At 53.1% G+C, this 121,116-nt stretch overlaps 4 protein-coding genes across 4 annotated transcripts; 3 read left to right on the top strand and 1 right to left on the bottom strand.

Moving 5' to 3' along the window:
- Positions 1 to 1,255: 1,255 nt before the first annotated feature.
- On the bottom strand, positions 1,256 to 25,168 carry MLC1 (modulator of VRAC current 1). Its single transcript, XM_030320962.2, has 12 exons — positions 25,053 to 25,168; positions 24,427 to 24,671; positions 22,806 to 22,895; positions 21,378 to 21,431; positions 20,895 to 20,996; positions 14,596 to 14,694; positions 14,034 to 14,105; positions 12,999 to 13,115; positions 9,676 to 9,732; positions 8,903 to 9,025; positions 4,861 to 5,013; positions 1,256 to 3,613 (listed from the first exon to the last, which is right to left on the bottom strand). Exons 2-12 carry the CDS (start codon positions 24,604 to 24,606, stop codon positions 3,539 to 3,541), a joined length of 1,122 nt encoding a protein of 373 aa, XP_030176822.1. The 5' UTR covers positions 24,607 to 24,671; positions 25,053 to 25,168; the 3' UTR covers positions 1,256 to 3,538.
- Positions 25,169 to 26,685: 1,517 nt separating this feature from the next.
- On the top strand, positions 26,686 to 101,966 carry MOV10L1 (Mov10 like RISC complex RNA helicase 1). The gene is made up of 28 exons (XM_030322329.1): positions 26,686 to 26,865; positions 27,224 to 27,400; positions 27,982 to 28,333; positions 29,820 to 30,004; positions 40,801 to 40,963; positions 47,862 to 47,974; positions 48,531 to 48,718; positions 50,932 to 51,075; positions 51,566 to 51,807; positions 52,221 to 52,353; positions 53,677 to 53,871; positions 56,658 to 56,772; positions 63,628 to 63,805; positions 64,082 to 64,152; positions 67,489 to 67,580; positions 74,682 to 74,740; positions 75,151 to 75,248; positions 86,300 to 86,408; positions 86,868 to 87,046; positions 88,281 to 88,427; positions 89,130 to 89,251; positions 90,640 to 90,739; positions 91,664 to 91,828; positions 94,585 to 94,758; positions 99,476 to 99,625; positions 100,457 to 100,564; positions 101,148 to 101,285; positions 101,376 to 101,966. Exons 1-28 carry the CDS (start codon positions 26,686 to 26,688, stop codon positions 101,469 to 101,471), a joined length of 4,173 nt encoding a protein of 1,390 aa, XP_030178189.1. The 3' UTR covers positions 101,472 to 101,966.
- LOC115517892 (small nuclear ribonucleoprotein G-like) lies at positions 77,739 to 78,123 on the top strand. The gene has a single exon (XM_032594060.1). The coding sequence runs from the start codon at positions 77,836 to 77,838 to the stop codon at positions 78,022 to 78,024; it is 189 nt and encodes a 62-aa protein (XP_032449951.1). The 5' UTR covers positions 77,739 to 77,835; the 3' UTR covers positions 78,025 to 78,123.
- An 8,014-nt stretch (positions 101,967 to 109,980) lies between the features above and the next one.
- PANX2 (pannexin 2) lies at positions 109,981 to 117,131 on the top strand. The gene is made up of 3 exons (XM_030320964.1): positions 109,981 to 110,206; positions 114,226 to 115,683; positions 116,214 to 117,131. The coding sequence occupies exons 1-3, from the start codon at positions 109,981 to 109,983 to the stop codon at positions 116,555 to 116,557; spliced, it is 2,028 nt and encodes a 675-aa protein (XP_030176824.1). The 3' UTR covers positions 116,558 to 117,131.
- The last annotated feature ends 3,985 nt before the right edge of the window (positions 117,132 to 121,116 follow it).

A 121,116-nucleotide genomic window follows, 5' to 3' on the forward strand; every position in this document is an offset into this window, starting at 1 on the left:
AAGGGGAGCGGGAGGGCGGGCCGAGGGGTTGGGAATCAGGTCTGGGCTCCCGAGGGCAGCGTGGACAGGTGGAGGGGTGGTGGGTAGGTCTGGGGTGGGGTGGAAGGTCTGGCGTTCCACGGCAGAGTCGTTCTGGGGTTCCGACGGGGGTGTCTAGAATCCTGGGGGCGGGGGGGGGGGGTGGTCTGGAGTCCCGGGACGGGGGAGGGCGGGTCAGGGACTGCAAGGGCAAGTGGGGCGGGGCACGGGGTCCTGTCTGGCATCCGCGGGGGCACAGGTCGGGATTCCGCGCGGAGGGGGCCGCGTGCTCACCCGGAACCGACCCGGTGGCGCAAGCCGCGCCCCCGCCCCCCGCCGCGCCGCCCGGCGTCCCGCGGTTGCCCGGGGCAACGGGCCGGGGCGGTGCGGCGCATTGTGCAACCCCGGCGCTTAGGGTGGTCGGCCCGCGGGGCCCTGGGGGCGCGGCGCGGCGGCCGGCGCGGGGCGTGGGGCTGCGCGGTGCGCGCGGGCGCGCGGGCGGCAGGGGGCGCCGGGAGCAGCTGCGGCGGGGTTGGCGCGGACGGCGGCGCGCGGGGGGCGCTGGTCCCCGCGGGCCGCGGTCAGTGGCGCGCGCGCTGGGACCGAGGCCCGGGCTGCGGTCCGAGGCGCAGGGGCGGGGGCCGGGGCGCCGGGCCATGGTGTCCACGGGGAGGAGTGGCCGCGCCGCCCCCGCTCGGGGGTCACGCGGCCCCGCCCGGCGCGGGTTGTCGGGGTCACACAGACCCGCCCTGGCAATCAGAGGCCCCCCAAGTCATAAAGACTCGAAAGAGTCACAACCGGCCCTGGACCCCACCCCAGGTCTCCCTCGGACCCTCACTCCCGTTGGCCCTAGAGGCCCGCGCTTGGGGAGCAGAGGTGGAGATCATAGTCCCCAGGGTGGACACGCAGGGCTGGGGGGCTGCACACTGGCTGTCCCTTCCTGGGCTGTGGGGAATCGGGGTGGTCAGGACGGCTTCTCCATCCCGCAGAAGAACCTGAGGTGGCCTTGCTGTCCCCAGGTTCACTCGTGGAGGCCTGTGCCGTCACCCCACGTGTTCCAAGTGCGCCCAGTATCCCACGCCACCCAATCCCTCCACAGCCTTCCGTGTCCTCCTTCCTCCGGCCTTTATGGAGGGAGGGGGGAGTAGGAAAGACCCACCCATCCAATCAATGGTCTTTGCTGGCAGGAAATTTCTGAAACATCTTTTTTTGGTTTTAAAGCTTCTTTATTTTGCACTTAACTTCCCAGGATAACCCAAAAGTGAGCTTCTGCTCCCATTTTGCATTAGCTCTGGCCAACTCAGTGCCGACAGGCAGTTCCCCTGGGTGGGGAGGGGTCTTTGTGCCCCTTCCCAGTCTTCACCACTCGAGCCACTAGGCTCTCAGGGGTCCCCACCTCCACCTGGCCTCAGGGATTACATAAATCACGGACAAATTAAAAAGTGGCCCTCGCCTCCACCAGCCCTCCTATACTTTCCTCTCAGTTCAAGCCCTGGACAAAGAGATCCCTAAGGGACTCAAAATAACATAGGCCACGTTTACATGTTAGCATTTATTCAGGAGTTATTAAACTATATCAAACAAATGTAAATTGACAGAAAAAGAATCGTACATTTTTAAAACCCCATTTGTCTGGATTTCTCAAGCTCTATCTGAAATAAAGTGCAAGCCGGTACCAAGCCCTAGGTGCCTAATTCCAGCTCTAAGACTCAGACTTCTGGGACATCCAAGGAAATACCAGAGTGGCCCGTGCTGTCTCCGTGGCTCCCGTCCCAGGCTCCTGAGCAGATCCCCCCGCTGGCCTCCTCGCCTGGGAGCTGTAGGAAGGGGAGGTGACCTCGACTGTGGCCGGGGGGGGGGGGGCCTGCATGTGTGCAGGAAAGAGCCATCTCCCCTGCTCTTGCTTATTTGGGGACATGGCCAAGGACAGCAGACAGGGGCTGGCTGGCTGAGGACAATGCCTCCTCGGCTGGCACTCTCCCCCTTTCCCATGTCTCTTCTGCCTTCTTCCCGACCCAACCTGCCGTGAATGCTGTGAAGACACCCTGGCAGCCAGTCATTCGTGCTGAGCAATGAGAAACCGGGGAGGATCCCTGAATCCCACCCCCCCCAGGTCTATACCCAGTCAGCCCCCGCCAATCCTCACTAACAAGCTACAGGAAAGAGCAAACGTCAGCACCTTCCCGCACAACCGCTGAGCTCCTCACATGAAGCAGACAGACACAACCACTTGCACGTGCAGCCTTGTGAATGCAGATACTGGCCCCAAGACAGTTCCTGAAACCATGAACGTTTCCATTTTCAGAAGGTGCCCCCCGCCCACTGGAGACTTACCAGTGCCCATGTCAACTGAGAAAAGCTAATCGTTCTTCCAGAAAATTCCAGGTATACTCAGGGGACAAGGAGACAGCACACAATTCTTGGCGGTGATTTTAACTGAAGCAAATGTTATTCTCACACCCAAACCGTCTTCGCTGTCTGGCAGGAGGGGCAGTGACAGATGGAAGAGACCCGTGGCCTGGGCTGGACCTCAGGTAAGTGAGGTCAGGAAATGGAGGGAGCTGGAGAATGCCCAGTGATGACCCCCATGAGGGTTCTGGGGGGCATCTGTCTCACGTCTTGAGAATGGTAATGGGAGTGCCAGCAGAACCCATGAGAGGAGGTAGGGGGCCCAGCCCCACCTGCATCACCAAAGCCAATGAGACCCAGAAACGTGGCCCAAGTTTCTACCTTTGGCCCCACCCCAAAGAACACTGAGCTGTCACAGTGGCCAGGGTCACTCTTAGTGTGGGTGTTGACAAAAGGGCTCAGGAGCTGGGTACCACCCAGCACAAGTGCAGACAGCCCCTGCTGACCTGGGCTCTGCATACCACGCATGGGACATCACCAGCACTAGTGAGTGGGCAGGGTCCTTCTGGAACGGCTCGGTCTAAGACAGAGGGCAGAAGTTCGGGCACGTGAGCGCCACACAGGCACAGCCGTGGGTGTGGGGGCTGCCTGTGACCACGGTCCTGAGGAGAAGGGGCTCCCCACACAGCTCTGCTCCGTGGTCAGAGACGGTGCTTGGCAGACACGTCTCCAGAGAGAAACGCCCGAGTCGGTAAGACCCACGTGGGGCCGTCCACAGCCCGGCTGTCGACTGCTTAAGGTAAGTGCTCGACAAGCATGGGCCCGGGAAGCCAGCGAGGTGAAGGAGGAGCAGACGGGCGGCTGGCCGCACGTGCAAGGCCTGCCTAGGCGTCGGTGCCGGGAGGGTCTGGCTCCAGCACGAGCCCCTTCCTCACCTGAGAGCCCCACACCACGGTGCGTGCGGTGGCGCCTTGGGGGTGAGGAACTGAAAGACTCCTAAGCACAAAATGGTCAACACTTGCCTATTTAACAACTAAACTACTAAAAGAAATGAAGACTCCACCTTGCAGCCTGGCCTGGACGAAGGTGAAGGGCAAGTTAGAAAGTGGTAGCTTCAAGACAACTAGCCAGGCAGGGGCCCTGCTCCTGCCTCGGTCTCCCCGCCCCACGGTCACTGGGCCATCTGCACCACGACGGCCCTCCATGCTTTCTCCTTGTCGAACTCCTTCAGGGGGCTTCTGGACACCTGTGGCCAAACAGGCAAAGTGTTATTTCTTCCGGGGGCCACCCGAGTGCAGGAGGCAGGTGGGAAAGCTCTGTTAACTCGAGAGCTTTTCTCAGCCTGTGAAAAAAGGACAGGAAACAGCCCTGGAGCCCCGAGGGGACACGGGGGCCCCCGTTCCTCCACCTTCCCACAGACCAGCCCCTCTGTCCCGGTCCCCGCAGAAACACAGCCTGGGCAGGGGTGGGCTGTGGGGGGGAGACGGGGGGGGGGCAGGCTGCCATGGGGTGAGCACCTGCGTGACAGCTGACGGGACGTGGCCTGCGTCCCAGCATCGGGCAGAGCAAGCAACTACATACAGTGGGTGCCCAAAACATACCCACAGATGGTGCCATCGATGTAAGGGACGGGTGCCCCCACACAGAAGGCCCCGGGTCCGGCCCTGCGTGTATGCAGGCACCATCGGGGGTGGGACACCCAGGGAAGGAGGGCACTTGAGGCAAAGGTGACCAAACACCTCCAGAAACAGGGAGGGCAGCTGCAGGCCCCAGAGCCTCTAGAACCTTCTGTTCTGGAACCCGGTGGGAGCACGCGTTCACCAGACTTGGTGCCCCCACAAAGAACCAGGTGGGTCTCTCAAAGGGCCTGGGGGCCAAGCCATCCCCACAGGAGACCCAGCCTAACTGGTAAAAACAAGGAAATGACCCCATCTGCAGGTTTCAATGAAGGAAAGCGCAGGAGAGGATGAAGGCCAGGGTTGCTGAGGAAGAGCTGACGGCGGGAACACAGGCACACTCGCACAAAGGCCCCGTGGTTGGTAGTACCAGGTGGGAGGAGGGTCTGGTCCACCCACGGCGTCCCTCGTGGACCCTGTGGCAGCCTCCCCAGTACACAGCGTAAAGACCTCTGGGCCAGCAGCTCCTGGGGAGGAGACCCTGGCCCCCTCAGCCCTCCAACTGTGGGGGGCGGGCAAGACCCGGTGGCCTAGAGACTGGCAGAGGGGCTTGCATGACCCTCCAGAGCCTGCCGGACAGAGGTCACTGAGGCCACATCTACAGGGAGCTCAGTGGGCACCCCTTCCCATCAGAGCCGCGCCCCTGAGAGGGGCCAGAGAAGGAACTTCTGTGGCTTCTGGGGATCCTGGCCAGCTTCCTATCCATGTTTGCAGGAGTAAAACTGAAGGCATTCAGTCTATACCGTTTTCAGGACTGGATCTGTGTTCAGGGCCACCCCACAAGGACGGGGAGATCACTGTGTTGAAGGCCACTCACCTCCCCTGCTGGGCGCTCCTGCTGGCTGGTCTGCGCAGCATCCCAGGACGCGCCCAGCTTGAAGCTCACGCACTGGATGACGGTGCCAGTGTTGAGGCCGGCTTGCAGCAGCAGCTGCAGCATCAGAAGCAACCGCAGCACGTCGTAGGATTGCTGGTGGGAGACAAGGCGGTGAGCTCACGGCCCGCCCCGGCCCCTGGCTCTCAGCCACCCGGGCCTGCCACCTGCACCGGGGACGCCACGCCCTCCAGCCCAGGCAGCCGTGCAGGCAGCTCCCCTCCTCCCGCACACCCCCCTCCTCCCCAGGACCTTCCTAGAGCACTTGAGTGAGTTGGTGCGAATCGATTTCAGGTTTTCAAGGTACGTACACTTCTGCTTTCAGGAACCTGAGCGGTAATCATTCTGTCTCGTGAGTGGGAGTCAAAGAAATCCATTCTGTAAGTTGTCATCCTGGGTTTAACAGATGCTATAAAAACGGCCCACAAGCAGCGGAGCCCTGTGGGTAGCCCGGGGGCTCACAGTCAAGCCTCCCACATCCTGTAACCACCACCAATAGGGCCGGTGACACAGAGGGTGTCCGTATGGGGTGAAGTGACCGGTTACGGGGGCTCTGAGCCGGAGACGGGGCCCCTGGGCACTGGTGCACAGACACCATCAGCAGATTCTCTTGGAGCTCAGGCCGGCAGCTGTTGGAGGGAAGGGCGCTGAGGAGTGCCTGGGGTCAGAGGGGGCGATGGGGGCGTGGGGGAGCCTTGGCGAGCAAAGGGTCCAGTGAGCACCCAGCCCTCCCAGTCGCAGGCATCCTCCGGCAGAGACACAAAGCAACCAAATGATAACGCAAAACCCCCGGCTCCATACTGTGTCACTGTTGGGAGGGAGGGAGGGAGGGAGGGAGGGAACAGAAACCCCTCTCCTCAAGCTAATGTAGAAGTTTAGCCACAAGCCCCATTTGAAAAAACAACAACAAACACCACTGTTTTCTGGAGCCAGGGAAGTTGATTCTAAAACTGACATAAAAAACACGCAACCAAAGTGAGGTAACCCTGAAGAGCAGAGTGATCAGGAACTGGGCATCCAGCCCGCCAGCTGGCGAAGCCTGTTCGAAAGCTTCCATAATCGGGACAGGGCGGCACCAGACAGCAGATGTAGGAGAACGACGGGTGCAGACACAGACAGAAGCTTAACGAGTGATACGGGCAGCATCTCAGACGACCGAGGAAAACGATGGGTGTTTGAAGCCCCGAAGAGGAAAGGTGAGTTCCTTATGCTCCAGGATAAACTCCCACTGGACACACAAGTAGTCGTCTTTTTCTTTTTTAATGTTTATTTATTTTGAGACAGAGAGCGAGAGAGAGCAGGGGAGGGGCAGAGAGAGGGAGACAGAGAATCCTAAGTGGGCTCTGCACCGAGGCTCAATCCCGCAAACCGTGAGATCACGACCTGAGCCAAAATCAAGTAGTAGCCTTTCTAGTTGCGGCTTAAAATCCCAAAGCAACAAATAAATATGTTGGTAAATTTGACCACAAAGAACAAACAAACAAAAAACTTCCTCACGACAGAAATCACAAGTGGAACGAAAACCAGCTGGCCCGTGGGAGCCACTATCCAAATCTTCTGTTACAGAGGAGACACCCAAATACTGGTGAAGCTCAAAGTCCACTAGACAGTGAGCAAAAGACAGGACAGAGCTTACTGGAAAAGAAATGCCAAAACCACCAGGCACAAAGGCCCAGAGTCTCGTGTCCAGAGATACGCACACTGCAGCCCCACCAGGCACGCTGGCTCACCCACGTGACAACACTGGGTGACAACACTCTGTGCTGGGCTGGTGCTCGTACCAGCGGTGGGACAGAAAATAGGGCCTCCCGTGAGGGGCACTCGTCACCATTTCCCCAGACCAGAGATGTGTCTGCCCTCTGGCCCAGCAACCCCTCTCCGAGCTCACTGTCCTAATGTCGCACCACACAGACTCCAAACCAGGCGTGGGCACTGAGTTATTCGTAACAACAGCAGAAACTGGGAGCAATCCGTCTCCACCCTTTGGGGACAGGCTGGGAAAACTGTGTGGCGTCACAATGTGCGTGTATAATTAAAGGACACAGAAAAGCTCCTGTCCTCGATGTGAAGAATGCAAACAGAAAATATTGAAGTCGACCACGTATCAAATCAATACTACAAACACACGCAGAAAGGGGGCTGTTTCTCTCCTGAGTGGGGTGAAAGCGAGCTGTAAACTCACTCGGCAGGTGTGCTGCTGGTGGTAACACTGGTGATGCAATTATGACAATTTTTACGTACAAGATAAAATAATAGCTACCCTCAATATTATCAGGAAACAAGATTTTGGAGTAAAAAGAATACTAATACAAAACAACAGAAGTTCACAACAACAACAAAAAATCCAGCGTGTAATTCTGAACTGGAAATACAATATCAATTCAGGATCTTGACGGAGGCTGAGAAGCAATGATGCCCCCGTATGAATGAGCACACGCAGCCCTCAGATCTTGATGTCTATGTACGCCTCCCTCTGAGGGGCCTGCGTGGGTCTGGGGCGAGGCAGGATGAGGTGAGCCTGGGTCACCCCCCACGTCTGCAAGGAGAGGCTGACGGGTTACTGCAGGGAGCACCGGGCTGCAAGGTGCTCCCTCCGGCCACAGCTGGGCCAACATGAGCATCAGAGAATAACGACAGCAGCACTGTGCAGGTAACAAAAACCCGTGAGTCCTTGGCGGTGCTCGGAAGGGAAGAGGGACAGGAGAGCTGGGCGTCTATCACCTCTCTTCACCCCTAGGTGTGACACAAGCGCTCAGGCCGGGGCCAGCCGCCAGGGCCGGCCCCGCACAAGGTGTCGGGACAAGGCACCCGCAGGTGTCCAGCTGACACCATGGCTGTCTCCCTCCTGTGAAAGCCCCACCCACCGCCACCACCAAGAACACTCTGGCGGCTGCCGCCCAACCAGGCGGGAGGTGACAGCACGTGCTCTTGGCCTCACTCCCACTGGTGTCACAGGAAACAGATCCACACGTGGGACCTTCTCCCAGACCACTGGCCAGGACTCCAAACTATCAGGGCCACAGGGGAAAAGGTGGGGACTGTCCGGACTCGAGGGAGACTCGATGGCAAGTTATGCCCCTCAGCGGGTCCTGCTCTGCGAGCTTCAGCCTACGAGGCACATTCTTGGGACGGTCTGTGAACACTGAACGTGACACTGCATGATTTTGGGCCTCTCACGTGCCTTGGTGGGATTGTGCGTGTGTAAGAGGCAGTCCTTCTAGAAAAGTTAAAGTATTTAAGGTAAAGGGTCCTGCTGTCCCACACCTGCCACTCACTTTCAGATGCTCCCGAGAAATGGTCCCACCTGTCAGTATGAACACACATGTACACACAACACATAAAGCACTTAGAATCCTGGTGTTTACTGCGGTGTTCTCTCAACTTTTCTGTACGTTGGAAATGGCCCACGAAAAACACCTGGGAGCAAATACCACGCGTGCTGGTGACAACGTAAGGCATCTAAGAAACCAGCCTAGTGACGTGTGTCTGAGCCTGTGGAGACAACGAAGTGCTGAGAGACCCCAGACAAGTTCTAGTTAGAGGCACGCTGTATGTGCAAAGAGACCCAACTCTCCTCACGTTTATCTATAAACTTGTGATTCCAACAAGGTCTCTCATACAACTGGATGAAGGATAGCTTCCAAAGTGAGAACGGAAGGAAGAAGGGCTGAGAAAATCCAACAGCATCATGAAGGAGGGGTGTCTAGGTGGGATGCGGGGCCGCCGGAGACCAGGCAGAATCGCCCGAAGTTCGAAGAGGCGGCAGCCTGCACGGAACAAGACTGCATGGGCATCAGAGAAGGGAGTGCAGACACCTGGCTGTCCGCGCAGGAAGCAAACTAGACGTGGCCTCGTGCCACATGCAGAAGCAGCTGCACGCAGGTCAGACGCTCACGCGGGCCACCTGTCGCTCGAGACCCTCCTCCCACACAGCCTCCGGCAGCAACACCAGGTTCCCACAGGGTGCTGACAGAACAACGCATACCTTGATGGCTGGCGGGTAGTCTTTGAAGATCTCCAGGATTCTCATGATGCTGAACGACAGGTACCCAGAGGCAGTGAACAGCAGCGGGGACGTGAGGCTGCAGATGGCAATCAGCACCTCCACCTGACGGGAAGCAGGTGAGAACGCGGGTCTGGCCGGCCCGAGGGGCCTGGGAGCCGCTGTCCGCACAGGCAGGGGTGGACGTCTGCCACAACGTGAAGGGAGGGTGGACGTGGCCCTGGGCTCAGCACGAGGCCCTCGCCAGGCTCTCTGCACTCGGTCACCATGAGCTCCACGCGCGGCTCGTGTCCCACCAGATCCCCTGCCTCGCGCACAACTAACCACTCTGTTCAAAGAGCAACACAAACGAACGGCCGGCCTTCCCGCTGCCCTAAACCCTGTTCTTTTAAAACCCCACCCACATCGGAGGCCGCACAGCCGCGTGCAGGTGCTGCTAAAGCACGAACTCAGGTGTCACTGTCAAACAACAGACCTGACAAGACTCAGGATGGGCCGGAAGGACCAGGTGTCGTCCTTCCTACGCTGAGTCACAGGACTCTCCTGACTTTCACACCAGATGTGCTCACTTCCAGCCCTCAGAGTGCCACGCAGCCCTCGCCGGGCTGCCCCTGGCTCGGCACCCTCTCAGGCTCAGCCCTGCAGCCCTATCACCGTGGGGGAGAGCCCCGTCACATGGCAGCCCGGGAAGGGGTGAGCCAGGCCCTAGCAGTGCACAGCACGTCCCTGGTACCTGGGGACAGGGCCTCACTTACCAGACACTTGCTTGGACACTCAGCTGTGACGTGACTGGCAATGGCGCTTGGAAAACACTAAGAGAAAACAAAACACAAAGATTTCAGAGGTGACAGTCAAGGAAGTTAATTCCAATCACGTGCTCCTGTTTTGATGGGCACATCCTTGTGGCCCAGTAGAGCCAAAGGCTGCCTTCCTGGCTAGGGGGCTGGCAGGGCTGGAAAGGGCCGGGGGGAAGCGGGGTGGCCTCTCCGAGGCCTCGTGTGCTCTGTTCCATGGCTGCAACGCACGTCTGCAAAGAAGCTGCAAGAGCCACACCAGGAGTGGCCTGGACGTCCCGGAATTGCTGCCTGTGACATTTTGCCACCTCGGCTGAGATCGGGGACACCTGCCCTGAGTATGTGTGCGTGTGCCTGCTGAAACTGAGGCCATTCTCCTGAACCATCTCAATTCAGCATCACACTGAGGAAATGTCATACGGATTATGCGTGTTACCTGTGTTCAGATTCTCCCAACCACCCCAGTGACGTCCTGTCATAGGTGTTCTTTGTTCCTGGTTTAGGATGCAATCTGTGATCACAATGTGCTTATGAGTCCCCTTGACCAGGGAGACCTAGGTCACTGTCAGATGCAGAGGTCCTGAAGAGCACACCAGCTAGCTGCAGACGGGCATTAGCTGGGGCCAGTCTGGTGCTTCCTCATCATCAGACTCAGGGAGCCCCAGGAGACATGGCTCCCCGCCAGGCCACCCACCACACTATGACCTAGCGGTTAGGTGGGCTCTTCAGTGGCTCTCCTCCACTAAGAGGGCCCTTTCCTCTTTATACTCAATAAACGTCTTTTTCCACTTATTTTAAGAAGCTTGACTTAGTTTCACGCCATTCCAGCAGAGAGGGAAGCGTAGCAGGGCACGTCCTTCCCAAGGTGCCGAGTGCTGAGCCTATTAAACCCACTGAGCCCACGGGCCCAGGTGCATCCAAGGTCTAGTTACCTGGCCACACGCACAGCAAAGGAAATGACCACACGCTGGGTGGCAGCAGACTCCTCCCCTTCGTGGGAGTATCTCAGCACCCGGGACACCGGGGGGACATCTATACTTGTTCAGGAATCTGGCCTGAGGGTGAGTGGGACAGAGGCAGGCTTGAGGCCACGAGATCCCCGGCAGCAGCTAGAGGGCTGAGAGGGGAGCAGGCCAAGGATGGCGGGGAGAGCGGCACTCTGGAGGCCCTGGTGTGGGTGCGACAGATAAGCTCGTTATGGGCAGGGGTGTGGGTATGGCTGCAGGGGTGGGCGGGCCTGGCCCAGGGAGTCTGCTGGCTCTAAGGAATGCGAGAGGTGAAGGTGTCCATGCAGGGACCTCCCCCCAGATTGGCGTTTCCATCAGGGCTCTATGGCTGTAAGCAGAGGAGGGGCTGCGGATGTGGAACAGCCACTGAGGAAGCGACTGGAGTGGCCCCAACAAACGTGGCGGGGTGGGGGCCCAAGTTTGCTTACCACCCCCTGGACTGGCAGGAAACTGGCCCATGGGGAGGAGGGCAGTTGATACACACCCGCTCGTATACAGAAACGTACCAGGCCTAGGGAGGCTGCAGGGACAGGCTCTCGGCCAGGCCCCAAGCCCTGGACCCCCGCCTGGTCTACATCCTTGGCCTCTCCACGGTCTCCTCCAACCAGGACTGGGGCAGGTAGAGCTGTCTGACCCTCCCACCCCGGGGCAGAGAGGGAGGAGCATCTGCAGACAAAGGGCCAGGGAAGCCGGGTGTGGGGGAGATGGCCACAGCCTCTGTGCTGGATGTTCAGGCAAGTAGCTCTGCACTATAAGCTTCAGGGCAATATTGGGTCTCCGTCCTCAGTAACTCGAGGACGTAATTCCAAGCGCTTCCACGTCACCCCAGAAGCTAAACGTGCAGACGCGCCTTTCTCACAGCCTCACTCACTGGGGCAGGCACAGAGGCAAGCACTCTGTGAGTCCCACCTGCGCGCTGGCAGCGGGTGACCAGGTGCGTGACCCCATCCCACGGCCTCCCTGCCTGCTCTCTCCCCCCAGGCTCCAGTCCTCGGGGAGTACCTAGGGCTCAGCAAGGGTGGGCACAGGCACCCCCAGTGTTGCTGAGCCCCAGGACCCGACACAGGCTGCTGCGGCCCAGCCACGCCAGTCTCGGCCTTCCCGCAGCTGAATGCACATGTGGTCGGGACAAAGACCACCCTCTCGAGGCAGCATCAGGAAGAAGAGCATGTGGACGAGCTGCATATGCCGTCCTAGTCGTTCGTCCAGGATGACCCCCGACAGCAGGGTGGGACAAACCAGGCCCTTCCCGCAGGCATCACCATGTGACACAGTGACACTACAAGATAGTCATGGGATGACGATGTCCGATGTCCGGAAACACAGGGTGCAGGTGTTTGGGATGTGTCACTTGACTGTAGGATTTCAGGCACGCAGGGGTTGATTTGAACTGTTCCATGCAGATGGGAGGAGCCCACACCAGCCAAGGCCCCTACCCAAATGGGAGGCACTGGGTCAGGTGCTCCACGGGCTGCGTTTCCGTTAAACACTAAACGACATTAACTTGTGTAAACAAACTTAGTCGCTCATAAAATGATGAACGAGCCATACGTAACACAGTGACCACATATATCAGGCACGTATCATGCACGCACGAAGCGTTGTGCTGGGAGTTTACCACAGCAGTACTTAATATAAAATAATAGCATAAATATATTACATTTTACAAAACACACATTGGGAAACAATATGTTACGTATTCTAGACCTGATATAAAATAATGTAAAATAATCATTCTTCGTTCTTCAAGAAAAAGTAACATAAAAACATGAAACAATATCGATTCACATTAAAACAATTAACAGGGGTGCCTGGGTGGCTCAGTTCGTTGAGCATCTAACTTCAGCTCAGGTCATGATCTCATGGTCTGTGAGTTCAAGCCCGCATCGGGCTCTGTGCTGACAGCTCAGAGCCTGGAGCCTGCTTCAGATTCTGTGTCCCTCTCTCGCTCTGCCCCTCCCCAGCTCATTCTCATTCTCTCTCAAGAATAAACATTAAAAAAAAAAAAAAAGTTAACCTTCTGACCCATTTTATCTTTGATTCTCAAATTCCTCCAATTGTGGGGCCAGCAAGGACCCTGGCGCGGCAGCCAAGAAGCGTGCCGCTTGGCCTGCCAGCAGCCACCTTCCACCCTCTTCCCTTCCAGCTGCTCCCTTGCCTGAAATCCACCAAAGCTGAGCTCCAAGACTGGCAGTGACTGTCTTGGGGACAGCAGCCAGGGCTCGGCCAGTGGCCGGGTGACCCGCGCACATATGAGGGCCACAAGGGTGTACTCACGGCCACTAAGATCCAAAAGAACGTCACGGAGAGGTGTGGTCCCGAGACAGCATCATCCACGTTCAGAGCGATGACCCCACCCAGGACGGCAGAGACGCCAGCAATCACCTCGATGACCTGGAGGGACAGAGCACATAGGCAGGGCCACGGAGGGAGTGTCTCTCATGCTGCAGGTGGGCAGGGGACATGAAGAGGATGTTCTAAAGAGCTCAGGGCAAAGTAGCCATAGGCCCCATGTTGAAATGTTGAGGATGATCTCTAAAAGAACACCAAAAAATGCGTAGCTCCCAACTCAAAATTACTGGAAAAGGAAAAAAGTGGGAGAAGAAAGGACGAAGCTCCCACCAATTCAAAGGAAGGCAGGAAAAGCAAGAGAAGGCATGGAAACTAGGAAACAGAAAGGTGGCAAAACAAAGTACAGACGTGGCAGTGCAGGACGCAGACTCACAGGTGAGGCCACCGAGAGGGTGACAGATGGGGGAAGGATGAGACGCAGTCCCATGCTGTGACAGCAGCATCCTGAACACAAGGACGAGACAAGCTGATAGTCAGGGCAGGAAGACACAGCCCGCCCATGCTAACCAAAAGAGAGCTGTGCACTTGACCAGTCAACACAGACTTTATGGCAAAAGCCATCAGCAAGGGCAGATTTGCTAAGTAATCGTGAGAATAGGAAACAACTGTGAACTTGTACATGACAAAGCCCCCAAAACCCATGGCAAACGGCTACGGAACCACACACAGAAATCACGAGCACTATGCTCAGAGCAGGGGGCTTAACACATCTTCCACAGTATAAGGACAAGTGAACCAAAGAAACAAGCTAGAAACACATAAAAGACTTGCAATACAGTTTACAAGAGAGGGCAGCCACATGATCTATCCTTCAAACCAGGACAATTCCGAGTGACAGGGTGAACTTAAGAATTCCTTGTGGATGGCAGATGTCACTCAGGACAGTGTGTCACCATGGACCTTTCCCAAATAAAATAAAATAAAATAAAATAAGAAGGAAAAATTTAAAGTTTATCTTACTGAATAGGATTTCAGGACCCGAGCAGGAAATGCCACTTCATACAAAATGTTGGTGCTATCTGACATGGAACCCTAAAGAGAGACAGACAAAATGTTTGGCCCGGAGACTTTACATGTGCTGTGGCAGGGGGGTGGGGAGGGAGAGGTGCACCCTCGCAGCCCATTGCCCAGGCTGTTGGCACTGGCTGGCCACGTCCAGGCTGTCACTTTGGCCGGGTTCTAAACTACTAGCATGTGGGAGCCACTGGTGGCTCTTTAGACTTGAGCTATTCCTTGCATGTGAAAACAGAATTAGCTGCTGTGACCCCAGTTTACAAGGTGACACTTTTAGCAGACCTGGTCTCTCGACGGGAAACGATGGGGCACCGGTACTTGATCAGAATCACACCATGGGGCAGTTGTGTCGCATCTTCTACCTTGCCTTCCTGAGGCCATCGGCCTCATGAGACCCTGGCGGGCTGGGGCTGCATGCGGTGCCCTGGGGCAGCCTACCCTCGTGTGCATGGGTGAGTGTTCTGGGGGGGCCTGCTGCATGCCCCGTGCGGCGCAGGGCTGGACCCACCTTCTGCTTACAATACGTCTCGCTCGACCGTGCTGAGATGATCACCGTGGCTGCCATGAAAAGCTCCAACAGAAGGAGAAGAATCAGATTAAAATTTATCTGCCAAAAAAGAACACATAGGTCTGTAAGACTAGTTCTCTTCGCTTTTCCTTCTGTAAATGTAGACAAAGGCTTAGACACCTGTTTAAAGCTCTGGGCATCTTTTTCTGTCAAAGGCCAGATGCCAGGCACAGGGGCCATACATCCCCTCTGCCTCATGTGTGTCTGTTTTGTTTTGTTTAACCCATTCTTAGCTCAAGGGCTTGCTGTGGCCGTTGAGCTGGAGGCTACTCACCCGATCTAAACCTTCCTTAGTGGTTTGCCCCCTGGGTGTTTAAGGACGTTTTGAAAACCCGCACACCTTTACATAGCCCTATGCATAACTGCCAAAAACCGAACAGGGCCTTAGAGGTGATAAAACTGTTCCATGTCTTAATTGTGTTGGCAATTAAAGGAATCCATCTCTGTATTCATAACCAATGAATAAAAAAACTAAAAAAAGTAAATTTAACTATAGGATTTGCAAACCAGCCAATATGGAGCCCTGGCCCAGCACCCCCTCTGTGGGGCTCCCACACTCAGGGCCTCCCTCACCTGCCCCCACCACCCCGGGCAGGTGCCCGACAACTAGGGGATCCCTGGGGCCCAGGGACGTGATTCACACCAGCCAGTTCTAAGCCTGCACCTGCCTCACCCACAGGAAAGGTTCCCTCTCTCGTTCCCATTCTGCCTCCTGACTGCCTGGTGCTTCCCCCTGTAGCCCCCAGCCTGGGCACGTCGTGCCCCCTCCCCTTGGGACCTGTGAGTGATGAGCTGTCTTTCCAATGGCAGTTGTCCCCTGATCTGTTGGCCTCCTCAGACCACAGTGATAATAAATCCTATGTTTAAAATCAAATGAAATTCATTATTCGATCTATAGAACTCTACCTGCAAAATTGAAAACAGAGAATCATCATTCTTTTATAGTATTTGGTGGAACACTAACAAAAACTGACCGTCTATTAGGCCACAAAACAAGCCTTGGTAAATTCCAAAGAACCTACACTACAGGTTGGGCATTCTGACTGTAACATAATCAGAAAAACAACCACCAATGGAAGACTGTGAAAGATAGTCCTGTATGTCTGTTTTATCAGGGTCCTGGTGAGAAAGAGAGGGACACCCAAGAGGAGGGGCTAGAGGAGATTTAATGAGAGGATAGCTCTCAAGTCTGGGCCAGGGTGAAGGGAAACCTGGAAGGGTAGTGGTGACTACTGAGGACAAGGGCAGTGAAGGAGTGGCCGAGAGAGAGAACCCAGCCTCCATCCAACTACACCCCCAAAAGGCTCAGAGCCAGGGGAAGGGACAGCCTAAGCACTCTCAAATGTCCCATCTGAATGAGTCTCTCATGGGCTGACCCCAACGGAGGCCAGAAGGCAAAATGCTAGCGGAACCAGCCCACATATGCCACCTCCTGGACAGAGAGGGAGACAGTGGGTGGGAAGTAGGTTTGGAGGGACCAAAAGGGAAATCTGCAAACACGTAGGACCAAACAACGATGAAAATCCATGTCACGTCAAATCTGGGATGCACCTAAGCTGGAGCTGAGAGACAGGGCCAGAGGCACCCCCGCTGGGCTGGGCTTTCAGCTCATGACGGGTGTAGCACACTGACCGACCCACCGACCGACTGACCAAGGAGCAGCCCCAAAAACACAGGGAGCAAGGACATGACAGACACTAGGAAAGAGAAAACGGCAACTAGAAACAAACCAAAGGAGGTTCCCCAAGAGCTAGTTCTTGGAAAAGAATGAGATACAATAAAGACACAAATTAAATTCTGGGGGGGAGGGGTGGGGGGAGAGAAGGAAAGAACTAAACACGGAGCACATTTAAAATAGGGAGTTATTGGGGCGCCTGGGTGGCTCAGTCGGTTGAGCGTCTGACTTCGGCTCAGGTCATGATCTCGTGGTCCGTGAGTTCGAGCCCCGCGTCGGTCTCTGTGCTGACAGCTCAGAGCCTGGAGCCTGTTTCGGATTCTGTGACTCCCTCTCTCTGACCCTTCCCTATTCATGCTCTGTCTCTCTCTGTCTCAAAAATAAATAAATGTTAAAAAAATAAATAAAATAAAATAAAATAAAATAAAATAAAATAAAATAGGGAGCTATATCACTATCTACTACGTGCCAGTAATTTTGAAAAACTGGATGATATTGGAGGAACTTTTAATAAAATAGAAAATCTGACACAAGACAACACAGAACACGTCGATACTAATAATGAAGCCCTCCCTCAGCAGCAGCTCTGGGTGGAGAGGACTTCACAGGCAAGTTCTACCCAACTTTCAAGAAGCAGTTCATTCTATCAAGTCGTTCTGAAACACAAGAAATCAGTGCTGCCTCGCTTACTTTACGAGGCCAGTGTAGCCTTGACTCTAAAACCAGATGAAGGAAATCTAGGCCCATTTCACCCAGGACATGCAGAAAACCTGAACACAATACCAGCTAGTCACCCTGTCAAGACTATCTAAAATAATACTGTTGTGTTTGAGTAAGGTTTATTCCAGGAAAGAAAGCCTCAACACCAGAAAAATCTGTCAATCTAATAAAGTGAGGAAAGGTCATCTTAACATATGCAAAAACAAACTATTAAAATTCAACACATAATTATATTTTTAAAATGAAAAACTCATGACAAACCAGGACTTGAAGAGAACATTTTCAACTTGGCAAAAGTTACATATCAAGAATTTAACAGAGACTCTTTCGATGCAACTCATTTAAAGTCAGGAATAAGACAGAGACGCCCCACTGGTTCCCACTGCGGTGGGAACCCTGCCACAGCTACAGAGAAAGGGAAAGATGGTAGGACTGAAGTGGATGTTCGCACGGTCATTGTTTGCGGAGGATGTAATCACCTGCACAGAAGAACCAATACAAAACTATGAAGAATAAGAGAGTTCAGCAAGGTTTCCAAACACAAAATCTACTGACAAAATTCCCTTTTGATTTAAAAACTGGTACAGTCTGAATAGGTTTGTACTTAAGTGAATATATAGCAGCAACGTCAATCTCCTGGTTTTGACATATTCTGATTATGTAAGATGCTGTCATCTGGGGAAGCTGGGTGAAGGGCACACAGGAACTCTCTGTATTTGTGCAAATTATTGAGTCTTAAAATATTGCAAAATAAAAAATTAAATCAATAACCTCTCTCTGCATTCTGATAATTCATCTGAAAACATAACTTAAAAAATAAGCACCATTCATACTGGCAACAAAATCTGTAAATGATCTAGGGGTTACTTAACGAAGAATAAATAGAACATTAAGACCCTAATACAGGACACAGAAGATGATTTGAGTGAGTACAGACCATCTATGCTCCTGGGTAGAATGATTTAACATAACGAAGATGTCAAGTTTCACAAAATTACTATATCAACTTAAAATCATCATAGCATAATCCCAGGTGCAGCTGTTGAGGAACTCAATAAACCTATTCTAAAATCTATTTAAAGTCAGAGAGGCCAGCTGTGAAGTGGGGGGGGGGGGTGTGTGGCTCTCCCACAGGACATTAAGGCCTGCCCAGGGTATCCTCATAAAAAGCATGGTGTTGCCCAGTAACAGACAAACTGGTGAGAAACAGTGGCAAAATCACTTCTGCGTGGGAATTTGACACATTGTGTGTGGGGGGGAAGCAAGTTCTGTGACTCAAGGAGAGAAAGACAACCTCCATCTACAGATGAGCCGATGTTAAGGGCAGGCAACTAGCAGCAAAGGAAGCTAGGAGATAAAAGCAGAGGAAGGGGTGCTCAGAAGCATCAGTGATGAGAAAACATGAAGGGAAGTAACAAGCAGCTCCCGCTGTAGTCATCTGACTGGACACAGTAGAAAATCGGTGACCCCAAACGTAGGGAAGGTCTGGGCCCTGAGAAGCCTGCGCATGCAGTGGGGGTGAGAACAGGGCCCTGTTCTTGAACAAGTGAGTCCAGGGAGACGGCACCTCTTGGTATATGAGACCCCTGCAGACACGTGTCTGCACCTGCTCCCGGCAGTGGGGCATCACAGGTGACCCTCTGGATCTACCCCTAAAGAATGCTGGGTAGATGGGGGAACCCACAGTGGATGTGGCACAGTGTTAACGGTGAGCAGCCTCATCGTGAGCTGGATGGACCCCCAAGTGCAGGAAGAACGGCAGGAACAGATAAGCTCCCCTGTGTACATCATGTGGGGGAGGAGGGCTCCCCTGCATACATCGTGTGGGGAAGCTGGGTGGAGGCTGAGAATCCAGGGCCCGGCACGAGCAGGGAGAAGGGGTGTGGGAGCCACAGTCCCAAGGGTCCCATCCTGTGTGTGGTTTTCTATTTCCCCACGTGTTCGTGCGCACGTGCCCCCAGACACCGGTGGTTCGGACGTTGGAGCCACGCGTCCTTAGTGCCACAGACAGCACTTTCAGTGCTGTGTGGCTTGACTTTCACGTGACAGAAACTATGTGAGGGCCTGGTTACCCATGGATTCTGGCACAGTGGCCTGGGCACGGTGGGGACTGGAGTTCTAGCTTCAGGAGAGGTGGCGCTGTGGCCACGGCCACACTTGAGGAGAAGGCCGGGTGGCATGCGGCTTCACCCACCTTTCAGCATTTATTTACCTGTTTGCGGTCTTCGGGGGCACTGCCCTAGGCAACGTGGACATTCGAGTATGTGTTCTGGTTTGGGGTTTTTGCCACGATGCCCAGTGCTGCTAGCAGCCACACTTTCTGGTCGAGCATGCAAGTGTTATCTCCAAGGCCTGCACTGTCGGGGGTGTGTACACGGAGTCACAGCGCGTGTGCTTCTTCAGAACATACCTGCAGATGCCGGACTGTTTCCAAAGGGTGTAAAAGCTGCCCCAGACGGGAGGCAAGCACCTGGGGCTTCTGCCCATCTGATGCTTGAAATGGCAACTCTTTATGGTTTTCATTTACCTCCTCTTGATTATAGTGAGGCTGAGAGTCACTCCAGCTGCCTGGTGGCACTGGGCTTTCCTCCTCGGCGAGTGCCCGAGGCAGCCCGGTGCCCTAGATCTGCAGCGGGAGCTCCCCACACACCCTGGGACAGGTCCTCCTTCCAGCGTGTGCCCCTGCGTCTCCCCTGGCTAGGCTCCAACACGAGGGCGCAGTACCACTACGCGCAAGTCCAGGACTATGGTTGGCGCACGCGGGGTGGCTTCAGGCTAGCCTGGTCCAGGAGGGCTCCCCTGCCTTCCTGGACCGCTGTTTAGTAACCCCTGGCTGTGGGCTGAGTTCCCGGCCTGCTGTCAAGGGGCTGCCTTCCCTGGCCCTTGGTCACTAAACGTGTCGGGTCCTGCTGACAGGTGCTATTGCTCTGGACCCACTGAGAGGCGCCCTCACCGGCCCTCAGCCAGGACTTTAACGAAGTCCTGGCTTAATGAAGGTTTAATGAAGAAGTACCGGTTCTCAGTAAGGCTTCATGATTTTCTACAAAACAGCCTCACAAAACTTCTGCTTCATTTATTCCCAAGAACTTCACAGGCTTGTCTCTATAAAATAATGCCTGTATTTAAATTACATTTCCAAAGTCTTCTGTTGCTAGCACAATTGTTTTACTCTGATTTTCACAGCTTGCGACCTTCCTACATGTGCTCAATTCTAAGGTGGAGTCAGTGGGAAACCCTCTTCTGCAGACAATGTCAGTGTGAGTGTCCTTTCCGGGTCCACGTGTGTTCATGTTTCTGCCTTACAGGCCTGGCTGAGACTTCCTCGGGCCCCCCATCCTTTTCCTGATCTTGAAAATAGTGAGTTCAACATTTCCCACAAAACAGAGGTTTTTTTTTTTTTTTTTTTTTTTTTTTTGAGGTATCTCTGATGAGTCTTCGTTTCTTAGGAAACTGGGATTCTCTTCTGGCATCATAGTCTAAATGGTAAGGTTTTTCCGTTTTTCTTAGTGGTTCATAAAGTAACCGTATAACTTCCAATCAACAGCATCACAGATTTGATGAAATACGTTGCCAAAGAGACATTAGAAATACTATCAATAAATCCATCTGCTGTAGTCAATGGCAAGAATCAAATACAGACAATTCTCAAAAGCATAAATTAAATTCTCAGAATTTGTTAGACTCCAGAGCTATGACGCACATGTACTGTGTCAACCCAATGACAGCACTGTCTCAGGCCCAGACTCAGTGGGACCAGAACCCCTGGTATCTGCATCAGCAGGAAGACATGTCCAGGAGAAAACAGGAAAACGTTTGGGACCCACAGCACTACCCAGTGACTCACGTCTATTGCTGAGGGGTTCACAACCAGTTTGCATCCAAACCAGATTAAACATGTAGTGGTGATGGCAAACGTGGACACAAACAGGATCTGAAAGTTGGGGATCTGGAAGAAAAACAGGGGTTCACTATTTTTTGCATAACTAAAATAAAGGTATCACTGAATCAAATTCTAGGTAATTAAAAACCCCAAGATTACGACACATACACATAAGGATTAGCCAGGGAGGGTCCCTTGCAGCCCCTCAGGGGCAGGAGGCAGGGTATTCCAGGAAGCCCTGCAGTGGGGGGCACAGGGGCTACAGGCAGTGGAGGCACATCCCAGCATGCACACGCGCGCAGGTGCCCCTCAGCCCTGCAGGTGGCCTGGGCCTGCCTCCTGGGTCCACAGACTGCTGGTGCATTCTGCCATCCGAGGCTCTTCCACGGCCCAAAGCCACACTGCTGCCCCCACATCTGCAGAGACCGCACAGAAAGCCGGACTCACCGCATTGATGTTTCTCCTCGAAACAGCAAAGCTCACAATTGCCGAGGGAAGGCACTGAAAAGAAATCAGAGCTCCGTGAGCCAGGGGCGAATCACCTAGACATCTGTACTTGCACTGCAAGGCTTCAGCTTCCAGAACGACCCAAGACATGCCAGCCAAACAAGTGCCACCAGTCAACTGGGCACAGGAGTGTTGGCAATGGTGAAAGGTCCCGTGACTTTCAAAATGACTTATTCTGGAAAATGCTTTTCTGAAGAGATGAAAGAGACAGATAGTGAAACCTATTCTCACTAAATACACTTAGACGTCGAACTGTCACCTCTACCAATTGCACAAGAGCAGACTTCATCTTACCTCAAGAATTACCCCAAAGGGAAAAACATCTACATGCGAAGAATGTGGAAACAGGGGTCTCAGAGTCTCTAGGAGGCTTGATCCCCACAGAAGCAAAGAAAGAGGCAAGAGTGAAGGTGTCAGGGCAGCGGGGAGGTGAAGGGAAGGGCATCAGCTCGGGCCTTGTGGGCCATGCCAGGTGTTGCCCCTGTGGGTGACACGATCCCTGCAGACCCCGCAGTGAGCACAGCACAAGCCATGGAAACGGATCCCAGAGACTGCAGGACGCAGAGCATAAGCTGGATGAGGGGGCCCCAGGGGCTACGCCTCCAAGAGCGGAGGGGGAGCTGGTGGGACCATGTGACCTGCTTCCCTAGCCTGTCCCTTCTGAAGGTAAAGGGCACCACCAAGGACTTGGCTGAGATACCCATCCCAGGTCAGTGTTGCCCTGGAGCATGGGGGTCAGAAATCCCAAGGAGGACTGCTCCAGTAGTGACGAGGGACCACCTAGAAGATTCCAGAGAGAACAGTAGGAAATGGGTCAAATTTCTGCAAGGACTTTTGTCCTAAGAGGGCAGAAGCCAGGTTCCCTGCCAGCCCACAGGACAGCCCGAAGCGACACGCAGCTGTAAGTTAGAAATCAAAGTGCCGTTTCTTGCGTGGGACTCTATGGAGTGACATTCAGACTTGCTACGTCAATCATTTTCAAAAGTAACAAATCTCATTTAAAACTAAAGTCAAATAAGGACATTCTTTTTTTTTTTTAATTTTCTAAACGTTTTTATTTATTTTTGAGACAGAGACAGACAGAGCATGAGCAGGGGAGGGGCAGAGAGAGAGGGAGACACAGAATCCCAAGCAGGCTCCAGGCCCTGAGCCGTCAGCACAGAGCCCGACCCTGGGCTCGAGCTCATGGAGTGTGAGATCATGACCTGAGCCGAAGTCAGATGCTTAACCGACTGAGCCACCCAGGTGCCCCAGATGAGGACATTCTTAATGAGGAGTAAGGGACAGCCAACTAGTAAATTTTGGAGCAAAGAAACTCAGAACCGCAAATTTCGGTACTAAAAGATGCAACTGAGGAACGATGCTTACCGATCCTGCAGCACAACGTAAGTAATCCATTTCGGAAGGAAACACATTTCCCAGATAAAGCGAAAACCCCGAAGTCACAAGCAGACAGCTCTGCAAAATAGCAGCACAATTCAGGTTATAACACAGGCACATTGGAAAATCAGACAGCGAAACAACTAGTCCTCTGACTGCCTCCTGGGTCAAACTCAACAGTTTGTACAATGCCAACTTTGATGCCTGGATTCCGCCAGAACTGAATCCTCCCTGAAGAATGGCCATGGCCCACTCTTCCCTCCAGCACCAGACTAAGGGCCTCAACATTTATTTGGGAGAGAGAGGGAGAGGTCTCTGTTGAAATTTAAAGCAAAAAACGGCACTTCTCCCCAGAACACACCCTTACCCCGATACGTACAATTTCAGGGGGTTTAGGATAACCCCCCCAGACTCAGGGCCAGCCTCGGGGGCTGGCAAACAGCCCCACCCCATGCTCTCTGCAAAGCTAATCCAAGTGGACAGCTGGAAAATGCTCAAGTCAGGGGCTGCAGGCCCAAGAGACACCCAGGCCTCAGGTCACGTCTGAGAGATAGAAACTCACTACAGAGGCTGAGGCTGTAGGGCAGGGGTCAGTGTTAAACGACTCAGACAAAGGGTCTGGACTGGGGGGAAGTCATGAATGCCCCACTGTGACAGGAGCACTGGGACACAGGGGCCTGGGGAGCCAGGGAGACCATGGTACACACCTAGGTGAGGAGGGGAGGAGCAAGATTAAGTACCCTGGCTACAGGCAGCTGTGGGCAGCGCACAGAGTCCAGAGCCCTGGGACTGCGAGGAGGCTGAGCAGCTGTGTGATGTCAGCCCCAGGAACAGGGACGAGGAACTTCCTCTGCACCCCAGGCAGATGGGGGTTCCAGTCTCAGTAGGACAGGGTCACAGCTCAGGGAGAGGGTGGGCAGGACCACTGGGGGTGCTGCAGGGTGGCCTGGGGAAGCCCGGTGAGGGGCGAGGTCCCCACCAGGATCCTGGCTCTCAGCCTGGGTCGCACAGGAGACCTGGGGTCCTGCCTAAAGAGAGGTGTATCCAATGGCCCAGCCCCAGGCAAGCCTGCACTCAGGCTGAAATGACCCCTTTAGTGGTCAAGTGCACATCCAAGCATGTCTGAAGGCAAATGTCCTGGCACCAGGTCTGCCCCCAGCTCTCTACTGACCCTGTCCCTCCAGCCCCTGGGCTTTCTCCTGCTCCATGGCCCTGACTTCCCATCCTGGGACACTGACCCACTGTTCAGTCTGCCAGAGGTCTGCCCTAAGAGCACAGCCCCTCCTCCCATCTTTGCAGGGCAACTCCAGACCACCCCCCACCAGGAGTGGAGAGTCTTGGAGGCTACCCCAACAGCAGATGGCCAGCATGGACTGTCCCAACCCTGGTGGGACACAGAGAAGCCACAGCCAGAGGCCAACAGGGCTATTGTGGTAAATATTCGCGAACCGAAAAAAATAATTCAGAAAAAATAAGCAAAGTAAGCACATCAGCACACGTGAGACTCTCCAGAAGCAGAAATAACCTAGGATCTGCCCTCTCCCAGGCCACTTGGGAATGGCGCCCAAAGCAGAAGACACCTCGTGGTGGATGGTGAAGAGCTACTCACCCCCATCAACACAGAGAGAACCCATGTCTTGTGGCTGAAGCACGGAGGCAGCCTTGTCGACAGCTGAAGGTCGTTGGGCTTGGCGTCTGAGGGGTAGCTCCCGGCCTCCGGCCTTCCCCGCTCCAGGGTGGGCATCCGGTCATAACTGAGCTCCTCCCTGCACTGCTCATCCCGTGCCATGGTGCTCAGGGGACAGAAGCCACACAACAGATGCACTTGGAGCTCTGGAGTCACCTCTGCTGCCGCTTATTTACCAGTAACAAAATTATCATTTACTTTCAACAACTGAATACACAACTCTAATTAAAGCACGTCGTTTCCAGCAAAAGAAACACCATCCATACCAAGATGCTACAAGTTTGAAGAAAAAGTTAGCACCCAAGTCTATAAGTAAGTAAAATCACTTTCCCAGTAAAACAACCCTGAACGGTCTGGATTCAGAGTGGAATTTTAGGTTTTAAGTGCCTCACTGTTCCGGGCTCTCCAGAACATTTCAAGCTTCACACTCATTAGCAGCTTCACTTACGAGTTCCATGACGTGCTGGTTATCAAAGAACATTAAATTGCTCAAGGTGAGACCACAAAATACACACACACACTTAGCGATTTAACGTGGGCACGCTTACCTCCGGTGGTTTCTGGCGCTGGGAGCGCTGGTCTCTGGGTGAGGGGCCGTTACCAAGTCATCCTGCCCGGGGCTTCCAGCAAGAACTATTCACAAATGGAACAAAAGCCCAGCAAAACTGCACTTAAGCCAGGGGAAGGAGTGCCGCTTCCTGAATTTCAATGAGATGAAGAGAGTGACCCTGGAAAGTTCCCCGGTGGTTGTGTAACTGCTGGCTCAGAGCACTGCTCCGTACCGTCTCAACTCTGCCAAAAATTAAGGGGTCCCTCAGTTCCACTGATGGCAGCTGAGTCACACACAGGTGCCACGGCAGGCATCTCACAGGAAAGAAGTGTACCTAAGAGTAGCACAACACGAAGCACCCAGTCCGGGCAGGGTGGAGTGCTGGGTGTCCGTTTCTGAAACACCTTACTATCCAAACACCTTGTCATACACCCTTCAAAGCAGCTTTCTTCCATCGATGCTCTGAGATCATAGAGGAAGACCTTCTTCACGAGGTCACATGCACATTTGCACGTTTAACATGGCTGGCGTGGCCCTTGAACTGCTTGGGAATTCTGACTCATTGGTTCCCGTGGGCAGCCCTAGCAGTCCTGCTGTGCCTTTTATTTCTGCTAAAGAAAAAGGACGGGAGTATGCTTCGCCCAGAGACACTGGCGCCCTGACAGTTACAGCGACAGTTTCTTTGTTGACATGGGAGCCATAAAGTAGCTCGAATCAAAGCATTCTGAAAAACCAGCTCCTCAAACTGCAAATCCACATAAAGCTTGAGCAAAGGCATTGGTTTTGAATAATGGGATGCTCTGTTGTCTTAGCTTTTCCACCAAGCAAAGATTAGAGTTTTCACAAACTATAACCCGGGAAGTTAAGAAGGGATTTTGAACAGATTGAAAAACCTCCCAAACTTCTTTACGGACTCCCTTTTAAATGATAACTGAATTAGTAGGAATTGGTGCGGCAAGATTAACCCTTGGTGTTTCTTCTTGTTTGAAGAAAACGTCAAGCAAATTTCACCATTTCTGTGCCTTTCCAAGGTTGTTCTACCCCTAAGAAATGCAAGCTGCCTTGAATCAGAACTTGTGGAGCAAACTCAAGGCCCTCGAGTCCTAGTCACTTGAGAAATGCTTCCTTGTTTCCATTGGCAATACCAACGTTCAGAACAAATCCTGTGTTTCCACGGTATCTTCACATACACTACTGTTCCTAAAACGTCTTTCCTCCTTTTCCTGCCTCCTCAGATCCTACTCATGTTTCAACGTTTCCCTTGTCCTTCAATGAATGCTTACAGAAGGAACAGAGCAGTCCACAGTCCCTCCCGCCTGGAGTTTACATTCTAGTGGCCGGACAGAAGCACACAAGATAAGTAGTGTCCTTTATGGTGGGGGAGGGAAGGAATGGGGGTTGCTGCTTGGGGGAGTCAGGGCAGGCCTCACTGAGGAGGCATCTGAGCAAAGACATGCAGAAGGCAAAGAGGGGAGTCTCGCAGAGAGCTGGAGCAAGGGTGCCACGGATGCAAAGGTCCTGAGGTGACCAGGCTGGAGGACGATGGACAAAGCAATCATATGAGGTGAGGCATCCAGATAGGAGGCACCTGTGGGCATGGAGACAACCTTGGCTTGGACTCTGAGATGGACATGCCGGAAGGTTCTGCGTGGAGGAGCAAGCGGCTGCTGGGTGGACAACAGGCCACAAGAGAGCAGGTGCTGGCCGGGACTGAGGTGGGGCACAGAGGCGGTTTCGAGGAGTGGCCAGGTTTCGGGGAGAGCTTTGAAAAGCCAACACGATCTGCAGTCAGCAAGACGTGGGGCGAGAGGGTCAGTAGTCCAGGGGGGCGGAAGGCTTCAGTCTGAGCAGGGCAGGTGCCGCTGTCCCACCTGAGGTGCACAAGACTGGGGGAAGCAGGTGCGGAGGGAGGGTCCGCAGCGTCCTTCTCGCCATGAGACCGAAGGCTCTGCTGGGCATCCAGGTGGTCGCACTGAAAAGCTGGGGTGGAGAGTCCCGAATCCAGGCTGGCGGACACACGGGACAGTCCTAGGAAGTGGAAACTCCTGCTGCGCGTCGCCCTCGCTCTAGAAGCCCGTCCGTGGCGCCCCCCGGCGGGCAGCATGCGCTGCACACCCCGCGCACCCGCGGGGGGCCCTGGCACCCTTCCATGCTCATGGGTGTCCCCAGCGCCGAGTGCACGGCCAGGACTCAGCAGGACTTACTTCAGGCTCCGGGCGCGGGGTCCTCACCGCCCGGACGAGGAACCCCGCTCACACCGCGCTCGGGCGGAACCACGAGGGCCGTCCCGAGCCGCCAGTGCCCGGGTTCCCCGACCCCGGCACGAAGGCCGGCGACACCCGGAAGGTAACCACTGCTCCTGCAGACAAGGAAGCCCCAGGACTCGAAGCAACACCCACAAAGGCAGCGAGAAGCCAAACAAAACTACGGGTCACATTCTGGAGGATGCGGCCGAATTCGAGCTGAGACACGCTTACGGCCTGAAATGCCTAGGTTTGAGCAAAAGAAAGTTCCAGAACTCCGTGTCACCTCAAGACGTTAGAAAAACACAAATTAAATGAGAAAAAAGACAAAAGGCAGGAAATAATAACAGTTCGCACCGACACCGAGACGCACGCTTTCTGAAGAGACGGATGAAGTCGGGGAACCTCTGGCCCGGAGGCGCAGGCGGCGGTCGGCGCGGCAGAGTCAGGGACACCGGCTCCTACCAACAGCCCCGGACTGGAGAAGGGCGCGGCCACCAGCATTCGAGAAAACTCCACCGGCGGAGCACGACGGACTCCAGAAGGTCGGAAACAGAACCTCCTCGCGGCGGAGAGGTGCGCGCTGAAGGGAGGCGGACGGACACGTAGGCCGCGCGCACGCAAGAGGCCCCGCCCACCGCGCGACAGCGCGTGGCCCTCTCGCCCACCTGGCACCTCGCCTAGCTGCGCCGCGTGTCAACGGTCGCCAACAGCCAACCACCGACTACTAACGGTCGTGGCGCACGCAGCAACCCCATTGGCCGAGACGGCGGGCGCCTGCGCAGGCGCGGGCGGAGAGAGCCCATTGGCCGAAGTCTCAAAGCGGGGGTGGGGGGAGGGAGAGAGCGGGTGCGCAGGCGCAGGCGCGACAAGTCCATTGGTCCTGGGCAGCGGACCGCTTGCCCGCGTGAGGACACCTACAGAGGTGGCAGGGCCATGCTGCGCCTCGTGGCCAAGCTGGTGGCGTTCTTCTGGAGGAGGGCGGACGGCTCCGAGGGGGAGGAGGCCGGGCAGCCGGGGCCCGAGCTCGCGGAAGGTGCCTGGGGGTAGGGCCCGGGGCGTGGGTGCCCCGGAGTGTGTTGCTCGAGCTGCCGGAGCCTGAGGCCAAACAGAATGCAGGGCTGTTCGGAAGTGGGAGGAGGGGGACGGGAGCCGGAGGTCGTGAGGTGGTGGTCCCGGGGTCCCTGATGGAGTTTCCAGCCGCGAGCCGCTGTGCATCGTGAGCGCGCTCTGAGAGATGCTGCCGCCTATCGTTCGCTCTTTGAGGTCAAAGCGAAGGTGTGACCGTAGCTGAGCAAGGCCTCGTGTGGACTATGATTTAGGGCGTTGGTCTTCCTTTGGGTTTGCGCCGCCTCCGGGTCCTTCTTGTTTCCGCTTTGAAGTGTTAAGCGCGGCGGGCTTTCTCGTTTCTGTCGTCACTGCCACTTGCGGTTGCGTGTTTGGAAAGCTCTGAAAAGTGCAGCCCGAGCTGTCCCAGGTTGTCCTTTCGCAGTTCAGCCTGAGCTGTCGCAGTTGTCCTTTCGCAGTCCTATGTTGTCCTGCCTTTCCTCTCGAGAAGGCCTTTGAGGCTCTCTTGGTCCGGTCTGGACTGTGTTGGGACTCTGGTACCTGGTGACCTTGAGCCGACTGGACTCAGGGTGCTGATTGTGCAGTCGCTTTCTCTGGCCTCTGAAGACGTGACGTCCTCCTGAGAAGGGCCCGAAGCCGCAGCCCGCGCGTTAGGAGTTGAGGGCAGCGCTGCGAGCCGTATGTACGCAGACCTGCTGACGCCCGCATCGCCCTCTATAACCTGGAGCCAGTCCCTTCAATCAGCCCGGGACCTGCCGGTTAAATCCGGGCTGGGAACCTCTGCCGGAGCTCCCGCGCCGGGCTTGCTGGCGATGGTGGGGAGGCGCCCCGCGTGGACGGGCGCGTGCCCTGTCTCTGGGCCAGACTTCACCCCGAGCCCGGAATCTCCTGGAGCACCTCGTTTGGGGAGGGGACACAGAATCTGCTAACGCCGTTGCCGGCAGGATTGGAGAGGCGGGAGGGTGGTAATCCCAGCACAGGGCGATGGTTCTCCAGACGCCAGCGTAGGACAGTGGTGCTTTATAACCTGGGCCGGCCGCTCAGAAATCTGTGCACTGGACCGCTCGCCGCCGCCACCCAGACAGCTGTCTTGGGTGGAGACTGTAACTGCCTCCACTTTACAATTGGGAAGAGGCCCAGCACGGTTAATGGGGAAGGACCTGGCCCAGAGATAAAGTGGCAGCAGGAGAGCTGGGATTCAAACCCAGGTGGTGTGTCTCTCGGGTCTGAGCTCCCCCCCACTGAGTCTGCTGCCTGTGACACCCCTCAGAGGAACTTGGGCAGTCTACCTCAAAAACCCTGCTTTCTGAAGACTACTCCCCCCTCCCCCCCACTGCAGAGGGTTCCAAACTTCCTGGATGCGCCTGTCCTCCACCTTTCTCTGGTGGGGCTTAATTATAGGGTGGGCTTGCTTTACTCATGGGCCTTGTAACGTCTTTGTTTATGCATCTCAGGTGACGCCAAGCTGAAAACTGTCCAGGGTGTCGTGACAAGGTACTGCGGCGATTATGGCATGATTGATGATTTGATCTACTTCTCCAGTGAGGCTGTGACTAGCAAAGTGCTTCTGAATGTTGGACAGGAAGTTATTGCACTTGTGCAAGAAGATAAAGTGTCGAGTGGACTGAAAGCAATTAGGGTAAGGCCTGAGTTGTTTGTGAAGTCTCTCTTCACCATGGGGCTTTATGTTTCCATCCTTTTTTTTTTTCAATTAAAAAAATTTTTCGTGTTTATTTATTTTTGAGACAGAGACAGAGCGCAAGGGGGGAGGGGCAGAGAGAGGGAGACAGATTCCGAAGCAGGCTTCAGCTCTGAGTTTCCACACAGAGCCTGACACAGGGCTCCAATCCCCGAACAATCATGACCTGAGCCAAAGTCAGATGCTTAATCAACTGAGCCACCCAGGTGCCCATCCATCCTTCTGTTTAGTTAATCTCTTATAGACAACGTGGGAGAGACAGGGAGTGGAATGTACCTTCTTGGGGCTGCTTTTGTTTTTATAATGATTTCTGCCTGAAAAAACTAACGGTGGTCATCATATGTTATTCAGACTACAGAAATTTGTAATTTAGGAAGTAAAGCTCGTTGGTAATTTTATGCTCTGGAAAAGAACACTTAACATTTCTATTTCTTTTTTTAATGCTTATTTATTTTGAGAGAGCGTGCACGCGCATGCACAAGTGAGGGAGGGGCAGAAAGAAAGAGAGAATGAATCCCAGGTGGGCTCTGCACCATTATTAGTGCAGAGCCAGATTCAGGGCTCAGTCCCACAAACCGTGAGATCGTGACCTGAGCCAGTTATCAAGAGTCGGACACCCAACTGACTGAACTACCCAGGGGCCCCAACATGAGTATTTCTTATAGTCTTTTAAAAATTTGTTAAAAATGTTAATCATTAGGGTGCCTGGCTGGCTCGGTCAGTGGAGAGTGCAACTCTTTTTGTTGTTGTTGTTACTTTCTATAATTTACATATTTTTTATAATGTACATCCAAGTTAGCACGTGATTTCAGGAGTAGATTCCTTAAGCCCCTTACCTATTTAGCTCACCCCCCCCCCACAACCCCTCCAGCAACCTCTGTTTGTTCTCTGTATTTGAGTCTCTTATGTTTTGTTTTGTTTTGTTTTTTAATTTTTTTTTCAACGTTTATTTATTTTTGGGACAGAGAGAAACAGAGCATGAACGGGGGAGGAGCAGAGAGAGAGGGAGACACAGAATAGGAAACAGGCTCCAGCCTCTGAGCCATCAGCCCAGAGCCCGACGCGGGGCTCGAGCTCACGGACCGCGAGATCGTGACCTGGCTGAAGTCGGACGCTTAACCGACTGCGCCACCCAGGCGCCCCTCTTATGTTTTGTTTTTATATTTTGCTTTCCTTCCCTTATGTTCATCTGTTTTGTATCTTAAAATCTTCATATGAGCGAAGTCACATGATATTTGTCTTCCTTTGACTAATTTCGCTTAGCATAATATCCTCTGGTTCCATCCTTGTAGTTACAAATGGCAAGATTTCGTTCTTTTTTATTGCCAATATTCCATTGTATATATATACCACATCTTCTTTATCTATTCATCCATCAACAGACATTTGGGCTCTTTCCATACTTTGGCTGTTGTCGATCGTGCGGCTATGAACATGGGGGTGCATCTGCCCCTTCAAAACAGCATACCTGGATCCCTTTGGTAAATACCTAGTAGTGTAATTGCTGGGTCATAGGCTAGTTCTATTTTTAATTTTTTGAGAACCTCCATGCTGTTTTCCAGAGTGGCTGCACCAGTTTGCATTCCCACCAGCAGCGCAAAAGAGATCGCTTTCTCTGCATCCTCCCGGACATCTGTTGTTGCCTGAGTTGTTAATGTTAGCCATTCTGAGGTGTGAGGTGGTATCTCATTGTGGTTTTGATTTGTATTTCCCTGATGATGAGTGACATTGAGCATTTTTTTCGTGAGTCGGTTGGCCATCTGGATGTCTTTGGAGAAGTGTCTTTTTCCCATTTCATCACTGGATTTGTTTTTTGGGTGTTGGGTTTGATAAGTTCTTTATAGATTTTGGATACTAACCCTTTATCTGATATGTCATTTGCACATATCTTTTCCTATTCCAGTGGTTGCCTTTTAGTTTTGCTGATTGTTTCCTTCTCTGTGCAGAAGCTTTTATTTTGATGAGGTCCCAATAGTTCATTTTTGCTTTGGTTTCCCTTGCCTCTGGAGACGTGTTGAGTAAGAAGTTGCTGCGGTCAACGTCAAAGAGGTTTTTGCCCGCTTTCTCCTTGAGGATTTTGATGGCTTTCTGTCTTACATTGAGGTCTTTCATCCATTTTGAGTTTATTTTTGTGTCTGGTGTAAGAAAGTGGTCCAGGTTCATTTTTCTGCCTGTCGCTGTCCTGTTTCCCCAGCACTATTAGCTGAAGAGACTGTCTTTATTTCATTGGCTATTCTTTCCTGCTTTGTCAAAGATTAGGTGGTCACACGTTTCTGGGTCCATTTCTGGGTTCTCTATTCTGTTCCATTGATCTGAGTATCTGTTTTTGTGCCAGTACCATACTGTCTTGATGATTACAGCTTTGTAGTAGAGGCTAAAGTCTGGGATTGTGATGCCTCCTGCTTTGGTTTTCTTTTTCAAGATTGCTTTGGCTAATTGGGGTCTTTTGTGGTTCCATACAAATTTAGGATTGTTTGTTCTAGTTCTGTGAGGAATGTGTTATTTTGATATGTAGATTGTTTTGGGTAGTATTGACATTTTAACTATATTTGTTCTTCCTATCCAGGAGCTTGGAATATTTTTCCATTTTTTGTGTCTTTTTCAATTTCTTTCATAAGTTTTCTATAGTTTTCAGTGTGTAGATTTTTCACTTCTTTGGATTTATTCTTAGGTATTTTATGGGTTTTAGTACAATTATAAATGGGATCAGTTCCTTGATTTGTCTTTCTGTTGCTTCATTATTGGCGTATAGGAATGCAACTGATTTTTGTGCATTGATTTTATATTTTGTGACTTTGCTGAATTCGTTGATTACTTCTAGCAGTTTATTGGTGGAATTTTTTGGGTTTTCCATATAGAGTATTGTGTCATCTGTGAAGAGTGAAAGTCTGCCCCCCTCCTGGCCAATTTGGATGCCTTTTATTTCTTTGTGTTGTCTGATTGCTGAGGCTAAGGCTTCCAATACCGTGTTGAATAACGGTGGCGAGAGTGGACATCCCTGTCTTGTGCCTGACCTTAGGGGGAAAGCTCTCAGTTTTTCTCCATTGAGGATGACATTAGCATTGGGTCTTTCGTACATGGCTCTTATGATCTTGAGGCATGATCCTTCTGTTCTTACTTTCTTGAGGGTTTTTATCAAGAAAGGATGCTGTGTTTTGTCGAATGCTTTCTCTGCACCTATTGAGAGTATCACGTGGTTCTTGTCCTTTCTTTTATTGATGTGATGAACCAGCCCTGCATCCCAGGTATAAATCCCACTTGATCCTGGTGAATAATTTTTTTAATGTATTATTTGATCCAGTGGCTAATATTTTGTTGAGGATTTTTGCATCCATGTTCATCAGGGAAATTGGTCTATGGTTCTCCTTTTTTAGGTGTCCTTTTAGGGAATCAAGGTAATGTTGGCTTCATAGAAAGAGTTTGAAAGTTTTCCTTCCGTTTCTGTTTTTTGCAACAGCTTCAAGAGAATAGGTGTTAACTCTTCTTTAAATGTTTGGTAGAATTCCCCTGGAAAGGCATCCGGCCCTGGACCCTTGTTTTTTGGGACATTTTTTACTACTAATTCAATTTCTTTACTGGTTGTGGGTCTGTTCAAATTTTCTATTTCTTCCTGTTTCAGTGGTTTGTATGTTTCTAGGAATTTGTCCATTTCTTTCAGATTGCCTATTTTGTTGGCATAAAATTCTTCGTAATATTCTCTTAACTTTGTTTGTATTTCTGCCATGTTGATGTGATCTCTCCTCTTTCGTTCTTGATTTTATTTGGGTCCTTTTCCTTTCTGATCAAACTGGCTAGTGGTTTATCAATTTTGTTGATTCTTTCAAAGAACCAGCTTCTGGTTTCATTGATCTGTTCTACTGGTTTTGTTTTGTTTTGTTTTGTTGTTGTTTTGTTTTTTTTTTGTTTAGATAGCATTGATTTCTGCTCTGACCTTTATTATTTCCTGTCTTCTGCTGGTTTGGGGTTTTATTTGCTGTTCTTTTTCCAGCTCTTTTTTTTTTTTTTTAATGTGTTTTTTATTTTTTATTTATTTTTGGAGGAGAGAGAGAGAGAGAGAGAGACAGCGTGAGCAGAGGAGTAGCAGAGAGAGAGGGAGACACAGAGTCCGAAGTAGGCTCCAGGCTCTAAGCTGTCAGCACAGAGCCTGATGTGGGGCTCGAACTCACTAACTGCGAGATCATGACCTGAGCCAAAGTCGGATGCTTAACCGGCTGAGCTACCCAGGCACCCCTTTTTCCAGCTCTTTAAGACTTAAGGTTAGGTTGTGTATCTGACCTTCCTTCCTTCCTTAGGAAGGCCTGGATTGCTATATACTTCCCTCATATGACCACCTTTGCTGCATCCTGGAGGTTTGGGGCTGTGGTGTTATCGTTTTCATTGGTTTCTATGTACTTTTTAATTTCCTCTTTAACTTTTTGGTTAGCCCATTCATTCTTTAGTAGGATGGTCTTTAGTCTCCAAGTTTTTATCTTTCTACATTTTTTCTTGTCGTTGATTTTGAGTTTCATAGCATTGTGGTCTGAAAATATGCATGGTATGATTTTGATCTTTTTGTACTTGTTGAGGGCTGATTTGTGTCCCAGTATGTGATCTATTTTGGAGAATGTTCCATGTGCACTGGAGAAGAATGTGTATTCTGCTTTAGGATGAAATGTTCTAAATATATCTGTTAAGTCCATCTGGTCAGTGTATCATTTAAAGCCATTGTTTCATTGTTGATTTTCTGTTTAGATGATCTATACGTTGCGGTAAGTGGGGTGTTGAAGTCCCTGAGAGTGCAACTCTTGATCTCAGAGTTGTGGGTTTGAAAATGTCCTACATTGGGTGTAGAGATTACTTAAAAATAAATTTTTTTTAAAAAAAAGAATCATTGGACCCCTTTTTCTAAATACAAGAGAACAAATCTACACCTGTATTTATTTACTTTCCAGTTATTTTAAATCCTCAAGGGGTACAGCATCCCATGGATTCTGTGCCCAGTGGCTTTAGCAGGAAGGTTGCTTCAGAATTTGGCAAGAACCATGCCGCTGATTCCATGAGCATGAGCATAACTTTTCACCAGGTTACTCTATCTGGTTTTGTTTGATTTGCCACCAGGAGTCACTGTATTGTTCTTTGCCTTGTACATGTAAGCATATCTCTTGCCTAAATAGAAATCAGTTTCATCTGGAGCATAAACACCTTCACTTTTAAGAAGAGCTGTGTGCTCTCTCTGGTTCCAGAGACCCCGCTGCAGCCAGCAAAAATGACTTTGGACCACAGCTTTCCAGACGTATTTGTCACTTTCAGAGTCCTGTTCCCAGCAGACCTCCACAGGCTCCAAGATGGTGGAAAGAGTAGACCCTTTGTTATCCAGTTAGCAAATATAATTAGTGGATTCTTTTGTTCATTTTTTTTCCATTTAAAAATGGTATTTTTGTGGGGCGCCTGGGTGGCGCAGTCGGTTAAGCGTCCGACTTCAGCCAGGTCACGATCTCGCGGTCCGTGAGTTCGAGCCCCGCGTCAGGCTCTGGGCTGATGGCTCAGAGCCTGGAGCCTGTTTCCGATTCTGTGTCTCCCTCTCTCTCTGCCCCTCCCCCGTTCATGCTCTGTCTCTCTCTGTCCCAAAAATAAATAAACGTTGAAAAAAAAAAAAATTTAAAAATGGTATTTTTGTGCTATAATGTTTAGAAGTGGAATTGTTAAGTCAAAGGATATACACACCCAACATTTCAGTGGTTATCAGATTATCATCCAGTAATATACAAATTAATTTATACTCACAGGAGCAGAATGAGAGACTGCTTGTTATTCAGAGTTGTCAAGGATGTGTATATTATCAGTCTCTGAAATCTTTGCCACTCTAATAATAAGTGAAAAGTGACCTCATAAATTTAACTTGAATTTAAGCCTTAAAGCAGATTAATTTTTTACATTTTTCCCATGAGTTATTTTTTATGTTCTTTATCCCTTTTTTGTTGGGTTCAGCTTTTTTAAATTAAAGTTTCTATATGGGGAAATTAGAGTTTTCTTTTTGGTAAGAGTTTTATTGAGATGTAATTAATATTGTACAGTTCACCCATTTAAAGTGTACAATTCGGGGTTTTAATATATTCAGAGAGTTTTGCAACTGTTACCACAATCTGCCATAAGCTTTTAAAACAGGAACTTTTTCTCTGGGCAGAATTTTCTGCATAGCTTCTTTTTCAAGCATGATCTCACCTCATCAGCCTGTCCAGTCTTCATTTCTCCCACTCCCCATCCTTGGCTTGCTGTACCTTTAGCAGAGACACTACTAGGATTCAAGTGTCATTTTCATTTTTATTTAATTTTTTAAACTTTAATTCCCATCACCTATTTCACCTATCCCCCACCCACCCACCTCCCATCTGGTAACCATCAGTTTTTTTGGTATAGTCATGAGTCTTATATTTTGGTTTGTCTCTCCCTTTTTCCCCCTTAGCTCATTTGTTTTGTGTTTTAAATTCTGCATATGAGTGAAACCATATTGTATGTCTTTTCCTAGGTGACTTCTTTTATTTACCGTTATGCCGTATCTTTACCCATGTTGTTGCGAATGACAAGATTTCATTTTTTTTATGGCCGAGTAAATTTTCGCTGTATGTATATACTACATCTTCTTTACGCGTTCATCGGTCGGTGGACGCTTGAGCTCCTTCCATGTTTTGGCTCTTGTAGCTAATGCTGCTATAAAGCTGGGGGATACGTGTATCCCTTTAAATTAGGGTATTTGTGTTTTGGGGGTAAATACCCAGTAGTGTGATTCCTGGATCATAGGGTAATTCTGTTTTTAACTTTTCGAGGAACCTTCACACCGTCTTCTACGGTGGCTGCACCAGTTTCCATTCCGACCAACAATGCAAGAAGGGTTCCCGTTTCTCCACGGCCTCGCCAACACCTTTTGTTTCTTGTGTTGTTGATTTTAGCCGTTCTGATAGGTGCGAGGTGGTATCTCATGGTTTTGATTTGTATTTCCCTGACGATGACTGATGTTGAGCATCTTTTCAAGTGTCTGTTGGCCATCCGGATGTCTTCTCTGGGGAAATGTCTTTTCTTGGTTTCTGTTCTCAGCTCATCGGTAGATTTCTGATTCACTTGAACAATATGCTTACACCTTTGCTTGATTCACCAATGTTAGGTAGTATTGACTGATTTCACGAAGGATGTGCAATTTCTTTGCATATTTTTATGTAGGTTTTATTGTGGTAAAATATACATACATTTACCATTTTAATCATCTGTGGGTGTACAGTCCAGTGACATTAAGAACATTCGTGTTGTGCACCCGTTACCACTATTTTCACAACTTTTTCATCATCCCTAAAACAAGAATTTGCTATTCTACTTCCTGTCTCTGACACTTCTAGTATCTCAGTGGAAGCATGTGATTGTTGCCCGTTTGTGTTTGCATTATCAAACTTTGCAGAATATTTTCAAGGTTTATCCATGTAACATGTATCAGAATTTCATTACTTTTGATGGTTGGATAATATTCCATTGTGTGTATAGACTACACTTTGTACACTCATCTGTTGTATTTTAATTTTATGATATTTATTTATTTTTGAGAGAGACAGAGAGCCTGAGCAGGGGAGGGGCACAGAGAGGGAGACACAGAATCTGAAGCAGGCTCCAGGCTCCGAGCTGTCAGCACAGAGCCTGACGCGGGGCTCGAACTCATGAACCGTGAGATCATGACCTGAGCCGAAGTCGGACGCTCGACCGACTGAGCCACCCGGGCGCCCCTGTACACCCACCTGCTGATGAACACTTGGGATGTTTCTACCTTTTGGTTATTCTGAATAGTGCTGCTGTGAACAGGTGTCTTAGAGTCCTTGTTCTCTTTTGGGTGTATACCTTGGAGTGGAATTGCAGAGTCATATGGTAATTTTGTGTTTAGCTTTTTGAGGAAACCTAAACTTTCCGTAGCAGAGACACCATTTTATATTCCCCCCAGTGACGCACAGGGATTACAGTTACTTTACGTTCTTTCGGCAGTAGCCACCCTAGTGGATACGAAGTGGTGTCTTGTTGTGGTTTTGACTTACCTTTCCCTGATAATCATTGATGTTGAACATCTTTTCATATGCTTACTGGCCATTTATCTGTCATCTTTCGAGAAATGTTTATTTAAGTCCTTTAACCATATTTTAATTGTCTTGTCTATTTTCTTGTTCAGTTAGAGAAGTTCTTTACAGGGGTTCCTGGGTGGCTCAGTCAGTTAAGCAGCCGACTTCGGTTCAGGTCCTGATCTCACGATTCGTGAGTTCAAGCCCCGCATCAGGCTCTGTGCTGACAGCTCAGAGCCTGGAGCCTGTTTCAGATTCTGTGTCTCCCTCTCTCTCTGCCCCTCCTCTGCTCACGCACACGTGCTCTCTCTCTTTCAAATACAAAAAAAAAAAATTAAAAAAAAATTTACATATTCTGGATGTTAATCTCTTAACAGATATGTGATTTACAAAATATTTTTCATATTCTGTGGGTTAGTTTTCCAGTATTTCTTTTTTTTTTTTTTTTTTAGTTTTCCAGTATTTCTTGATGGTGTCTTTCAGTACACAGAGGTTTTAAATTTTGGTGAAATCCAATTTATCCTTTTTTTAATTGCCTTTGCTTTTTTTTTTTTTAATGTTTATTTATTTTTGAGAGAGAGAGAGACAGAGAGACAGAGTGTGAGGGGGGAAGGGCAGAGAGAGAGGGAGACACAGAATCTGAAGCAGGCTCCAGGCTCTGAGCTGTCAGCATAAGGGCCCGACGTGGGGCTCGAACTCACAAATTGAGATCATGACCTGAACCGAAGTCAGACACTTAACCAGCTGAGCCACTCAGGTGCCCCTGGTCAACTTTATTTCTAAGTGTTTTACTCTTTTTGATGGTATTGTAAGTGGAATTGTTTTCTCTTTTTTAAGTTTATTTATTTTGAGAGAGAGAGAGCACACGTGCATGTGGGAGGGGTGAAGGGGGGGGTAGAGAGAATCCCAAGCAGGCTCTGTGCTGCCAGTGCAGAGCCTGACACGGGGCTCAGACTCAAAACCATGATATCATGACCTGAGCCAAAGTTGGACACTTAACTGACTGAGCCACCCAGGTGCCCCATGGAATTGTTTTCTTAATTTCCTTTTTTGGAATGATCATTGCAAATGCATATAGATACAACTGATTTTTTGTAGCCCTTTATCTGATATGCCATCTGCAAATACCTTTTTCTCATTCCGTCAGTTGCCTTTTAGTTTTTTTGACTGTTTCCCTTGCAGTGCAGAAGCTTTTTATCTTGATGAGGTCCCAATAGTTCATTTTTGCTTTTAATTCCCTTGCCTTTGGAGAGGTGTTGAGTAAGAAATTGCTGCACTGAGGTCAAAGAGGTTTTTTCCTGCTTTCTCCTCTGGGGTTTTGATGGTTTCCTGTCTCACATTCAGGTCTTTCATCCATTTGGAGTTTATTTTTGTGTATGATGTAAGAAAGTGGTCTAGTTTCATCCTTGTGCATGCTGCTGTCCAGTTCTCCCAGCACCATTTGCCAAAGAGACTGTCTTTTTTCCATTGGATATTCTTTCCTGCTTTGTCAAAGATTAGTTGGCCATACATTTGTGGGTCCAGTTCTGGGGTCCCTATTCTATTCCATTGGTCTATGTGTCTGTTTTTGTGCCAATACCATGCTGTCTTGATGATTACAGCTTTGTAGTAGAGGCTAAAGTCTGGGATTGTGATGCCTCCTGCTTTGGTTTTCTTCTTCAAAATTACTTTGGCTGTTCAGGGTCTTTTGTGGTTCCATACAAATTTTAGGATTGTTTGTTCTAGCTTTGAGAAGAATGCTGGTGCAATTTTGATTGGGATTGCATTGAATGTGTAGATTGCTTTGGGTTGCATTTGTATACACCAATAATGAAGCGACAGAAAGAAATAAAGAAACTGATCCCATTCACAATTGCACCAAGAATCATAAAATACCTAGGAATAAACCTAACCAAAGATGTAAAAGATCTGTACGCTGAAAACTATAGAAAGCTTATGAAGGAAATTGAAGAAGATACAAAGAAATGGAAAAACATTCCGTGCTCATGGATTGGAAGACTAAATATTGTTCAACACTTTTTTTAAACAGAGGTAGCAAAATCCTTGCCTAGTTCCTTATCCTAGGGAAAAAGCTTTTAGTCTTACCATCATTGAGTGTGATGCTAGTTGTGGGTTTTTCATACATGGGCTTTATCATGTTGAGGAAGTCTCCTTACGTTCCTGGTTTGAGTGTTCTCTCATGAGAGGATGTTGTTTTGTCAAATGCCTACCCAGGGTGAGGTGTATTCTATTGACTGGTATGTTGAACTGTCTTTGCATTCTGAATAAACCCGCCTTGAGTGTGGTGTGTAACCCTTTTAAAACACTGCCATATTTGGTTTGCTGGTATTTGATGGAGCATTTTTTTTTTAATTTTTTTTTTCAACGTTTATTTATTTTTGGGACAGAGAGAGACAGAGCATGAACGGGCGAGGGGCAGAGAGAGAGGGAGACACAGAATCAGAAACAGGCTCCAGGCTCTGAGCCATCAGCCCAGAGCCCGACGCGGGGCTTGAACTCACAGACCGCGAGATCGTGACCTGGCTGAAGTCGGACGCTTAACCGACTGCGCCACCCAGGCGCCCCAGATGGAGCATTTTTAATACTTATGTCCCAAGAGATACTGGCCTGCAGTTGCTTTTCTTGTGGTCCTCTTACGGTTTGAATAGTGGTTCGTTTGTCTTACAGGTGGAAGCTCTCTCTGACAGATGGGAAGATGACGGCAAAAACCGCAGCAGAGGGCTGTCAGACTCCAGCCCCCGAGTGCTGATTGGCTGTGTGACGTCGCTGATGGAAGGTGCTGGCTACATCAGTCAGACCACGTACTTCTCTCTGGAGAGTGTTTGTGAAGGTACGTCAGATGGGTTTCTACTTAAATTTAAGGTTAGGTTTTGTGGGGTTTTTTTTTAATTTTATGACTGAGTTTTGAGATGGCTATACATATTGAAAGGGTCAAATTTGAGCATGCTTTGTTGCGAGGGTTTTAGACTAGAACGGCTTCACCAGGCACTGGCTCTAAGTGGTGTAGGTGGTATAGACTGCTGTGATTTGTTTTGTGTCGTTTGTTGAATGGAGTCACAATCTTCCGGGTAATTGTTCTTTCCACAGAAGTATTGTTCCTGACGTAAGTCAACAGTGTTGCAGACGTATAAGGGGACTGTTGTTCTCACAGTACTTCAAATGGGTTAACACGGGGCTTGGGGATAACTTTGTACCTCTCCACAAGTATGTGTCGGGTTGTTGTTTTTTTTTTTTAGCTGAACTCAAATTTTGTTTTTATATCTAAATGAATAATTTGTTAATGCCATTTTTGAGTTTGACTCAACAACCATTTATTGTGTACCTGCTCTCTCCCAAGGAGAGACAGATCTGTACACGTCTTGGAATTGGGCAGGAATTGGAAAAGCTGCCTGGAGGAGGTGCTTCTTGAGCTGAATTCCAGCTGCTCACCCTGCCAGCCCCACATAGAGACATGGAGAAGAGCCGGAATTCTCTCCCACCTTGGCTGCCAGGGAGCCCAGTGCAGGAGGGCAGTTAGGTCAGCCCACCAGGCAGCTTGCTTGTCTGCTTTTCTCGGATGTAAAAGCCAGGACTCTGACCTTTATTGATAACCCTAGGAGTTTCCGGAATGAAATTGTTAGGTGGCTGGGATTTAAAATTTTCTGTTCTGTCAGAGAAACTGTCAATTCTGGAAAAACTGATCCTCCAGTTGCTCAGCTCCAAAGGGAATCCCTAGGTCCCCGTAACTATGCCAATAGGAAGTCACTCCCAGACTGGGACATGGTTCATGCTGCAGCGATTGCTGGAAGGTACAGAAGTAGTTCACCACGAGGACTGGTACCTGAGGCATAGGTGGAGGGATTTCCCAGCACAGTCTCCCATCTTCTTGAGCTGAGAGAGTCCAAATTGTTGATGACCTGCCACAGACAGCAAGAAGAACATTCTTGAAAGAGAAAACACGACATGAAGAAAGGTAACGGGAATCCAAAGCAGAGGTTGCAGACCTTTTCTGGATAAGGCCAGATGGTAGAGCTTGTGGGCCACGTGCTCTCTGCTAGCTCCTTACCTCTGGGTTGGGGCTAGCATGGACACAGCGGTCAGCAGCGCCTGAGTGGAAAGGTGCCAGGTTTATTTACAAGAACAGGAGGCAGGCTGCCATGCGAATGTCTGATCTGAAGGTAAGAAGAGGAAGAATTGGGCTAGGTGTTGTGTTCCCCTAAGGGAGAGTCAGAATATACGGTCTCTTTCTTGGCAGCCATTCAGCAGATGTTGGAAGGCCGTCTCCCGACCCACTGCTCGTAGAATCTGTTCTGGTGGGAGGGGGAGTCGACAGCACAGTGTTCTCTGCTCTGCGAGAACTGCGTGAGTGACGTGATGGGACAGGAGGCGGACCGGCTTGGGGTGCCTCTAGGGCAGGGGAAGGCTCAGCCTCCCTGAGTGCAGAGCAGACCAGGGGCTCTGTGGGGAGGGTCCAGGTGAAGCACAGATTATGTCCCAAACCTTCCAGGGTAACCTGGGTGAGTCAGTTCAGTTATGTACAGTGCCTTGAGCAGAGGAGGACGACAAGATGTAACTGAGGAAGGGGTGTCACTGGGGAGAGGTGGGAACCTGTGAATATTGAACAGTGAAGGTGGGAGGTAGGGTCTCAGGATCACTGGCTCCCCGAAGTCTCGGACTACAGGGGTAGTGGTGGCCATCAGCCCAGTTTTGTGGATGACATTTCAGATCTAGGCCCAAAAATAACACTCATGGGAATTCTTTTTCTTTCTTTTTTTTTTTTAAATGTGAACTCTGCCCTCTGTATGGGGCTCGAACTTACAACCTCAAGATCAAGAGTCACATTCTTTACCCATTGAGCCAGCCAGGTGCCCTATTTTCTACTCATAGGAATTCTTAACATCAGTAGCAGGGCTCAAGCTGTTTTACACATGAATATCCATTGAATCCTTAACCGTTTTGGCCAAGGCAGAAAGGGAGTTAAACACTCAGCCTAAAGCAGGCTCTGTCGTGCTCTGTCCTGTAACATTTGAGGCTGGTCACTCGGTTGTGGTGACCGGCCTGTGACTTGTGCAATGTGTTTAGCAGCATCCCTGACCTCTGCCCACTAGATGCAAGTAACTGCCATCCCAGCCCCCGGCTATGACACTCCAGAACGTCTGCAGACATGGCTGCCACATGGCCCCTGGGGGACACAATGGCCCTGGGTGGGAATCACTGGCCTAATGGGTCTAAAGTCTGTACGATGGATCTGCTTCTTTCTTCTTTATTTCCAGGGTGAGCACTGGTCAGCCCAGTGGCACCTGCATATCCACATAACCAGTGTGGCCTGAGCTCTCAGCCTGGGTCATTAGTCAGGTTGTTTCTTTACTTTCGCATTAAACTGATTTACGGACCCACTTGTGAGATAAAGAGTGAATCCCTTGGATCCTCTCTGAGATCTTTCACTAGGCCCAAGAACCCGATGCCACACACGTCATACAGGGTGCTGTGCCCTGCGTCAGGTGCTCTTTAGTGACCAGTGTGCCTCTACAGGGAGTGCTCTTCATCTGCAGCGTCCCTGAGGTCCTCAGATGTTCTGTCTGAAAACCTCTACCCAGTCGCTGGCCCCCTCCTTCCTGGGTCGAAACAGATCTCTGACACCCACCCTCTCCCCTGGCCAGAGTTCTTTATCCTTTGGAACCACACAGTCTCTGATGCCTTTCTGCATCCACCCCTTTCTGCCCCCAGGCCTGCCCAGTATGGACCGCCCAGCCTGGCCCTCTGGCTCCTGGTTGGGATTAGCCAGCACCCACCAGTCAGCAGAAGAGAGGGGAGCAAGGTTAGGATCACACCCCCACCTCACGCTGTGACTATGGCTGTATTCCTCTCCAGTGGCCAGAGCTATAGCCAGGGTGACCAGATAAGTTAGGATCAAGATTGGTACACAGGTGAGCTGTAGAAAGGGGTGTTAAAATTAATTAAAATTAAATCATTTTTGAAATAGTTGCATATCAATTAACGGATTGATCTTACTATAGTGGTGGACCTTTAAAGTAGCATAATTCGGAAATTGCAAAACCTGAAATTCTTTTTAGAAAAAAAATACTTGGGTCCAGTAAAACAGCTTAATATTTATTACTCAGTCATTGCATTCTTGGTACATAATATCTTAGTTTCTCAGTGTTTGTAACACCATGTCACTGGTATTCTAAAAAATACGCATTTTTCAGTGTCTTAATTTTATTTTTTTATACAGTGGTCTGGAATCTTCTTCAAAGTGGTATTGTATGGTTGATGAATGTGAAACTGAAACCTTTGATTGGCTCTCCCTGTAGGCCGTAACGTTTTCAATTGAGGAAATACTAGTAAGCTCAGAACAAGTTCTGCTAAATGTAAGATACAAGTCCAGGGTTTTTTCTTTTGAAATGTATAACTATCTCTGGCCAGATGTTTTCACAGGTACTGGTTTTTTGTTTTGTCTTGTTTGCCTTTATGAGTACAAAGGTATTCAAGTATTATCATAAACTAAAACCTATCAAATAAGTTGTCTCTATGATTTTTTTTGAATGCTACACCAAATTTGGATATTGTAAATTTATAGGTCTCATCAATTTCATTCATTCCATCGCAGAATATCCACTTATCCAATAAAAAGTAAAGGGCTTTGGGGCGCCTGGGTGGCGCAGTCGGTTGAGTGTCCAACTCTTGATGTTGGCTCAGGTCATAATCTCATGGTTCATGAGTTCAAGCCCCGTTTCAGGCTTTGTGCTGCAGTGAGGAGCCTGCTTGGGATTTCTTTTCCTCTCTCTCTTCCCCTTCCCCCCACGTGTGCTTGCTCTGTCTCAAAATAAATAAACTTTTTTTTTTTTAAGTAAAGGGCTTTGTTAGAAGACTCTTTTTTTAAATTTTTTTTTAATGTTTATTTTTGATAGAGGCAGAGCATGAGCTAGGGAGGGCTGAGAGAGAGGGAGACACAGAATCCGAAGCAAGCTCCAGGCTCCGAGCTGTCAGCACAGAGCCCAACGCAGGGCCCAAACCCACAAATCACGAGATCATGACCTGAGCCGAAGTCGGACGCTCAACCAACTGAGCCACCCAGGTGCCCCTAGAAGACTCTTTTTTTTTTTTTTTTTTTAATTTTTTTTTTTCAACGTTTATTTATTTTTGGGACAGAGAGAGACAGAGCATGAACGGGGGAGGGGCAGAGAGAGAGGGAGACACAGAATCGGAAACAGGCTCCAGGCTCCGAGCCATCAGCCCAGAGCCCGACGCGGGGCTCGAACTCACGGACCGCGAGATCGTGACCTGGCTGAAGTCGGACGCTCAACCGACTGCGCCACCCAGGCGCCCCCCTAGAAGACTCTTTTGACACAAGTTGGGATAGTGTTGAATCCAGTCATAAGACTTCAGCTTTAATCTGCGTGTGCCATGCAGGCTCCTGGGGTCTCATTATTTCATTTCCTCCGTTGCTTTGGTGCAGATCAGTGTCACTGTCTTCCTGTTTACAAGCTGTATCTCCTCTTTTCTTTCTTTCTTTCTTTCCATCTTTCTTTCTTTCTTTCTTTTTCTTCCGTTCTTTCTTTCTTTCTCTCTTTCTCTCTCTCTTCCTTTCTCTCTCTTCCTTCCTTCCTTCGAGAGAACACGAGTGGGGGGAGGGGGAAGAGAATCTTAAGTAGGCTCCACGCTCAGTGCGGAGCCCAGTACAGGGCTCGATCCCACAACCCCAGGACCATGACCTCAGCCAAAATCAAGAGTCGGATGCTCAACCGACTAAGACACCCAGGCTGCCTCAAGCTGTATTTTCAATAACTGCAACTTACAAAAGACTTCAAAAGCTGAAAATTTTTGGTTCCACATTTTATTCAGTACTTTGATGAAATATTCCCAACCGATTTTGAACAAAGCGTAACCAAAATTTAGAGGTCTCACTTAAAACACGAAAAGGAGCACCGTCGTAGGTTTGGTTGATTTGCAAAGTGCATCTGCAAAGGTTCAAACGCCTGTGAAATTCGGATGATGGAGCAGCAGAAAAACCAGGGCTGCGGTTTTGGTTGTTTTGTTAAGATGACTTTTGTCATAGAAGTTTTATGGTTTGGCTACCTCTGTGTGTCTGTGAACGCATCTAAATCTTAACTGCTACAGCTTGTGTCCCAGCTCATTGGACACCGCAGCATGTGTGGAAGCAAGCGTGACTTCACACACCACGGTTCCAAGTACATTTCTGCCTGTTAGCTTTTCTAACGTGTCAGGATCTTGTTTGTGTGATGGTGCTTCATTACTGTTTTATCAAAACTTGTATCCGTGTTGTACTGTAAAAACAAATAATGTTACCTCCAGTGTTGAATTTCTAAACTGAGTACACAGTGACGTCAGAAATTTTTCCTTCGACAGAGTGATCTTCCACAGTCTCTACTTTGAGTCCATAATTCTGATGGGGAAAGAAAATCAAACTGTTACTTGAATTTGCTTCACTGTTTTCGCTTTGAAGTAAATTTTTATCCAACTGACACATTGCTCCATTTTTCACGTATGTCTAAGAGATTTGGAATAAAAATTTAGCAGCATTGTATCAAACAGTTATTTGATAAATGAAGCCATGGTTTATCAAACAACATACAAACGTGTCTCTACGGTCTGTTAAATTGTGCTTCTGGGAGTGTCCTCTTAAAATACCACCTCACGTGGAAGCCGGTGCTCCAGCACGTTTGTCTCTTCTGGTTTCTTGCCACCAGTGCTGCCCCCGTGGCCCTCGTGCTGATCAGTAGATGTCAGCAGATGTTTGGGCTCTAGGTGTTGATCCCCAGCTTTCTTGAGAAACAAAGTCAGTTTTAAATTATGCACTTTTGTTTTCTGAACTGATTGCTGTCAAAAGTATTTATCGCGGGGGCACCTGGCTGGCTCAGTCGGTAGAGCGTGTGACTCTTGATCTTGGGGTCATGAGTTTGAACCCCACGTTGGGGGTGGAGCCTACTTAAAAAAATGAAATATTTTTAAAAGAAGTATTTATTGCAAAATAACAAAAAGGTTCTAATCGGTAGTAGCTTCACACCAAGCATCATAGCAAACCTGTTCAGACCACTTGTGTTTTACCTCAGGAAGGTTAAGCCATGTCATGTCACTGAACCTACAGGTTCCCAGCATTCCCACCCACCCTGCCAGTTGTGGCCCAGTGGCACCTTGCATCCTGCAGGCCACAGCACAGCTACCTGGCACACCCGGGATCTGGCGAGGGCACAGAGTACTCCCCAACTCTCTGAGCACACTTCCCTTTGTCACCGAGCACTCTGTGTGTACCTGATGGGGAGGGGACTCACACTGTTTCTGGAGAGAGTTGGCACAGAGGCGTGCCCACCTAGTAGAGAAACCACACGTGTGCCTGCCCTCCCTAGAAGCTGGAGGTGTAAGAAATTTGCTGCTCAGCTTGTTTTGCTGCAGTCGTTAGTGATACTTGTGAAAACAGTGGGCGCCATTTGAAAGCAGATAGGATCCTGAGACCGTCCGGCCCAGGTGTGTGACCGCGCTGGCCACAGCCCTCCCCGATTTCCCTGCCTTTGCCCTCGCAGGCAAGAGAAGGTGAAGCTGCGGAAAGGTTGGTCTTGTAACAGCGTCTGCTCCGTTCAACTGGGTGAACCTAGATGAGAACTAAGATTGGTAAACTGCTCGTTAGAGAGGACGGAACTGGTTTCAGTGCATCAGAACTTCAGAATGAATTGCACGCATTGATAATTACCAGCATTACTGAGCAAGCACCGTGGTTTCCCTGCCTGCAGGATTCCAGCCCTGCAAGGGAGACTGGGTGGAGGCAGAGTACTGGATCCGGCCAGGCACATGGGTCAGCGAGGCCATCTCCGTGAAGCCGCTGAGGTACAAGCGCGTGGACAGGGTAGGTGTTGGCCCTCGCTTGCCCTCGTCCACCTGCGTTTCCACAGCCCGGGCTTCTCCTGGGTGCGTTGGGAAGTCAAGCTAAGTAAGGCTCAGTCTTGGCCAAAAAGCCCCCGTTTCCCTGCCGAGAGCACTGGTTTCCGCGGGGACGTAATTGGAGGTCGCCTGGCTCACTCATCCCGTGAAACTCTAAGCTCTGTAGTTGGCACAGCATGTGAAAGTGTGACCGCTGGGACTGAGCGGGGTGAGTGCGGGACTGGCGCCTGCCCGTGACAGCGGGTGTGCTCGGCCACTGGACACTGGGGCTGAGGGTACTGCCTGACACGCTCCCACCGTGCTACCTCGGCCTTGGCTCCGGGGTCCTTCCACGTTCATGAAATCATCATGGCTTTGCTTCTCTGAGACCAGCCCCCCCCCCACCCCGGCCAGAGGTTGGACTTGGTCTACAGTGGGGCCCAGGGAAGGTGTTGCCCCTCGGTTCAACAAGTGTTTCTGGTCTTGGAGGGAGGCCCCCGGCACGCACACGTCTGAACAGCTGTCTGCTGCTGTGCTCACAGGTCTGCATTTCTAGCCTCTGTGGGAAAAACGGGGTGATAGACGACAGCGTCTTTTTCACCTTGGACTCTCTGAAACTTGCTGAAGGATATGTGCCTCGAAGACATGACATGGTCAGTGCCGTGGTGGTGGAGAGCAGCCAGTCATGCTACGTCTGGAGAGCCCTGTGCATGACCCCAGTGAAAAGACGGTAATGGGGAAATGGCTTTCTTCTCTGGGAAGGGAGAGGCCCAATATAAGTGTACTTTAAGAGTTGCTTGAATAACCTCAGGTCATAGCCTGTCCAAATCCTGAACTGGGTAGTTAAAGGGAGAGTGTCTTCTGGAAGGTTTTCAGCGGTGTCTGTGTCTGATTGAAGTTCGAGTTAATGGTTCCTTCTTAACCCTTAGTCTTATTGGCAGTGTTCACATTCTGGTGGGTTCTTATATCTTTTGTTCATCTTTCACAGGTTGGCGTTTTTTTTTTAAAGTGTTGAACATAGTAGGTTCTTAGAATTGTTGAATTTCTTTCATTCTATGGCCCCAGTAACCTCCCACCTTGTCCACGTGTGTGTATGACACACAGTGGGGCCTCCCCCGAGCTCCCAGTGTAAACGGCAGCCTTGCCCTGCCTTCTGCCCTGTCCTCTGCCCGCTTTCTCTCCTTAGCACTTAACCTCCAGTGAGCTTGCTCTACGTGTCCCTGAGTGACTCTGTTTATCCTCTCCTAGAGGATAAACTTAGAATGCAGGTTCTATGCCGGAAGGAATTTGTGTCCTGTGTCCTGCTCTGCACTGAGCACCTGCCTCTGTCCGTGCACCTCGGGAGTGGGGCACTTGTGGGGACTGTGAGGAGCAGCACCGCGGGGAGTGCCACTGGGTCACGGATGGCACGTGACACTCAGGAGGATGGACCGCCTGGCTCAAGGCTGTGGAGATGTGTGGGGTGGGGAGACTCCGCCATGTGGGAACCTTGCCCCACCCTATCTAGCAATCACTGTCACCCTTGGCCGCCCAGTGCCCCCCGTTCCCCTGCCCCACAGGACCCTGCTTCCCGCTGGAGAGTGACTCAGGCCCACCTGTGGGGCAGTGAAGCCAGACGCATTGCCCTCACCTCCTCTCACAGCCCAAGAAGGCCTGGGAGGCACAGGAGTTCTAGTGTCAGCTCCCTCTGATGGACCCAGTGGTGCGAGCACGAGACAGGCAGGACTCGCTGCCCGGGGTCGGTGCCACGAGAAGAGAGCGGTTCCCGCCCGCATCTGAGTTGGGCTCTTGGGCCTCCTGCTGGCTCTGTCCTGCTCCCACCAGGCAGCAGCCCAAAGCCCTGGGGCAGGAGTGGGCAACTGGTCACTTGGAGCCACCGCCCAATTTAAGGAAACACCCATATCGTGAAAACAGGCGCTTCCCCGGCTCTTCATTTAAGCTCAGAAATGCTTGAAAAGAACACTGCATTTAACTAGGCTCCTGATTGCCCTGGGCACAGGAGGGTTGTAGGATGGTGACCGGTCCATGACTGACCGTCGACAGAAAGCAGTTGCCATCTCAGGCCTCAGGATCAAGTATATTCATTGGAATGACTCACGGTTTGTCTCCTCTTCTAGATTCTTACTGCCCAATCTGGGTTTTTTTAAACGTTTACTTTTTAACATGCCCTGTGGCTTACCGATTTGCTGTTTTGGTGGCCCACAGTGGGTGTGGACTCAGATGTAGGTCTGGGGGTGCTCATTCTCCTTGGGGAGGGTCCCCCTAATCCCAGACGGATCGCGTGAGGCTTCTCCCTTGACTGTTGACCTCCTCAAATAGTCATCTTCACGGGCAAGGGAAGTGTCCCCGCTTCGTTGCTGACGCTGGTCAGAGCGGGGGGTCAGCAGGTGAGCGGTGGATGAAGGGAATTTGCTGGATCCTGGGGAACTCACAGCCAGTGGGCAGTCAGTGCCCATTTCCCGAGTTTGTAACAGACGAATGTCCCGCCCTTCACAAGCTCAACAAATGCCCTCTGTGTGCCCAGCTCTGTTCTAGCCCCAGGAGTACTGCCTTGGACAGAGAAGACCCGTGTTTCTGCCCTGGGAGAGTTGGGAGAGTTTAGGTGCTGTCACCCCACTCAGGTTTCCTGTGCCCGGAGAAGAGGCTGCTGGGGGCAGCACGGGGCATCAAGGCTCTGTGTGTGTGGGTTCCCTCCATGAGCTGGACTCCATTCCACAGCGTTGGCCCCGCGTGTGCTCCCCACTCACACCCACAGTCTGCCTGCCCAGTTGAATGTCCAAAAGACAGTCCCAATTGATGAGCGCAAAGGCCGAGCGTCTGCTCTCCAGATGCAGTTCCTCCTGCTGTCTTCCCCATCCCAGTTCGCCGGGTGCTGGGGAGAAGGGGGAGTGGTGCTTTAGGACGCCTGCCACAGTGATGCTGTTCTATGGGTGCTCTCTCCAGGGACTCCTCTGCCTTTGAAGAGACTGCCGACGAGTTCTGTGGAGCACTTTTACTGAAGAACAAAGGTGACATCGAAGTCACGAGGTTGACAAATTTTGGAACGTTAAAAGAAGGAGAAAGTAAAAATATGGTGATCTGGATAGAGTAAGTTTAGCTCAAATAAAGTTACATTTAACAGGTTTTAAATTGTGATTTAAGAATTTCTGTAGAATAGGGGCGCTTGGGTGGCTCATTTGGTTAAGCATCTGACTTCGGCTCAGGTTATGATCTCATGGTTCATGAGTTCAAGCCCCACATCGTGCTCTGTGCGGTCAGCGTGGAGCCCATTTCAGATCCGCTGTCTCCCAATCTCTCTGCCCCTCCCCTGCTCCCCTGCCCCCCGACTCATGTGCTGTCTCTCAAAAATAAATATTTAAAAAAAATTTTTTTAAAGAATTTCTGTAGAACCAACTTTACTTTGTTCATTTTTTCCTTTATGGAAATCTTTTAGTTTTTTAGCCTAAAATATTCTTTTTACTTTCAAAGGTATTTACAGTCATCTCTCACTCATCAGATTGAATTCTGTGTTTTATGGTAGCTGATTATTTTAGCTTCAGGATCTTATCTGTATTCATGGCTCATTTTCTTTTTCCAGGAATAAAGGAGACATTCCTCAAAACTTAGTCAGCTGTAAACTGGCTGGCTGGGATAAAGCTAAGCAATTCAGATTTCAAATGCTGGATAAAGGCCAGACATGCCCGGCAGGGTCTCTTGTTCCTATTCCTGAGAAGAAGAATTTTTCAGATAAAAATATTAACTTTCCAGACAGCCACCAAAAAAACAGAACCTCTCAGGCGTCAGAGAGCAGTTTGGTGAAGAACGGAGACATCTCTCCAGGTAGGCATTTCACCTGTTACCGTGTTCGGCCGGCTGGGGCTTGGCTGCCTGTGTGCCCTGCTGGGCCTGCGTGACAGTGAAGCTGCTCTTGGGGGGGCCGGGGGCCCGCGTGGCCAGAGCACTCCAGCCGGTGCAACGGATTATACTGCGAGCTTTTTGGTTCTGGGCTCTTCTCTGATGTTTTGTGGCTGAGGAGAAGAGCAGAAATAGCTCGACAGATCCCAGAAGTGCTTCAGACGTGCTGGTTCCCGTGAATAGTTCTGAACTCGGGAAAGGCTGCCCGCTGTCCGCTGCTGTCTGGTGCTTTGGCTGTGTGCGTGCCTGTCTGTGGGTGAGCGTTCGTTTCCGCGAGCACCTGCCGTCAGGAGCAGCCTACCCCTTGATCTCATTTTGGTTTAAATTCCATCTCCCAGATGACTGTACCTGTAAAGGAGAAAACGGAGACAAAGAAAAGGCAACACCAAGGAAGCAGGCGACGGAGCTGGACCCCGGAGGGCTCATCCCTCCAGGTGGAAAAACCCTCATCGTGATTACGTGTGACGCAAAGTACGTGGCTGGAGGGTCGGGAGGGAGTTTACTTTGGGAACATTTGTACATTCGTCTCTGTAGATTTGCCGTGTGATACTTCTAGGTTGGAGGTTATAGAATATTCCTAACTATTTTGATGAGACAAAACCTTGAGAAAAATCAGTGGGGAGAAAATGGCTTTAGTGAGTTTACCGACCCAAGGAGTTGTTCCCCAAGCCTGACCCGCTGCCCCGACCCCGTTCACCCGGCTTCTGACCCTCTGTCCTGTTGTGCACTCTCAGCCTCTGCTCCTCCCTTCCCCTCACCCTCCTGCTCCCTCAGCTGAGGCCTTTTTGCCCTCCACCTCCACCTCCACCTGGGCAGCTGGCCCCGATGCAGGCTCCCGGGGCAGGGGGCTGAGGCCTCCCTCCCTGTGCAGGCTGCGTGCAGCAGGCAGGCGAGCCTGAGGGTCCTCCTCCTCCTCTGCCTCCTTTCCTGAATCCCGAGCTCCCCAACCCTGCCTGCTTGCTCCCCACCGCCCGCTGGTCCCGCCAGCTGGGCATCTGGGCTGCAGGCCTCTTCCTTTCTCAGTAGTCCTCTACGTTGCTAATTCTAAATCTTTTCTAAAATGGAACTCTGGGAGCACCTGGGTGGGTCAGTGAGTTAAGCGTCCAACGCTTGATCTAAGCTCAGGTCGCGATCCCAGGATCGTGAGATCAAGCCCCGCATAGGGCTCTGCGCCAACAGCCTGGAGCCTGCTTGGGATTCTCTCTCTCCCTGTCTCTCTGCCCTTCCCCCACTTGTCCGTGTGCAGTCTCTCTTAAAATAAATAAATCATCATCGTCGTCATTAAAATGTGACTCTGATTAAACCGCCACCTTGCTTCAAACCCGTGGGTGACTGACCATTCACACAGATTGCCCTTCAGTCAGCGGTATGTGGTGCCACCACTTTAAAGGATCCCTTTAAAGTGACGATAAGAGATCTGTGAAAAGGCAGTAGGTGGGCACAACGTGTGGAGCGTCCAGTAGAACCTGAATTACAGCAGCAGGAGGAAATTGGGCAGAAAGCAAAGTGAAAACAAGATTTCTGGTAACATTGTGTGTGTTCTGATTAAAACTTGACGACACTGTCTTTCCTGTTGTTCTTAAGTTTGAGAATTACAGCTTATGTGGCTGATTTGATCATAGGAAAATGATATCTTCCTTGCTTCTGAAAGTTCCTTTTTTCCTTTGAGAAGAATTAGTAAAAACTAGGGGTGACCGTGGTTTCGTAGCCCGTGTCACACACGCGCACGAAGGGAAACTCTGTCAGGCCCGCTTGTCTTCTGACCACAACTCTGATGCGTTTTGTCTTCTCAAGGAGCCCAGGCCGCTGCAGGGAGCTCCTCCTGCTCTGCTTCTCCAGCTTCACGATCGGGCGGTTCCTGGAGGTGAACGTGGTCAGCGGGGAGGAGTCTCTAATAGCCGTCCGAGAACCGTTTTCCTGGAAGAAGTCTAAAACTACTCCCACGTTAACATCCACAAAAACTACAGTTGTTGTGACCGCACAGAAAAGGTACCGTGAGCAGAAAACACCTCAGGATCCACAGTGCGCTCGTGGGGTGTGAGAGACGCGTGTGGCTGCTGTGTTGTTGGAGAGCGGCGGTGGGGGGGCACTGTGGCGGGCGCCTCTTTCAGTCGCCTTACTTGGGGGAGGGGTGTGTTTTCACGATGCTCGTCAAGTTGTGTCTGCAGAATGGCTCTACAGTGTGAGGACGGAGTAGTAGGCTGTGCCCCCCCCCTCCGCCCCCAACTCCACCCCGGCTGCTCCCCACCCCACCCCCCAGCTTCCTATGTTCCCAGCAGCCCAGCCTGGCTCCTGAGACATCCCGCATCCCACACGGGCACCCAGAGGCACCCGTCAGCAAGGGGGCCACAAGATGTGGCTGGTGGGCGACCGCCCAGGCAGGGACTGAGGGAGAGGCTTCCAGAAAGTGCTACAGGACAACATGCTCCGTCTGCTGCTGCTGGACCCAGAAATCTCCACAAAGCAGATTGTTTTGAAGTTTGGTGCCAGAAAATCGGACAGGGATGTGAGGACGATTCCCGACTTTGCTCAGTGATGTGAAGACTCCTCCCCCCCACACCCCCGCCTGCTGTAGGAACTGACAGGTTTAACCTCGGTCCTGCCCAGAGTTCCTGGAGTAACAGGTATTTCCCTTCTAATATTAGAAAACCCTGAATGTCAGGTCACATTTTTGCCCAGTAACAACTTAAGGTAAGGTGTGAAGGATGTTGCTAATTTGCAGACTAAAAAACTATTAGAGTAGTATGTGGTTGGCTTTGGGGTTATATCATTTGAATCCAGCACTGCCACCAAGGTGCTGTGTGACCTTGGGCTCGTTTCTTAGCCTTTCTGAACCTCAGTCTCATTCATAAAACGATAGTCTCTCCCTCACTTGGTTACAAAGATTAAATGAGGTGAGATATGTAAAAGACATAGTTTCCAACATGGAGTGATCAGTAGCGATCAGTAAGGAGTAAGAACCATTGGTCGTGGAAAGGACATGTTCTGGGGATGGAACGTGGAACACGAGAGCAGTTACTGTAGCTTATAGGCAGGAAAACATCCTGAATGATAGGGCCTTAATTATAGGAACATTTAAGAACCCCAGATTGTCACATAGTGGTACGCCAGGCAACTTTCTAGTTATCATTTGGCTCTAACTAGAGGAATGAACTAGACCAACAGTCCCCTGATCAGCTGCTTCCCTGTTTGCTGTGTGGGAGTGTCTCTAAACCAGGAGACACTGGTTTCCTGTTGGCAAGGTAGTGACCCAGAGTGTCCTGGTTGGCGTGGGCCTCCTGGAACTCCCAGTACCTGCACCTGCCCACCACCCCACCACGCACGTCCTGCCACCTTTGCTCCCCGCCCAGAATGGCATTGTCTGTGTTTGCTTAGCCAGTCTGTTGAGGGCCTCTTTGTGCCAGGACCTTCTCAGCTGAGTTCCCAACCGTTTTAGGCTGTAAACAGACATGTTTTGTTAACTCAGCGTGCGTTTTGAGGCCAAGTCGTGACACTGTTCAGGCCTTTTATCTAAACGTGTGTGTGGTGAGGATCCTGTCCCCTTTATGCTGTCCATGTGCGTAGTTAATCCTTTGCTGCCACTTACGAACGCCTCCACTTTTTTTTTTAATTTTTTTTTTTTTTTTTCAACGTTTATTTATTTTTGGGACAGAGAGAGACAGAGCACGAACGGGGGAGGGGCAGAGAGAGAGGGAGACACAGAATCGGAAACAGGCTCCAGGCTCCGAGCCATCAGCCCAGAGCCCGACGCGGGGCTCGAACTCACGGACCGCGAGATCGTGACCTGGCTGAAGTCGGACGCTTAACCGACTGCGCCACCCAGGCGCCCCGAACGCCTCCACTTTTGACGTGCACTTCGCACCGTGCTTTGACGGAGCTCCTGCCACAACCCGTGTCTCAGCTGGGAGGTGGCGGCCCTTCCCGGTGCTGCTGCTGGTGGCTCTGGCGCTTCCAGGGGCCTTTCGGCCACGGAGCTTCTCTCTAAGCAGCCTTCCCGTCCAGAGCCTAGCTACGGGGACGTACAACCGAGGTGACCGTTTGTGGAGTAAGGAGGCAGGGGTACGGGTGTCCCACCCTCTGCGCTCAGGCCTGAGCTGGAAGCAGGACTTGGAATGAGGGAGGAGTGCCCAGTGCCTTTCTTCGCTTCACGCGTCTGGACAGCCTGGCGTCGAAGATTCACCGGACCTCCCGTGTGACCCCTGTCGTCTTTCCGACTGTCTCTTCTTCCAGCTGCTTCCTTCCTGGTCATTCTCTATCAGCCTCACCTATGGCAGCAGTGATGTTCCTCATCCTGGCGGTGGCCGGCTTCGGTGACACCTGCGCACCTCCCTCTCCGGGACGAGCCGAGGCTTGTTTCCCCAGAGAAGCTCCAGGCGGAAGCCGGAAAGGCAGGGCCCATCAGAGCAGCCTCTACCGAACGTGTGGTCCTGCAGCATTGCGGGGATGGCTCTGGCGTTGACAGGCTCGAAGCAGCAGAAGAGCTAGCTGAGGGGAAGCTTAAGAGTGGCTGTTGCAGACTCACGGGACCCGAGGGGCCCTTGGGTGCTGCAGCCCCTCTCCTCTTGAGGACAAGAGAGGGCCCAGGGAGGGAAAGGGCCCCAGAGCAGCTGAGTTTGCAAACTACGGATGGACACCAGCAGTCCACCTGTTAGTTTCGGTTCCTGACTGACCTTTAGCCTTTCTGAAGTGGACAAGGGCGTCTAGTGAAAAGGGCTGGTGGAAAACGTGTGGGTGATTAAGAATTACTTTTGACTCGGGAATTTTTTTTTTTTAAGGAATTCAAGACGCCAGCTTCCAAGTTTCCTTCCACAGTACCCAATACCAGATAGACTTAAGAAATGTGTGGAACAAAAAATCGACATTCTGACTTTTCAGCCGTTACTCGCAGAGGTAGGGAAAGGGTCTGAGAAAATACTCTTCACTGAGAAAAAACTTGGGTTTTCTGACGGAATCAGGGGGAGCCCTACCCGGGTTCATTTTTTGCCACAGTTGGCTGGGAATTTCCAGTTCATGGGAGACGGGTCCCCCTGCCGCCGACACTAGTTGTGGGGACGCCGGCAGCCCAGCCTGTCTCTGCTTGGCGTGGCTTTCCCTCCAGGGTCAGATTCTCAGCAGCTGGGAAGGCGTCACGTGTGGGAAGGCCCTGCAGCCATCGGGACCAGGGCGGGGACCAGAGCCGGGACGGCAGGGCCACACAGCTGCCGCCCTTGCCGGGTGCCATGGTGCTGCCTTGTGCTCGGGCCCATTGGTGGCTCCCGGAGGAAGTCTTGTCCAGCCTGTCCACTGTTAGAGGTGGTGGCTGAAGCCAGACCCGGAGCGGGGCCCCTGCAGGGGAGGGGTGGCACCGAGGAGCCCAGGGACAGGGAACACATGCCTGTGAGCACATGGAAACCAAGTCCAGGCAAAAGGAAAGTGTCCATCTGCTTGGTAGGGAGAGCGCTTGCCCGGTGTACAGGAGGGCACTTCCCATGGGGTTCGGGGGTCCACGAGCCTGTGCGGTGTCCAGGTGATGACGGGGAGACCAGACAGCAGCCAGAGGGCGCCCTTATGTGCGCTGAGCACGTGCGGCAGGGGAGAACAGGTGGACGTGGGGCTGTGCGCAGAGGAAAGAAGGTTTAGGGGGAAGCGGGGACCTGGGGAGTGGTTGTCTGAACCAGAGCAGATGCCCCTAGGGGTAGTGGGGCCCTTCCTTCCCACGACGCTCTGGGCCCCCAGCGGCCGGGCAGGGGAGGCTCCCGCGGTGCCGTGGCGTGCGTTCGGGAGGCACAGGTCGGAGGGGCCCCCCACTCCCAGACTTGCTAGCCTTCTGGAAGAGGGAGAGAGAGGCCACGTACGGTGAGTAGCACATGGAGACACCGGGCAGGTGGGACAGCCCTGCGTGGCTGGGCCGCTGGCATGGCCGCTTGGAGGGGCCAGTGTTGCAGAGCGTGGATGGAGCGGGCCGCAAACTGGAAGCGGGGAAGCTTGTTAGGAAGGCGTTGTAGTATCCATAATGAGTTCCGGGTCTGAACTAGGTTCCGTGGCAGCAGGCTGGCCGTAGAAATAGTTGGGGGGAGGGGGCACACCCTGAGGTCAAGTGACTGGACCATCATGAGAGCCTGTGTGTCCCTGACTCCCCTTCACGTGAGCCTGGGCACCGGGAAGGGACCTTCCTCATGAAGGCAGAAGTTCGCAGATGAAAATTGAAGCGATAACGTTGATGGTACCAGCTGTGAAAAGTGCTGTGAGGCTGAAGGTTCCAGACTTGTGTCGCGGGTGTGGTCTGTTTAGTCATGTAACTGCCCGTGAGACGTGCCCTTGGTCAGCGTCCCCGCAGCCCGCGTGAGTGTGGGCACATGCCGTGATGAGCACATGGTGTCACCGCGGTCCAGATGAGGGACGCCTCTGTCCCCCCAGCATTTCTGTGTGCCCCCACCCCATCTCTCTGCTTCACGTGCTCCACTTTCTGTCGCCAGATTTTTGTTTCCTTTTTGGAATTCTACAAACAGAATCCTAGTATTCTTTTTCTTTGGCCCTTTAACTCGGCGTAGTTATTTTGGTTTGAGGTCCGTCTGTGTGGTAGACAGAAGAACGGCTCCCAAAAGATGTCCACGATTCACACCGGCACCTCTGACCTGGGTCACCTCACATGGTGGAGGGGACTCGGCAGGTGGGGGAGATGACCCTGGATTTTCCAGGTGACCCGGCGGAGCCCAGGAGTCCTTGTGGGAGGGCACCAGGAGGGTCGGACCCCGGGAGGTGGACGGGCCGGTTGGCCCGTGATGGCGGGGATGTGGCGCTTCTCGGAGAAGAACGGGCAGGAGGACATGCTTCTCCCCGGGGGGCCTCCAGGAGGAAGCGGCCATACCCACACCTGGGATTCAGCGCCGTGAGGCGAGGTCACATCTGTCACAGTTGGTACTGCTGTGTCCCTGCTTCTTAGGGCTGTGTCGTCGCCGTGGGAGCGCGTTCCTCAGCTCACCTACTGATGCTACACAGGAGGAGTCCCACACTGCATGGCTGTGTGTCACAAGACACCTGGCCACGGAGGCTGGCGGGCTGCCTTCCAGCCAGGGGCCGGAAGAAGGGGGCCGGGGGAGGCAGTGCCGACCGGGTCAGGCTGTCATTACAGGTGGCCGCACCACACCGTGAATGTGCTCGGTGCGCTAACTTGTCCACCTGAAAATGGTCCATCTCGTGAGTTTCAGCTGCTTTTTCTGCCTCTGTTGCGAGGATCGTGTGGTTTTCTTTCTTCAGTCTGTTCACGTGGTGAATTCCTTTGATTTTCCAGATGTTAGATCAGCCTTCTGTTCCTCTGATAGCACTCACGTGTGTGCACACGCGTTCATCTGTGTTCACGAGGCACGTTGGTCTGTAGTGTGGTTTTCTTGTGACACTTTTGTCCTGTGTTGATTCGAGCGTAGCGTGAGCCTCCTAGGATGGTTTGGGGTGTCCCCTCCTCTTTATTTTCCTACGAGTGTGTGTGTAGGAGTGGTACTACTCATTCCTTAAATCTCTGACGGAATTTACCAGCAAGGCCTTCAGGTCAGTTTTCCTTGTGGGAAGATTTTTAATTAGGAATTCAATTTCTTTAGTGGTGATAGGGGCAAATCAGCTTCTTTCTTGAGTGAGCTTTTGTGGGTTGTTTTTTTTAAAGGACTTTGTTACTATTTAAGCTAATTTATTTGCATGAAGTTGTTTATAATGTTGCTAATTTGCACCTCTTTTTTCCTGATCATTCTGGTTAGATGTTTATAAATTTTTACTAATCTTTTCAGAGAGTCAGCTTTTAATTTTATTGTTTCTTTTTTTTTTTTTTTTTTCATTGATGTCTGCTCTGATTCTTACTATCTTTCCTCTGCTTACTTGGTTTCGTTTGTTCTCTTTTATGTTTATTGACATTTGTTTCATAGCTTAAAATATCTGTTTTGCTAAGTATTTCTTGCACACTTGAAAAGAACATGCTTTGTGCCCTTAGTAGTGGGTTATTCTGTAAAAATCAGGGTGTGTTGGTCAGTAGTGTTGTTGAAATCTTCTGTGTCCTAATTGACATCTGTCTCCTGTCCCACCACTTCTGGAGAGGCAAGTCTCACTCATAGCCGTAGACACGTGTCTGTTTGTCCATGCCAGGCCATCCGGTCTTTACTTCCTGTATCGCAGCTCTGTAATTAGGGGCAGAAATATTCATGGTTATCATGTCATCTTCATTGGTTAGCCCCTTTTTCGGCATGAAACGTCTCACTTTATTCCCGGTGTTCTTGGTTCTGGAATCTACTCTGTGTGATACTCGTGTAGCTTATGCAACTTGTTTCTGATCAGTGTTAACATGGTGTTTCTTTTGTCCTACTTTTAACCTGTTTATGATTTTACCTTTTTTTTTTTTTTAAGTCTTTTTTAAAAAAATTTTTTAATGTTTATTTTCGAGGAAGAGAGAGAGAGTGAGTGGGGGGTGGGGGGGCAGAGAGAGAGAGAGACACAGAATCCAAAGCAGGCTCCAGGCTCCGAGCTGTCGGCACAGAGCCCGATAATGGGGCTCGAACTCACGAACTGCAAGATCATGACCTGAGCTGAAGTCGGACACCCAACCACCTGAGCCACCCAGGTACCCCATTTATGACTTTATCTTTAAAGAGTGTTCCTTGGGGCACCTCGGCTCAGTCGGTTGACCATCCGACTTCAGCTCAGGTCGTGATCTCATCGTTCGTGAGTTTGAGCCCCACGTCGGGCTCTGTGCCAACAGCTCGGAGCCTGGAGCCCGCTTCGGATTCTGTGTCTCCCTCTCTCTCTGCCCCTCCCCTGTTCACACTCTGTCTCTCTCTCTCTCAAGAATAAATAAATACTTAAAAAATTTTGTCGGTAAAACGTGTTTCTCATAGGAAGCCCTCAGTTGGTTCTCGCTCTTTTACCTATTTGACAGCCTCTGCCTTCATTGTGGTGTTTTTACTTTCGCGTTTGCGTGGTTACTGATATGACTTTGTTTAAATTTATCATTTTGCTATTTGTATTTGTTCATTGTTTCCTTTTTTTTTCTTTTTCTGCTTTTATTTTGTAATTCCGTTTATCTCCTCTCTCGGCTGGTAACTTTTCTCTTGCAGCGTGTGTCCTGTCGCTTCAGGGTTTCTGACAGCGCTGTGCACTAGAACTTTCTGCTGCGATAGACATGTTCTGTGTCTGTGTTCTCTGACATGGCAGTCGCTGGCCACAGGTGGCTGTGGAGCATCTGAAGTGTGGCTGCTGCACCAGGGGAATGGAGTCTTCAGTTCTCTTTAACTTTACTTCAGTGCAGCGTTGAGTAGCTGCGTGTGGAAGGTGGTGTCGTGTCGGCGTAGCACAAGCTTGAAGCATCTAGGGGTCTAGTGTGTCCCACATGGTGAGACCCCCATGGCAGCACCTTCCCGGTCTCTTTTCTTGGACATTTTGCTAATGTCATAAATACGGCCTCTACATACGCTCTGAGATTCATGCTGTGTTTTACCGTGTTTACTTTACATATATATCGTCCGTTATCTTTTAAAAGCGAAGTCTTTTCTGACGCCTACCATGTAATTCCCATTCTTGGTTCACTGCTTTGCGTGGACCCACACCCCTCCATGGGGTCCTTGTTCTGCTAAACAAAGGGAACGTCTTTGGTGCTCATCTGCGAGTGAGCGGTTCTTTCGGCCCTTGTATGTCTGGAAGAGTGTTTCACCTCCATTCTTGAAAGATATTTTTGCTGGGTCTTGAATTCTAGGCTGGAGCTTTGCAGAGGCCGCTCTGCTGTCTTCTGGTTCGTTGCTTTCCTTCTTACCTTTTGTTCTTTTGCATGTAATGTGGACTTTTTTCTAGCAGCTTTTAAGATTTTCTCCTTATCACTAGTTGTAAAAAAAAAAAAAATAATTTACAACATGCCTTGGTACAGTTTTCTTCCAATTTCTGGGCTTGGGGTTCCTTGAACTTCTTGGATATATGGACTTACGGTTTTCCTCAAATTTGGGTATTTTTTGGCCATTCTGCCTTCAGATAGTCTTTCTGCTGGGCCCCTCCTTCAGATTCCCACTGCTCCTTGGAGCCGCCCCGCAGCTCAGAGATGCTCTGCTCAGATGTCTTCAGGACTTGCCTCTGCGTTTGGGAAGGTTCCTATTGCCAGTCCTCAAGTTCACTAGTCCTTTTTTTTTTTTTTTTTTTTTTTTTTTTTTTTTTTGCAATGTGTAGTCTGATCCAGTGTGCTTTAACATCACACATGATAGTTCTCCTCTCCACCAGTTCAGTTGGCTCTTTTTTAGATCTTCTGTGTGTCTACTTCACGTGCTCAGTCTTTTCTCGTTCTTCAAAGAACAGCTATTTCAGTGTCCTTGTCTGCAGATTCTGTCATACATGTCATATCTGGTTCTGTTGAGAGGTTTTTCTCCCCGTTGTAAGTTGTAGTTTCTGTTTCTTTCTAAGTCTGCTGACCGTTTTTTTAAAATGTTATATTGATTTTTCAGAGAGAGCTGGGTTTTTTTTTTTTCTCACAAGAGTGGGAAGGGCATAGAGAGAGGGAGACAGAGAATTCAAAGCAGGCTGTGCACTCAGAGCAGTGGGCCCGACGTGGGGCTCAGACTCATGAACCGCAACATCATGACCTGAGCTGAAGTCGGACACTCCACCGACTGAGCCACCCAGGCACCCCTAAGCCTCGTAAGTTTTCAGTGCCAGACACTCTGGATTTTATCTGGTCAGCTGTTGGATATTTTTCCGTTCCTGAAAATATTTTTAAGTTTGTTCTGGGACGCAGTTAAGTTACTTGGAAACAAATACTTTCGAGCCTGGCTTTTTTTTTTTTTCAACGTTTATTTATTTTTGGGACAGAGAGACAGAGCATGAACGGGTGAGGGGCAGAGAGAGAGGGAGACACAGAATCGGAAACAGGCTCCAGGCTCTGAGCCATCAGCCCAGAGCCTGACGCGGGCTCGAACTCACAGACCGCGAGATCGTGACCTGGCTGAAGTCGGACGCTTAACCGACTGTGCCACCCAGGCGCCCCTCGAGCCTGGCTTTAAGGCTTTGTTAGGTGGGTCCAATACCTGTTGGAATGCTAGGTCTGATGTCTCGTCTGTTACAAGCCTTTCCATTGGGGCTGATGGGAACCACGCTGTTCTTGATCCTGTGTGAGCTCTAGGAATTATTCCATCTAATCCAGTGGCTCTCAGCCCTGGAGACATTTTTGGCTGTCATGACGGGGGGGGGGGGGGCGCGAGTATCAGCAAGTGGGTAGGGGCCAGGAATGCTGGTAAGTGCCCAACGATGCACAGAACGGCCCCCACCCCAGAGAATGGTGGCAGCCCGGGTGCTGGTCGAGCCCTGCTCTTATCCCATTAGTTGGGTGTCCCAACATGACATGGTTTCCTATACTCGTGCACTGACCAGTGCTCGGCTGACAGCCCGGAGGGGACCCTCCGAAGTGCTCCACACCTCTGTGCTGCTCTCTCTTCCTGGCGCTCTGCCACCTTGGCCTCCTTGGACCCCAGTTCCATGCCCTCAGTGCAGAGACCACACAGCTCCCCTGGCCCTCTGCGCCAGGGCCTGGCAGCTCTCGGGTGGCAGCCGGGGCCGTCGCGAGGCTCCCTGGGGTACACGGGCCACTGTCCCATGCTGGTGGTGGTCGGTGTTTGAAAGCTGCCTTCTCCCCGGTCCGCTGAGTTTCAGCAGCTTGGACACAGCGGCTCCAGTGCCCGCCGCTTTCCTGGATACGGGCGTGTCGGACATGTGACTCTGTTCTCACTAACTTGCTGGGGTTTTTTTTTTCAGCTTTTGAACATGTCAAACTACAAGGAGAAGTTTTCGACTTTGCTCTGGCTTGAGGAGATTCATGCAGAAATAGAACTGAAAGAGTATAACATGAGTGGGGTCACCTTGAAAAGAAATGGGGATTTGCTGGTTCTGGAGGTCCCAGGACTGGCTGAAAGTAGGCCTTCTCTGTACGCAGGTGGGTTTGTTACGTGTCCTGTTTTCTAGAGGGACCGCAGACGCTGCCCCCTTTGGGGGAGAACGTGTGAACCGCAATACTGCAGTCCCGTCGTCTCCCTTCCTTTGCTTTGGCTCAGAGTTTTCCGTGCACCCAGCCCTGCGCTTTGGCCGTGGTGACACGATTCCTAAGCAGCTGACCCCCGCTGACGTTTGTTCACAGCGTTTGATTTTATAGTACAGCAGCAAAGCTCTGTGATTTTATCGTTTTACATGTCATGCTATGTTTTTTAACTAGGTGATAAGCTGGTCTTAAAAAGCCAAGAGTACAGCGGACATGTCATCGAGTACATCGGCTATGTGATTGAGGTGAGAGGCGCGCCTGCTCCGCTAGTGCTGGGCCAGCCCTTCCGGCCAGTCGGGGGTCACCTGCCCACCCTGGCTGGGGCAGAGGCGCTTTTTCAGGCTTTGACGGTACTTCAGAAGATGCAGGATAAAGTAAATACTTAAATAAATTTGATGCAGAAAGAGAACTTAATAGCTTTTTAAAAATTACGTACTTTTTGGGGTGCCTGTGTGGCTCTGTTAGTTAAGTGTCTGAGTTGGATTTGGGCTCAGCTTGTGATCTCACAGTTCTATGAGTTCGAGCCCCACGTTGGGCTCTTGGGCTCTGTGCTGACAGCTCAAAGCCTGCTTGGGTGGGATTCTCTCTCTCTATCTCTCTCCCCGCCCCCCCAACCCCTCGCACACGTGCTCTCAAAATAAATAAAAAAATTTTTTAAGTCCTATAATTTTCAATCACGTAAGCCGTATAGCCATATTTACCTTTTAAATGTATCATGTGTAAGTTGTGATGTTTGCATTTAGTCAAATTTGGGCATCCTGAATGTGCTCCAGAAGAGAGAGCCTGGGAAGGAAAAATGCACTTAAAAGTCTACAGCTCTTACTGCTTCTGTGGAGATTTGTTGGCTTTTCTAGCCCCTCCTGGCCCACCACAAGGTTGTGTGACTCGGCAGCTGGTCTCCATTGCCACCCTGCTCGTAGCACTGCCGCGAAGGGTCAGGGGAAGCCTGCTCACTGCCTCAGGCAGAAAACTAACTGAGGACGCACCAGAGCCCTGCCTCTGGAGTGGGGATGGGCTGCGGGGTCTAGAAGGGTCTGGTAAGGATTTGCAAGAGGGGCGACATCCGGCCTCCGCAGCCACGCTTGCCGCATTCTGCACCAGCACACCAGTGCCAGCCCTGGCCAGTGCAGCTGGTCGTGAAACCAGTGCTGTAGGACGACTGGGGAGGGAGCCGACCCTTGGCGCCCTGCCAGCTGCTCCCGCTGACTGTCCTCAGGGATGTGGCGGCACAGCGAGCTGCCCTCTCTCCCCCTGCAGAGTGGTGGCCACTTAGCCTGAACCTCCCCAGCTGTAACCACTCTGGCTGTCGACCAGGAGGTATGAGGAGCCCATTATGGCCAACTGGCACAGTCTTAGCTTCCAAAGAGTAGACCCGATTGTGCCCCTCAGGGAGGAAGCCCTGGGGACTAAAGCCTCAGAAGCAGCAGGGCCAGAGATTGAAGGTACAAGGCCCCCTTGGGTCCTGAACACTGGTTGGGGGGGCGCCAGCACCATAAGCTGACAAACCCACACCGAAGCCTTGGGGGTGTTGAGCACCCTTACTCATCCTTCGGTGGGATATTCCACAAAGTCATCTGCCTCTGAGTGATGGAATTCATGGTCGAGTTAGTAAACTCTACAGGCCTCAGCCCATCGCTGTACTTGATTCTCTAGAATTTCATTTTTGGCCAGTGCAGTGGCATAGGAAACCATGATGGTTCAGGAGCCCCTCAGGAGAGCCCCACAGGTGGTGTGGTGGGCAGAGGACACGCATCCAGGATGAGCACTTACTTACTCCATTGATGTCAGATTGGTTCTTCCTTGACAGGCGGCCCAGTGTTCTCACCCTGGCAGCAGCTGGTGGGGACATTCCAGAGTGAGGCCACTGTGCATCTGGCAGGTTGTGTACTCATGCTAGTCCGGGGGGCCCCAGCACTGACCCCTGCCACCATAGTCACCTCCACAGAGGGGCCTCCTTGTTGCCAGGAGCGTGTGCCTGGAAACAGACATGGTCATGTCCTCCTTTCCTGCTTAGTTTATCTCATTGAGCATGATTTTCATCTCCAAGCACTCTGCTTGATTTATTAAAGGTGCCCTGGATTTTTTTTTTTTTGGAGGGAGAGAGGTGTGAGTTTTTTTGTTTTATTATTTTAGAGACAGCATGAGCGGGGGTGGGGGGGTGCAGGGGCAAAGTGGGGGAGAGAGAGAGAGAGAGAGAGAATGAGAATCCTGAGCAGGCTCCATGCTCAGTGCAGAGCCATCTTGGGGCTCTATCCCAATGGCCGTGGGATCATGACCTGAGCTGAAATCAAGAGTGGATGCTCGACCGCGAGCCACCCGGGTATCCTGCCCTCTTAGTTTTTATATTAGGTGTGTTTATCTTTTTCTTTATGGATTCTTTTAAAAATTTCATATGTAGTATTTCAGGTTTCTGGAAATAACTGTCAGTGTGTGAAGTCCTTCGGGCCCAGATCTGTGATGGCTGTTTTTGCTGACCCTCACTCTTGGTGATTTGCTTCCTTGTGTGCTTGGTGATCTTTAATTACAGACTCATTTTCATCTGTCTCCATCCCTGGGAAACCTGGGGACCCGTGCCGGGCTCCCCCTCCGTCCACGGGGATTGTGGCTTCTGCTCTGCTTCAGGGAGGGGCCCTGCCGACGGGGCAGCTCCACCACCCGTGTGCCTGCCGGCCTCCCGTCACAAACCGGAGCCGGCTCCGGTCACCCGGCCTCCGTGAAGCCCGCGCCGCCTGGCAGCCCTCATTCAGTTTGCACCCCTTTTCAACTCAGGGCTTTCCTTCCTGTTTTGTTTGTTTGTTTGTTTCCTCCCGTGCTCCCTTAGAAATTCCCTTTCTGCCCCGCCTGTCCAGGAACAGCTTTGTGCAGGCGTTAGTTTTGGCCGGAGGGTCCCAGGATGCGTAGTTCCCTATTCTGGAAGGGGAAGTCTTGGAGGACCTCTTTACAGAGGTGCTTTTGCGGCAGGTACCCCTCGCTGCATTGGTCATTGTTTGCTTTCTCGTCTTCTTCAGAGACATGGCCTGTGTGGCACACTGTTTCCCCAGAGCCCAGATCTCTAGGGTGCAGCCAGTGAGAAGCTCAGTAAGTGTGCTGGTGTGGGTGCGTCCACCGACCAGGTCCTCCCGTGTGGACAGTGTAACGACACCAAACAACACTGTGATTTAATCCTCTTGATTATTTTTGCAGGGATTTAAAATGCCCAAGTATGGGGCGCCTGGGTGGCGCAGTCGGTTAAGCGTCCGACTTCAGCCAGGTCACGATCTCGCGGTCCGTGAGTTCGAGCCCCGCGTCAGGCTCCGGGCTGATGGCTCGGAGCCTGGAGCCTGTTTCCGATTCTGTGTCTCCCTCTCTCTCTGCCCCTCCCCCGTTCATGCTCTGTCTCTCTCTGTCCCAAAAAAATAAATAAACGTTGAAAAAAAAAAAAAAAAAAACTTTAAAAAAAAAAATAAATAAAAAAAATAAAATGCCCAAGTGTAGCTCAAATCTGTAAAGGGTTTCATGATGTGTTGCTAGATAAAGATAGAAGATTGTCCCAACGAATCCAATGTAAAGTATGGAAATTAAATTGTTTGTTTCCTTTTTAGATTCACGAAGAAGAAGTAACTCTTAAACTTAACCCAGAATTTGAACAAGCATATAACTTTGAACCCATGGATGTGGAATTTACATATAACCGGTGAGGCTTTCGGTGTCTCTTCCTGCAAGCGCGTTTTCGCTGTTGATGGCAGCAGCCTCTTCCGTCCGTCTCTCCACCCAGAAGTGCCGGGGTGGGGGAGGCAGCGTGGGGTGTTCGTGTTTCTAGGTCACGACTCCAGAGTTGCAACATTTTCTCTTCATTCATTTCTGGACTTTAAGTACGCGGAGATCTTGTCATTTACCACGTTGCGAGCGTGGAGCAGTGGCCCTGCCAACCTGCCGTCCCCTCCCTTTCATCCACTGCACCCCCCCCCCCCCCACTAACTGGGATTTTGTATTTGTTTCTCCCTTGCTTTAAAAAAGAAAAAACAGTTTGTGCATCTTTATACACACACACGCATACACCCACACACAGGAAAAATGTATTTAAAAAAAATTTTTTTTAACGTGTATTCATTTTTTGAGAGAGAGAAAGTGTGCGCAAGCAGGGGAGGGCCAGAGAGCAAGGGAGACACAGAATCCGAAGCAGGCTCCAGGCTCTGCACTGTCAGCACAGAGCCCCACGCGGGGCTCGAACCCACAAACCATGGGATCATGACCTGAGCTGAAGTCAGACACTCAACCGACTGAGCCACCCAGGTGCCCCAAGTGTTTTTTGGGTTTGTTTTGAGCTTGCGGTCCCTAGTGTCTAGGAGGATTTCACTGGCATGTTACCAGGATTCTCCATGTTGTGTGTCACTGTTCAGTGTCACCTACTGCTTTCTCCCCCCCCCCCCCCCCCCCGGGTGAGTCCACTACTCTACTTGTTGTGTGGACGGACATCGGCCCTGTCTCTGCTCTGAAGGTTTTCTGTGGGCACCTTCTCCCTCCTTGTGCACAGACACTCATGTTTTCTGGGCTGTACACTTAGAAGTGAGACTGTGGTTTGGGGGATGTACATGTCAGCTTTTACCTGTGGTGACATCAGAGATCCCCAGAACCGGCATCTGTAAGAACCTCTTGATCCATGCCAGGCCAAACCTGGCTTCGTTAGCCTTCTAAATTTGTGTCAGCTTGCTAGGTATATAATGTCTCCTTATGGTCTGGAGGTGCATTTCTCTGACTGCATATAAAGTTCAGAATTTCCATGTTTCTTGGCCACAAGATTTCTTCCTCTCTGAAATACTGGCTCATATCTTTTTCTTCTAAGTAATTTGGTTTTTGATATTTGTAGGAGTCCTTTCCGTGTCCTTTGTGCTGTGCTGTTCCTGGGTAGGCATGCTACAGAGAACTTCTCTAGATCTGTTGCTTGTTGTCTCATTGCATCTTTTAAGTATGAGAAGGTGCTGATTTTAAGATAGATCAGAGATTTTTTTTTGTATTAGTTTTATTTAAGGAACATTTGAGTGTTGGGACTGCCACCAGCTCGAAGTGTGTTGGGCGTGAATGTGTTGAGGGTCAGCAGGGAGAGGCCGTTACTGGCCGTGGAAACAGAGCAGGTGGAGTGGGAGCTAGGTGAGGTCCAGGGAGGGGACGGTTCTTGAAATGAGAGAAACCAGCTCAGTAGAGCCCCTGCAATGGCAGGGGTTACAGGGGTGAGGAAGCATGTGTGGGAAGAGGTGGACCTGGCCAGGTGGGACAGGGGTCCTTGGCAGGACGAAAGAGCCGATTTGTCCGTGGACGTTTCTGACCGAGTGTCCCCCTGGACCGTGCGGTGGGCCCACTGAAAGGGGGGAGGAGGCGGGGAGGGAGAAGAGAGCTAGCACGGGCAGAAGGCGGTGCACGAGTTGGCCTGCGGAAGGGCGCGGAACAGAGGGCAGGTGCGACAGGCCGTGGGGCTGAGCCAGAGAGAAAGTGTCCACGAACAGCCAGAGGGTCTGTGGGCCTGGTACCGGCAGCAAGGGGATGCTGGAAGGCAGCGATCTCGAACGGACGGACAGACGCACGGACAGACACGGGCCCAGGTCTTGAGCAGGCTGGTGGGCGGCCAGGCGGAGGGTGGAAGAAATAAGAGACCGGGTGGGAGCGGCGGGCACCTCAGCACGAGCCCGGCTGCCACCTCTGACAGCCTGGAGCTGTCTGCCTCTGTAGCCTCTGCCCGTCCCGGTTAGGGTTTAGGTTGCTTGCTTGTGTTAAGTTACGGAAAACCAGAACTCTCACTTCCAAAAAAATGTATGTTCCCCACTTGTTAAGAAAGACGGGAAGATGGGCAGCACCGCCGCTCCGCGGGTTGAACAGAGCTGAGGGCGGGGCCTCTGAACAGGGCAGGTGGGCCGCACGTCTCTGTGAGTGCTTACTTCCCATAGGAAGTTTCCCGTTTGAAAAGAAGTGGGCCTACGGAGATACGACGTACGTGTGGTCACCTGTGCCTGATGAAGCGTACGGTTTGAGAATTTGGACGTGTGTACGTCCCGTGAAAGAGCACATCCACCACCGCAGACACTTCCTGTGCCCCTTCCTCGTTCCTTCTCCGCCCACCGTTCCCGGGCCACGGGCAGCACTTTCTGTCGCTAGTTTGTTTGCACTTTGTACAGTTTTACATAAATGGAAACGTTCAGGACCTACTGTTTTTTGCCTGGCATCTTTCTTTCCCTTAGCAGAATTATTTTGAGATTTGACCGTACTGTTACATGACTTTGTTGCCTTTTTGAAAATGGTGGTTGTCAGGTGTATAACAGTGATTCTGATTTGGCTCCTTTTGAGGCCTGAGTAGTGTGTGTCGTTAGAGGAATCTGCCACAGCTCACCTGTCCAGTCACCTGCGGGTGGACATTGGGTTTTTCCATACGTCGGTCATTCCAAAGAGAGCTGCTGTGAACGTCTGCGTACAGGTGTTTGGATGGACACAGGTCCCTTTCTCTTGGGTGGGGCGGTGTCCTGGCTGGGTCCTGTGGTGCGGGGGCACTCAGCTTCTTAAAGAGGTGCCAAACAGTTTTCTGAAGCAGCTACACCATTCGCATTTCCAGCCGCTCGTGTGAGGGTCCCGTCGCCCCACCCGCTCACAAGCCTGGGGCCAGTGAGTCTGTTCATTTCGGTCCTTCTGTTAGTTGGGAGGTGCTGTCTGTCTGCGGCCTGGGTGCACGTTTCCGGCCTGAGTAAAGCTGAGCAGCTCTCCACGTGCTCGTTTCCGTTCATACGTGTTCTCGTGCTGCCGAGTCTTGGGCCCAGGCAGCAGAAGCCCTCCTCTTGGTCCTCCTCCTCCTGTCTGCCAGGCTGTGGGGGCTCTTTGGGGTCTTTGGTGCTCCTGTGTGCCTTTTAGATTCAGCTTGCCCGGGTCTGCACAACACCTGTTGAGATTCTGATTGGGATTACGTTGAGTTTTTAGGTCCGGTCACGGGGAATTGACACCTTCATATCGAGACTTCCAGCCCTTGAAAACGGTCCCTCTCTCCACCTAGTCAGGCTATGTTTCGTGTCTCTGACCGGTGTCTGCACTGCTCACTGGGAGTGTTCTGCTTACCTTCTGTCAGATTTTTCCAGCCCTCAAAAAAATGTAATGCTATGGCAAACAGTAAGTAATTTTAACCTCAAATTGCTTCTAGCTACTATTCACGAATGCAGTTTATTTTTGTATGTTAATTTAGTATCCGAGAGCTTGTTAAATGCATCTGATGGTGCTAGTAGCTTTTACAGATTGTGTGGGATTTTCTACATAGACCATCTTTTTGTTCAAGTAAAGAGCTTTACTGCTTCCTCTCCTATCTGAATGCATTGTTTTTCCTTGCCTGACTGCACTGGCTAGAATAGCATTTCACGGAAGTGGCCTTGTTCCCGACCTGAGGTTGTAGCATTCATTCAGTCTTGAACGTCAGGCACCACATGAGCTGGATGTAAGCCCTTTGTATTCAGCCCTCCATCAGGTTGAGGAGATGGCCTCAAGTTTTCTGCGAGCATTCAGTCATGACTGGGTATGGGGTTTTGTCAGATGCTGTCTCTGTATCCAGGTGGTCATGTGGTTTTCCTTTTTTTTTTTTTTTTGTCTATTAAGATCATTATACTGAGTGGTTTTCTAATGTAAAATCAACTTTGCATTTTTGGAATAAGCCTCACTTGGCCCTAATGTAATTTCCTTTATTAAATTTTTTTTTTTTTCAACGTTTATTTATTTTTGGGACAGAGAGAGACAGAGCATGAACGGGGGAGGGGCAGCGAGAGAGGGAGACACAGAATCAGAAACAGGCTCCAGGCTCTGAGCCATCAGCCCAGAGCCTGACGCGGGGCTCGAACTCACGGACCGCGAGATCGTGACCTGGCTGAAGTCGGACGCTTAACCGACTGCGCCACCCAGGCGCCCCTTTTTTTTTTTTTTTTTTTTTTTGTAATTTCCTTTAATACGTTTGATATGATGTGCCAGAATTTTATTAATTTTTGCTTCTGTGCTTATGTGGTGTGTTGGTCTGTGGTTTCTTGAAATTATCTTTTTTCTGATTTTGGTATTAGGATAATGTTGGCCTCACAATAAGTTAAAAATCATCACTTTCTCCTCCGTTCTGGGGGCTAGTTTGTGTAGAGTATGTAGAATTGGTATTCTTCCTTAAACGTTCAGTGCAATTTGCCAGTAAAGCCTTCTCGGTTTGGAGCTTTCTTTGCAGGAAACTTCCTGACTACAAATTTGATTTCTTTAATAAATCAGTAACTATTTAGGTTACCGATCGTGTGTTGAGTGAGCTTTGGCAGTATGTGTCTTATAAAAAAAGAATTTGTGCATTTCATCCAAGTAATGCATTTGCGTGAAATATCCTAGTATTTCCTTAGTAGTAGTACTTTCCAAATCTGTACTGATGGTGTCCCCCTCTCTCGTGCCTGACAGTGGGAATACCTACCTTCTTTGGTCTGGCTACAGGCTTCTCAGTTCAGCCTTATGAGGGAAGAGGGAATCAACTTTTGATTTCATTCATATTTTGCAGGCTCTTTCTACTTGTTATTTCATTGACTTCTGCTTTGGTCTTTATTTATTTATTTATTTGGGGTTCCATCTGCTCTCCTTTTTCTAGTTTCTGGTGGTGGAAGTTGATGTCATTGACTTGAGACCTTTCTTCCTTTGTGATTTTGGAGTTTGGTGCTGGGTGAGTGCTGAGTGCTGTCCTGTGGAAGGTCGGAGCACAAGTCACCCAGCCGGGGTCCAGTTCCGTTCCCAGGTGTTTGCTGTCGGGAATAGTGAGGCAGGAAATCGTCTTCCGTGTCTGCACAGTGATGTGGATGTAGGGAGAATTGGCATCTTGGCAGCGTGGAGTCTCTTTTTCAACCGTAGGTTGCACTTCGCGAAGCTTTCTGTGTTTTTTCCTTTTGTTCTTTGTCCTCCTTTGGAATTCTTGTCTAGCGTTTTCCTCATGGTTTTCCGCCTCTAACTTGTTTCACGTTTTAGTGCAAATAAATACCTCTAGGATTTTACCGCTTAGTATCTTGCTGTTTTTCAGATCAGTCAGGTTGGGAGATGATTCATCGGTCTCCACTTTAAGCTGTTACGCTCATTGCCTTTTTGGCGTTTCTCGAGATCATTATTGCTTACCTTCGGCGTGCTCATGACATGAAGTATTTCCACTGGATAACTTCGGATCAGACCTTTCTTGTATGTGTAGGATGAGAAACATGTTACTTTTATTTTGGTGAATTCCTCCTGTAGTGTGCTTCTGGGATCTGTTGAGAAACCGTTTATTCCCGTTTGGCGTGCTCTTTAGAAGGAAGGCTGTGATCCTGCAGGGTGACCAGCTTGTCTAGTTTGCCTGGCGCTACCTTTGTGACATGTCCCGGTCTTCTGTGCCCTTTGAAAGGTGTCGGAAGCTCCCCTCCTGCTTCTCGGGCAGAGGCGGAATGGCCCCGGCTCGCCAGGCACGGAGCTTGGAAAGCCTCCCCCGGGAAGGCCTGGCCGTTCCTCCGTTTCTTCCCCTTGAATTGATCCGCTTGAGTGTCTTGGAGCCCAGGTAACTGTGTGTGAAGAGTCCTTGCGGGGACAGAGCGGGGCTGCCAGGAGCCTCGTGCCCGGGGCCCCAGAGGAAGGGCCTCTGAGGGCTGTGCTTGTGCATTCGGTTTTGCCAGCTTCACACCCCCACCCGCCCACCCACCCCCTACCCACGACTCACCGGAGGGCGACCGTGAAGTGTCTGCTCTACACCTCATGATTCAGGTGAGAAACAATCACCTGGTCCTTGGGCTCACAAGTCTGAATTTTCCAGAAACCTGTATGCGGCCCGATTTCTGAGCTGGTGTGGAGCAGCTCTTGTACCTTTGCTTCTTTGAAGGCCAGATGTTCTTTCTGGAACAGACGTCCATCTTCAACTGTGCCCTGGAGCTTTGGTCATCCCATTTCATTGAAGATGAGGTTTTATTTTATGTTTTTAATTCTGTTTGTTGTGTTAAGAAACAAGACAGGCCCACAACGGAGTGGCTTATGCTGAGTGCCACGTCACCAAACAGGGAGGCGATTACAGGTTTGGCTCCCCCCCGAAACGGAATCTTAGGCCGGTCGGTCGGGAACTGCCTGGTCAGGACTGGTCAGGACTGGTGAGGCTCCGCCTGCCGGACCCCTGCCCGCCCCCGTGGAAAGCGAGCTGGGGAGAGCCGGCCCCCTGTTTTTCCCGGGATAACTCCCTCGTGCCGTGCCCGCTGCCTTCTGGCTGCGGGAGTCCTTCGCGTCGGACAGCTCCTCGGAGCCCCTCTGTCCGCTGCCTGGGATGCTGCCTGGATCGGATCAGTTTTTACTCAGAGTCTTAAAATTGTTAATAAGCCTCAGTTTATGTTTTAACTTTGAGTTGTGAATTTCAGAGGTTTAAATCTTTACAGTAAAAATTACTTTGTTGTTGAGGTAGTGGTATTAATATTTTAGGCTGTTTTTCTGTTTTTTCCCCCTACTTGTTCTCTTTATATATTTAAAAGAGACATACTCCCAGAAAGGAAGGAGTCCCTGCTGTCCCCATACATGGGATGTCTCTGTTTAAAGTTCTTCTGTAAACCTCCTAATGTTGTCATGTTGTGTATAGACAGCCACCCACTGAAAAATGAGCCCCTGCGCTCCAGACTCCCTGGCGGGGCCTCTGAGAACCTCGGGGGCTCTGACTCTAAGACGGCCCCTCTATAAGTATTCATACAGGTTAGATTTCCACGACCAGTACTAGGCTAGTATTTCTAAACTGGAGGTGAATTATTTGATATTCTCTCTCTGGCAGGACCACGAGCAGACGGTGTCACTTTGCGCTTGAACACGTCATCCACTTAGGTGTTAAAGGTATTATTTTTGTGGAATGATAGTTCACTTCTTCCCAGAGTATTTTTACAAGTTCCGTGTAAAATTTTGTGTAAAACACAGTCTCTTCGGTCGTATATTACAAGTAAAATTGTGTGATATCCAACGTTTTTCTTTGCCACTGGCAAGTTTCAGTGTCTCTTTACTATTTAATCTGTGTGGAAATTACTGAAACTGAAGCCGTTGCCCTGTGCTTGTCCCTTCGTAACATAATTAACTTTTGTGCCTCCAAATGGGCACATGGCTCCGTTGTGAGCAGTACCCAGAACTGCTGTTCGGCTGTAGCCGAGAAACCAAGTACGGGACCCAGACGGGAAAAGCCTAGGTTGCTGCCGTTCATTCATCGTTTTCAAGCTTTCGGTAACACCTACCTTCTTATCTCGTTTTAAAAGTGTTGTTTCCAGAAGAAATCATTTTACAGTCTCCCCAAGTGACGGTAAACTGGAACGACGTACAAGACACCAAACGTGATGGCCAGCCCACCAGCAAGGTATTGCTTCGATGACTTTGAAATATTTCGTAGATGGTACGTTAGTTCTCAATGGCCTGGAATTTTAGAGGGGTGTCGTTCAAATATAGCCCAAGATCACAGCTCAAATAAAACTAGGATATTCGGGGGTGGCTGGGGTGGCTCAGTTGGTCTGACTCTTGATTTTGACTCAGGTCATGAACTTGTGGTTTGTGGGATCGAGCCCCGTGTTGGGCTCTGTGATGACAGCACGGAGCCTACTTGGGATTCTCTGTCTCCCTCTCTCTGCCGCTCCCCCACTTACATGCATGTGCGCGCATTTGTTCCGTCTCGCGATAAATAAGTAAAAGCTAAGGTATTCATACAACAGATTTAGCGTGAAGTTTATATACAGTTACACGGTACAGTAAGTGGAGAAAACCAAGGTGCAGATCTGTTTATATGAGCTTATCATTTAAGTTTAAAAGTATATGCTTTTCTTGTACACTCAGGCACAGGCACATTTCTATGATTATATATGCATAGAAAATGTCTGGAAGAGCATGCGTCCACCAAATGATTAACATATGTAATCTTTGTTTTTTTGTGGGTTTTTAAGTTTATTTATTATGAGAGCAAGAGGGACATTATGCACATGCGTGCAGGGGAGGGGTGGGGGGGGGGCAGAGATAGAGAGAATCCCAACGTGGGGCTCAAACTCACAAAGCCTGAGCTCATGACCTGAGCCAAGATCAGGAGTCAGACATTTAATGGACTGGGCCACCCAGGCACCCCAACATTTGTAATCTTTATGAAGATTATAAAGATAGTTTATTTTTCACTTATGGAAGCCGGTTCCATAAATAGTTACATAGTGCCTGTTTTGTGCCAGCTATCGTCTAGGCTGTCCAAATGTTTATATGAGTAAAACAGAAATGGTTTTATTTATCATTGTGTTTCCAGTAATGAGAAAAACTCTCCATGTCTGTGGTGGGGGTTGTAACCTAGAGTACTGTGCTGTTCGAATTTGCTTTTTTGAACATGCTTTAAATATATAAAAAATACAAAATTTTAATTCTAATATTTAGAAACTCTTTCACCATTTTGTAGCCCCTCTCCAAAAATGCAAAACTGATAGTTTTAGAATACTTACCTACGTATTCACAGAAAATCCTATGAAGGAAACATTAAAAAGTTTCCATTAAAATCACCTTTCTTTCTTACCTGATCTAAAAGTAGCAAAGGATCTTCAGTGGAACAGACACAGCGTCACCTGCAGCACCCCGCTCGCCCGTCCACCCTGTGGCCTGATTCCCAGGGAGGGTCTGTCACCCTGATGGGGACTCGGTGCCAGGTGGGGGAGGTGGTGCTGTTCGTGTGGGTCACATTCCTCATCAGCTGAACCTCAATATGTTTAAATGCGGAACATGATCTTCTTATGGATAAGCTAGGTCGCAAATGAACTTGAGGTCATTCCACACATCAACCAAGATGCAGTTACAGAGACTGAATCTGCCTTCCTACCTTAACTAATCAAAACTCAGACAAAGCACACAACACAGCAGTTTCAGATACTTGTGTATCGCATGTCCTAGGGCAGTGATTTCTGACAGAGGAAGCAAATGAGGTGACCCTGTGATTGCCCCAGCTTACGATCTTCAGAGCTCCCGGGCCAGGGAGCAGAAAGGGAGGCCAGTGGTCTACAGAACTGAGGAGACACACCTGCTGGCAGCGTAAGGACAAGGTGGATGGCACTCACAGGGCAGAGGACTGGGGGAGAGCACAGGACAAGAAGGGTCTGCAGAGACCCCCCCCCCCCCCAGTGGTGTCACAAACGCATGCCTGGGAAAGAAGCCCTGGAAAGCAGAGAGGAAGCCCGAACCCACCCCCACCCTTCCCCCAGGGCCGGAACGACCGGTTCCCAAAGCCAGAGAATTCACAGGGCGACAAGTAGAGTCCTCAGAGGGTGTTGCCTGCGGGTGGGAGAGTCTAGCCCGACACTGCCTGCCAGCCCCACCCATCCACGGGCCCAGCGGAGAGTGGCTCCGCAAGCAGTGCAGCCACATCCCACAGCCAAGGTCAAGGATAGTTGCGGGAGTACACACACACGAGGTGTAAAATTCACAACAGCTGGTATCTAATCCAGAAATAAACTGAAAAACACTGTCCATAATAAGGAATTTCAGGGGCGCCTGGGTGCCTCGTTTGGTTGAGCGTCCAACTTCAGCTCAGGTCATGATCTCACGATTTGTAGGTTCTAAGCTCCACGTTGGGTTGCCCTGATAACACGCAGAGCCTGCTTCAGATTCTCTGTCCCCACCCTCTCTCTGCCCTTTCCCAGCTTGTGCTCTTTAAAAAAAAAAAAAAAAAAAAAAAAAATTATTTTTTAAGGACTTAACATTGCTACTTTATTTTAATATGAAATTTATTGTCAAATTGGTTTCCATACAAAAAAAAAATTAAAAAAAAAAAATTCCATCAGTTGAAATCAACTAAAGAAAATAATAGTGGTATGCCAGGCCTAATAATGCAGGAGCATGAAGGATGCCACGAATTCCACCTGGGGGCGTCTTTGAGCTTGCCGAGTAGATACCATTAACAAAGCTCACCCTCCTAAGTTGAAAAATTTATGGACGAGAAATTATCATTGAGATTAAATGGTGGCAGACATGTCCAGGGAATATTGCGGGGGTTCAGTCCCTTCATGAATCTTGGGAAAGATGGATGTGTGGAGATGGCAACTAGTGGGCGGCAGAACGACATTGGAATGGTGGTAATTCCAGGAAATTGTGTCATCCTGTTAGAAGCCTTGGAATGAGCATTGTTAACAACGGGCGTGTTATGGAAGAAACCAGTGGCTTCCACGTGTCCCCTCTCCATAGCTCCTACTATATAAACGTTTTCCTACTATATAAAAATCAGGTTGTGCATTTTCATATTGAACTTTCTGGTTAAATAAACTTCTGTAATAGTCAAAAAAGTAATAACAGTGGTAGGAATTAGCAGACATGGACATTAAAACAGTTATTATAATTATACTCCATATGCTCCACATTCAGTGGAGATATAAACAATAAAAGATAAATTTCTAGAGACAAAAACTCAAGGTCTTAAGATGAAAAGTATATCAGACAACTAACAGACTAGAGACTACAGTCAGAAATATTAGTGAATTTGAACACGGATAGAAACTCAGCAAAGCGAAACAATAAAGAAGAATCTTAAAAAAAAAAAAAAAAATCCAAAAAAACATCAGTGAGCTGTGGGACAAGTACCCACGGCCTTGCATCCACACAATTAGAGTCCCAGAGAGGGGAGTGTAAGAAATACTAGAAAAAACAGTGGAAACTTTCCTGATTCGATGAAAACTATAAACCTACATACATATCCAGGAAATTTAACAGACCTGAAGTACAAGAAATCTGGAGAAAACTGCACCAAGACACATGACAATCAAATGCCTGGAAGTTGCTTAGAAAGAACTTATAAACCTTAGAAACAAAGTCTCGTTATAAGCAGGGGAGCAGAACAAGGAACGGCAGCAGATTCCCTATTGATAGCAGTGGGGTGGCTCTGGAAGGTGCTGGCAGGAAACACTGTCCGCCTGGAACTCTGTGCCCAGCCTACACTGCAGAAGTGAAGAGGATGATTATCCAGACGTGCCCGAGCTGAAAGACGGGGCAGGAGTTACCGCTGACCTGTACCACCAGCCGCGAGAGCCCTTACAGCACACGGAAACCGCCCTAGAGGGACACGGTGGCCTCCCTGGAGGAGCAAAAAGGACCAGAAATGATAAGTGGGTGTGGACATGTAAAGAATGTTTTGTTGCAGAAAAAAATCCTCTTTAAAAGATAACTGAGTTTTTAACTTACTTTTTAATTCATTTAAAAGCGAGCGCACACACGGCAAAGAGGGGCAGAGGGAAAGTGAGAGAGTCTCAAGCAGGCTCCGTACTTGGCACAGAGCCTGATGCGGGGCTCAGTCACAACTGTGAGATCGTGACCTGAGCTGGAACCAAGAGTCAGATGCTCAACCAGCTGAGCCACCCAGGCGCTCAGTAACTGACTTTTTAAACAGAAGGAAATCCTATAAAATGTGATGACGTGGGTGGACCTGGAGGACGTTATACTCAGAGAGATAAGCCACGTCCTACAGGATCCATCTCATATGAGATCTCTTTTTTTTAATTTTTTTTTAATTTTTTTTATTTATTTTTGAGACAGAGAGAGTCAGAGCATGAGCAGGGGAGGGGCAGAGAGAGAGGGAGACACAGAATCCGAAGCAGGCTCCAGGCTTTGCGCTGTCAGCACAGAGCCTGACACAGGGCTCGAACTCACGGACTGTGAGATCATGACCTGAGCCGAAGCCGGATGCGTAACCGACTGAGCCACCCAGGCGCCCCAACATACGAGATCTCTAAAATGATAAGACCCACGGGGAGCCTGGTGGCTCGGTTGGTTAAGCGTCCGACTTCGGCTCAGGTCATGATCTCGTGGTTCGTGAGTTCGAGCCCCGTGTCAGTCTCTGTGCTGACAGCTCGGAGCCTGGAGCCTGCTCCAGGGGCTGGGGGAAGGGAATGGAGAGCTGCTGACAAGTGGGCACGAAGTCTCAGTCCTACAGGGGGGCAAGCTCTGGGGGTCTGCTCTACAGCTCTGACCTGCATTACATGCTATACTGTACATAGGAACATTTTTAAGAGGGAAGATCTGAAGTGAAATGTTCTTACTGTGGTAACATTTTTAAGTGATACTTAAATAATTTTTAAAAAGATAATTGATTTTTTAAGTTCTTGACATAGTAGCAACATATTACGTAGTTTGTAACATACGTAGATCTAAACAAGGGATGGGAGAAGAGAGTATCACTTCTCTTACACCATATTGGTGTAATTTACTTGAAGTAAATTGTGATCAGTTAAAGATATATACTCTAAATCCTAGAGCAACTACTGAAATAACAAATATAAAGAGCTAGACCCACAAAGGAGATAAAATGGAATTATAAAAACAATTCAAAAGTAGCCAGAAAAAGACGGACACATGGACAGTTGTACCATGACCTGACTTAATTCCCACCCACCTGTGCAGTGATTTACTTAGAGTGGGCGTTGACATCTCTGGCTACAATTGTGTGTCTAGAACAGTTGAGACACAGAGAAAACAAATGGCAAAGTGAGAGAGTTACATGTAACGGCATCAGTAATCACATCATGTGTTCGCGGTCCAAACACGGCAGTTAAGAAGCAGAGATTGCCGGCTTGGATAAAAAGGAAAGACCCAACTATATGCTGCCTATAAGAAACACATTTTAAAGTTTTTTTAATTTATTTTTGAGACAGACATACAGTGTGAGCAGGGGAGGGGCAGAGAGAGAGGGAGACACAGAATCCGAAGCAGGCTCCAGGCTCTGAGCTGTCAGCACAGAGCCCGATGTGGGGCCCGAACTCACGAACCGTGTGATGGTGACCTGAGCTGAAGTAGGACGCTCAACCGACTGAGCCACCCAGGCGCCCCACTAAGAAACACATTTTAAATATAAAGACACAAATAAGTTAAAAGTAAAAGATGGGAAGAGGTATCAACCAGAAAGACAGTAACAGTCACAGGATGGGGTGGCGGGGTGGCTGTGTGAATGTCAGAGTAGGTTTCGGAGCATAGGGAGGATCAAGGTGGTGTCACAGTATCTCAGGAGTGCCTAACAATCCTAGGCACTTCTGCACCTAATAACAGACTCAGGGCACACACGAAACAGAAACTGACAAAACTGCAGGGAGAACCAGACAAGTTCCGTGTGCTGGTCAGTGATGTCAGCACCCCTCCCTCTGGTAATAACAGAACAGACTGACTGAAAGTGATCAGTGCAAGGGAGCAGAACAATAGTCAGCCTCTGTGACCTGAGGGATGTTTGGGTTGTTTTTTTTTTTTTTTTTTTTTTTTTTTAATGTTTATTTTTGAGAGAGAGAGAGAGACCAAGCACGAGTGGGGGAGGGGCAGAGTGAGAGGGAGACACAGAATCCGAAGCAGGCTCCAGGCTCTGAGCTGTCAGCACAGAGTCCGATGTGAGGCTGGAACCCACAATCCGTGAGATCATGACCTGAGCCGAAGTTGGACATCCAGCCAACAGAGCCACCCAAGTGCCCCTAAAATTTTTTTTAATGTTTATTTTTGAAGGAGAGACAGAACACGAGTGGGGAGGGGCAGAGAGAGAGGGAGACACAGAATCCCAAGCAAGCTCCAGGCTCTGAGCCGTCAGCACAGAGCCCCCAGTGTGGGGCTCAAAACCACAAACCGTGAGATCATGACCTGAGCCGAAGTCAGACGCCCAACCGACTGAGCCACCCAGGCGCCCCAGGGGGATGTTTATAGAGCACCCCACCTGGAAAGAACTGAATACATACACTTTGTGTAGAGGTGGACACCGAACACTCACTACTGGTGACCTTATCTGGGGCCATAGAACAAGGCCACCAAATGCAAAAGGATGAAAGTGATACAAGATACGTTGTCTAACCGCGTGGACTCAAGTTAGAAATCAATAGCAGAGGGATCTCCAGAAAATCCCCAAATCTCAAGAAACCAAAAACACACTCATAGGCAACCCACTGATCCCAGAAGAAATCAGCAGATAAGCGAGTGTTTTTCCCAGCGTGAAAGTGACCGTACAGCACCTCCAACACTAAGGGGCTGCCAGAGCCCTCGTCAGGCAGGTTTACGGTGCTGAGTGACTAGGCTTCAAGTCAGTGACCTCCGCTTCCTCCTCAGAAAACTAGAAAAATAAGAACAAATAAAATGCAAACTAAGCAAAAGAGAGAAAATGATAAACGTTGGTACAGGAATCAGTGGAATAGAAAACAGAAGAACGGTAGAGGAATCGGTGAACCCAAAAGCTGGTTCTCAGAGAAGACCAGTAAAATTGATAAACTTCAAAGACTGATGGGGGAAAAGCGTGAAGACACAGGTCACCAGAATCCGGGAGGAGATAGGTGACGTCACTGCGGGCTGCAGATTTTGAAGAAGATTGAGGAAGAGTCCTGGGGGACTCTTGACGTTTGACGTGTCAGCTGGCCTGGGGCCCAGGGTGTCTGATACCTAGTTCAGTCGTGTTTCTGGGTAGGATTGATGGTGGGTGGGGGCCGGGGGGGTAATCCCTCCTGGGAGGCCTGAATGGAGCAGGCAGGCCCGGCGGGACACCCCCTGCTCCACTGCCTCTAGCGGGAACATCGTCCTGTCCTGCCTTTGGACTCGGACCATCAGTTCTGTGTCTCCAGCGTGCCAGAGGCACACCCCGGACTTCTCAGCCTCTGTCAACACATGAGCCAGTTTCTTCTAAGAAATCTCTTTTTAGCTTATACATGTATGTCCTGTTGATTGTTTCTCTAGAGAACTCAGAGAGAGAGAACTCATATACATATGTATGGGTGTGTATATGGAAGAGACCAGGAGAATGGTTCATCCCAGGAATGAGAAGCCGGTTTAACATTCCAAAGTCAGTCCATGATATCCATCATGTTAACAACCCAAAAAGGAAAAACCATCATCTCCATAGATACAGAAAAGGCATCTGACAAAACCCAACATCCATTCCTGATCAAAAGGCTTAGCAGACTAGAAATGGAAGGGAACTTCCTTTACCTACAAAAAACCCACACAGTGAGAGACAAAATGCACTTTTCCCATGAGGATCAAGACACGTCCACTCCTGCCACTAACATTCGACACTATAGGAGGTCGTAGACCAGCACTGCAGCAAGAAGAAGAAAAGGCACCCGTATTGTGTGTAAAATCTGATGGACTCTGAAAAGAAGCTAGTGGAATTAGTGAGTAGCAAACTTGCAAGATACAAGGCCAGTATACAAAAATAAATTGTGTGTGTGTGTGTGTGTGTGTATACACACACACACACACACACACACACTCTCTCTCTCTCTCTCTCTCTCTCTCTCTCTCTCTCTCTCTCTAGCATTAAACACCCAGAATCAAATTTTTAATACTATAGAAGGTAGCATCCAAATGTTCTTAAACGTTGGAGGTAAATGTGACAGAAGGTGTGCAAGACTGTACCCCTGGAGTCCCCACAACACTGATGAGAGAAACTGTTCATGTATCAGAAAACCCAAACCGACCTCTAGACTCGGTGCCAGTCAGGTCCAAATCTCACCAGACGTTTTTGTGGAAACTGACAAGCCAACTCCAAAGTCTGTATGGAAATGCACAAGGCCTAGAATTTTCAGAACAACTTTGGAAAAGAACACAAACCCGGAGAACTCACCCTGCCTGATCTGGAGATTTGTTGCAAAGTTACAACAATCAATACAGTGTGCCACTGGCATCAAGACAGACAAATGTATCCGTGGAACAGAATGGAATGCCTGGAAATAGACCGGGAATTTGGACAATTGACTGAATAGACGTGCAGAGGTGGTCAAAGTAGGGAAAGGATAACCTTTAACAAAAGGTGCTATGACGGTCGTGTCTGTGTACAGAGGTATGATACCTCACAGCCTGCACAAAGATTAACTCAAAACGGATCGTAGCCCTAAATATAAAGCCTGAAACCATAAAATTTCTAGAAAAGCACGTGATAGAAAATCTTAATATATTTAGGTAAGATAAAGAGTTTTTAGATAAGATGCTAAGAATGTGATCCATAAAGAAAAAATACTGATAAATTTGGACTCCAATGAAGTAAATTTTGCTGTTCAAAAGACCTGGTTAAAGACAATGAAAAGACAGATGACAAGACGGAAAATCTTTGCAAATCACATATCTGAGGAAAGACGTATTGAGAACAAAGAAGTGTGTACACTCAGTAATTGAAGAAATGCTCAACTTAAAACAACCACAAAGTGCCCAGCCAGCTTGTCGCCAGAGCATGAGGCTCTTAAAACTGCACCAAAGACGTGAACACATACTTCACCAAAGAATATACAGATCTTACTCCGCTTACAGTGGGGTCACGTCTTGTTAAACTCAGCATAGGTTGAAAATGCCATAAGTTGACGGAGCAAACACCTAACCTACCAAACATCACAGCCTAGCCTGGCTTTCCTCAGACACGCTCGTAACAGTGGGGCGGAACCGCTAATGCAAAGCCTGTTGATGATAAAGCAAACACCTCGTGTAACGTACTGAGTGCTACACTCTCAGTGACAAACAGAATGGCTGTCTGGGTACAGGATGGTTGTTGACCTCGTGATCATGGGCTGACCGGGGGCTGAGGCCGCCGCCCAGCAACACAGGAGGATCGCACCACACATACCGCTAGCCCAGGAAAAGATCCAAATTCAAAACTCCAAGTACAGTTTTTACAGAACGTGTACCACTTTCACACCATCACAAGACAAACCACTGTCAGGGACTGTCTGTATGCAAATGATAAGTCATGAAAAGATAACGTTAGTCCCTAGGGAGCACAGGTTAAAACACAGTGAACTCTGCTACTACACCCGTATTAAAATGGCGAAAATGGAATTAACGGGACCGACCACACTAAGGGTCGTGCGTGTGTGCAACAGCTGGAGCCCGGCACGGGCCGGTGGGGATGCAGAGTGGCACGGCCGCTTTCGAAGAGAATTCCTGAAGAAAGCTAGGCCTGCACTTGCCATACAGTCCAAGCGCTTCACTCGTGGCGCTGGCCCCGGCAATGCACGTGTGAGGGGTGACGCACAAGCGTTGACAACGGCGCTGTCAGTCATGGCCAACGTGGGACCAGCCCAGCGTCCGTTCCCATGCAAGTGGGTAGAGGAGTTGCGTGACGTTCTCCTGGCGCAGTGGTTCTCAGCAGTGAGAGGGGTGGCACAGGTGGGCCTCTGGACGGTTCGTCACACTGGAGAGATGTCAAAAAGTGCACGATCGAGGCTTCCGTGTACGAAGCATTCTAGGAACTGGAAGCGCTCTGTTGACAGCGGGGGACATTTTAGGAGCCCAGGAGTGTTTGTCGAATCGTGATAGTGTCGTGTGTACGTGTGACACAACTTGTCCATACTTGTCATGCCACTTTAGAGGCATACACTGCATGGGAAGGTAAATTGCTGTGTCCTTCTGGACAAAAATTTGGCAACGTGTGTATAATTTCTAAGTGAAACTTTTATTTTTTACATTTTTTTAGTGTTTGCATTTTGAGAGAGAGTGAGTGAGCGAACATGAGTGGGGGAGGGGCAGAGAGAGAGATGGAGACAGAATCCGAAGCAGGCTCCAGGCTGTGAGCTGTCAGCACAGAGCCCGGTGTGGGGCTTGAACCCACGTGCTGCGAGATCATGACCTGAGCTGAAGTCAGGCACTTAACTGACTCAGCCACCCAGGCGCCCCTAAGTGAAATTTTTAGTAACAATTTTCGTTGCAGGATTTGTCCTAGGAAAGTGATCCTGTGATGCAATCCTGTGATCAATGTGCCGAGCTGTGTGTTACAGCATTGTATGTAACGGGGGAAATTTGAAAACCAGTTCCCTCTGTCCAGGACAAACTCAGTTTATGTTTCAATTCACCCAGAACCGGTTCTTCTATAGGATTTGGAACACCACTGGTAGAGAAGCACCGCCAGCCGTTGGCGGTGCCTGAGAGGCGCGTGATGCTCAGAGTGAGTGCTAACCTGAGCTGTCCTTGGGAGGGCTTGTTTACATTGTAGAGAAAAGGGTTTTGCCTGAGGGGTTCCACGGGAGCAAGGGACCCCAGGACTTGCCTTCAGCCGCTGCGGGATCTCCCTGGTAGGTGAGCAGGTGCAGCGGGGAGGACGCAGAAAAAAAATACACCTTAGATACACGTAGCCCTTTGTTCTGGAGTCGCCATCACAGGATTTAGTCTGTTATGTTTATTTTTGTAAGGGGATTTAAAAAAACATACACCTTTTTGGCAGCTTTTTTATCAGATGCCGTGTATTTTTGTTATGTTTTGAAACTACGTGACCTGTGACCCATGCAAAGACCTGTTAAATCAATAAAACAAGTAGAATGGGGGATCCAGGCAAAAAGAAAAAAAAAAGAAATGAAAAAAGAAAAAAAAAGTAGAACGTCAGCTGTGCTTATGTTCACTCTTCAAAGCTGTGTAAACAAACGCAAGGGTTTTTTTAAGGCCGTTTTTCTGCATGATTGTTTCTAGAATCAGAAATCCACGAAGGACCAAAGTAAACACGCAGCAAAGGAGAGGCAAGCTGGTGCCCAGGACGCACTGGGGCTGGCAGCCTTTGCCAGAAAGCCAGGTAACCTGGGTGCGTAGTGCGAGGGGCTGCCTACGGGCCGACCCCTGGCGCGGCCCACTCCTGCAGAAGCGAGACGGGTCGGGAGGTGTGTGTGGTCTGACCACAAGCCAGAGCAACGAACGCTTGTCTCCACTGAAGACTGGGGACGTGAGGTTTCAGGTTAGGTCCTCGACCTGAGATGTGACGACGGGCTATTTTCGTTGACCTTTTCCAGAGTGCGTCTCCAACATGCTAGGTGACGCTGCACGTGTAAAGCAGAAAAATGAATTAAGTGGCCGGTGGTTTTGCCCTCGGCTAAGCTGATTTTCCCCACTCTGCCTGCCCGAGTTGAGGCTGTTAGAAAGAGTGCCTCGGCAGTGGGCTCTGAGGAGCCCCCCCGCCTGACTGGCAGTGTCCCGGCTGTCATGGTGGCCCGTACTGACCCATGCTCCGGCTGTGCCTAACACCATTTCTCCACTCTGAATCCAGTAAATGAAGCCCAGATCCCCAAGGCGAGAGAAAAGGAATTTTTCAATCCCGTGCTCAATGAAAACCAGAAGTTAGCGGTTCGAAGAATTCTCAGTGGCGACTGCCGCCCGCTCCCGTACATTCTGTTTGGGCCTCCTGGAACCGGGAAGACAGTGACAATCATAGAGGCTGTTTTACAGGTAACCACAGGTGGTGACACGGCCACCAGTAAACTCGGCTCTACACTGGGCCTTCACGTCCTTGGGAAGTGCTAGCTCCTGCAGAGTCAGAAAGCGGGGACGGGCTCAAAAACCCGTTACTTCGCGTGTAGCTGAGTCTGTTCTGTATTGTTTATGGGAGCATGTAGGGTTTTCAAAGCTTATTTCATCGGTTTAGAAGGGACTCTGTTGCCCGCATATGTGAAATTTAAGGTACAAAAACAGATGAACAGAAGGGAAGGGAAGCAAATATAATATAAAAACAGGGAGAGACTCTTAAATACAGAGAAAAAAACGGGGTTGCTGGAGGGGTTGTGGGAGGGGGGATGGGCCAAATGGGCTAGGGGCATTAAGAAGAAAACTTGTTGGGATGAGCACTGGGTGTTATACGTAGGGGATGAGCCTCTGGAGTCTGCTCCTGAAATCATTATTGCACTAGATTCTAACTAACTTGGATGTAAACAAATAGGTAAGTAAGCAAATAAGTAAAACAAAATTTAAAAAAATAAAGTGTAGCCTATCATGCCAGGCACTTAAAGATGGAAATTGTTCAGGTGGAAATAATGAATAAATAAACATATACGTATATGGAGTGTAGAAAGGACTCTATTCTTAGAACGGTCAGTCGCTCTGGGGTGCCCAGCTGGCTCGGTCAGGGGAGCATACGACTCTTGGTGTTGGAGGTTGTGGGATGTCTGAGCCCCAGGGTGGGGGTAGAGATTACTTTAAAAAAAAGAATCATCATTGACTCATCACATCATGAAATTTTCCTGCAGAAAATAAGTTCCCGTTACAGTAGCTCAGCCACCGTTCTGCAGAAGTTTCTGATATTTCCATTATTTAAAAGTTGAATTGGTGGAGATCGCGTGTAGTATTTTTGTGTCATTCGGGATTCAGATTAGCAGGTGTGTGCTGAGTGTCCAGCTGGCACCGTACCGCGAGCCGTGCACACGAGAATAATCTGACGCTGTGTCTGCCTTGGGAGGGTAGCCTGGGGTCTGGGAGGACAGAGAACTCCCTCGCCTGCCCTCGTGTCTTGCTGGCATGTGCACCCGATGGGAAGAATCATCCCTGCGTGAGTCTGAGCCCACACGTGAGCCCACACGGCCAAACCCGCGTAGTGAGCTCGCGCACGTTGGCGTCAGCCTCCCGACCCTTGTCCGTACTTGGCAGGTTGACATTTACCACCTCTGTTTCTCCTGTGTCCTGGTTGAAGGTGCACCACGCTCTGCCAGACAGTCGCATATTGGTGTGTGCGCCCTCCAACAGTGCAGCCGACCTCGTGTGTCTGCGACTGCATGAGAGCCAGGTGCTGCGGCCGGGCGCCATGGTGCGGGTGAATGCCACCTGCAGGTTCGAGGAGGTGAGCCGTCCCCGCCTGCTGCCATGGAGGCCCTGCCACCCGCACCCAACTCGAAGTCCTTTCTCCTGCTGCTTCTGCGAGATGAGCATTTGCAGCTTATTAAATAGCAGCACTTCTGCTGTCCCTTTGGGAAAATTAGAAATTCCTGGTTTGCTTAACAAAAGAAACTGAATCTAGAAAACGTATGCACTTGTTTTGGGGAAGGATCTCCAGGATGTTGTGTTATATTCATGGCTCCAGAGTCTGTAGAACATGGACTAAATTGGTATGAAGATATAAAATATTTTGATTTAAGAAAACAATCTTCGGGGCGCCTGGGTGGCGCAGTCGGTTAAGCGTCCGACTTCAGCCAGGTCACGATCTCGCGGTCCGTGAGTTCGAGCCCCGCGTCAGGCTCTGGGCTGATGGCTCAGAGCCTGGAGCCTGTTTCCGATTCTGTGTCTCCCTCTCTCTCTGCCCCTCCCCCGTTCATGCTCTGTCTCTCTCTGTCCCAAAAATAAATAAACGTTGAAAAAAAAAAAAAAATTAAAAAAAAAAAAAAAAAAAAAGAAAACAATCTTCAGTCATTTACTTAGTTTTAATTAAGAAGTGGGACTAGGACGACATCATCTTTTAGAATTGTTTTCAGCTCTGTGACTATGTACAATTGAAAGAAACACTTAACTCTCTGGAAAGTAAACTGACCCCCCCTCCTCCCTCCAGATGATTGTTGATGCTATCAAAGCGTATTGCAAAGATGGAGAAGACATCTGGAAGGCCTCACGCTTCAGGATAATAATCACAACGTGCAGCAGTGCGGGGCTCTTTTACCAAATAGGAGTGAGGTAGGCACTAGGCACGGCCGGGGTCTCTGGCCTCCCAGAGCTTCTGTCTGAGGGGAGGCTGGCCACACGGGGGGTGCCTGCTGGGCGGGAGCGCGGGGAAGCCACACTCGTGCCGAGACCCCAGCGGCGAGAGGGGCCCGAGGCTGTCCCGAGGGGGGAAAGGATAAGGAAGGAGCCTGTGGCAGCTGGGGCTGCAGGAGGCTTGCAGGTAAAAAAGGAACAGTACCGACTGATGAAAGTAACTTTCAGTAGGGGCACCTGGGTGGCTCAGTCGGTTAAGCGTCCGACTCTTGATTTCGGCTCACGTCATGATCTCACGGTCCGTGAGTTCGAGCCCCACTTCGGGCTCTGGGACTCTGTACTGACAGCTCGGAGCCCAGAGCCTGCTTCGGATTTTAGGTCTCCCTCTCTCTGCTCTTCCCCTGCTCACACTCTGTCTCTCTCTCAAAAATAAAGATTAAAAAAAAATTTTTTTTAAGTAACTTTAAATAACTGAGGAACGCAATTGAAAACTTAAGTGCTGCTTATATTCTAAGAAAGGTACATAATGTTGCGTTTCTTCAGCAGGAATTGGGACATGGGGTGGAAAACCGGAAGCCCGCGATTTCCCCCTTTGGTCGGGAGGGACCTGTGGGTGTTGCTGTGGGGCCGCAGCCTGACTCCCAGCAGGAGAAAGTCAGGGTCCAGCTCTACTTCACCGCACACCACTGGGCTCTGATGGCGGCTCTCTGGTCTCGGCCCAAAGTTTGTCCTGTCGCCAGTGGCTCTGTGGCTCCCGGCACCGTGTCCCTGCTGCAGATCTTTCCGCAGGCTGCCTGGGGCCCAGGGCACACGTGCTCTGCGCTGTCCCCTGGCCCCTTCCCTCCCCCCCCCCCCCGCCCCCGTCGGCTTGGAAGGTTGGGGTATTGTCCTGGCCGAGAGCACGCTCATGAGGGTGAGTCGGGGAGGGCAGCAGTCACGTGGGGGAAACTGAGGCACGGGGTCACACGGTCCGTGAGTAGAGGAGCAGCATTCCAACCAGGCTTTCCCGCTCCCCGCGTGCTGTCAATCCGAGCCTCAAGGGACCGAGGAGGGCCTGCTGTGCTGTGAGCCCCGTTGTGGAGCTGCCCGCCCCAGCCTCTCCTCAGTTGTTCCTTCCCACCCTCATCCTCTGTCCCCCTTCGTCTGTTTACACACGCACCTACATCCTGTAGAGTCCCAGGTGCTGACAGGACTTCATTCAGGTCTCCTGACAGGCCCGTGGCGTGTAGTTAATCTGCCCAGGTGACACCCACCTTCCTGGCCCCACTGCCAGGCCCTGGGGCAGACGTGACCCTGCCGTGTGAGCCGGGTGTCGCTGGCTAAGACACTTAGACAGAAATGACCATTCAGTACACCTTTGGTTCTAGAGTCGGACATTTCACACACGTGTTTGTGGACGAAGCAGGACAGGCCAGTGAGCCGGAATGCCTTATTCCTCTGGGGCTGGTCTCAGACGCCAACGGCCAGGTGAGGCCTGCTTGCTGTGGGGTTCTCATCCCGTTCCCCTGCTCTGGCGTGCGCTCTGCACACCCCAGCACAGGGTGAGACAGGTGTCACAGGGGTGACGGGCTCAGGTGAGGCACCACGGACCCCGAGGCTCCGTGACGCTAGGGCCTTGCGTGGACGAGGAAGAAAGGGCTGCTCTGCCTAGATTGATTCGCTTGGGAAACAGACTCCAAGAGTCTTTGTGCAGCCAGACAGGGACATCCAGGCGTTTCCCGGCTCACCGCCCAGGGTTCCGACCCCTCTGCTCCCCCCCTGCCCCTTGCTGCTAGCCCCGTTTATCCCAGGCTGATGCTTTGGCTCTTTCCTACTCAACACCTGTTGCTTCCTCCAGCACTCCCCCTGATGGTGACCCGGGGTCCTCTCAGGCTTCCCTTGTCCCTCTCCTCTGCACACGTCCGTCACTCAGGAGGGCCCTTCCTAGCTTCTCCTGGTCCCCTAGACACCTGCCTCCTCCCATCCTGATTGCCTGGTGTGGGGGCAGCACAGAGAGCAGGGAGAAGACCTGGTTCAGCTGCAGCGTGGGCCGTGGGCGGTGGGCGTGGGCCAGGGCCCGCAGGCAGAAGGGGAAGGGGCACAGCGTGCGCTTCCAGGGGACAGAGACAGAGGCCACCCGGCCACTTTGTTCTTCACATCCTGCCGCCCTCATCTGAGCTTCTGCCACCTTGCTCGGGCAGCCGTGCTGCGTCCCCCGTCTTCTGGAGCCCAAGTGATGGTGGGGGCCGGCCGCCTCCCAGCCTGCCCTCAGGGAGCCTCAGCCAGCCCGGCCACCAGAAGGCGGAGGCCAGCCTGGTGCACGCGTGGCTGACCCACTTCCCAAACCTCTCCCAGCTGTGGTTGCGAGTCTGTGTCCCTGCACTAGTGTGGGTGCCCGCCTGTGTGCCACAGATTGTCCTTGCCGGAGACCCCATGCAGCTCGGCCCGGTTATTAAGTCCAGACTCGCCATGGCCTACGGGCTGAATGTGTCTATGCTGGAAAGACTGATGTCTCGGCCGGTGTATATGAGGGACGAAGACGCTTTCGGTGCCTGTGGCGCCTACAACCCCTTGTTGGTAAGCACAGACTCCCCGTGGCACGTGGTTCCTCATGGCCTTCCACCCCAGTCCCCGTGCGGACTGAGCTCACACTCCCCTCCCCCATCCCAGAAGGGACTTTGCCAGCACCTCTGTCCCAGTAGCTCAGCCGTTCCAGGCAGTCCCGTCTAAGGCTGATGGCTGAGGTTCTGTGGGGCCAAACACGAGAAGAGTTAAATCTGAGTTAATGTGGGAAGACGGGAAAGAGCCTTCTAGTTCATAGTCTGAAAGAAGAGGCCGTGTCTCCTTCCTGTGGTGCTAGTTTGCTGGTTAACCTGCAGATTCCCTTCTCAGCCAGACTGTGACCGCTTCAGAGGGATGGGCCTTGGAATCTGCATTTTAGCCCCCTCCCCCGTAGGAACACTGGAGTTTGGGAGCCTTGGGTCTCTGGGGTCCCTCGTTAAAGTGAGCCAAGTAGCACATTCTGTAAGTTCCTGCAGCACAAAAGGAGAGTTCCTTCTAAACTTTAACAGTAAACAGAAAGGAGGCGTGGTGATCATGGGCAGGTTTTCCTGGAAACGGCTTGGGACCTGTGCCAGGCAATGGGCCCTCAGGCCCTTTACCCACCTGGAGAACAGAGGGGGCAAGACAGCATGGGAAGTGGCATGGGCTGGGGAGAGCTGGACCCTCCGGAGGTGCTGAGGGCCGTGGAAGACTGCCCCAAGGCAAGCCCAGGGCAGCAGTGGGCTCGTGCCAGCCCAGACTGGGCAGCGAAGAGCGCCCTGCCTGTGGGAGACGCATGTGCGCCCCCTGGCGTCCACATCCCCCCCCCCCCCCCCCCCCCCCCCCCCCGGGCTGACAGGCAGCAAAGCCTCCTCTGCCTGACGGCGCGGCACCTTCCTTCTCCCCAGGGCGCCTGAAGCTGCAGCGAGTTTCTGGGGGCAGAGGGCCTCTCTCGCCAGGTGCTCTACAGGCCGACACAGGGCCTGGCTTGGGGTGCAAGGAGCTGAGATGCCAAATTGAGTTTGAGTTTGGGGCTTTGATTAGCATTTTGGAGGCTGAACACATTGTAGTTGCGGAGCTGAAATTTGTCACCGTGGATCAACAGAAAAGTCCTGGGGCCTACCGGGTTCTCACCCCGGAACGAGGGAAGACCCCCTCCACCAATGAGGCCCCAGGCCAGTTGGAGGCAGGACACAGGTCACTCTCGCTCTGTGTGCTGGTGACGTCACCAGCGGCTCGCAACAAGGTCCCAACCAGGCTTCAAGCTGGCTGTGGCTTAGGGGGATGTGCCCTTAGCCACGAGGGCCCCACGGTCCAGGAGCCAGTGGCTGCCTGCACCTGACATGAGACCAGGCTTCATGGGTTCGTAGAAAGACCGGGGCTGCGGGACAGTGGCTATAGAGGGGAGTGTGCGGCCGGATGCACAACCAGCCCCTCCACCCCTGAGGGAGACCCCTCAGCTGTCTGGATCGGGGGACCATCAAGCAGCTTTCTCCTCTTCTCTTTTCCTGACGTTCACCTTCTCTGTGAGAGCAGGCCCTTGACCCTACCCGTGGGTTCAGAGGGGCTCGCTCACGAGCACTGCACTTCTCAGCAAACCCGTGTCGTCAGGTCCGTAGGTCCTGGGGCTTTGCAGTCCAGAACGCGTTTTCCAGGTGAAGAGCTCTCCTGGCAGCGACAGTGCATTCCTGTCGAGTGGTGGACACTAAAATCCTTGGGACAGAGGACGCATTTTTCATGCTTAGTGCCAGCGAGGAGTCCAGTGGGGGCAAGGGCGCCTCGGTGGCCAGTGGGGAGCCCAGCCTGGGCACTCAGCACAGCCACAGGCAGGCGTCACAGGCAGCCCTGAGCATGTTCCTGCCTCACTATCAGGTCCCAGTCACGGCCACAGCCACCACAGCTGTGGGAGCCTCCAACCGTGCCACGGAGCCACACAGATGCCAGCAGGCCACCAGGTGTGGTTGGCCTCCCCTCCCAGCAGCTGCCCTACCACCTGATTTGCCAGGGAGCCTCCCTCCCTCTTGCCGGGCCCTGGCAAGCAGGGCAGGATGGCGGTGCGCCCCCCCGCCTGCGGCGTGGTGGTGGGATCAAAGCATGGGGGGGGCCGGGTGGGAGGCTGAGATGGCGAGCAGGCGATGCCTTGCGGGAAAGCGGCGGCACCCGGGAAGCTGTTGGGCCCAGAGACGGGGGAGCCACAAAGAAGAGGAGGTGGGTCGAGAAGCCTTGAGCCAAACCAGTCCAGGGGGCTGGGGCAGGGAGGGGGCGAGAAGAGCAGGTTAAGCGTCCGACTTCAGCTCAGGTCACGATCTCACAGTTTGTGAGTTCGAGCCCTTCGTCGGGCTCTGTGCTGATGGCTCGGAGCCTGGAGCCCGCTTCAGATTCTGTCTCCCTGTCTCTCTGCCCCTCCCCCACTCGCATTTTGTCTCTCCGCCCCCCTACCCCCCACCCCGGAAAACATACACTTAAAAAAAGAATGCACTCTTCCTAACGAGCCCTGAGAAACGTAGGAAACTGTCAAATCGTTCTGTTGTACACCTGAGACTAATATAACACCGTACGTTGATTATATTTCAATTAAAAGAAACCAAACCCTCTGTTCAAAAAGTCGTTAGAGGTGCGAGAGCACTTCCTGAGGAGCTGGCCGGTGACAGGCCAGGAGACGGAGGACAGGCAGAAGCAGGCGCCCCCAGGGCTACGATCTGAGATGGGTCTCGGCATTTCTCCTTTTGACAGAAGTGTGACACGCGTGTGCCAGTTTGGCTCTGGACCCGTTTCCAGCTCTCTCTTTGCAGGTGACAAAGCTCGTGAACAACTACAGATCCCACCCAGCTCTGCTGGCACTGCCATCCAGGCTGTTCTACCACAGAGAGCTCGAAGTGTGCGCAGACCCCAAGGTGGTGACCTCCCTGCTGGGCTGGGAGAAGTTACCGAAGAAAGGCTTCCCGCTCATATTCCACGGCGTGAGGGTGAGTCGTGCGCCGAGAGTGGTCTAGTGGCCGCGTGAGCCCTCAGTGCTGTTCGTGGGTCTGTGCGTGTTCATCACATGTGTTTTGTTCAAGTCCGTTGTCAGTGGGGCATTCACCAGCTGCCAGTGGGCAGATGGCCACGCTGATGCCGAAGAGTAGAACCAGTAAGGAGGGCTTCTCCCCCTGCAAGGCCGGCCCGTCGGCCACTCAGGTGACTGTACACAGAACAGACTCGGAAGTGCTGGCCCAAGTGGGCACTGGAGGGTGGAGGGGCCTGAAGGCGTCGTGTGACTGAGGGGGAGGCTGGGGCGATGCGGAGCTGGGGGAGCTGGGTACCAGGAGGCCCCGTGCCCACCAAGAAGGACCGCACCCCTTGTGAGCCTGTGTCAGGCGAGGGGACTGCTGTGGGGTGGGGACACCTGCCCGTCACCATGGCCTCACCAGGTGGGGGGCTCCCCAGTAGGAAAGAGCTAGATGCTCAGTAGCCCAAAAAGTGACAACTGTGCCCTAACATCAGGGACTCCGTATTGAAATTTGGTTGTTAGAACCAGAAGTCATCTTTTGCATTAACTGCCCCCGAGTTCTCATCCAGAATTGGGGCTGCGCCCCAACCCCGGGACAGGAGGCGCCGGTGGGGCTGGGGGTGCGTGAATCCAGGTGACGGTGCCACTGCCGTGTGCTCTCTCAGAAGTGGATGGAAGGGGGTGGGGTTGCATGTTCAGCTGTGGCTGTGGAGGGGCTACCCTTTGGACAAAAGAGAATTCAAGGAAAGAGACCAGTCCCTCTCAGCTTGAGACACTCGCCACAGAGCCCTGTTGACCGGTGCTTTCTCCCAACCTCGTATGCCGGTCCCCCTTCCCGGGAACATCCTGCCCCTGTTCTGTCCATCCTCAGAAGCTTCCCTGTATATCAGAAAAACAAGTTAGAAAATGTAGCAGAAAGTGTAGAAAATGTCGGAGATCTCCCTGACATTCGCTAGACTTCAGCCTAAGGAGAAGTAAGCAGGATGGCTGCAGGGAGAAAACTGGACCCGAGCGTGTGAAGTGGGACAGGTGATGTTCATGAACAGACAGGCCAGTGTTGTTCTGCCTAAATTAATTCCTATATTTAATGCATAGAAGTCTACATAGAAGTCACAATGGGTTTTTTCATGAGAAATGAATGGATTATAAATGTGCAGATGTGTTTTAAATGTGCAAAAAGTGTTTGTAGCAGAATGAGATACGGAGCCAGTTAGATATACTACAAGCAATAGCCAACAGAAGCATACTTGTAGACTCAAAAAAAAAAAAAAAAAAAAAAAGCCAAAAAACAAAAAACATAGGCAGTGAAACAAAGTCCAAAAACATTTATTTAGTAAGAATTTTTCAAGGGCCTACTTGTGTCCCAGGCTCCACTCTGGGCCCTGAGCATAAAATGGGTGATGAGGCCTCCGGCTGGGTTGTGGAGAACAGTCGACTGCCATCATTTGAGCAAAAAGGGTTTGGCCTCAGGGCTGCTGTCAAGGCCTGCCCCTTGCACTCCCTCTGCACCCTCACCCGTGGCTCCTGCAGGCCGCTCCAGTCCCCGAGATGCGACGGCAGGCCCCCTCCCTGGCGGGTGCCCCCCTCGTTGAAGTGTTACCTTGACTGACAGCTTCCCCTGCGGAGGCTCTGGAAGGACCTCTGTCTGACTCCTGCTCCGTTCCCGTGCCCAGCACATCTCAGCAGAAGGAGCACAGCAGAACGTGCCGCGTGAACATCGTGGGGCAGGGCTGAGCCCCGGGGCGGCCCAGGAGGAGCCACCAAGGTAGCTGTGGTCTTGTCCTCCTAGAGAAACGGTCGGAAGCCTGCACCGCGGTGGACAGGTGGCTGATGCCATGGCAGAGTGGAGTAGGACAGCATAGCCCTGTCAGAGCCTGGGATACTTCCTGGTCCCTGACAGGAGAGATGTGGCAAGCCCTGGTCTAATTGAAAAGCCAACTTCGGACTGACTTGCGTCTTCTCCGCTTTGTTTCGTTGCTTCGTTAATCTTGCGTTGTCTTTAATCATCCCCCTGCTAACGTGCGTATCTGTTTTGTTTGTTGTAACTCCTCATCCTCTGAATTAGGAAGACGCCGGGGATGCCGACCTGTACCTTCCTTTCCACGTGTGTCTGCTGAGGGATCTTCTTTCACAACTTTCTGGACATTTATAACTTTCTCTTTCTTCTCTTTTTTTTGATCCAAGGGTTACAGAGAAGTATTTTTTTCTTAATTTTCAAGTGGCTAAGAATTCTTTGGCCACCTCTTTTTTGTTGTTTCTAATTTTATTAGGTGGTCAAGAACAACGGCCTGTAAGCTCTCTGCTTTTAAAAATTTGCGGCCAACTAGGTATCAGGTTGGGTACATATTCTGAGGACATACCCCCGAAAGGTATAGTCTCTATTTGAGGGATGCAAGTTCCGTGTATATTTTTAAACAAACGTTTGGAGTCTGTGGTTCAGCTCCCCTGTGTCCTGATGTCGGCACGCCCGCGGAGGGATAGGCGCGGTGAGGTCTCTCGTTATAGTTGTGCTTTTTTATCAAATCCTCTGTGAATTCCAGTCGCTTCTGCCTTAGGGACTTAACTGCCGAGGTGTTTCCTGCATACGAGTTACGATTGTCTTCCTCCTCACGTTACGTTCTCCCTACTGTTTCTTGTTTCTCGCCTTAAATTCCATCTGGTAACTCATACTAATGTCGCCGTTGCTTGTTTCTTTTTATCTGGTATCGTAGCCCTTCTTTTTCTTTCTTCATCATCTTACCGTACGTATCTTTCTTAGAACAGCTCATTTTCATGTTTAACCCAGTTTGAGAGTCTCTGATTTTAATGAGATGAGTCAGTCCAACCTATGCTTTCTTACCTTTATTCCTTCATTTTCACCTTTATTACCAATTTTCATGGTTTCTTCCTTTTCCTTATTTTTTGTAGGTGATTGGTCGCTATTCGGCGTTTTTTCTCTTTCAGTAAGTTCTTGCCTAAGCACCATCACGCTGAAATTGTTTGTAGTTCTCTATTGTCAATCTCAAAGATAAATTACAGGGCAGCTGGCTGGCTCTGTCGGAAGAGCATGCAACTCTTGATCTCAGGGTTGTGAGTTCAAGCCCCATGTTGAGTGTAGAGATTACAAAATAAACTTTAAAAAAAATTAAAAAGGCACCTGGGTGGCTCAGTCGGTTGAGCGTCCGACTTCAGCTCAGGTCACGATCTCACGGTTCGTGAGTTCAAGCCCCGCACCGGGCTTTGTGCTGACGGTGTGGAGCCTGGAGCCTGCTTCGGATTCTGTGTCTCCCTCTCCTTCTGCCCCAGATAAATTACGTACGGCTTAACAACAGCAAAAAACATCCTCAAGGCTAATACAGTCCAATTGCTGTGTCTGGTATTCTCTTTTTTTTTTAATTGTGCCAAAATAACATGTGACATAAAATTTACTTTAGCCATTTATTTCCAAATGTACAGTTCGGCAGTGTTAAACGTATTCACATTGTTTTGCATCCAGTTATTAGAACTTTTCCATCTTTCCAGACCGAAACTCTGTCCCCATTAAACACTCACTTCCACCTCCTGCTCCCAGGCCCCTGGCGCCCACCACCCACTTTCTGGCTCCGTGAATCTGACTCCTGTAGGTGCCTCATATGAGTGGAGTCTTCCAGTATTGTCTTCTGTGATGGCTTATTTCACTCGGCACAAAGTCCTCAGGACACGGGTGTGAGAAGTTCCTTTCTTAAGGCCGAATAACATTCCATTGTCTGGAGGGACCGTCTTTGGTTTATCTGTCCATCCACTCGTGGACACTTGGGTCGCCTGCACGTTGTAGCTGTTGTTCGGAATGCTGCAAAGTACAGGCATACGGTATGTCTCTGAGACCTCGAGTGGGATTGCTGGATCACATCGGATTTCCGGTGTCGTTCTTTGAGAAGCCGCCACACCGTTTTCCACAGTGACCGTGCCGATTTACATTCCCGTGGGCCGTGCACAGGGGTCCGGTTTCTCCACATCCTCCCCAACGCTTGTTTTGTTTCTTCGTAGAAACCATGGGTGAGGCGGTTCTTCTTCGTAGAAACCATGTGTGCGGGGGACCTTGTGGCTCTCACCTGTGTCTCCCTGATTATCGGTGACGCTGAGCACCTGTGCGTGCGTGCGTGTGGGTCGGAGGCACGCTCCTTTGATGGCTGGCTGAGAGGGCCCATGGGGGGGAGGGGGGAGGGAGGGGGGAGGGAGGGGGGCGCCGAGTGCGTGCTCACCTGCCTGACTGCAGCCGGCCCGCCGCCCTGCAGGCCCCGTGGTCTGCTCTGGCCCCGGCTCCCAAGGTTTGGGCTGCACCGCTTGCTTGTGCCTGTTTGTGGCACGCCCTGTGGTTCCCCGGCAGGGCCCGCGTCCCCACCCTCGCCAAGCACCCTGCCCTTTGCCTGGCAATTCCTGCACGTGCATCACCGCCCATCCACTCCTGTCAGCAAATCGCGGGCCGCCCCCAAGCAGCCCTTCTCCGCCGGGGCCCTTGCTGCGGCCGTGGCGGACGTGACCGTGACTGAAGTTAGTCTGCCCACCGGAGTGTGAGGTCTGCAGGAGCACGGGCGTACTTTATCTGCCTCACGCGTGCCGTATCCCGACACCTGCTCTGCTCCTTCCTTGTTCACAGCCCCCTTCACAACACCTGTTGAGGAAATGAAGTCGGGGGGCTGGGTGTGCCATTCTCTTATCTCCGAATTGTAACTCAGGGCAGCGAAGCTCGTGAAGGCAGGAGCCCGTCCTGGTTCAACGCGGCCGAAGCCGTCCAGGTCATGCGCTACTGCTGCCTCCTGGCCAGGGGCATCTCCAGCCAGGTGTCTGCAAGCGATATTGGTGTGATCACACCCTACCGGAAGCAGGTATGGACCTGCCCACCGCTCCTTTGAGCTGTCGCGTTCACAGAGTCCGGAAGGCGGGTGGAGACCAGCTCCCTCAGGGGGCACCAAGTCCCTCCCAGCCGCTGCACCCCCGGCCTCCCCGCACCCCCGCTAGCCTGCCCCACACCCGTGTCCTGGTGCTCGGACCCTCAGACCCTGCTCCCAGGGGCTGGGGCGCTCCATCTGTGCTTACCTGGCAGTGGGAGCGGGCAGTGGGCCACCATCCGTGTCCTCCTGGGGGACAGTCAAGCTTCCCCCTAGCACTGAGCTTTCGTCTTCTGCGCACTTTTCTCCAAGGTTGCCAACTGGTTTTTACTTCACCAGCACCCATGGGAGACCTTGGTCTCTAGACACACAATCCAGAACCCGGCATCCTGCTTCTGTGACAGCCGTTCCCGTTCCCCCAGGAGCTGGCTCTTTCACAAAGACGTCTGCCCCTGCCTTCCGGCTGCTGTTGTGCAGAGCCTGCTTCCGGGCCTCTGTCCAGCCCCTCAGGCCCCTGGGGTGCGGCGCTCTGGAGCCTGCCCGGCTGTGGGTCCCAGCACCGTCCCCACTGAGATGGCCAGGCCCGCCCAGCAGCAGCCATGTGCACCTGCGGGGAGAGGGAGACGTCACTCCAGACACTCTGCCCCCTCTCCCTTTCCCCAGTGCACTGTGTCTGAAATCAGAATTTGTGTCCTAATCAACTTAGATGAAATACGATTTGGAAGTGATAAGCAACAGTGCACGTTGGTTAATATCTGGCTTGTGCTTAAATATGTAAAGAAATGGTCAGATTTGTAAAGTTATGTCCTTTTTTTGTCTGCTTCAAAGGTGGAAAAAATCAAAATTCTTTTGCGAAATGTTGATCTGATGGACATAAAGGTTGGATCAGTAGAGGAGTTTCAAGGGCAAGAATATTTGGTCATCATCATCTCCACCGTAGGTATTCCTGTTTTGAGTGGGGGTGACGGTGTGTGTGACACCACCTGATGTTCATGTCCTTCCGGTCGAAAGCGGCGGAGGCCGGTCGGTAGCACAGGCGACCACTGGCAGGATGGAGATGTTCCGGAGCCCTCTCAAGCCGCAGCTGCAGGGAGCTCTTTAGAAGACGCGACACCTGCAGACAAAAAAATAACCGAAATCCAGCGAGAAGCAGTAAACGTGCTGGTCAAGGTCCCACACACGGGCCACGGTGGCTCGATGCTGCCGCCCCAGGAGAACCCGCTGTGACTCTCAAAACTCCATGTTTGTACAGAACGTGTGAGCAGCAGATAAGTTAGGAAATTCAGACATGACGATGAGAGTCAGAATCGCCTACAACTCTACACCCAGAGATAGAGGGTCTCCTGTGTAGACGATGGCGACGAGGCTTCCTCCACACCACTGGTGTTTTTTTCCTTCTTTAACTAAAAATGGGGTTCTGCTGATGTTTGATAGTTTTAAATGCTTTTAAATACCGAGTTTCTTTCCATGCCAAAAAAATGGATATGATACCATTTTTATTCATTTTCGTGTTTTTTAGGTGCGGTCAAATGAAGACAGATTTGAAGACGATAGATATTTTTTGGGTTTCTTGTCCAACTCAAAAAGATTTAATGTTGCGATCACCAGACCCAAAGCCTTGCTGATTGTGCTGGGAAACCCTCACGTGCTGGTCAAAGTGAGTCTGCCGAGGAGGGAAGGGCCTGGGTAGAAGGCGCCGCTTGGGACAGCTTGGGGTTTTGAGACGGGCTCTTCGGTGTTTCAACAGGACCCCTGCTTTGGTGCATTACTGGAATACAGCATTACGAACGGGGTCTACACGGGGTGCGATCTGCCTCCCGAACTGCAGTCGCTGCCGGAGTGAGCTCTGTGTCTGTCCTCCAGCTTTTGCCCTGCCCCTCCCTGCCAGCCCACCTCATTCACCTGCTTTCTGTCCAGTGTTGGGATCATGCAGATCGCTTGGGGTCCCTGCAAGAGGCCACAGCCCCCAGCCCTCCAGCCTGAGCTGCTGTGGGGATCCCAGCTCACCGGCCCCCTCCCCTTTCCCCACGTGCAGCTGTGGCTAGACATGCGCCCCCAGCACCGGATCCACAGCCACAGTCGGTAAGGCAGGGCTGCTGGGCCCGGCGCCACACCACAGGGAGCTGCTGTCCCCGTCTCTGTGCTGGGGCCCCTGCAGCCTGCCTTGTACCCTAGCCTTGGCCGCGAGCGTAGGGGCCACGGGGTCCGATGGAACCTGCTATTCCCACACCAGCCCATTCCTGCCACTGGACGGTTACCACAACCCATCACCAAAATAAACGTGCACACGGGACACCTGGTGTGGCTTTCCGGCTCGAAATGCACCGGGTGCTGGGAAGCAGTTGTGTTTCCGTGTGGCCTCTGATCCCTGCAGGCTCTCAGACATTCTCCGGGTCCTTGAGCCAGCGTTCCCTTCACCTGCCAGCCGTGTAGAGCCCGGGGCCTCTATGGGGGCTCTGTCTGGGGATGGGTGGCATCCCACTCACCCAGAACCCTGGTACAGCTCGGTGGGACCCGTCCCCTCTGGCCAAGAAGGTGGCCCATTTCTAGGAAGGGCAGGCAGCATTTGCACATTGGGGTCTGCGCCTGTGTGAACAGCACCAGGCTTGGGGACCCGCATACCCAGGAGCCCAGGGAAGGCATGAAGTCTCTGGCCGTGCCTCCCAGTGAAGTTGGGGGGTGGGGGGAGGGGTGCACAGCAGCCCGCACAGGAGACAGGATGAGCCCTGGGTTCCGAGATGCCCAGACAGACACCCTCACCGTCCATGAGAAGCAGACCCTGAGACACTGAGGCCCATGACCCCCAGCCCTCGCGCCCAGGAGGACTCCCCACATGAAGACACAGGCCACTGCGTAGACACGGGGGCCTGCGGTGGCTGTACCACTCCTTACTGAGGCTCCGAGTCCCCGCCTGTGTTTAGAATACATGACTGCTTCCTCCAGGAAGGCAGCTAGGATGATGCCCTGCACGGGGAGTGTGTGGAGGCCCAGGCAGGGCCCACCCCACGCACACCAGACATGAGGCCAGCTGTTCCCAGGAAGAGTCAGACGTGACAGGGCAGCAAGCAGCCCGGGGGCAGGTGGGGTGGGGGTGGGGTTGCTGCTCCGCTGTCCTGCCCAGGCCAGAGGCCAGCAGTGCAGGTCCCAGGGCCAGGCCTTGTCGCCAGAACATGGGGTTCTTGGGTGCCCACCGCCCCTCCCGGGGACACCTACTTCCCAACTCCCCCTTCCCACGGTTCAGGGGCCTGCCCCGTTGCGGCGTCTGCTCCTGGAGGCAGATGGGGCTACCCCTCTGGCTGCGTGAGGGCTCCTGCTCCCTCCCAGACCTTCACACCCGCCTCCTGAGGGTCTGGGCCTTGGGCGGGTCCTCTGCTCACTCCCAGGGCCTTTTGCCCAGGCAGAGCACTCCGGAAGGGTCTGTGTGTCTTTTCTCAACTTTGGCTTCAGGATCTGGGGAAGGTGCCCTGGGAGCCGGTCGCTGGTGGTGGTTCTGGAACCCTGGATGCTCCTGAATAAACCAAGAGCAAACAGCTGTTTGGGGGTGGAGGCAGCCTGACCAGAAACTGCCTTGCACGCTCACTTCTTGGGCAGGGCGGGGGTCTCATGCACAAAACACACCGAGAGCTGGTCTGAGCGAGGGACCGAGTTCTCTGGTCGTGGAGCACATCTTCACAGGGCGGGAGCAGAGGCCAGGCCTCGGGGACGTCTGGGACTTGTCCCTGACGCTCTCTGTGCGGAGGCCCCGCCCTGGGGAGGCGAGCCTGGGGTCCAGACCTCTGTGCGTGCCTGCCTGTGACAGCCCCACACGCTGACGCCCTGCGGCCTGTGGAAGGGGCTTACTTGAGGCCCGTGCGGCCCCACGATGCCACCCGGAGTTGTCCTAGAAATGGGAAATGGGTGCACAGGCCCCTGTCCCGCACTGCTCATGCTACTCCAGGGGCAAAAGGGGCAGCGGTGAACGCGTGGGACGTCCCCAGTGCCCTTCTCTGGGCCTCAGGGACCACTGTTCCACAGGAGCGGCCAGAGCCTCACCAAGCAAGCGGTTGGAAAACTTCGTGGGTCAGTGAGAATTCTCTGCTCTCAGGCAACACGGGGCAGCGACCTCATGTACAAAGTGCCATCAGGGGTAAAACGATCAAGGATTTCTGGTGGCAACGACAGCATCGGGCCCAGCTGGGGCCTGGGCGGCGGCTCGAGTCCCCCCACCCCCCATGTCCTCTCGCCCCCTCCCCCCACCACCAGCCAGAGCCCAAGGCTGTGGCAGGAAGAGGGAGCCATGCAGCGGGAAGGAAAGGGAACCGGCCACGGGGAGCCCGAGCTGTGTCTGCCGCAGACCCAAACCAGCCTTGCCAGAGACACGCCCTTCCTCTGGAATCATTGAACTCAGACCCACGTGAGACACCGGCCCCTCAGAGGCTGCAGGTGGGCAAATGAGAATTGTTGGTCCTGCAACGGACAGGGACAGGGCGGGAGGGGAGGAGGATAAGACCTTCCCCACATTGGGGGTCCCAAGGTCACCTCAGGACCTCAGGGCACTAATCAAGGCTCTGTCCCTCAGCCCACTGCTGCCGCCCTGGAGATCCCGTCCTCCCGCTTTACAGGTGGGGACAGGGGCCCCAGTGGTGCAGCCCAGAGCCCATGCTGGCACCCTGCCCGAGGATGGGGCTCTCCTGACCCCAGACCCCTCACACTTGCGTGCTGTGGGTCAGCTGGTGGCCAAGGGGCTGCACCCAGGAACAAAGCTGTCGCGACAGGAGAACATGCTGGTGTTGCTGCTTCGAGAGATACCCACTTGTGGGGGTGCCTGGGTGGCTCAGTCGGTTGAGCGTCCGACTTTGGCTCAGGTCATGGTCCCACCGTTCATGGGTTCAAGCCCCATGTCGGGCTCTGTGATGACAGCTCAGAGCCTGGAGCCTGCTTTGGATTCTGTGTCTCCCTCTGCCCCTACCTGCCCCCTCTCAAATGTAAATAAACAGAAAAAAAAAAAAAAAAAAAAAACAACCACTTTTGGCCTCCTGCACTGGCTGCCCCGGAGCCAGGCACTCTGAGTGGCCTCGTGGGACAGCTGCTGGAGTCCCAGTGCCACTGCTCCCTCCCCCCCCCCCACCCCCCAAAGGTCTGCACCTGCTCAGCCCTGCCCGGCTCTGCAGTGACTGGATGTCCACGCTTGCAAGAGGCCACAGGTGCGGGCCTCGTACTGCGGAGAGGCAGGCACCAGAGCAATCGGTCCCGCAGGCAGCCAGGAGCTGGGCTGGCGTCGCGCAGGGCGGGTGTCCCAGGCCACGATGCTCTTCAGCAACGGTCCAGAGGGGTTATCGGGGGTGGTGGGAGACCAGGTGGGGTCATTCTGCAGAGGACTCGGTGCACCTGGGCAGGAGGGCACTGAGTGCAGCTTCGCCGGGCCTGGAGCAGGCAGGAGACGGGGTGGGAGGCCAGGTCCGGTGACCGAGCCGGAGGCTCTGCTGAGCACAGGATAAAGCGCACGGGGTCTGCCCTTGACAGAGTCCCCGCCTACAGGAGGCCAGGCCACCTACAGCAGCGAGGACTCCTGGGGAAACTGAGCGAAGAGGTTCCTGCAGGCAGGTACACTGGGCTTAAGTTCTGTGCTTGGGGATCCTGGAAAGGAAATTTGGAAGCCGTGTACGGTCACTCACTTTAAGTTGCCTGCCGTTTCTCTTGTTTGAGACTACTGGTTCCCAGCACGTTGTAAGTGCCCCGGTCCACTTAAAAAGGACCCAGCAAGTTGACCCTTTGTGGCTAGATGCTCTGCCTTACTCCCCCTTCCCGTAGAACTTTGCCCACCCAAGTATATCCATTGCAAAATGTACTGGGTTGAACGTGGAGGGCATCACAGACCGTCTTCTCCGGGGCACGCGGAGTGTGTGCCAGCCGCCCACGCCCCACAGATGCCCCAGGCATGAGCTTTGGCTCCTGAAGAATGAGCAGAAATGACAGAGGTGTGAAGCTGTACCCCTGGGACGGTGGCTGCTAGACCCCAGAATGAGGGGACAGAAGGGAACAGAGCTCCCAGCCAGCCCACGGTCAGCGTGGGGCAGAATGACCCTGTGCTGTTTTGTTGGTTCCTACCTGGCCTCTTGCTCACTCTCTGCTTCTTCTCCAGACCAGGTATGTGTATCGAGGCAGCCATTTGTGGGGGTTTTTTTAATGCTTATTAACTTTTGAGAGAGAGTGGGGGGAGGGAGCAGAGAGAAGGAGACAGAGGGTCCGAAGCAGGCTCTGCGCCTGACAGCCCAGCCCGGGCCTTGAACTCACGTGCGGTCAGATCATGACCTGAGCCAAAGTCAGATGCTCAACCGACAGAGCCACCCAGGCGCCGCCCCCCCAGCCATTTGTTTTCAAGTTCATTTTTCTTAGTAATCTTTACACCCAATGTGGGCTCCGACTCTGAGCCCCGAGATCAAGAGCTGTGCACTCTTCTGACTGAGCCACCCAGGTGCCCTGAGGGAAACACTAGTTTTGATCCGTGAAACCGTAAGACTGAACCTGGTAACAAGAAGTTCACCAGGATTCTTGTTCTTTAGTTACCGTAAGTACTTAATCAAAATGACACACGTGTGTTGTAGGTGTTCGTGAGCAAACGCAGAAGTAAACTTGCGCTGGGAAGGCATCGGTTAACACGCTGTCCGTGTTCGTGGCAGAGCACGGCTTACAGCTGCAGTAAGGGTCCATCATTACTTCGGTTTCTGGTTTCTGGTTTTGCCTTTACAGAGATGAGTGGATTAAACGTTGGCCACAGTACTGTCACTCGATCTCTCAGAATCCCTCCGTGTGTGGAAAGCCACATGCTAATGTCTCGCCACAAGACGGGCAAGCTGTTCCCCAGTGTGGTCCTCCCTGGAGACAGGATTGCGGAGAACGATCCCTCCAGTTCAGCCTGGCCGATCCAGCCCGGGGCGAGGACAGCAGTAGCCCCTGTTCCCCAGTGCTTCCTGCACGTTCTCCTGGGGAGAGAACAAAGGAGGGCTGGGCTCCAAGTCTCTGCAGGGTTTGAGCCCGGCCCGGGGTGTCATCCCCGGACACTCTGCTCTGGCCCCCACCCCAGCCCCATCCAGGCTGGGGAGCGAGGACAGCAGTAAGACAGCTGCTGCCATGGGGCGGTGGGGGGCGGCCTCAGCTTGCCTGGGTGCCCCTCCCATGATGTCCAGACGCTCCCCCGCTGGATGGGAGGACAGCAGCCTAGCCTTTCTCACAGCATGCAGGGTCACCGCCACGACTGCGCTCCACAACCTGCTGATGCCCACAGGCCAACTCGGCGATCACACCGAGGTCAGCAGCGTTCCTCTGCACCAGATTAACCAGCTAAAACACATCGCAGAAAATGGGATGCCGTGTACAGAGGAACAAAAATTATGTCTAGGACATGACCTAACAAACCCATGCAACAATATTTACAGAGAAATGATTATAATTTTATGACAATATATAAAGAAGATCTAAATAAATGAAGAAACACACTATGTTCATAGATAGGAGAACTTAACAATTGTCCACATTTCAGTCGTCCCCAAGTTAGTATACGTTCAAGGCAATCTAAGTATTCCAGCTAGATTTCCTTTCTGGAAACCTGACAAAGTCTTTCTGAGACGTATATGTGGAAAAGTCAAGGTCATGAGTACCTAAATCGTCATTGAGAAGGGGTAAAGGGGTACCTGCCGATCCATATATTTGGTATATGACAAAGCCATCACAAGGACAAACCCATTCCAGATGTGGTGATGACACCTGGTGGTCTGAGAAAGGATATATTGCTTAGTCAACAGTGTGGGGAAAACCAGCTCATTTTATGGAGAAAAACTAAGCTGCATTTCTACCTCCACACGTGGTCTTCCAGCTAAAAATGTATCTGCTAAAGGAGTAACACTACCTATGGAATTTGCTTGGGTTGCAATCTGAAATCTCCAGATTAGAGATTACTTCACCAATTCACGGCAACACCGAAATGAAGCACATTTCAACATATCTGCTTGAAGGCCATGGAAGAATGAATGTGGAGGGTAAGCTGTCCTGCTCCTAGAGGGACACTGGGATGCCTCTGAGATCTCACAAAGAAAAAAACTACAAACCATAAAACAAACGAATAAAACAGTGGTCTTGACTACATCTAAATCGAGGATTCCTATCCAGATCCCATGGATAGACCCAACAGACAGACCTGAAGAAGGCCTTACAATGGACTAACCAAAAGGCTGATGTAAGTCCAAGACCTCTTCCAAATGAACCACAGACAGAGACTCTTGATGTGCAGAAGGCTTGACCAGGCGATAACCCTACTGGTAACCAGAAAAAGGCAAACTGAAAACACTGAAACCACATTCCAGCCCTTAGAATGGCACATACCAGAAAGCAAATAATGACAAGAGCTGGGAATGTTAGGGGACAGAACCTCTTTTTTCTGGGGAAGAGTGTGGTCCAGCCTTTCTGGAAAGCAACCTAGTAAGTGCCCAGCAGGACCGCTGGCAGGGGGAGGGGGGAGGAGGGGGGTAAGGGGGAGGAGGAGGAGGGGGAGGAGGGGGGAGGGGGGGTGTCCCAGAGGGCTGTAGGGATGTCCATGCCATTATCCAGGGCCACCTGGGTTAGATGGGGAGTGTTTGGGATATCTAGGGACCATCTAGGCTATTTTTGAGGATGTCTGGCTTATCTGGGGGGGGGGGGTCTGGATTATCTGGGGGATGTGAGGGTTATGGGGGGGCATCAGGGGTTTGGGGGGTGTGGCTGGGTTATCCAGGGGCAGCTGGGCTTTAAGGGAGTTGGGTTGTATGTGGGTGTCTGGGTTGCAGGGGGTGGGTGCCCGTGTTACCGGAGGGATGGGAAATTGAAGGCAGCCCCCTCAGTAAGTAGTAGACAAGTAAAACGGGCTGGAAGCCAAGGGTGGGCATCCATCGTTCAGAAACATAATCTTGAAAAGTGCGGAGAGGGGCGCCTGGGTGGCGCAGTCGGTTAAGCGTCAGACTTCAGCCAGGTCACGATCTTGCCGTCCGGGAGTTCGAGCCCCGCGTCAGGCTCTGGGCTGATGGCTCAGAGCCTGGAGCCTGTTTCCGATTCTATGTCTCCCTCTCTCTCTGCCCCTACCCCGTTCATGCTCTGTCTCTCTCTGTCCCAAAAATAAATAAAAACGTTGAAAAAAATTTTTTTAAAAAAGAAAAGTGCGGAGACCCTCAAGAAAGGTGGAGACATGCAGAGTGTGGACAGGCTTGGTGCCGGGCGCCCCCTCTGTCAGCCCCCACGCGGGGCTGTGGGCTGACTGGCTCACCGCAGTGGTCCGGGACCTGTGAACATTGGTGCCCAGGACACAGGAACTACAGAAGCAAGTTAAAGCTGCGACCAGAAGTATCTCACAAAGGCAGCACATGTGTGTCCCAAAATAGTGGGAAGGGGACCGGCCATGAAAGAATCCAAGGAAACACTGACGAACCGCCTCGGGTCTTGCAGGCAGCCGGGCAGACCCCGAAGTGTGCGCGCAGTTGTTCGGGAGGACGCCCGGGGAGTGGGTGGGAGGGCGGGGGGGGGGGGGGGGGGGGGGGGGGGACGAAGGTCAGGAAGGGGTGCCAGCACCCCAGAGCCTCCCCCGGGAGCTGGCACAGGCCGGCCCCCAGCGTGTCTGTCGAATGAGGCAAAGGGACAAGTGGCTGGGGCGGGTGACGGGGAGGAGGTGCAGGGCAGGGTAGGAAGCGGGGCCGCGGGAGGTGATGCAGGGCGGGCGGGAAAGACGCCCCGCAGTGTCCGCGGGCCGCGGCCCCAGACCGGGGAGGGGTGCCCAGGCCCCCGCGCGCGCGTCCAGGCTCCGGGCAGGGAGTTGGCGGAGGCGGCCGGAGGCGGGACGACGACACCCCCTCCTCGCCGGGGCGGCTCCCGCGGCCACGAGCCGGGCGAGGCCCCCAGCCCCCCCCCCCCGACCCCGAGCAAGAGGAGGAGGGGCGAGCCGGCGTTAATTCATTTTATTTAATTTAAATCTTTTTTGCAAAGTCATCGCCCGCGCCGCAGCTGCGTGGCGGGGGGAAGGGGGGGCGGGGGGCGGGGGGGGGGGGCGGAGCCACGCCGCGAGTCGCCGCAGGTAAACAGCCCCCTCCCCGCGGTGGGAGCGGGGCCCCGGCCCCAGCCAGGGACAGCGGCCGCCGCCCCCGCCGGAGGGACGCGCCAGGCCCGGCCGGGGCTGCAGCCGAGGCGGGGGCGGCGGGGGCGCGGGCGGCCGGACCCCTGCCCGCGGGGGCGGCCGAGCGCCCCCCACCGCCGCGCCGGCCCGGCGCCCGCCCCCGCCGCGCCCCCCGCCCCGCCGCCCCGCGCCCCCCGCCCCGCCGCCCCGCCCGCGCCCCCGGGCCGCGCCCCCGCCCCCCATGCACCACCTCCTGCAGCAGTCGGCGGACATGGCGACCGCGCTGCTGGCCGGGGAGAAGCTGCGCGAGCTGATCCTGCCGGGCGCGCAGGACGACAAGGCGGGCGCGCTCGCCGCGCTGCTGCTGCAGCTCAAGCTGGAGCTGCCCTTCGACCGCGTGGTCACCATCGGCACCGTGCTGGTCCCCATCCTGCTCGTCACCCTGGTCTTCACCAAGAACTTCGCAGGTGAGGCTGGGGGCGCGCCCCGAGTCCCCGCCCCGGCGGCCCGCCGCCGGCCACCCGCTCGGGCCCGGGCCCGGGCTGGGGCTGGGGCTGGGGGTGGGGGTGGGGGGCCTCCCAGCGCGCCCCCGAAGGCCGCCCCCCTCCTCCCCGTATCGTCGCCCCTGTGTCGCCAGGCGCCCGGGGCTGCCTGCGAGACCCCCACCCCCCGCCTCGGATGCATTGTTCCCACTCTCCGTGCGCGCCCCGCCAGCAGCGGGTGGACCCGTCCGGGACCCGGTGGTCTCAGGCGTAAAAATGAGGCTCGGGGTCTGGCAGGCGAGCCCGGGAGGGGGAGTGGGCAGGCTCTGAGCGGAGGAGGAGTGGAGAGAAGGACAGCTGATGCCAAAGGCCGGCAGAGCGCCCGCGCGGCAGGCGGAGTGCGGGGGGTCGGGCTCGCCGCGAGGGTCCCTGAGAAGCGGGCGGCTTCCGGCCGGCGGCGGGGAGAGGCCTTGGTCCGGGCGCCGCGAGCCCGCGAAGGGACGCCGCGGAGGTCCGGGAGGCTGGGCCGAGCACCCTGCTGGCGGGCAGTGGACCCTCCTGGCCAAGCCGGAGGCGGGGAGCCTGTGAGGCCGGTGCAGGTGGAAGACGGGGCTCGACAGGGGCAGAGACGGGAACCAGCACAGGGGGAGTCCGAGATGTCGAGGCCGCAAGTGGCTGTCAGGGGGGCACCAGGAAGACCCTGGTTGAGGTGGGTTGAGGAGTGGGAGGAGGCACGGAGCCGGGGGGGGGGGGGGGGCGCGGTGAGGAGGAGGAGAGTGGTGGGCAGTGCCCTGGCCCTCCCTAAGGAGCCGGTCGGCCAGGCGGAGGCTGCTGGCGGGCTGGAGGCAGGGAGTGGCGCCCCCCCCCCACCCAGATCTGGCTGGCGATGGGTCCAGGGGGGCCCCTCGGCATTCCACTGGCCATGCTCGAGGGCCAGAGGTGCCGGCCCAAGGCAGAGGGGGTGGGGGCTCCTGTGCACCCCTCCAGGAGGGACATGTGACCCTGTCCCCTGAGTGACATTGGCAGACCTTCTTGCACTCTGCATTGGTTCTGCCCCAAAGGGCTCGCTTTTTAGCGGTCCTCATGACCTGGGAACTTCAGACCTGAGTGGAGTACGTGCCCAGACACTCAGACACGCCCAGGACAGGACATTCCCTCGGGGACGGGAGGCTCCACGCGCTCAGACACAGGTGTGACCCACAAGTGTCACTCAGGGCACATGTGGATGTGTTCCGTTTCTAACGCTACTGGATCAAATATGCACAAACTTGGTGATTCAAAACAACAGAACAGCTGTCACAGTCCGGGGACCACAGGTGCAAAATCCAGGTGTGGGCGGGGCCTGGCTCCCAGAGGCTCCGGGGAGGGTCCCTCCTGTCTCTCCAGTTTCTGCGGCTTCCTCACCCAGTCTCTGCTTCCATTTTCACAGGGGCATCTCCTCCCTGGGCGTCTGGGTCCAAATTCCTCTTTTTTACGAGGACTCCAGTCATTGGGTTGGGGCCACCCTACTCCAGTGTGATCTGATCTCGATCACATCTGCAAAGACCCTATTTCCAAACAAGGTCAGATTCACAGGTACCAGAGGTCGGGACTTGGAACATCTTTTCGGGGGACACGATTCTGTCCCCTACAGATGTGCACAGTGGGGCAGGGTCAGGACTGTCATCCTCAGGTGACTCTCCTGTCTCCTCCATTCCGAGGTTCTGTGAGTCCAGCTCACCCCGTGTGGAGCCTCAGTGCCCCTCTGCATCCAGCCAGGCTTGGGCTGCTGGCGTTTCCCAAGTTCATCCTTCATCCCTGGTCCGGGGGGCGCCCTGAGCCTTCCTGTGCCGGCCTGCCCCTCCACATTGACCTACATTTGCACACTGACATGCATGCGTCCACCTGGGCCCCTGAGCATGGACAAGGCAGGCCTTGTGAGCCTGGCCCCCTGTGACCTGGCATGCCCCGTGGAACACGCCTGGCCTTGGGGGTCCAGGGCTGCCCCAGGATAGTGTGTCCCAGATCACGGAACGAAGCAGGGCTGGCACCAGCTGATCAAGTGTTCTCTCTTGCGTCGCTGAGATGCGTTGCTCCAGCGGTCGCTCCCCTCGCCTGGACTAAGGTTCGAGGCAGGACAGTGGCTTTGTCGTAGTCTGAAGTGACCCATCTCCTGGTGCTTCACACAGAGCTTAGAAGCACCCACGTCCCCTCCCCCTCCCCAGGCCCAAGGACAGTGGGGCGCAGGAAACAGCGCCCTGCAGGCAGGAACCACATGTCCACAGGGTGAACTTCCAGGAGAGACCCTGCGACGACACATGGGGATGGGCTGGGGCAGGACTGCAAGAGGGACATGAGGTCAGAGGCTCTGGAGGCCCCTCTGCCCAGCCCCCGCCCCGGACAGGAGCACACTTGGGGACCCCGTCCCCCCAGCACCATATCAGCATCCATCTGTGAAGGTGTCAGCCCAGGGGCGCCCTGTGGCGGCCAGAAGGATCCATGACCCGCCTGCTGGGAGCTGGCTGGGGGCACGGGCCTCCAACACTCCCCCGCCGACCCTGCCCAGGGTGGATGCCCGGTGCTTGGGTCCTCGCTGCGCGAGGGTCCCCCTGGAGCAGGGTTTGCCCATCGGGGACACGACAGTAAACATTGTGGCACCACCCAGCGTGGTGAGGCGCTGATGCGGGGTGGCACCGGCCTCCTGGCCTAGAACCTGGCACATCCCCAGGGGCAGCGGGCAGCAGGAAGACCCCATGGCTCCCGGCCGGGGTTGCTGCGAGCAGCCCCCCCTCCCCACCGGCACCGACCCCTGAGCAGTGGACAGAGGGGCCAGATGGGCAGACAGCCTCAAGGGAAGCCGGGTTCCTCAGACGTTATACGGGGTCCGTGCAGGGGAACCGACAACTGCTTTTTCTTGAAGTGGCCCCACGTGACCTGGGTGTGCCACTCTAGCCTGGAGGCGTGCAGGTGTCCCCAGAGTGTGTGCCCTTTTCCAAAAGAAAAGAAGGCAAGCGCTTTGCCCCTCCCAGGACTGGTGAGCCTGAGGTCCCGGGGGGGTGGGGGGGGGGGGCTGCTGAATGGTCTCAGGGGAGGGGTGCCACACATGTCAGGGGCCAAGTCTCCCTGGGAGGACGTGGGGGCCACGAGCCAGGTCTGGGGGTAGGATCTCGGCAGCACTGGAGGAAGGCCGCTGACCCACTCTGCATGGTGAGAGGGGTCCAGCTGGCCCGACGGCAGAGTGGCCGGGTCCTTCAGCGGCCATGAGCTTGGGGAGCCAGTGCTGCAGACGGCACCGAGCCTGCCAGGTGGGGGCCCCCTGCAGCACCAGACGCATTCTTTTGCTGTGGTTTTTGTGCCCGTCATCACCGGGGAGGGAAAACAAAGCCCAGGGACGGCCACTTTTCCCGCAGTTCGGGCGGCATCCACTGTTCCTGGTGGCAGAAACTGTGGTCCTGCTGGTGAGGCTTCGTGTCAGGTTCCAGGTCCCTGCCCTTGCCCACCTAGCGTCTGGGATTCCCAGGTCTGCCGTTCTCCGGGACAATGGGTCTTGGACGGGCACCCCTCACCCCTGCACGGCAGGCAGGGCCCACATCTATAAGTGCCCCTGGCCAGGTGGGACCTGCCCCGGCCATCTGCCCTCTTAAAGATGAAGCCGCGGGCAGTGCAGGGCCAGGGGTCTAACTCTGCCGCCGGAAAAGGGCCCTGGGCCGAGGGGCCTGTCCTGCTGCCCTCTGGGATTGGGTTTCCCCCGTGCACACAGAGACTCTTTGGATACGGAGAGGGACCTGAGGTTTGAAGTGCAGGTCAGTCGCGGGTGGGGGCTGGGGCTGGCAGAGCTGTACCCACCCCCCCCCACCCTGTGCCACAGCCAACTGCTGGGGGGTGGGGGTGGGGGTGGGGGTGGGAACCTGGGTGAGACCTCCGTGCCCCGGGCTGGTCGTAAGGGATGGAGCATCTCCTGGGCCCCGGAGCCTTTCTGTGTGGGGAACAGCAGGCCCCAGCCCGAGTCTCCTGTCTGCCCCCAGAGGAGCCCATTTACTGCTACACGCCGCACAACTTCACTCGCGACCAGGCGCTGTACGCTCGCGGCTACTGCTGGACGGAGCTGCGGGACGCGCTGCCCGGCGTGGACGCCAGCCTGTGGCCGTCGCTGTTTGAGCACAAGCTGCTGCCCTACTCGCTGCTGGCCTTCGCGGCCATCATGTACGTCCCCGCGCTGGGCTGGGAGTTCCTGGCCTCCACCCGCCTCACCTCGGAGCTCAACTTCCTGCTGCAGGAGATCGACAACTGCTACCACCGCGCCGCCGAGGGCCGCGCCCCCAAGATCGAGAAGCAGATCCAGTCCAAGGGGCCCGGCATCACGGAGCGCGAGAGGCGCGAGATCATCGAGAACGCCGAGAAGGAGAAGAGCCCGGAGCAGAACCTGTTCGAGAAGTACCTGGAGCGCCGCGGCCGCAGCAACTTCCTGGCCAAGCTGTACCTGGCGCGGCACCTGCTGATCCTGCTGCTCAGCGTGGCGCCCATCTCCTACCTGTGCACCTACTACGCCACGCAGAAGCAGAACGAGTTCACGTGCGCGCTGGGCGCGTCCCCGGACGGGCCGGCAGGGGGCGCGGCGGCGGGGGCGGCCGCCGTGCGCGTCAGCTGCAAGCTGCCGTCCGTGCAGCTGCAGCGCATCGTGGCGGGCGTGGACATCGTGCTGCTGTGCGCCATGAACCTCATCATCCTCGTCAACCTCATCCACCTCTTCATCTTCCGCAAGAGCAACTTCATCTTCGACAAGCTGCACAAGGTGGGCATCAAGACGCGCCGGCAGTGGCGCCGCTCGCAGTTCTGCGACATCAACATCCTGGCCATGTTCTGCAACGAGAACCGCGACCACATCAAGTCGCTCAACCGGCTGGACTTCATCACCAACGAGAGCGACCTCATGTACGACAACGTGGTGCGGCAGCTGCTGGCCGCGCTGGCCCAGTCCAACCACGACGCCACGCCCACCGTGCGCGACGCGGGCGTGCAGACCGTCGACCCCAGCGCCAACCCCGCCGAGCCCGAGGGCTCCGCCGAGCCGCCCGTGGTCAAGCGGCCGCGCAAGAAGATGAAGTGGATCCCCACCAGCAACCCGCTGCCCCAGCCCTTCAAGGAGCCGCTGGCCATCATGCGCGTGGAGAACAGCAAGGCCGAGAAGCCCAAGCCCGTGCGCCGCAAGACGGCCACCGACACGCTCATCGCGCCGCTGCTGGACGCGGGGGCGCGCGCCGCGCACCACTACAAGGGCGGCGGGGGCGACGCGGGGCCCGCCCCCGACAAGAAGCATGCGCGCCACTTTTCCCTGGACGTGCACCCCTACATCCTGGGCACCAAGAAGGCCAAGCCCGAGGCCGTGCCCGCCGCCGCCCTGCCCGCCTCCCGGAGCCAGGAAGGGGGTTTCCTGTCCCAGGCGGAGGAGTGCGCGCTCGGCTTGGCCGCAGCCCCCACCAAAGGTAGGCAGCCGGGCACCCCGGGCCCCGGGGAAGTCAGCCCCCCCCCGCGCGCCGTCCTCCCGGAACCGTGTGAAAGGCGCTGAGGAGCCGGCTGGGTGCGCGAAGCTGGTGGGCGGCTGGGGGGGAGGGGGAGGGGAGGCAGCCTCCAACCTGAGGGGACATTGTAGGCGGGCCCTGCCGGCCCCCGTGAAGCAGATAGGAGAGCCCCAGGGGGATAGGACAGTAGGGTCACTCCGGCTCCAGAGAAGGGTCTGGAAATGGGCACTGCCGCTCCCGAGGCCGCGGGAGATTGAGCCCAGACAGGCTGGGTGGGAGGTGGTGGCGCAGAGGGGGTCGGCCTGGCCCCGCCTGGCTAAGGAGGCTGAAAGAGAGAGAATCAAGCCCTCGCGGGGCACTGGGGGGGGGGGGGGGGGGGGCTTAAGCCACAGCCCGCCCTCCCACGGCCAGCCTGCCTGCCGCGGTGGGTCTGCCCCGGTGGAGAGAGGGGTGGCCCGAGGGTGTGACGTGCCTGTGTTCCTGGCTGTTGGCAGACGCTCCGCTCCCCGAGAAGGAAATCCTGTACCCCGCAGAGCCAGCCCGTGCCACGCTTCCTCCCGGGGGCCCGTTTCACGTCTGCTCGCCCCCCGCAGCCCCCGCCACAGCTCCTCTGTCGCCAGCCAGCCTGGGCAAGCCCGACCCCCTGGCTATCCTGAGCCGCAACGCCACGCACCCGCTGCTGCACATCAGCACGCTGTACGAAGCCCGGGAAGAGGAGGACGGGGGCCCCCGGGCTCCCCCGGACGTGGGCAGCCTCATCGCCATCCCCCCGCCCCAGCAGATGCTCATCGCCACCTTTGACGAGCCCAGGACAGTAGTGAGCACTGTGGAGTTCTGAGGGGCAGGGCTGCCCGGCCGCCACAGAGCAGCGCATGGCCCGGCAGTGCCGCTGACCGCAGCCCCGAGTGGGTGTGGCCCCTCTGCTTTGCCCCCCAACCGCCCGCACCTCCTGGCCTCCTGTCCGCATGCCACGGGGCCCGGCACCTTGCCCACCCGGCCCCCGAGGCAGCACCGCCGGGGTGCCGGCCGGGCCAGGGGCTGGCCTCGACCCCAGCGGAGCCCCCAGCCGGCAAGGCCTGGAGCCGCCTTCCCCCTCCCCCCGCAGCAGGCGCTCAGCTGTGAGATTGAAGAGTGTATTTTTTTAGTCCATTTTGTCTTGGGTCCGGGATGCCGGCCCTGAGGGGCCAGGCTGTGGCAGGACGCCTCTGGTCCTGAGCCTGGAAGGAGGCTGGGGGTGAGCACACCACCAGGCCTAGCCGTGCCCGAGGGGCCATGCTCAGGTTTCCCCGCTGCAGGGACCAGGAGCCCCGGGGCGGGAGGTGCCGGGGCCCACCCTCCATCAGATCAACATATGCACTTTCTCCTCGTACCCCGACATACCCGTACTTTGTTTTACTATGATTACTGTAACTACCGAGTGTACGTATTATCAGGACACAGGACGGCGTGTGCGTGGGCGCGTGAGCGAGAGGGCGAGGGCGCCAGGTGCAAGTGGATGTGTGCGTGAGTGGGCACGAGCGGGCGGGCGCCAGCGCGAACGCACGGGTGTGTGACTGGGCACGGGGCTGAGACGGTGTGGACGCCAGCGTGCAAGGGAAGGAGTCCAACGCAATAACCACGTCCCCCCACCCAGGCCACCAGCCCCCCACCCGAGGGCCCACGCTGCTTCCCGTGGGCACCCAGGGCTGGCGCTCGGAGGGTCTGTCCCTATTACCTCAGCCACGGTGACAACGTGACAGTATTAACAAGGTAGCACCGAGCATATCAATAAATATTATTCTGATACCGCCCGAGTCCCGTGTGGTCCGTCTGCAGGAGGCCTGTGCTCTGAGCTTCCTGCGTCAGGGCGCCTCCGCTCACCGCGGTCACGGGAGGCCGTGGGAGGTGCCCCGCTGCCCTCCAGGTCACCTTGGGGGCTCTACCGCACCCGCAGTCAAGCGTTTATCACTCGTGGTTGACAGGTCGTGGCCTCTAACGTGCCCGCCCTCTGCGCCATGGGGTGACTCAGGTGAGCCCTGCCCCGTCGGGGCTCGCAGACGCAGCAAAGACAAAGGCATGAGCCCCCAGGAAGCTGTCCCCTCCATCGGATGCTTGGGGGGGCAGGGGCCTGTTGGGTACACTCAGGGGAGCAGGGAGAGCCGAGGACACTTCCCGGAAGAGGCACCCTTGATGTGGTCTGGGGGTGCTCATGATATTACAGGGACCCGGGACAGGGCACCTTCAACACTGGGCCCGGGACTCAGCTGGGGCTGAGGGCAGTCCCGTGGGTCCACCTGGCAGCCACACGCCCTCCAGTCCACGGCTGATGACCCCGAGAATCTGAACAGGGGCTCCTTGGAGGCAGCGAGCTGGGGCAGCCAGACCAGCAAACTGTGGGCGCTAGGGCAGGCGGGTGCCGGCCTCACACGGTCAGGCTTGGCAGAGAGCAAGCGGGCCCACTTGCTGTGCCACAAAGACCCGACTGGCCCGGCCCCCTGGGGTCCCCTCGGCAGGCCTGTCCGTGGGGGGAGCCTGACCTTCCCCAGAGCTGGGTGATCATTCAGAGACACAAGCAAAGGACTGCATCCCTCCAGTGACTTTGAACGCGAGTTTCACCATCACTCTGGTCTGGGGAGGCCAGCAGATCAGGGGACAGCTGCCATCGGAAAGACAGCTCATCCCTCACAGGTCCCGAGGGGAGGGGGCACGCCGTGCCCAGGCTGGGGGCCACAGGGGGAAGCACCAGGCGGTCGGGAGGCAGAGGGGGACTTTCCTGTGGGTGAGGCAGGTGCAGGCTTAGAACTGGCTCGTGTGAGTCACGTCCGCGGGCCCCGGGGTTCCCCTAGTTGTCGGGCACCCGCCCCGGGTGGTGGGGGCAGGTGACAGAGAGTGTGGGAGTCCCACAGAGGGGGTGCTGGGCCGACTCGGGATTGGCCGGTTTGCACACGGGAGTTTGTTGTCTCTAGGAATTAGCCAGCCCGGGGAGGAGTCGGCACAGCCCGGTGTCAGAACACGAGGCAACGAAAAGGCATCATTAACACACCCTGTCCCCAGAGAGCACCCCCCCTCACCTGAGCCACGACACTCCTCCCGGCCGGGCATCCCAGGCCGTGAAGCCCACCGCCCCTCGGGTTGGCACTCACGGTTTCCATGTGTCCAGGGAAGAGGCCCCGTGTCCCCGTAGGACGTGAGCAGCCCAGCCGGTCCTACAAGGTGGGACCGGCCCCTGGCCCCTCGGCAGCGCCCCCCTTGGCCCCCCGCCATCAACCGGCCCCGTGACCCTGGGCGGGGTGGCTGTGTCCACCTGGGGCACTCAAGTCGTGCTGGCCTCAGGCAGCTGCTTTGGCCACAGCGTCCCTGCCGTTTCGTGAGTGGAGCCGGAGTCCCCGACCCTCCAAGGCCACGCTCACCTCCCCACCGCCGCCCGTCCACATGCAGAGCTCAGCCGGGCCCCGCTTGGCTCATCCTGCCCCGTGGCTCTGCTCAGAGTGGACTCAGAGTGGACGCGGCCCCAGGGCCCCGCAGAGGCGCGGCGAGTCTGCCTCACGCACCCTTCCTCCCGCCAGCGAACACAGGTACCGCTGGGTGAGGGACATCCGCACACACGCAGGTCCAGGCAGGGCTAGGGGCACCCCTGCTGGAGAGTCCCCCCGGTCCCACGGAGCCACCTCCACGTCTTGGGTGAGATGGCTCCGCCAGGCTGCCGGCCACCCGTCCCCTGGGCCAAGGCCGAGCAGGACACTTCAGACCCAGTCTCATCCAGAGGTCTGTCCTTGGAGTGTGACTGAGCCCCTGCCCTGGTTTGTCGGGGAAGAGGAGAGCCCCCGTCATCATCCCACAGAAGCACACCTCTTAGCGCAGGTGCTCAGGGATGCCACCCGACCCGCTGAGGGCAGGGGGGCGCCCCACGGGCTCCAGTGTTCCTCTGAAGCCCCGTCTCCTCTCTCCTTCCCTCTGGCCAGGGCACTGTGGCAGGTGTGGGCAACCGTCCCCGGCTCAGAGGAGACGGCTCAGGAAAGACCTCGCGCTCCATCCCACACGCCCCAGACGGGCCACGCCAGCACCACGGGGGCATCTCAACCAGACTCACTCCAGACCCCGGGGAAGTGCCCCCACCCCTCAGCATACTGCCTGGCGAAACCCTGCTGCTCTCCTATGTGAAGATGGCCGAGGTGGTCGGGAGGGCAGACACGACCGGCCCCCAGGGGAGAACGGTAGCTGGACACGAGCGCGCACCAGAGGCGCACGGGCCAGAGTGTCCTCCTTTAGGACAGAGGCCACCCGGAGGCCAGCTAGGCCCTTTGGGGACCAAGAAGCTGCAGGAGAGAAGTGTCAGCCCGGAGGCCCCACACGCAGTCTCTCGTATACAGAGGTCAGCCGGCAAACAGCCCAGCCTGCCGGCCAGCGCCCCAGCCGCACACCAGGAGTGGCCGGGGGACTGCCTCCCACATCAGCTGGACCCCAGGAGAAACCCCCGCCAAAGAACGGGGGAGCTTATGACCCCTACAAGCCACCAGTGCCAGAGCCGCTCAGAAGCCTGGGACTGCGGCCACCGCCTCTCTTCCTGGAGCCTGAGGGGAATCCCGGTGCCGGTCTGGACTGGACTATCCCCTCAGTCCCAAGCGGCTCCAGGCTGGGGGCGGGACAGCCTGCTCCAGGCAGGCACTACTGAGGCCCCCACTCCAGCCAGTGGCCCCAGAGAACGGCCTGTCCCAGGGCCCCGAAGTGCAGACATGTCTCCCTCTTCCTTTTCTAAAGGGCTTCCCTCCCTGCTATTCACCAGCTTTCTGTGGAGACTGGAGTCCTGGCCCCAGGGCAGGGCCAGAATGTGAGGGCCCCTGAGTCAGGTCTAGGATGTCTAGGATGTGGGCACAAGCTCAGTGGAGCTGGCTGGGGGGGGGGGGGGGGGGAGGAGGGGAGGGGACAGGATGGGGGGACAGGATGGGGGTCCACGTATCCAGGATGGGGGAACAGGCAAGCCATCTCCACATCCACCGCCTGCAGGGTACCCAGCCCCAGAGCCCTGCTGCAAGGACGGAGGCGGAGGGCCCCGGCGAGGGCAGCAGCCCCCGGGGCCCCCCACAGCCCCCCTCTCGCCGCAGCTCCAGCGCCCAGCAATGGGGGTCAGGGGTCGGGAGCGCTCCGCATGCGGAGAAGAGGGAGGGCCGGCTCAGGACGCCCCACTGCGGGTGGTCGTGGGCATTGAGAGTCCCCCTCCCACGCCCCACAGCCCACTTGGTCACATGGGGACGACGAGGGGCCGGAGACTTGGCGGTTGGAGCCCCTCCGCTGGCAGTGGGACGGGAGCTCCGGACGCACCAGGGTCCGCCTGTCCTGAGACCCTCCCCCTCCCCGTACAGACCTCCGGGGTTTGGGGTCCAGGTGTCAGCCTGGTCGGTCCCACCCTCCCAGGGGACC

Source organism: Lynx canadensis, chromosome B4 (assembly GCF_007474595.2).
Source record: "Lynx canadensis isolate LIC74 chromosome B4, mLynCan4.pri.v2, whole genome shotgun sequence".
Lineage (NCBI taxonomy): Eukaryota > Metazoa > Chordata > Mammalia > Carnivora > Felidae > Lynx > Lynx canadensis.

What these genes read in the sequence shown, in the direction of transcription:
- MLC1 (XM_030320962.2), bottom strand. Translation starts at nt 24,606, where the DNA reads ATGGCACGGGATGAGCAGTGCAGGGAGGAGCTCAGTTATGACCGGATG. An exon ending in TACGTTGTGCTGCAGGATCG is followed by an intron (nt 21,432 to 22,805) that starts GTAAGCATCGTT and finishes ATTTCTTTTCAG; the next exon opens with TGCCTTCCCTCGGCAATTGT. An exon ending in AGGAGCGCCCAGCAGGGGAG is followed by an intron (nt 3,614 to 4,860) that starts GTGAGTGGCCTT and finishes GTTTGGCCACAG; the next exon opens with GTGTCCAGAAGCCCCCTGAA.
- MOV10L1 (XM_030322329.1), top strand. Translation starts at nt 26,686, where the DNA reads ATGCCGGAAGGTTCTGCGTGGAGGAGCAAGCGGCTGCTGGGTGGACAA. An exon ending in GCAAGACGTGGGGCGAGAGG is followed by an intron (nt 26,866 to 27,223) that starts GTCAGTAGTCCA and finishes GGGTGTCCCCAG; the next exon opens with CGCCGAGTGCACGGCCAGGA. An exon ending in GTGGACTGAAAGCAATTAGG is followed by an intron (nt 30,005 to 40,800) that starts GTAAGGCCTGAG and finishes TTTGTCTTACAG; the next exon opens with GTGGAAGCTCTCTCTGACAG.
- LOC115517892 (XM_032594060.1), top strand. Translation starts at nt 77,836, where the DNA reads ATGGACGAGAAATTATCATTGAGATTAAATGGTGGCAGACATGTCCAG.
- PANX2 (XM_030320964.1), top strand. Translation starts at nt 109,981, where the DNA reads ATGCACCACCTCCTGCAGCAGTCGGCGGACATGGCGACCGCGCTGCTG. An exon ending in CTTCACCAAGAACTTCGCAG is followed by an intron (nt 110,207 to 114,225) that starts GTGAGGCTGGGG and finishes GTCTGCCCCCAG; the next exon opens with AGGAGCCCATTTACTGCTAC. An exon ending in GGCCGCAGCCCCCACCAAAG is followed by an intron (nt 115,684 to 116,213) that starts GTAGGCAGCCGG and finishes GGCTGTTGGCAG; the next exon opens with ACGCTCCGCTCCCCGAGAAG.